At 40.9% G+C, this 144,179-nt stretch overlaps 2 protein-coding genes across 5 annotated transcripts; one reads left to right on the top strand and one right to left on the bottom strand.

Annotated features, from left to right (window-relative positions):
- Positions 1-38,556: 38,556 nt before the first annotated feature.
- Positions 38,557-52,712, top strand: MSH6 (mutS homolog 6). Its single transcript, XM_031504224.3, has 10 exons — positions 38,557-38,792; positions 40,284-40,486; positions 42,893-43,065; positions 44,199-46,731; positions 48,023-48,288; positions 48,837-48,954; positions 51,090-51,179; positions 51,701-51,855; positions 52,018-52,217; positions 52,558-52,712. The coding sequence occupies exons 1-10, from the start codon at positions 38,572-38,574 to the stop codon at positions 52,637-52,639; spliced, it is 4,041 nt and encodes a 1,346-aa protein (XP_031360084.3). The 5' UTR covers positions 38,557-38,571; the 3' UTR covers positions 52,640-52,712.
- On the bottom strand, positions 52,679-122,103 carry FBXO11 (F-box protein 11). Of its 4 annotated transcripts, none has more exons than XM_021540179.2 (23): positions 121,647-122,103; positions 87,149-87,276; positions 86,950-87,031; positions 82,318-82,462; positions 80,959-81,088; positions 79,851-79,934; positions 79,631-79,763; positions 74,449-74,555; positions 74,249-74,360; positions 69,210-69,316; positions 68,987-69,124; positions 60,899-61,116; positions 60,504-60,589; positions 60,328-60,422; positions 59,171-59,293; positions 58,983-59,068; positions 58,516-58,592; positions 58,264-58,407; positions 57,254-57,364; positions 56,000-56,107; positions 54,597-54,705; positions 54,088-54,186; positions 52,679-54,012 (listed from the first exon to the last, which is right to left on the bottom strand). In XM_021540179.2, exons 1-23 carry the CDS (start codon positions 121,759-121,761, stop codon positions 53,883-53,885), a joined length of 2,667 nt encoding a protein of 888 aa, XP_021395854.1. In that variant the 5' UTR covers positions 121,762-122,103; the 3' UTR covers positions 52,679-53,882. The 4 variants fall into 4 exon arrangements, with proteins under 4 accessions (XP_021395854.1, XP_021395855.1, XP_021395857.1 ...); XM_021540180.2 differs by having other exon boundaries at positions 82,318-82,459; positions 121,647-122,095; XM_021540182.4 differs by lacking the exon at positions 121,647-122,103 and adding an exon at positions 120,979-121,163.
- Positions 122,104-144,179: the final 22,076 nt, after the last annotated feature.

Here is a 144,179-nt window from a genome sequence, read left to right as displayed (position 1 = left end):
GGCAGCATTTGTGCCTGCTCTTGCCACCCTGCACTTATGTGTGAGAATTATGTCAAAAGTGAAAATCGAGGAGCCTGCCAGATAAAGGCATGGTTTATGCCTGGTATATAATGAGAAGAAATGCAGATATGGAAATCTTGTCCACCAGCACTCTGTTTGCTGGGGATCTAGCCAGCAAAAATTCTTCCAGCCTAAGGGAAATCTAATGGGCAAGCTGGACATAAGATCAGTTGACATGACATGAGTAAAACTATCATCAGTGCCTGGGATTGCTGGACTGCTCATCATGAAGAAGACAAAATGTGGTGTTACAGCGAGGATGTCAGAAGAAACAAAAATCCTGTGTGTTTTTGGACCAAAAATAAGAGCAATGGATTTTGTTCTCCTGAAGCTCACCAACACTGCAAATTTAATTTTTCTCACCAACAGATCCTATTTTTTACCATGCTCATTAAAGTCTTTCTTCCCCTGTCTCTGTGAAGAATGCAGGAAAAGATTGGTGACTCTTCCATGCTGGTGGAGCAGAAGATTTTCATGATACAGGAAAACATGGAAAACATCTGCTAGGGAAACAAGATGTTTCCACTTGAGGCTTTATTTTAAAATCTGGGTTTTTTTTGAGCAAAACTGGGGTTCACAGCCTGTATCTATGAAGGGAATAAATAGCTTTTGCAAGGCTTTCAAAAATCTCTGTCTAGTTGACAGTGCAGCAGCTATTGCTTTAAAAGATGGTGTCCAAGACAATACCACCCAAAGCCACAGAAATTCTCTTGGAGCAGGGTTGAGATCAGCATTTGCATTCATGTGCTGGACCTAGTCTTGCAACTTTCTAGAATGCAACATACGTTTGTGGCCATGGCTCTCTGGGAAAATCTACTTCTGCTAAAATAATGAAGTGTCTATGCAAGGGAGGGAGCAAAAGTGTAGGGGACAGAACTGCCCTGGGAAACAAATTTGGATTATGCCATTTATTTTAAAATAGATCAAAGTGATCCCAGTTCTTACCATTTCCAAACCTCATTTGAATTAGCATTTCCTTAAAAATGCATCCTCATATACAGCTTTATACAATGGTATAACTTTTTTTAAAATGCTCAGGCAGTTTCTTCCCTAGAGGTGGGGGGATTGGATTGGATTGGATTGGATTGGATTGGATTGGATTGGATTGGATTGGATTGGACTGGATTGGATTGGATTGGAGATGTGGGATTGGAGATGTGGGATTGGAGATGTGGGATTGGAGAGTCTCAGTGTCCCTGCTACTTTCAGCTACTTAAGGCAGCATAATTCTACAACTCTGAGGTGACAAAGAAGCTCTTAATACCTGCATAATTTCATGTGGTCTTATTATGCAAAGATGAATTGCCTTTTATGTGGAGCCTTGCATTTAGATTAATAACAAATGTAAAATAATCAGTAGAATTGTATTTCTGCAAGAGAAATTGATCTGTTAACATTTAAATTCTTTGCCACTGGCTTTAGTAAATCTTTCATTTGAAGGTAAGATTAACTTCTTCCCTATGGTTCCAAAATCTTGGCTTGCAGTACTTTTAAAAGATGCATGAAGGATAGATATCTTTGCCTTTCAGCATTTTGATCAGATCACTTTCATTTGGCCAGATGCTATCATGGCTGTAAATTTCAAAGCTAAAAATAGACTTGACTTTTTCCCCCCTTATCTCTTAATTCTTTCAAATAGATAATGATTCAGTGCTACCTTGTGACCTTTCAAGTCTAGCTCACTGCATGTTAAGCAAGCACTCTGATTTGGAGACCAGAAATCTTGTAGCTTAAGGTTTTAAGAAAGGAGTTAAGTTTTCTGATATTTTATTTAAAGCAGTAGGTAAGAGTAAGATTATTTTATTCCCTCACTGCAGGACATATACATGCCAACTCCTGAGCCTAAAAGCCTGATTCTGGCGTTTCACTTCAAATAACCCTATCACAAAACCTTTAGTTCTTACAAGACTACTTCATTCCATGTCATACTAATATTTAAAACATTAGGTCCTGCTTTCACTTGTACTACCTTGCATCCTGAGTAATTGATCAAGGCAAACTGACACCAGTTTTTTTTCATCACAGAAAAGAGCAAAGTTCAGTTGCTGGCTCTTGTCTGCTGTGGCTGCAATATTTATTGCTACAAAGGGACTTTGTTATCATCTTCCTTTTTATGTGACAGGAACTTGTTATGACAGGCTTTCCAGAAAGAATAGGCTGTAGCAGGAGATTTGCTTAAGTTTTTAAAATGAAATCCAGTAGCACGGAGTTGAAACTTGAAAGATCCAGCAGGACACCAGAAATAATCTGGAATTTAATCTTTGTGGAAGATGCCCCTCAGCCCCAGATTTTCTGTCAGTTTCTTCAGCATGCCCTTGTGAGTTATTTACCAAAATTTTCTGGCAGTCCCATACAACTGGTATTCCACAGACATTGATAACATGATCTCTATAGAAGGGGCTTTTAGGAAGCTGGGGAATTCAAGACTGTAAATCCATTTTGCTGTTTTATTTTCTGTTTATGTGCAAGAAGGAAAAAATTGGTTCTGGTCAAATCTGAATCTGAAAATCAGACATTGAGTAAGAAAAAAATACTGACATCAAACTAAGCACTAGGTAAAACAGGGTCTGGGAGTGGATATAGAAGGATTGAGTTTGTGAGAGAAGGAGACCATGGCAACAAAGATTCTGGAAAGGAACTGCACTGAAAACAGTGCATTGAACTCTGATCTTACCTTAGTCCTCTGACAGGGTTTTTCTGTTTAAAATTTCTCCTTCTCCATGCCCACAAAACAAGTAAGAATAAAAAAAGCCAAAACCAAAAATCAAATTTCCATCCTACAGGATGTTTGATGTTTATGGGATACCTCATTAAGAGGTGTTGGATTGGAACAAAGAGATTGAGCAGATAATTTATATGCCATTTGTTTCTTCTGTTTTCTGTATCATCTACCTCCTTTGTCTTTAAGTAATCTGTGGGAAGGAACATCTCAGTATTTGTAGCTACAGCACAGGCATGCTTCTTGCTTTGGTTTTGATGGTTAATGAATTGACTTTGCTTTTTAAATGGTGAAAGTTATAACTAAGACAAGATACCAAAACAAGTAAGAGTGCTTAGAAATTCTGTGTCAGTTCACTAACACACACAGTTCACAGAAATCAGTGACGTCTTCCCTGCTTTGGTTTTGTTGAGCTGAGTATCAGTTGGTGGGGTAAATGTAGTTCTGCTAAAACTGTTGTGTTGTCCATCTCTCAGCAGAACTTGACCAGTGTCCCTTTCTGGTGCAGACTACTCTCAGTAAAGTCACAGTGCTTTGTGTCTAGTAGAAACAACCTCAAAATAACACCTAGGCAACCCAGAGATGAACAATCTGGGCAATACCTGTCCCTTTAAGTGGGACAGTCTTTTTTACCACATCACTCAGAAATTCTTACAAAACAAGATCATGAACCTGCATCACAAAACTATTCTCAGGAGTTCAGAAAACACCTAATTCATAAGCAGACCTAAAAAAAATAAACCAAGGACTGTATTTCTGTTACCACCTGACTGGGACTTCATGTACCTATTTGATTTTGTCCACAAAATAACACTACCAGCTTTTTTGGTGTGTTGAAAACACAGTAGCTCTGGATGAAAATTATTTATTAGCACTTGTCCTTGTTGTCTTCCTTGTGTGTTCCCACCTTTCAGCTGTAGGAGAGAATGATGGAACTGCTACAGTAAGGAAAAATAATTACAAGAGCCTCTCCTACTAGCTTGGATGTAGGTCTCTCCCATTTACTGAGAAACACAGACAAGAAAACAAACCCAGAAACTAAACTAAAAATGACCAAAACCTGTGTTTTTCAGAACTCCTTGTTCCATATGTCAGTGACATTTTCCCTGAAGGGACATACTTAATTCTCAGCTTGGCCCAAATGAATTGAGAAGATCCACAGCCAGAGTGAAAAAATAGGAACTTCTTCAGAGGTAGGAATAAATAGTTCATTCTGCCAGCTGTCTCCTTCCCAGTTCACCACTATCCCAGGGTGCAGTCAAATATCACTCTTTTATTGAGAAATAGTCCCTAGGTAAAAACTGCATCATGGAAGAATTTGTTTGGAGCAATTCTACAACAAACTAAATTAAAAAATGCCAAGTCCTTCACCCTGGATCTTCAGGTTTTTTTCCTTACTCCTCTAAGCAGTCACCTATCCTAACTATCATTTTGTCTGTTTTTTCAGGGGACAGACATCTGTGCTGGGGAGTAATCATCAAACTTTGAATTGTGGCTAGAAGTATTATCAATAGTATCTCACATATCTCATTATAAGGACACGAATTCCAGGAACATAAGTTTAAATTACCTATTTAAAAGAATATTCATATTCTAAAATCTATAAATCAGGAACTGATGGAATCAGTGCTGCTGAAGTAAGCAGACTCCTTAAATGCAGACATAAACTATTGGAAACTTCCTCCAGCCCAAACAATTTCTCTTAATTACAGATCTCTATAGTTCTCTAAATAGTACTGCTGTGTTGCTGGTACTCTTCAAGCCAGTGGAATTACTGGCTAGATGACCCATCCTTACCACAAAAAGAAAAATGGGAGAAAATGTACATGTGAGAGAGTTCGAAGTCCAGATTTTGGAAGGAGACAAACACCTCTTAATTCTATTGACTGTCAGGAACACAGAAATTTTTCAGCATTCCTTGTGACCTGGCCCTCTATCCAAGTGTTTGAATATAATTAAGTTATGTTTACAAAACTGCTATTACTGTCAGCTGAAATAAGCACTGCTGGCAGTCAAGAGAGCTTTTAGAATGATAGCAGCTCACTTTTTATTTGACATGGAGAGACACTTCTTAAGTAACTCAGTTTGCTGTACTTGATGCTTTTGTTACTCACTGCTGAAAATACACCCTTTACTGTTCTGGGAAATGATTCTAGAAAATGACCTTTTTTTCTACAAACTTCCCAATTGAAGTATTTATAAATTACCATGCATTACAACATTACACAGGAATAGTGAAATGAAACAAATCCCTTCCCTGCCCCCGCACCCCCCAAAAAAAAATTTAAAAATTCTAATCACCCCCTAAACGTCATTATCTTTGTAGCACCACCAATGCAGCAGGTCAGTTTAAAATCATGGAAAAGAGGCCTGGTTACAGAAGCTGTGGTTGTTCTGTGGATGAACTGCACTCAGCTGTGGGATAATTGCTAATAACCTTGTGCCCTGCCAGTCTGTCCTTGAAAGAGGATCATGACCTGATTAAAAAAGCACACCAAGTAGGCAGGCAAGGAGAAGGCTCTGTGCAAACTCCACGTGGTGTTGCCAAAACAAACGTGCCTGGATTGCTGCAGGGTTTTCTGCCAAAAAAAAAACAAAGCTAGGACTCACCTGTGGGCAAAGGGAAGGGAACAGAGGAAAAAAAATGACATCCTGGCCCCTGAGCTGAGAAGGGACAGAGTGTGGTGTCACCAGGGTACGACTCTTCAAACCAGTGGTCATTACAGGAGGATCTTTCCCCTCAACTCAAGCAGGAGGCACCTTGGCATTCTCAAGGATGAGATACAGAGGCTTTGCTGCTCTGGCAGATTCCTCTGCTTCCAGCAAGTGACTCAGAAAAATCTGCATCCACCCATAAACATTTCTACATTTAATCTTCAGCTTTGGCATTTCAAACAGTACTCAAGGTCAAGTATCTGTCACTCAGCAGTCTGTTCATGGATGTGAGTCTGGACCTTGATTTTTGTATATGGAAATCTGTTGCAGATGCCAGATTATATTAATTTCTCTTCTTTCCCCTCCCTTTTTGGGAATTTGATTTGATGATCCTTGTGTGTCCCTTCCAGCTTGAGGTGTTCTAGGATTCCATGATTTCATGACCTATTTTGCTTAATGATTTAGGTGACTTGAACTTTCACCATTACCATCTGAGCTTTTCTGGAGCTCTGCTGATTCACTTTGATTTGCCTGCTCCTCCATATGTGACAACAGACTGTGAAACAGGTGAGATTACAGCAGTCAAAGTGAGAGCTGGGAAAGGAAGCAAACTCCACAAAAGCTTTGGGCATAGAGAAAGAAGAATTATCTGAGGGAACCTTCAGCCACCACCTGTTCTGCTGGTAGCTCCCATTCACAAAGGAGAGGCTGGAAGCAGTGAGTGAAAAGGTTTGTGAATAACACTTTCGCTCTTCCTGAGCCCATTGATCAGCTCCAGTGGAAGCAGAGAGCTCAATTTCTCAACAATTTCTGCTCTGCAGCAGTGCAGCAGGTAAGTGCTGGGAGGGGTTATGTTGCCTCTCAATAGGGCTGAGCTCACTGAAGGAGGAGATGCAGCACCTGAACAGAGAGTTGGGATATTTGATCCTAGATTGAGACATTTTCAGCCAAGGGATATGCTTCTGTAAGCCAGGGACGAGAATTCTGGAGGGGTTCTAGGCAGAGCACAAGTGCTGCACACCACTGCATTTTGAATATGGCAGCTTCATCATGAGGCAAGGGACGTCTGGAAAACCCTGTTCTGATCTGACCTCATGTAGCCTGTCCGTGGGTGTGCAGGACTTGTCATCCAGCAAAACATGACACCGTCAAATAGAAGCATATCCAAACCTTGTGGATTATCAGCACAATCTTCCCAGCACAAGTGATAACAGACTGAAGGAAGAATGTAATAGGGGAGGGGGGTTGATGCAAGCAAGCAGAGAAAAAGCAGTAAGTACTTTCCTGATAAGCTCTCAGGGAACATCCATACTTGCAGGCAAAAACAACAGAGCTGGCAGCAGTGCATGGTGGTTGCTACAGAAAATGTAGTTAACACATATCTGTACGCAGGCCAGGAGCCAGTGTCGTAGCACTAAAACTATGGGAATTTTGACAAGGAAAACACAAGCCACAGATGTAAAAATCACACATTATTAGAGAGGATTCAGTGTGTTTTTCTTCAGGTCACCTTTGCTGTAGCAGCACAAATGCACTGAAATCCTAGCAGAACAAAAATAGTAATGAGCAGCTCTTTTGTTCCCCTGCTGTTTTCTGATCCCATAACTTCCAGATGGCCAGAGTGTGATGAAGAAGATGGGGCACTTCCACATCTCTCACTTTCTTATCTTCTTCCCCTCAATCTTTTCTACCTTTTCCTTCCTACCTTTTGGAAAAGGTAACCTTCCTACCTTTTCCAATGCCATCCCTGCCAGCTCAGCCTGCTGCACGTCAGCAGTGGCAGCAGGAATTAGAGAAGTTCTGGCATTCTTGCAGTCCCTCGATACCCCTCGCATGGGTGCAGGTGCATATCTTTCTTCCTCTGCCCTGGGGAAAGCAGTAGGACTTCACTGCCCAGGAGATGAATGCCCAGGAGAGATCTGACCCAGGGTGCAGGAAACACATCAGATTCTCCTTGCTGGCAGGAGCAGTGTAAGCTGTCCCACTGGTGAGCTCTGTCTGGATAAGGTTCAAGAAGTGCTTGAAATTCTGTCAACCTGCCATTGAGGCAGCGGGATGCATTTCCCTGTAGTCAGGCTTCAGCAGACAAGCAGAATCAGCCTGGAAGCACAAGCCATGACCCCAGAGCAGTAGCCAGCACTTATTAGGATCTCAGGAAGAATGAAGCTGGCAGGCTCAGGGAAGCACATTGCCAAAAATACACTTGGCAGTTGGCAGGAGAAAAGAGAAGCAGAAACCAGCGTCACTCAGCGCTCTTTGGCCACACACCCTTGAAACAGCAGGAGGCCCCAAGCAGGTGTTCCCTGAACATCATCCTCAGTGGGACCAAGTAGCAGATCTGCATCAGTGGGGCCACACCTCAAATCCTGTGTCCAGTTCTGGCCCTCTCACTACAAGAAAGGCATTGAGGTGCTGGAGCATGTCCAGAGCAGGGCAGTGGAGCTGGGGAAGGGTCTGGGGCACAAATCTGATGAGGGGGAGCTTGGGGTGTTTGGCCTGGAGAAAAGAAGTCTTGGGGTGACCTTATCACTCCCTACAACTTCCTGAAAGAGTTTTAAGCCAGACAGGTGTTGATCTCTTCTTTCAAGTAAAAAGTCACAGGAGGAGAGGAAACAGCCTCAAGTTGTGCTAGGGAAGGTTTAGATTGGATATTGAGACAGATTTAGTCACCAAAAGGGTTGCAAAACATTATCAAATAACACACTATGCATGGAAGGGGTTGAGTCACCATCCCTGGAAGTCTATGCAGCACTTAGGATATGGTTTAGTGCTGGGCTTGGCACTGCTCAGTTAGTGTTGGACTGGATGGTCTTATAGATCTTTCCCAATCTACACAATTCTGTGCTCCTGTTGTGTTGTAAATGCAGGCAAACCCAATGGGAAGAGATGAGGATGTCTGACTCAATTCAGAAGGCTGAATTATTTCTTTATTATCATTTGCTAGAATATAGTATATATATATATAGTATATATATAGATACTATATTAATATATATATATATACATTAATATACTATATAAAGAAAGATACTAAAAACTACAAGCCTACTTGTTCTAACTACATCTCTAATGAACACAACTTGTGACCCTCTCCCTGGAGTCCAGCCACAGGTGGATTGGATTTGCCATCAGGCTCAAACAATCCTCACCAGAATCCAATCAAGCAATTGCCCCAGGTAAACAATTCTCCAAACACATCCCACATGGGAAAAACAAGAAGCAGAAATAGTTTTCTCTTTCTGTCTCTCTGTGCACCTCTATGAAAAATCCTGAGAGAGAGAGTAATGTACTGCCACACTGTTGTATCTCACCAGCCAGCTATATCCTGGTCAAGGAGTGTGGGGAAGACATTAGGTAATTAAGTAACAAGCTGCAATTGCATTTTAACTGTCAAAGTTATTTCTCCAAACTTCCTAAAAGGTATAATTTTGTCATCATAGCCTTCTGTTTCATTGTGAAGGCACCAAAGCAGGTCAGTCTTTGGGTTTTATAAGGAAAGTTTAAAAAAATCCTCATCAATAGGAAAGCTAGAAAGGAAGAGAGCTCAGGGTAGGAGAGCAGATATGGAGGAGGAGATGAGGGGGAGGTGATTTTTATTTACTGTCAGGGGTGATTGTCTCCTAGAAGAGGAAAAGTGCACAATTCTTGCAGGGCTTCTGCTGCTCCAAGTATTTTTACTCTATAAAATAAGAGACATATGAAAATAAATAGCTGAATGGGCTAAATTGTGCTGCTTCTCCAGATGCCCTACACCAATCCTAACCTTGTATAAACTCTCTGACACACAAAGGTACAGATTGTATTTGTACTCTTACTGCTTGATGTGTCACCCACACAGTGTGGTAAAACACTTGACCTCCTTTTGACATTCCCCTTTAGGGAACACCACCCAAGGGCAAATGGAGAGTGGCTGTGAGACAGATCAGGGCTCCTTGCAAAGACTTAATAAGTAATTTCACCTTCTGGTCAGATATTTGCATCCTGGATGCTTCTGTGAGGGCAGAGCTCCTATAGAGCTTTGGGGAAGATAAATCACTCCATCCCAGTGGCAATAGTGCTTACAGAAGAACTCTTCCTTTGTAAAGCATCACTCTCAGTGCCTAAATAGCTGACTTCTGACTCTTCAGGGGGTAGGCCTGGTAAAGCAGACCCAGACTAGGAGTATCTTGTTTCTCCTGGTTATTTTAAGTCTTCAACCTTTCAGGCCTCTCCCTGGGTAACCAGAGTGGGAAGGTAAGGGAAAACTGCTTCTGGCAGCAGAATGGGAGCAGAGCACATGCTGTCTCCTGCCTTGCAAAGTACAACAGCCTTTCTGGTAAGAGTGTGAGTGTCCACAAGTGCTGCTGACGGTCTCTGTTGGAGTTAAAAACATTCTTCAACTTATGAAAAATAGCAAAGTGCCTGCAATCCTGAATGAGTCCCACACAATCTTTTGGGGTAAGGCTGTGTAGTTTGTGCTATTCACAAATGCAAGTGGCCAAAAAAAAAAAAAAAGTGCAGGGATGTAACCCTCTTCATGTGACTCAGAGCTTTAAATCTGTCCTCTTTTTAAATCCAAGAGCTGTGATTGCATCACAACACTCTGCTGGCAAAGCACAGTTCTGCTAAAAGCAAGCTGCTTCCTATGGGCCATTCTGTGCAGAGAAAATCTCCTTGGAGAGCTTCTGAAAAGGTTAGTAAGAGAGATCCCCTACTAACTTCTGCTTCACTACATAAACCCATGTTACCTGCTATCCAAATAATTCTTGCCAGGCAATGTTCACTTCAGCAAAATTTAAGAGCAAACTGAAATTATTACATTCAGTTGCATCTGAAAAAAAATTCTTCTATTTGACCAGTTCTTGGTAAAAAAAAAAAAAATTATGACCAAGATTATCTTGGTCAAAATTATTTGACCAATTCTTGGTCAAAATCTAGATTTTCTGGCATTGATTCAAAACCAATCTGTACCTTTGTGTGTCAAGAAGTTTATAGAAGGTTGGGATTGGAGTAGGGCATCTGGAGAAGCAGCACAATTTAGCCCATTCAGCTATTTCTTTTTGTAAGCATGCTCATATTTTATAAAATGTTTTCATTGTAGCCATTGTGACACCACAGATGTAAAAACTCAACAAAGTGGCTGGAATACTGGAATCAGACTGAGAAAATCTCAGGACTTCAACTGATTTTTTTTCTCTCTTCTGTGAGGTACTGCAGCCATGTCCCATGTGCTCCTTGCTGCTTTTCATCACCTAGATAAAAATGTATAAAATCCCAGTTGTATATTAATTCCATTTTTCTCAGTGTTCAAAAACTCTGAAGCATCTACTTCAAAATGTGTTGTATTTTGCCTGTGATAGTTTTCAGTCCTTGCAATAGGATGCTGATGTCCCCAGTTTGAAATGAGGAGACAGTAACCCTGCAAGCAGGAGTGCTGTAGTTCCCTGCCTGTCATTAGTAAATGCCAACACTTCATTAACCTGTCCAGAGCCTGCAAGCATTAGACAAATGGACTTGATTCTGCAAAACAAGCAGGAGCAAAATTAATAATTTTTCATCTTTTGTTCTTTGTGGATTAATTGGAGAGACATTCAACTGATCGGGGTAAGAATCTGAAAGGACAAGAAAGGCAGCAGTTTAAAATATCATATTCCTACAGCTGGAGATCAGGTGTTTGTGAGCCATTAGGCTTTGTAAAGACTGAGACATTGATGTTTCCTGGCATGGGCCATGAGATAGCCACTTCCAGACACCCTGGGAAAATCAAAAGCCATCATGAGGTCTATTAGCTGCAAACTCCAGTCTGTAAGGTCAGGGCTGAGGCACAGGGGATACAAGAACGCATGAGACATTTAAATTGGTGTTGCTTCTCTCGTGTAGACAAAAAATCTTCAGTTTCTGGTGGTGTTTCACTTGCTGAAAGCCATTCTGTATCCCTGAGCATCCATGATTTTTAAATGTAAGTGTTTGGAGCTGGTGAATTGCAGTGGAACATTATCTGTGGGCAGAGAGATCAAGGCACTCTACAGAAGCACGCTGACCTCAGAGCTGAGGAGAGAATAAAGGCAAGAGAAATGAAGCAGCAAAAGAAGCACACTTACGACCATAATTTTGAAAGTGTAAAACTAAGATAATATTTTGTAAAAATTAATTTATTGCTGACATTGAATATACTTTTATCAGGTTAGGAATCAAAGGAAAATAATGTATAGGGACTGAGCTTATTTTTAGTCTAGAGGAGGAAGAGAATCCAGTAAAGAGGAGAGAATAATGGTAAAGGGATGCCAGATAATAGTGTGAGTGAATGCAGAGGAGAAAAAGGATAATCATCATCCTGCAGCCATGTCCCACCTCCAGCCTAGGGCACACCGTGAGTATCCACCCTCCCACCAAGAGCAGAAAGCTGGGTAAAGGTGTAGGATTTGCAGATCTAAGTAGTTTTGCTGTCTCTTGAAAAAATAAAATACTTTTATTTTATGTGCTGTGTCCACAGGGATTTTGCACCATCCCATACTGTATTTCAAAACTGGTCTTCTTCTGCTCTGCTTACAGAAGTTTCAGCTTTAACACTGAAAATGTTATAAACAAAGGCTGAGGGAGAGACTCAGGTTCTAGCTCCCTGCTCAGTTTTTGTAACATACACCTTACTGCTTGAGAAAATGGTGCCTCTGGAATTTTTTTTTTTTCTCTGAAATAAAAATAATCTTATGATTCTGAAAGGAGCAGGGAAAAAAATCCTTTCTATTTACAGACTGGAAGAAGACCCAGGTGGGCATGACAAGCAAATGTAGCACCAACAGTCACAAAATTACAGCAGGTATTCATGACCATCACACAGGTTTCCAAGAGGGAAACACTTTCTACTGCTTGAAATTATCTACCAGAATATTTTTAATGTTCTTTTAATGAAAAGTCTTGATGCTTTTGACAAGCATGAGACTAATAAATTACTTACAAACTCACACCTATCAGAACTTATGCAGCAGCTGTCTGAGAACCTGAGAAGGGATAGCAAGCTGCTGAACAACTGATTTAATTGAATGCAATTGAGGACTAAGAGGTATCAGATGCATGCAATTATATTCTCTCAATCTAGGGATTCATATTAGCATCTCTCAAAGAGCATTTTCAAATTTGCTATTTGTTGGTGCTCAGGTTTTTTTGTGTGTGTGAGATTTAGTCCCAGAATACATCTCATTGTATTTAACCAGCAAATTCTGTTTTATTGTGTTGTTATTTATTAAAATTGTCTTTATGGAACACAAGCCAGGCCTAGCAAATCCAAAGAGCAAGGGATTCTCCCTGCCCAGTGGGAGCTACCTAAAACCAAAAACACTTGCTCCAAAAAATTTCCTGTGAGTATAAAATGCAACCCTTAAAAAACATGTTTGGACTCATTGTGTAAGTAATTTTCATGTGTCAACTACATTTATTCCCTTTGTCTGACACATAGATTGGTCTATCAGCTCTATCTCCAAATTATTTTGGCACACGTTGTGCAGTACCCTTACAGAAAACATAGTTTGAACCATATTATGAACTAAAACGTTGGAAGACCTAACAAGTAATTCCTCCTTTGTAAATAACAAAACAGGAATAAGCATCAGATATTTACTGTAGAGGAATATTATTGTTTCAAAGCTTATTCTATAGAAGTAAAGAGAATTAGACCTGTTTGGCAAAATATTAAATCAAATTACTTTTCCCAGCCATAAGATTGATATTTCTTTTTTTAGGTGATGAAGAATCTACCTTGTGTTTGTTTGACATATTTCCCCTTAAAATTTCTTTAATCCACATCCTGGAAATAATTAAACTGAAATTACTCTGTGCAATGCAGAGTAAAGAAAAAGATAATAGTTCAAGAATCTGAACATCAGTTTTGGCGAAATCAAGCTGTCAGTACTCATTAAGAGCAGGCTGGGATCTGAAAGAACTAGAGAGTCTTTCCAAATAGGAAAAATTAAAAACTGCACTTTGGTGAGTGCTTCCTTGATGGGGGACTGCATTTGTCAGCATCACACAAAGACAAAGGAGAGGGATTATTGTGTTCCTGGAAATTTTTCATCTCTTGCTTGACTGAACATGCCAGGCAGCTTGAACCTCTGGGTGTGCCTGGACCAGCATCCAGGCATTCCAAGTTCCCATAGGAATATTGCAAAGGGAGGCTTGGGCTCTCTGGAATGGTGTGGCTCTTCTTTTATTCTCAGTGCTGTCGCAGAGCGTGACAGGACAAGGCCCTCCAGGATCCCCAGGAAATGTCCCCTGTGAAGATGGGACCATCCCATGCCTGCCAGTCTGTGGCTCCTTGAAATACCTCAGGAGCATCTGAGCTGACACAGTGGGATGCACCCAGGAGACACTACCCAGTTTCTTGCAGCCCCTGCACTGTTTAAATGACTTACATTCCTGTCAGCTCTTGCACTGGTAGAGCTGTTCTTCTGTAGGAACTTTTAGGGAATACTTTAAATCCTTCAGTAATTTTATGGTCAAGGCGGTACAATGCAGTTATTTTAGGTTCCAGCTCACAGTGCCATACAATTACATCAGATTCTGCATTCTCATGAAAAAGAAATTGCAAGTTTCTTGCCCTTAAAGAAAGCTTTAAGCTTTAAAATATGAAATTGATGCAATGTTATGTGCCTGAAGCCTGAAACAAGAGCTCTAGGGAGACTGATGCAATGTGATATGCTTGAGAACCTGAAATGTGCTCCAAGGAGTGTGAACTCTTGTATGCAACTTCATTTCATTTCATATTTATTCCTGAATCTGCGGTCCCAGAAAAAACACTGACAACCATCCCTGCAAAGAGCAGTGAAAAGGCAGGAACAGATAATTGTGGAAAGCCCTGCCTACTCACTAAGTCACTGTGCCCTGAAAATTAATGTAAGCATCACAGGTTACCCTGCTGCTCTTCCTTCTTCTCTTGCAAAAAAAGAAGAGGCTTTTATTTTCCACTGCTACTTCCACCAGGAGCAGAAGGCTCCTGAGTAGAGAGTCATGGAAGGCTTCTTGGCAACACTTATGGACTCTGAATTATTTTATTCCAGCCACCACATATTGGGAATGTCATTTAATAAAAGGGTCTAATGAAAAGTAATGTTGAAAGTTCATGAATGTTGCAAAGCTTGGTTAACTGTTATTTTTTCTGTGTAAAGAGCCCTGGAAGTACACATGGGGATAAGGGAAAGCTGAATCTGTCAAGAAACCGTATTGCACAATTAGGCACTTAAGGCTAGCAGCAGAAAAAAGCCAGGACTCTGCAGAAAAATAGAATTAATGAAAGCCATTCTTTCCTTTGAGCCATAATGTTATAAGCCTGCTTTACTCCTATTTTACAGAATTGGCTCATCTCCATTTTTTAAACTCAATTATGTGATATAACAGAAAGCATCATCTGGTCTTTTGGTACCTGTTACTATTTTCATCTGTTAAATCATTGAAGTATTTTTGTAATTAATAAAGGCCTTTAAGTGGGTTTTAAGGTGTGGGAGGGCCCTCTTTGGGTAAAGCTGTTGTAATTGCTCAGCTTCTAATCAGCTAACAGTAGCTGGTTTGAATATTTGTGATCCGACAGTGTAATCTCAAGGGACTGAAAATAAGCCACTTACTAGAAGAAACCATGACATTTAACTGACTGAGGTCTCTATCCCACTGTGAACTCAATATAACCTTTGGTATACTACTGGCTTGCAGAATAAAGAAAACCTTAGCAGGGAGTTAAAAGGAAATAGAATGGAAGGAGGGAGTCATAGTAAAGCATCTGGAATATGAATAGAAACAGAAATATAACTAGATAATATACCTAGATTTGAATGCATTTCTACTTCTCCCTACTTCTCTCTCAGTAGCCCCATTTATCTGGCTACAATTCTGGGGAAAAGAAGCTGAAATAGAGATGCTCAGACTTTTTTTTTTTTTTTTTTTTTTTTTTAGGAAATAAGTGAAATAAATTGTCAAACAATAGAAGCAGAGAGAATGGAGACAGCAGTGTAGGCTACAGCCAGATTTCCTGCTGTGACTTCAGTTAGGTAAGAGGTTACTGCTGGAGCTCTGCACACCACCTCCCCCTCAGTGCTACTGCCTCTCCAAGATCTGCAGGCGTCTCTGAACATGCAGATTTGAGTTTTGTTCTCTGACTTTAGGGAGTCGCTGAGTGTGCAACCCTGCCAGCAGCTCCAAAGGCAGCACTGCTGCAGGGGCAGGAGCACCCACTCAAGGATCCCCCCTTGGGGTGCTAGTGACCCCAAAAACCCAACTCAGCTGCCAGGACAGCACTTCTGACCAGCTCCACTGGTGTCATGCCAAGCCCAGCAGATTTTTGCTACTCCAACAAGAGCAGAATGTGACGCATAAAAGCTGCAAACAGAACGGGAGCGAAAGTGCATCAGTTTGGGGGAATAGGAAATGAAGGAGAAAAAGTTAAGAGGAAAAAAAAAAATGAAATGAGACAGAATCTGGCTCAGATGTATAAACCATCTGTAGTGTGTATCAGTGTAGCAACAAAGATCACAGAATCACAGAATATGCTGAGTTGGAAGGGACCCAGCAGGATCATTGAGTCCAGCTGCTGGCCCTGCACAGTGTTCTCCAAATGCTTCTGGAGCTCTGTCAGGATTGGTGCTGTGACCACTGCCTTGGGGAACCTGTTCCAGTGCCCAGGGTGAAAAACCTTTTCCTGATATCCAACCTCCACCTCCCCTGGCACAACTTCAGGCCTCAGGTTCTGTCAGTGGTCACCACGGAGGAGAGACTGACAGCAGTACGAGCTTCCAGGGCACGTGGAAGATGAAGAGATGACAACATGCAGTGGTTTATTTATAAGCAAGACCTGCTCCAGGGGTTCAAAAGGTTTCAGGCTACCAGAGGAGTCTTTGGCAGTACTCTGTGCTGCACAGGTTGTCAGTGAGTCTCCACATGCAACTCAGGTTTAGAGAGGCTTTTTTTGATCTTTAAAGCTAGAAGAAACATTGCATTTGCCAGATAAATATCTCCTCTCTAAGATGCAGCACAATTCTGCAAAGAAATCCCGGCTTATTTTTTCTGCCTGAGTGTGGATCTCACGATTTTGTCAATAAACCATGAAATATCTCAGTTCACCCTGCACAGAGGAGTGTGAATGGAGGTGCTGGGGTGAGACACTGAGAGACCACTTGAGCATTAAATCTTCCAGTTGTGATGCTCTCAGGATACCTGCTCCAGTGGGAAAAACAACTGCTGAGTGTTCTCTCAAGAGCCAGTCGAAATGTGGGAGGGTGCTTAGCATCGAGCTAGTCCTCAGCACAGTAATCCTATAAATCCAAATAAGTTGAGGGAATAAAGAGCTGTTTTTCATTACTTGAGAGCCCCCTGTGGCTGCAGATTTGGCAGCAGCATCTGACTTCATGTTCCAGAAATCTCACAAAAAGTCTTTATGGTGGAAAAGCAAGGCACATTAGATCCCTAAGCCTTTAACACATATTTCTCATCATAAACCCTAGGGGGTTTCTGTCCTTTTTGCAGGCTTGTGGATTAGTTTTGAATGTCTTACATAAAGACTGTAGCCTAGTCCTCCATATTATTGCGCCCTCAATGCAGACTTGCTTTTTATCTCTTACAGACAGTATTGGCACCTTATTGGCAATCAAAGCACTTGACATTGTGGGTTGGCTTTTACACCAAGAGGGAAGGAGTCTTGTGCCAGCCCAGTTCTTTTCTGCTAGTCACTCCTTGTTATCTATTAAGAATCAGTACTTTTCAAATTGGCTTCCACAGTTATGAGCCTTTCCAGCACAACACAGCTTTGAGATGTCATTTGGACTGGGCTGGTGACTCAGAAAGAAGTGTGTCTTTGCTAATTCACAGTTTATTCTGTATTTTAAAAAGCTCCACAGAAGGGGCTGTCACTGTCTGTGAGAAGAGACTTCTGAGAAGTGACTACTCCCTGTCATTTCATGACTTTCACACACAAGTAAAAAGCGTGTTCTCGCCTCTATAAAATAAAGGTAACATGAGAAAACTTTAGACTGTGCCCAGGAAACCTGTGAAGATGAGCAACTACAATTCTCCCCAGTTTAAAAACCCCTTAGTCTGGTACTGAGCTCACCTGCACTGGGGTGACAGCTTTACTGAGCTGCTCTTAGTACTGTAGGGATTGACCAGCCCAGAGTTTACTGAAGATGTGGAATACAAGAATAGAAGAACCTCCTGGCTGGGTCCAGCTGCTGGGACCATCCAGACCAAATGCTGTGTCTCCAGCAACAGGAGAGACCCCCAGAGGAAAGTACCTGAGCTTGGGCACATTGTGCAGCACATTCCCTCAGCTGGACTGGGGGCTGTCCTGGTTTCAGTTAGGATGGAATTAACTTCCCAATGACTGGTACAGGGCTGTGTTTTGGATTCAGAAGGAGAATAATTGTAGTAGCACACTGATGTTTTGGTTTCTGCTAAGTCATGTTTATCCTAAATCAAGGACTTTTTTTTTTTTTGTCCCATGCTCTGCCAAGGAGGAGGTATGGAAAAAAAAAAGCCTGTGAGGGGGCATAGTTGGGACAGGAGATCCAGGCTGGCCAAAGGAGTATTCCACACCAAACATAATGCCCAGAATATAAACTAGGAGAGTTTCTCGGAAAAGGGAATGATCTGAGTTCAGGAATGGGATGTGGCATCAGTCAGTGAGTGGTGAGCAATTTTATTATGCATCACTTGTTTATTTTTTTCTACAATTTAAAAATCATTATTATTTACTATTTTTATTATATTTTACTTTGTTTTCAATTATTAAACTGTTCTTATCTCAACCTAGAAGTTTTATTTTTGAGTTCAGACCTTGCTATGGAGAGCAGTACATCTTTCATCTCTTTTAAACCCATCTCCTGTTGTTTTCAGTTAGTGTCCCTCAGCCCCCACATTGCACAACTTGCTGAGTACCAGCTCCGTGTCCAGCCTAGAGTGACTTTGTAAACCTCAGCTACATCCCACTCCTCCTTCTCCTTTCTACACCAAACAGCCCCTTTTTGATCTTTCCATGCAAGGCAGTGGCTCCATCCTTTGAAAACCTTGTTGCTGCATCCAGTGTCTCTCTGCCCATGCTGAGGTGCTGGGAGCAGATCTGCCAGCAGGCAGAGCACAAGCTGTGGGTTTGTCCTGCTCCTTTGTGAAGGCACCCAGGTGCCACCAGTTCTGTTTCCAGGACCATTTCTGATGGTGTTTTGTTGCTTTTCTGGCTGTTGCTGTGTCCTGAGCCAAGGATTTCAGTGACCTGCCACTGGTGGCTGCAGGAGCCCTTTGCCAAGGGCTCTAACTGCCTCTTTGGAGCTCAGTTTTATGTGAGAGTGACTTGGACACACAAAATATACTTTTATCTGCTCTAAAGCATATCTGCCACCTTTTTGACCTTCATCATCTGCCACCTTTTTGACCTTCAGGGCCTTGTTTGACTGCTAATCTCCACAAACTTGGGGATATTCATTCCACCAGCCTGCACAGTTTGAGATGTTGAATAAAGTCTGCCTTACATCCAGTTTCTGAGAGAGCTACTGTTGACCTTTCTCTGCCCTGAAAATGATGGTTTTGCCTTTCCTTTTTCTTTCTTACCCCATAATCAGACTTCAAACCATAAAAGCCCATGGAAACCTAGTTTTTTTAATACCTTTTAATGAGGAGCCTTGTCAAAGGCTTTTTGAAAAGCCAAACATATCATGTCTACTAACAATCTTTCCTGTAATTCACAAAATCTTCCTTGTCCTTTTAAGTCATCAACACACAGGATTTCCACATGAGAAATAAGTCCACTTGGTTTCAGAATTACAGAATTACAGAATTACAATACAACTTAATTACAATTAAGTGGAATACTTTTATTTCTCAATTCCACTGTGCAAGGAATAGTCCAGGTTCCCCTCCCACGTGATGCACCTGCAAGAAGAAGGTGAATGACAGAGCCTCATTTGTTTACTGGCAGATCAGAGATTTTCTAAAATGAGACCTAAAGAAGCAAATACATTATTTATTTAAATTAAGAAGTGGAACAAATATATGGGGTTTAAGGGGTGATTATTTAAAGTCTGGTCAAAAGCATAATCTGGGCTTTCACACTGATCAAAACAGAAAGTAACAATGATTTTAGGTCAAACAAAATTGTTTTGAAATCAAATACCATTATTTTGGTATATTGGTATATTTTAATATACTTTCATGCCATCTTAAATAGTTAACTTCAAGGTTAAGCATTATTTTAAAATGAAAAATGGCACACATCATTAAAATGTATTGTACTTTAAAAATTTTAGGATGTTTTCTGTATTTGTTGATGAAACTTACTAGCCAAATTCTGGTCTGGATTTACAAATAATTCCAGTTGATCCAAAAGTGCATTATCAGCAAATGAATTTTTTGTATGAAAAATTTCAGCAAACTTTATATACAGATCTCCCAGTTTGTAACCACAAACAAAATTCTGTGTACTACAGTATCATGTGTTCTGACTGCATATCAAACTACAACGTTGCAATTCATGCACAGAGAAGTCTTGTTTGAAAGAAATTCACACTTCTTCCTCTCCAAACTCAAACTGCTCCTCTCACACCTTCCCTGACACCTTGCTCATGCTGACCCATGGTACAGAACTGAGCTGGGTTGGTGATTTGATGCTCAGAGGGCTGGAGCCCCTCTCCTGTGCAGCCAGGCTGGGAGAGCTGGGGCTGTTCAGCCTGGAGAAGAGAAGCTCTGGGGAGACCTCAGAGCACCTTCCAGTACCTGAAGAGAGCTGGAGAGGGACTTTTCACAAGGGCATGGAGTGACAGGACGGGGCAGTGGCTTCAAACTGAAAGAGAGCAGGTTTAGCTTAGATATGAGGCGAAATTCTTTACTTTCAGGGTGGTGAGACACTGGCACAGGTTGCCCAGGGAAGCTGTGGATGCCCCTTCCCTGGAAGGGTTCAGGGCCAGGTTGGATGGTCCCATCTTCCATCTGGTGGAAGATGGCCCTGTCATGGGATGTTGGAACTGGGAGATCTTTAAGGTTCCTTCAAACCAAAACCACTCTATCATTCTATGGAATTGCAGTAATTCATTTTTAGATGTCAATCCTCTTAAAAGCCAGCCCTGTTTTGTGCCATAACTATTTTCCTGTCCTTAAATCTGAAAATCCCTGGAGTGTCACCTCTGAATATACCTCATACTACATCTAAATTTTGAAAAAATTTACTTATAACATCTTGGAAATCCAAGTTACAAGATGTTACCATTGATGCTCAAATCAAAAAGTCAATCAGAAAGGGGAATTTGCACAGGGTGTAATTGTGGTATGAAGTCACAATCAACTATGTATGAATCTCTCTTTCAGAAGACAAATGCAGGTACTTAGTGATCTAACCACATGCCTAAAGGAAATTTGCATGCCAGCGATATACTCTCCAGAATTTAATAATCCATATGCATCATTAATGTGCTACTTAGCAAACCTAGGAAATATAATTTCTCAGTCAGGCAGAATTTTTCTTAGCTTCATTTTTTTTCCTGCTACCTCACACTACAATTCAAAATGAACAATCATCTAACATTTTTACTTAATAAAAATTAATTTTAAAATATTTTTAGTGTTGGTAGGGGAGCTCTTGTTTATCACACAGCAATTTGGGGATATATTGAACAGTAGAGATATTAACTGGCTTACCTTTTACCAACAGCAAAAAGACTAGGGAAAGTGGGGACAAAAAGTTAAGACTGTCAAAACATGTAAGCAAAGAAAAAAAGATAATTTCAGCACAGAAAAAAAATAGAAACATTTCAAAGAATCCACTACTGACTGTGCTTACTGTCAGGATTTGAAAACACCATAAGAGGGATGCTCCCCCTGCAAACTTCTTTACAGTACTATGTAAACTTGTAATTTTCCTAAAAAAAGATTACAGAATTCTGCAATATTACTGTTTTGGTTTGACTCATAAAATCTTTCTTTTTTAAACAAAACTCTGGAAGAGGGGGAATATTGAGCAATCAGGCTAACTGGTAGCCTCAATGTGTTATACAGGGATATGAGAAAACACAGTTTATAATATTGTGTAAAGGACAAAGAAAAAGCCTATAATTTTTTCCAAATTTTTTTTTCTTTTTTTTTCCCTCTTTTTTGATTCTTAAATGTCTTTAGAAATCCAGATCTTGGACAATAATAATAATAAAAATATATATTACTGCAAGACACTGCACCTACAGGATCAGTTAGGGATGGTGATGGTGGGGCTCCCTCTACTGCAGTATCCTGGATGGTGTTGCTGGTCCCTGCCTCGGATCCTGGCCTGAGAGAACAGAAGCAGTCCTTTAAATAAAAACACACCCACCAAACAGTACACCAGCAGATTTTTGCTCACTCAGAAATAGCTTTATGATTCTCTGGAGCAAGTCACAAAGACTCATTTCAGGCAGCAGGGCTGGCAGGAAGACACAGACACTGCTTAAAAGAGATTCAGGTGCAGTTGTTGCCTTGTGGCTCCTTTGAGGCAGGGAGGTACCTTGGAGAGATGGGGTATTCCTCCAGAATCATGTCTTAAGATTCCTTTCCCTCCTGCTTCCACTGATTTCTCTTCTCTTTATTCAACTCCTTTCCTTTTTCTCTCATATGTCCTGATTCTTCTTGTCTCATTTTGTGTGTGTTGGGTTTTTTTTTTTCCCTTGCTTTATTATTTTGGGTTTATTCATTTTGATCTTTTTGTCTCACTACTTCTTTTATGGCAAAATGCTTGGATAGGAGTTGTTTTTTCTGACAATAGCATAGACCATTGCCACAAAATCTTTAAAGTGGAGAAATATGCACTGGCAGCTCAAAAAGAAACTGGTTCAGCATCCTGATGCTGCATTGTAACAGTGCACCAACATCATGAGAATTAAGCATTAACCACATCCTTCCACCCACACAACCATGGGAGGAAGGCTGCTGGGGCAGATCTGTGCCCCATCTCAGTGTGGTGTGACATCAGTGTGGCCTGATGTCACATCCCTGTCCTACACAAAGCTGCACTCAGTCAATCAGGTGGAAGCAAGAGATGAGGGCTGGGGGCTGCACTGAGAACTGATGTGGGAAATGGCTGAATGGCAATTGGACTTTAGGCAGACCTGCTTGAAATGAAGCAGTGAATCCAGACCTGCTTTGCAGGCCCCTGGAGTGACTGTAGTGCTTGCACAGGAGGTCACTGCTTGCACAGTGAGGCTGTGGAAGTGCTGCTGCTCTGATCTTGGCACTACCAGGGAACATCTGTGATTTGAGCTTGCATCTGCCTGTGTGGTGCAAATAACTGGCAGAGGAATGGACCACCTCCATCTGAAGCAGGTGCAGAAGGTAACAACCATCCAGCTGGTGGATGGCTGTGAGCACTGAGCCCTTGTGCCCTTCCCAGCCCCTCCAGGCAGACCCACTGGATGAGGTCCAGCTGTCCCCTCAGGCTGTCCCTGCCTACAGGTACTTCCAACAGCTCGGTGGAGAGTTAATGGAGACAGACTCTCCTTTGTGCACTTCTGGGAAGTTGATCCCTTTTTGGGAAAGAGAAATTTCTGAATGCAACACCTGGTGTCTGTGTGTACAGACACTAATCCATACCCATGGGCACACACAGTAGATGTACCCCAGGAGGGTGCAGGACTCTTCAGCTGCACAGTTAAAATCTCAGGGTTTTTGTTTTTTTTGGTTTCTTTTTTTTTTTTTTTTCCATGAGATTCACAACAGATAACACCTTTTGTGAAACCTTGGCTTTAAAATTCCCAGGATTACATGAGAATTTATTTGAAAGGAAGGCAAATCCTTGACTTTCATTTTTCCAGGGAAATATTTGAAAATTAGACCACTCAGTGCCTTGGACTGAAAAATCACCAGGCAAATTTAAAAGCTCATTATATTTTAAAGACTTGTTATTTTTTAATGCCCAGAGTTGGCAATGTAGCATAAGTCTGTTGTCAGCTCACAGATTTTACCTAAATTAGATACTAAAGGACTTCAGCAGTCCTTACAAAAAAATATGGGGCCATCTGTTACCAAAGAGTTTCTTCTAAAATTACAAATCTCCATTGCAAGTGCTGCCCAGCTGTAATTGGCTGTGAGGTAAGTAAGCCACCACCTGAGGGCAGAGAAAAACACAGTGAACAGAAACTTCACCCAGAAAATTATCAGATTTTACTGCATCTATTTAGTCATTTTTCCAACACAAGATGCTTCAAACTAATGAAATGCATTTTCCAGGCATGGAAAAAAAGACATGCAAAAATATTTGCATTAAAAAGTACCAATTCAATGAGCTCGTTTAAGTGTGAAGCAGGATTTTCTCCAAGAGACCCTGTGTTAAGATTTAAGGAAGAATGTAGGAGGAGACAGCAGATGCTCAGAGACAAGTGAAAATTATTTAGGTGTACTTCTATTAATACAAAACCTGCACTGCATTATTACTACGAACACAGGATGTTCAGGACACGTGGTAACAGACAAGTCAAGCAGTGACGTGGGAGTCTTCTGGCTGAAGTTGCCTTCCTGAAATCAGGAATAAAAGAGAATGTGTCAAACAGAAGACCATTAAATGTGAAGCTGAAAAAAAAATATTAATGAAAAGGAAGTGTGTAAAAATGAGGCCTTGTTTCCTGTTAACCTTGTGGAAAAGTCAAATTTAGTGATAGAGATTATACCTTAAATGATGCACGAATGAATGTCACAACTATAAGCTTTAACTTCTGAAGTTCAGGCAGCACTGACAGCATCAGACTTGCCATGTAACCTCCCAGCCACTCTGTCAAATTTGTGAAAAGGAGAAATATAGATATTTGCTGTCTGGCCCAGACACATGAACTCCCATTTCTGATGAAAAACACAGTTCACAGGTTATGGAGTCCCATAGACAAGATACTTATTCATAAGTATCTTGATCATAAGATCAAGATACTTATTCTTGAATAAGTATCTTATTCAAGATACTCAGTTCTGCTCACAGAGAGATAATTATCCCACTACAATTCAGCAAAAATACCTAAAACCCTGCAATTTTTTTTCAGAACTATATACTTTATATGTTTTTGGCACTTGTGTCATACATACAACGAACAGAGGTGATGCCCATCATTTTTTAACACCCAGCTATGCTGTGCCATCAGGGTGAGCTGCAGTGGGTTCTGCAGAGCAATGGAGGAGCCCATAGGAACTATGGGGACTGCTCCTCGGATGAGGAAGAGCTCCAGCAGGGCCATCCAGTATCTGAGGAGCAGAGCAGCCTGTGTGGGGTCTGCATCACACCAAGGGGCTGCCTGAATGTCAGCCTCAAGGTGAGCACGTGAGGACTGGCTGCACATCCTTCTCAAGATTTCACACGGCAGGCTACCTTCTCTGTCCTGGCAAAAAGCCTGACGTGTGTCCCTTCCAAATTCTCCACAGGAAAACAGACAAGAAAATGCTGCAGTGATCCTAAAAATGAAATTTGAAATAATGGTTTTGCTCAGTGCAGACCATCAGGGCTGCAACTGTCAGTGCAGGACTGCAGAGTTCGATGGTAATACAAATGTCACTGGATTGTGACTGGATTGTTGGCTTTAGCAGGCAGTTAAAGGAAGGGGTGGAGGAGGACACCTATTTTTATTAGCTTATTTTAAATATCAATCAATCTTAGGGTTTTTTTAATTAAAATAGAAACTTGCTTGAGAAAGAAAATAATTTTTCGAGCTGACCTATAGAAAGGATTAGTGTATTTGGCACTGTCCCTAATTTTTCTTTATGTGAAATGAATTCAGTTTTAAATTCTCTTCCTCTCCAAAGTGTGTATGCCAGCTGCACAAAACGATCAAACAATTCTGTACTGGAGGTAAATTGTTCCCGTGTCACTCCTTGCCTCACTGCTTCCCCAGCCTGCTTAACTGCCACATCATGAAACAGCTGCCATCCAGGTACACCTCATGTATTTTTACTTTCTTTTTACCACTACAATAGGAGATTATGAAACTGATTTCAGGTTGTAATAGAACTTACTATGTACCAAAACAGTTATACCAGCAACTGTTTTCAATAATAATTATTAGGGACCCACTAGAAGTGCCAGCTTTAGCATTTGATGCTTGGATATTTTTCCAAATATTAAAGCAGCATTGAAAAATAATGAGCTGGACTTTATATTCAGATGTGATGGTATTTGTCTGCAGGATTTGCTGCTGTTTCTGTTCAGTTATGGTGGTCAAAACTTTGTGAAAAGTAGGAGGGGGATGAGGACAGATTGATAACCACCTACAGCTCAACACCTTACAGCATAACATTGTCCTCACGTCTGTGAACAGCAGCTTGGTGGAGAACATAATATTAGCAGCCTGCATGTCTTCCTTCTCAATGAGAAAGAAAAGAAAAGCAGCCCCAAGAGGAGCTCTTGGCAGGGACTGGAGAAGCCTGTAAAGAAAAGTAAGAGCTGCAGGAAAAATTAAATAATGGGAAAACTTGTGTCTGAAGCATGTAAAGAGGGATACGTTGTATGCAGCAAAAAAAGGGAGCCAACCACAGAGAGCATCCTGCACTTGCGAGGGGTGGCAAACATGGTGTGGACAGGAGCAAGTGAAGTGACACACAGAGCACTGCCATGTACAGGAAGGAGAACGGATCTACCACCATGGAGATGAGCAGCATGAAAGCCCTGGTAAATCCATGGTGAGCTCTCAGCCTTCACGTTTTCCCTGGTTTATATTCTACCTCACACAGCAGGGAAGGATCCCTGCTCTACCTTGGGCCAAGCATGACTTGTTCCAAGGACAGGTCATTAGTGCCACCTCAGAGATCTCAAGCCCTGTCTCCCTGGAAGATTCGTGTTATGTGGCTCCCAAGCCCATCTGCTGAAAAATAATGTGATGGTGAAAACCAAGCTGCATTAAAATAGCCGTGTTATAAAACTGAGGCATCTTACAGAGTGAGCTGCCAGGTTAGAAAAACGAGTTTTGAACCAGCTCCTTAGTGCACCTACAAGCACACAGGCAGTGAATTTCATGAAAACAAGCTCCTATTAAGCATTTGAAATCATGTTGTGAGTACCCCTGCCCTTCTGCCCTGCTTCACAAGCATTAACCTGACCATGATGGGGAAAATTCATTTCTAGATTCACTTCAATCAGTGAATTCTCGACTGTCACAAGCTCAGTGTATGCATGCTTAAAAATGCAGTTACATAAATACAAAACTGCTAACAAACCAGAAACTTCAGGAAAGAGACCTCTCAGAGTATGTGCACAAAGAAGTCTGCAATAAAGGGCTCAGAGTAGTACTTCTAATGAGCTATTAATTTCCACTAGGATGACTGGTTACCATTTCCTTCTAAAAGCATACTCATTCAGAAAAGGCTCATAGTTAAACTCTCTCTCTTGCTAGGAAAACCAGTAATCACCTGAGGTCTGAGTCAGAGGGTGGATTTTGTAAGGACAGGACTCACTGGGCACAACGCTCCTCCAGTGTGAAACTCAGAGCACCATGTGACAGCAGAACAAGCCACCTCTCCCCATGTCACCTCACCCTTGTCCCAGCCTGCGCCTGCATCAGAAAAACAACTTTTGGACGACATTTCCCCAGATTTAGTGCCAAAGTCATTTGGCAAAAGATCAGCCTCATATAAGGAACAAAGTTATAGATTTAAAAAGGAAATAAAGAAGCCTCTTCTTGTTTTTTTGCCACGTTTTAATTAGTGGGAACCACTATTCCTTCAGCTCTCTGAGAAGTATCTGGCGGGGATGCAGGAGTGAAGCCTTCAATGTGAGCATTCTGGTTCTTCATCCCCAGGCTGCTTCCCAGTTGCTTCTCTCATGCATCCCCAATGTTGACAGGTGACAAGTCTGAAGCAAAAGGACATAGGAATGCAAAATACACATAATTTATTTTGCAGCACCGATTTACAGATTCAGTGCTGGGGAAAAGCTTGGAACTCGTTTAACCCTATCCATCCAGCTCTAATTTTTGTCCCTTGCCCTGACAGCTGCAAATATCTCATGGTACTTTATTAACAGACCATTGGCATCATCAGTCTCTGCAGACCTTTAAATCAAAACTCTTCATTTTCCACAAGAGATCATCTGATTTAAACAGGGATTGACTCAGGGAAATTCAATGCCAGGTGCTATACAGGTCAGACTCTTTGATTACAGCTGGTTTTTCCTCTGGATTTGCAAGATATTTTTTCCTTGCATATTGAAATTATCAGTGAAAAATTCACAAGTGTTCATACTGTTAATAGAAGCACAATAAAACAGAAGGCAGGAAACAGGATAACTGTGGGTGGCTACTACACTTTGAAATAGCAGGAGCATCTTGAACCCAACAAAATCAGCAGATGAATGTTCCTGTTCTGTGGGAGCAGGATGGAATCATGGAGAAGAGTTTGATCATCTTCAGCCCTGGCCCATTTTTATTTTGATTCCTGCCTTTTTTTTTTTTTTTTTTTCCTTTCTGATTTTTTTAGGACATTCTATTATTATGCACAGATCTATACCATATCACATGAAAAACTTCCGAATTGGAGATGCAGTCTGTGTGCAGTTCTGGTTGAGAATTAATTTCACAGGTTATGTTTAGACTCTTCTGGATTTTTGAACTCCTGTTTCTGGTAATTCTGCTGCATGCTGTTCCAACAGCTCTCATCTCACTTCAGATCTGCTTCTATAAGAAGGCACAATATAAGCAAAGCATCCTAAAATGCCATTTATTCAGAAATCTTACAGTTCCATGTCTTCTTTTTGGTGCTTTGTCATGTTAAAAAAAAAAACATATTTGAAAGGTTTTAGTCATACAGTGACATTAAAGGGACCCTAAATAAACATGCAGTTCTTGCTTCATTTCTCACTGCTGTACAAACTCTTCTAAAACTAGTGCAAGGAATCTGCCTGTCTGCAGATATGCAAAAAAGCAAGCAAAGAGGAAATTAATCATCCTCTGCTACTAAAATAAAGGTGGTTTCTCAGCCCAATTACAGGACAATGAGTTGCTGCATGGAGTCTCTGATTTACGTATGCTGGATGGTGACAAGTGGTAAACCTAATCTGGGAGAAAAAATGCCCTTTAAAAACACTTTTAAAACATGCTACATTTTTCCAGGACTATACTGCGGATGTGACAGCTTGGTCCGAGAGCAAGAAAACGAGATTCGTTTTCTCACAGTGGACTTGTGAGACTTATTAGGGAGTCGTGGAGAAACAATAATCTGTTAGTATAAACAACCTGCAGGTGGTGTTTTCCTACGCTGTTCTCCTGCTCTTCTCAAGGACTGTTTGTGAAAAAGATGTTTTTGTTAATTAGCCAATCAAGTGGAATGTGTCAACACTGTCTATAAAAGAGGAGAATTTTTGCATTAAAGCTGCTGTTGTGCAAACCAGCTTTCTGTTGAAATCTGTGTCACTTCTTGTTCAACGGCGACATCTGGTAGCCAGCGACATGTATGTCACTGATTGGCCTCAGGGATCATGGGGCAGATGGAGATGCCCAGGAACCCTGCCAGGATCCCGTGGTGCCTGTGTGGTCCGCTCACTTTCAGACACCCCCTGCTCCCCTGGAGAGGTAATGACCTTTCCCTGCGTCCTTCTGAAAGAGGCTGAGCCCACGGGTTTTGCCCTGATAGCTTGGGCCAGTGGGTGGGGATGAATCCCCAGCTGGTGGACAGTTTGTGCTTTGCTGGGGTTGGGTGCTGGTGTTTCCGCGATGGGGAACCACACTTCTAAAGACGAGTCCGTGGTTTTCTCCATGTGGAGTAACTTGGTTTCTTCTAGGGGACTCTGTGTTGAATGATTCGCTCTGTGATTTGCTAGTATGGGCCTAGGCTCACGATTTCCTGGCAGGTCTGAACGCTGCTTTTAGTCCGACCCTGTGGGAGGCATTGGGCAACCGGCTTGCAGAGGAGTTTTCTGGAGGGGATTTCACCGTGTTTCGACTCCTGGCTGTGTGGGAACCCTTGTTCAATGCCATCCCAGCCTGGGACAGTGCATCAGAGAGGGAGAGTTCAAAGGGTGGGGGTGGTACCGGCACTTTGGGGAGAAGGTCATCAGACCAGCTGGCTACCAGTTTCTCTCCAGCTGCCAGCTTCTGTCTGACTCCACGTGGGTCAGTGGGAGGCATGGAGACTCTTCGCAGAACCCATCCCTCGTCTAGAGATTGTGTTCCACCGACAAGCCCTGATCCCTACACTTTTGGGAGGTGGCTGTCTGCTCTTTCTCTGACATCAATGCCACCAAGAGCAATAGCCACATCTCGGCCGTGCCTGGAAGACGGGAGTTCTCCATCTCCGCCGCTTTCAACCCCTCTGTCCCTGGCAGGTTGGTTCCCTCTTTCCTGTGAAAAGCAGCCAGGGGATCACTGCGGCGACCGCCCCCCCTTTGCCCCCACTGCGCACAGGAGACACGGGGTTGGCTCTGGCATCAGCGGTCGCCACGAAATCACTGGTCACCCCTTGCTGTCATCCACGGGGCCTGCGTGGCTGCACCAGCCATGCCCATCGTCAATGCCTGTCGGCGAGTGCCCGCTGCATCCGACGTCATGCCCCCGGCCGGTTTCCCGCTCCTTTTCCATGGCGCCTGCGCAGGTGGCAGCGACTGTGACCGTGAATCACACAGCGGGGGCTGTGTCTTTTTTTGTTCCCCTGCCTTTGGTTGCAGGGCGGCTGCCTCCTCCTCATCCTGGCACGGTGGCCAACTTGGTTGACTTAATGTCTTTTGCACCTCCGCTGGTGCAGCCCCCCTGCATCTAGGCTTGTAACTAGGTCTTCGGTTTCTCAGCCTGCAGTTGGCCTCTCGAATCCAGACCCTTTGGCTGATCCCACACCCACCGTTAGCCACTGGCTGTCCTCCCCATCCCTAGATGGGAACCCGGACAATGATGACGGACAGTGGCCAGTCCCCTGGCCGGGGCGTGTCCCGGTGGTAGACTGCTGGCACCGACAGGTGGAATAATCATCCATAACCTCTGGACTTTGCCTCCCTGTCGGGTGACTGTGCGCCCCAAGAATCCCCACAGCTTTTGGGATGCAGTTAAGGCACAAGCTTCATAAGCTGGGGGTGGGGATCTGTTGGGCAGGGCAAGAAGACCACAGTGTACAGCTGATAACACCACACTTGTCTCAGGGGGTGGGGCCACAGGTGTCAGGTGGCTTGTCTGACGTCTGAAGGAGGGGCACGGATGGTTCAGGAGGACCATGTTCTGCCACAAGGCGAGGTGCAAGGTCTTCCTGTGTTTAAAGCTGTCCCAAATGCAGGACACACTGACAAGCATAGTGTGATTGCCTGGCAGGTGATCCAGGATCTGTGAGACCAGGCTGCAAAACATGGCCTTAGCTCTGAGCAACTAATGGAGGCTCTCAGAGTGATAGCCTCAGACCTGCTTGCTCCATTTTATATTAAATATATTGCTCAGGCACTGTTCCAGTCTGTGCGATATGCAATTTTTATGAAGTACTGGACACGGGCTGCTGCAAAGGTTGCAGCAAGAAACAGGCTTCTGCCCCAGGGTAACCCTAGTTATGGTCTGGGGGTGGATGCTCTCCTCAGGGAGCAGGCCTTTTCCAGCCCTGATTTTCAGGCTACCTGGGACTCTGTTGTTCTTGAGCACTGTCAAAGTGTAGGATTTGGTGCATTACCATTGAGGTGGCCTCCCCCAGGCCCCAAAGCATAATGATAATTCAGGGACCAGGAGAGCCTTTTTTTCCATTTGCCAAGAAGCTTGCTGCTCCCTTAAGGGAGACCTTATTCATTTGGTCCGGTTCAACTTGAACAGTGAGTGCCAGAGGATGGTAGATGCTCTTCCCGGTGAGCCATCGGTAGCAGACATGGTTGATGCATGTATCAAGACAGGTGCTGGTTCCCTCTGGTGGTTGCTACACAGCCAGGCCAGGTACCCTTAGGGGGTGGACAATGGAAGACGAACAAAAATAAGGGCAAGAAAAAGCAAGGTACTCCCAAGCCAATAGGTACAGGTGCCACTTTCTTGTGCTCTAGATGCCTAAAGGCAGGTCATTATTCAAACCAATGCAAATTTCACACTAATGGTCAGCCTTTGGTAGGCCCCAAAACAGGAAGAAGAGCGTACAGGGGAATTGCACTCTGACACAAGTGATTCCTCACAGCACAGTGCTGGCTCAGGTTTGCTCAGCCAACTTGGAGGCATCACCCATGGCTCTGCTGGTGTGGGTGTACATACCGCTGGTGCAGTCACCTTAAGTCCTGTCATGAGCATAAGGTTCCTTTGGACATGTTTGGACCTTTGGGACAGGGAATGGGTGTGCTGCTTGTGGGGAGTCTAATGTCTAATCTAATGTCACCCACCGAGGAATCTTTGTTCACCTAGGAGTCATTGACTCTGACTTTTCAGGTCTGGTTTTTGCCACGGTTTTCACACCCTCTCCCCCTGTCACTATTCCGGCAGGAACTCAAATTGCTCAACTTGTGCTTTTTCAGTCATGTGTCCCCAGGACTGACCTGCAGACTCGTGGGAGTGGTGGCTTCAGATCCATGGGACTGCCACGAGCCTTCTGGTCTGTGACAATTTCCACTCAGAGACCCCAGATGGTGTGTACCCTGGCCCTACTGGGTGCCTACCCATTGAAGATCGAGCTGCAAGGTTTGATTGATGCGGGGGTGGACATGACTATCATCTCCCTCTCAGTGTGGCTTCCTGCATGGCTTTGACCCCTGTGGGAACATCCATTGTAGGGGTGGGGGGTCCAGCACATACCTTGATGAGCCAACACCTCGTGCTCATTGGCAATGCGAGTGGACAGGTGGCTGCAGTTTCACCCTATGTTGCTTCAATCCCGATCAATCTGTGGGGGACTTCTACAAGTCCCTGGAATACTCCCATCTTTGTGATAAAGAAAAAGTCTGGGAAATGGAGATTGATACAAGACCTCTGGAAGATTAATGTGGTGATGGAAAGCATGGGATGGTCTGCGTCATTTCTTGCTCAACAGTGACACTATACAAATTAGTGTATTAGAATATGTGATTTTTAGCAGCCTACCAGATTGATTATATTTAGGTCAGAATGACCTCAGTACTCATAAACATTTTGTCATGGTCGTATTTTTCTAAAACATAACATTTTCACTGGTTGCCTTATTTGCAGCGTTCACCTCATCCTTAAATCCTCCTTTGGGGTGACTTCTGAGAAAGGTCAACATTGCCTTCAGGCCTGTCTATATCAGCATGATGAAACTGCTCCTGTGAATTGTTCCACCTCACAGTCTAAGACTGGCCTGGCAGCCTCTGTCACTGAGGTAAGGCCTGCAAAGCACTTAGGTTACCTCTGATCACCTCACCTCTGTGGAGACCAAGTCAGCCTCAGAGAAAAGACACACATTAATCAAATGAAGTAGTGGACTCCTCTTCCCACTCCCCAGAAGCTATTTGCAGGCCAGAGTGAATTCACGTTTTTTTAAATAATTACTAGGTGTTTGCAGCAGCCCCATAAAGCCAGTTAAATCCCATGATCTTTGTCCACAGTAGTTTCTTGTGCCAAAAAATGAAAACAAAAGATATAAAAAATTCTTGAGAAATGTGTATATAATAAAGGAGAAAAGTGAAAAGTGTTAGAGTTGTCACAGTGGGACAGCTGCAAAAAATTGGGATAATGAAATTGTAACAGTTTAGTTCAAAATGAGAAAATTCTACCTATAATAGCTAGCCCTTGGGTTTTTTTTCCCCCACTTTAAGAGCTTTCTCTTAGCTCTGGAAGCAAATTTGTCACTCACCTCAGCAGACACATAGAGAGGGATAGTGCACACAGCTGGTGCTTCCAACACACACCAAAGTGAAATTTCCTAGACTGCTCTTGACACTGATTCTCACACATAAAACTCTCTTAGCAAATTTCATCTGGAATTTGCTTTTGAAAGCTTTTTTCAAAAGTTTTCAAAAGTTTTATACCAACGTTTCAAAACTTTGATATCAACATTTTTTGTTTGCCTTGAGGACCCAGCCCGTGCCTGAGTGATGCTCCCTGCAGCTGTGCCTGCCTGCAGCCCTTCCCCCTGGACTGACCCTGGATTTGATCCATGAGCTCACCCTGCCTGGGGCTGTTGAGGAGACCAGGACCCTGTGCTGCCCACACAGCTCAATGCCCATGTGGGGAACTCTCGCGCTACAACACCAAATAACCTACGCACTCACTCTAAGATTTAAAAGAACAAAAGGAGGAAATTTTATTTCTGACCTTGCAATATATAGAATTCTAAAAGTGATAGTGGACTGGAGGATGAAATTGTCACCTCTCCAGCCACACTGGTGAAACCAACTCTATTAATTCTCTCTTCCCACATAGAAGGATGTAAAACAATCATTATTTACACAAACAGTGCATGAGAAACTCTAGTAGAAATATGTAAACATCAGAAAACATAGAAAACTTTTAAAAGAACCTTAAAACTTTTAAAAGAACACAGTGACAGGGAACCAGGAGTGAGTGGTGTCCCCCAGACTGGCACCAGCGGTATTTAATACCTTCAGCAGGGACATGGACAGTGAGATCAAGTGCAGCAGCAGCAAATTTGCAGGTGGCACTAAGATAAGTGGTGCAGCTGATGTGCCTGAGGGACAGGGTGACATCCAGCGGGACCTGGACAGGCTTGAGGCCCGTGAGAGTCATGTAAAGCTCAGCAAGACCAAGTGCAAGGTCCTGCACAGAGGTCAGGGCAAACCCCAGTGCCAGCACAGGCTGGGGGATGAAAGGGTTGAGAGCAGCCCTGCCATGAAGGACTGGGGCTTCTGGTGGATGAAAAACTGAATGCTGTCCCTTCCAGCCCAGGTAATTTTGTGATTCAGATGCTGGGGGTCTGCATCAGCTGGGTCAGCAAAGGCTCTGCCTCTGCCAGGAGCAGCCTTGCTCCTGCTGCTCCCTAAGCCTCATCAATTTGCTCTTGACTGCACCTGGCAACTTCAAGAGCAAGACCCCTGACACAAGGAATGACTTTTTGTTCTTGTTAAATGCATCTTCCAAAGAATATTGAGAGGTAGCAAACAGTACAGAAGATAAACAACCAGGCACCTGGCTTCAAGAGCACTTTGCTTTTCTGTTTTAGGTATTAAGTATCCTTCTTGATATACATGACTTCATTTTTTTCCAGAAAGACCCCACAATTACCTTGTAGCTTTTTCCTTATTCCAGCAACTAACAATATAGAAATGAATTCTTCTAAACTCTGGATGAAGGCCTATGTATAGCAGATGGTCACTGAATAACCTAGAAAAGCTAGGTATAGCCAAAGTTGTTTCATTTCAAAAATGTTGAGCTCTAATCTTGAAAAAAAACCAAATCCGTTCCATTTCCACTGTTTCTAGAATGGAAAATGCTCAGAACCACTTCAGGAAGCTAAAAAGCTTGGTTGAGAGCTGTGTGGGAGTATATATGTATGTATTTTCAGGGGGAAAGAGAGGAAAAGAATTATGATAAATACAGCATTTTTTTGTGTTCAGCTGAGTTTCGTGTGAAGTCTGTACTACAGAAACTTTATAATTCCCAATGGCTTTCTCTTCAAAATTAGGAAATTTTAAAATAGGGAGGAGGATAGAGAAGTTCGTAGAGTTTTCAGTAAAAACACCTTTTGTAACTTCCTATCAAACAACTTCAGACTTTCATGTTTTAATTATTCTAGAACCTACCCTGCTGAGATTGGTGGAAAACCAAGTAGAATTATGTCTTTTACTAGGGAGAAGATGAAGACCCTGTCCTAAAAAGCCCCTCAGCTTCAGTTAGTGTGAATGGCTCTACCAGGCATGAGTGTGGATGGAGAAATTGGCACCAGGAACAAGCAGGCTGAAGAGAGGGATGTGTGTGCCAAGCAGTAGCATCTGAGTGTCTGCCAAGAGCTGATAAGCTCCAGAGACTTCACAGTCCTGCTGAATCCACAAAAACTGATAAACTGAGCACAGTTTAAATCTGCCCAATCTGTCCAAACCCACTGGCATCAGCCATGGGTGTTGCACAACGCAGGCAACATCCATGAAGGATCCTATATTCAAAACTTCAAAAGTGTCTATCTATGGATATGGATATATAAAACACACACACACACACACACACACACACACACACACACACACACACACACACACACACATATATAAATGGTGAAACAAAATGATCTGGAGGGACTTCCTGATGACATCCTGACACATCAATACACACCTCTGCTTTTAAGTAACCAGCTGGGGTTAGTCTCCCAACTCCTGCTCCACCTGTCAGTGCAGATGTTTGTGAACCATATGAAGGAATAAATGAATGCAGTGTGTAAATGTATTTGTAAATTAAATATTTCTATTAATAACAGCATAACAAAAGATAGCTAACAAATGCTGTTGTGTTCTGTGTTTCCCCCAGCCTGATGATCCCAGAGAAAAAGGGGTATACAACAACCCATTACTGCAAATTTAAATTTCTACATTTTTGCAGCTATCACCTTAGCAAGGGTGTCCAATGTTGGATCCAGACTTTCTAAATGACAGACTTAGGTGTGTTTCCAGTGTGACATTTTTCAAGTGGCTGTCACCATAAACGGAGGCATGCCCAGACACAGACACGGGGACACCCCAAACCTGGAGAATGGGTATGGTGGAATGGGACATTAAAAAGTTGCCAGGCTCCTCAAACTTTTGAACCACGTGGTCTGTGAAGTTTAAGGTTCACAGTCTCTTCTTGAGACATTTACAGTGTTGTCAAATCAGTAACCTGCCCCTCTTCTAGCAGAGTCACCAGGACTGACTCATGCTCCTCCCAGCCTGAAGAAACCCCAGGGCCACCAAACTCAACCCCAACAATAAAATGACTTCTGGGCCACTCATACTATCTTGGCTCAGGAGGCCACCAAATTCAGATGGCCCTTCATGTTTTCCTGTCAGCTCCATTCCTCATATGAGCATACAAGAGTAATCTCCAGGGAGAATCTATCAGGAGTCTGTTCAAAACAGTCTATCTTTAAATCTGAGCCTGTTTTCAGCATTCACCCAAGTTTTTCCCCTTCCTGTCTCATCCCATCTCCCTGCTTCTATCTGCAAGATGGATGATCACTGTCATTTTCCAGAAAAAATTAAATTGTGCTGACTATTTACAGCAAAAAAATTGACAAAAATGAGTCACCCAAACACTTGTGCAGGTACTGGTCCTGGTGAGTGTTTTTGATAGGAACAGCAACACCTGCTGAGGGGGGAACACCTGCAGCATGTTCCACTTCCATGCACTCCACAGGCCACATGCAGGGGAATCTGCTGCACTTTTCTCTGGAAAATAAATGCCTTTGCTTTTTTACTTCAGTTTGAGACACAGACCACATCAGACTGTTTCTGAATTCAGTAGATGACAAGTTAAATGGAAGTTATGCTTTGATGTTAAAAGCAAATAGTTCTTTTAGAAGGAACAGACTTTCAAAATTCTTCCATATCGGCTGGATTTGCAGGACCTCTTGTGGTTAAAGCCCTAACTTGCAGTTCCACGTTTTTGCTGGCGGTGGGAGCGCACCTGTGGCTTTGTCTCCTACAGCCGATCAGCAGGGAAGGAGATGCTTTGACCTGAAATGTCAAGCAGCAATGTTAGTGACAGGAAAAGCTGTGCTAACTGGCATCTGGAGGCAAATAATAATTTGCAAAGTAATACTAAGGAAATAATAATTATTTTTATTATAATATTTGCAAATATTATTTGAGGGTAACACAATTTTATTATAATATTTGCAAAATTATAATAAGCAAATAAATTTTCTGTGGATTTAAGCTCATAAAAATAAATTGTTCTTTTTTGTTGGTCCTCCTGTATATCTCAAACATACCAGCCAAGAACCATGGAATGGAATTGTCTTACAGAGTCACAGAACCACAGAATACTCCCAGCTGGAAGGGACCCACAAGTATCATCGAGTTCCAGCTCCTGGCCACGCACAGGACAGCTCCAAGAGTCACACCACCTGTGCCATGTGTAATAATGCATTAAAAAATTGCTTTTAAAGGACACAGCCTCACCAATTCATATGAAAAAAAAAAAAAAATCATGGGAAGTGATCTTGTTATTTAAGCTGCCACTTCTTAGCTCTGCTGTGCATCTGCAGTGAAACCGGCTGAGAAGTGGGGACAGCAACTGCCCAAGCTTCTCCTGCAGCCACGTAGCAGCTTCTCCTGTTCCCACCACAGCGCTGCAGGGCAGGAAGGAAACTGCCCAATGCCACTGCCACAACTTCTTCTTCCCTGAGGATGTTTTTCTGGGAAGACTGCAGCTCATGCAGTCACACCACTGACCATAACAAGCCCTGTGGCCCCATGGCAGGCAGGGAAAGGGATTTGGGGGCAATAGCTGTTGTCTCAAAATATATTTTTGACTTGGCATGCGAGAGGCCAATCCACACACAGAGTTGAGGTGTTTGATTTATTCTCAGTTCTGCACAGAAAAGGGTGCTGGGTGGCAAAGCCACAATGCCAGCACAAAAACTACCAAAACCTTTAAATATTTATACATTTTATTAAACAATTGCACAAATGTTCACTGGCTAAAAGTTACATAGTTTTCTTATTAATTAGTATTCTGTCTTCTGGTTATTAATGATTGTCTCGCTTCTCCTGCTGACTAGTCCCATACTCAGTCTTCCCCTTCTTTTGGGTCAGTGGTTTCTTGGGTCTGTGCCTTGGTGAGATGATGGTCACCATGTCCCCCTGCCAGAATTACATTTTACCCAGTTGGAGCTGGTTCAGCACAGTTGCCGAGTTGTCTTTATTAGTTTCTTCCTTATCTTTGGGGTCCCGCCAAATGTCCTCGTGGCCCATAAATTCTGCATTCTTCGTGGCCACTATCAGCTGCACATCGTTCTCCCCAGGCTTTGTTAACCTCCCCTGAGGTGGGGAGATCACTTCGAGCCCTGAACCTTCACAAGGTAACCCTACCCACAAGTCATTGTCTTTTTAACACCCGGACATCACTAAGGGGCTGTTCCTCAGCGGCTGTTTCACGGGTTAAATCCCCTTCCCCGTTGATTAGGGCAGGAAGCAGGCGAAGATCAGCCATCCCGAACGTCCTTCGCACGGAAGTTTCCAGATGTCCCGGCTCCGCAGCCCCCGGGGGCAGCGGGACTCAGGGGCCGGGCCGCCCCTCAGCGCTTCCCGCCAAACCCGGGGGCGGGGCGGGGCGGGGCGCGGCGCGCGGGTTTGGCGCGCGGGGCGGCGCGCGCTTCCCGCCGCGGCCATGTCTCGGCAGAGCACCCTGCTCCGCTTCTTCCCCAGGGCCGCCCCGCCGCCGGCAGCCGGCGGCGAGCCCCGCGGCGAGCCCCGCCGCCGCTCCTTGGGGGAGCGGAACGGGCTGCAGGCCGCCGGCAGCCCCCCGGGCGGGGCGGGCCGAGCGGCGGCGCGGCGCGGCGAGCACGGCGAGAAGGGCGCGGGGGGCGGCGCGGCCGCCAAGGCCCCCAGGTACGGCGGGGACGGGGAGCGGGGCGGGACGGAGCCGCAGCCGCCGGCGGTGCGGGCGGGACCCCGGGGTGCCCGTGTCGCGCCCCGCCGCCGCCGCAGCCCCCGGCATTCCCTGGCTGTGCTCCCGGCCGGGCCCGCGGCCGGCCCGCAGCGGCCTGTGCTCCCGGCGGGGCCGGGCGGCGGGACACTGGGACGCCCGCGGGACGGCGTTCTGCTCTTTGGAAGTGGTGTCGTACTTGTGTGTCAAATTTGCCTTCCGTGCTGTATCGATGACACAGTGGTCAGGCTGGAAGGGGCCCCAGTGGGGCATCTGGCCGAGCAGTCATCCCGGAGCACATGGCACAGCATTGTGTTCAGACGGTTCGAACATCCCCGGTGAGGGAGACTCCACCTCTCTGGCCGGGCAGTTCCAGTGCTCAGTCACACACGCAGCCAAGAAGCTCTTCCTTGTGGTCTGGTGGAACTTTGTGCTCTTTGTCTCTTGTCCTAATGCTTGGTATTACCAAGCAAAGCCTGGCTCCGTCTTCTTGGCAACCCCTCAGTTATGTATTTGTACATATTGATCAAGTCCCCTCTCATCATCTCTCCTCGGGGCTGAACAGGCCCAGCTCCCTCAGCCTTTCCTCTTAAGAGAGATGCTCCATTCCCATAATCATCTTTGTTGTCCTCTGCTGGACCTGCTCCAAGAGCTCCATGTCTCTCTTGTGCTGAAGAGACGGCAAGTGTGCCACATATCAGCAAACTGAGTGTCACTGGTTGTTGGGCCGCAGCCTGCAGGAGCATCCCCAGCCATCATCTGTGGCACTGCAGCAGTGGCTGAGGTGAAATTGCTCTCTCCTCCTTCTGTGGGAAGGAGGAGAGAGCAAATAAAAGCTGCATTAGGTGCTTTGCAGTGCAGGTAGAGTTTTTTATTTATTCATTTTTTTGTAGCCTGAGGGGTTTTTAAGTCTTACTCTTTTCTTTAGGTGCCTGGTTGAAAATTAATTTCTACAGGAAAAGGGCATGTAGTGATGGGGCAAGGGGGAATGGCTTCAAACTGAAAGAGAGTAGGTCTAATTAGATATTAAGAAGAAATTCTTCACTGTGAGGTTGGTGAGGCACTGGCACAGGGTGCCCAGAGAAGCTGTGGATGCCCCATCCCTGGAAGTGTTCAAGGCCAGGATGGATGGGGCTCTGAGCAACCTGGGATAGTGAAAGGTGTCCCTGTGTGTGGCAAGGGGTTGGGACTAGGTGATCTTTAGGGTGCCTTTGAGCCCAAACATCTGTGATAAAGCTCTGTCCCTGTGGGAATCCAGCAGAATTTGGAGGAGCAAATAAAAAAAGGCATTGGTGGTGGTATGGGAGAACTGTGTAATCCAGGTTGCACCCCCTGGGAGGCTTCTAAAGGCCATAAGAGGGCAAAATGCTCAGCAGCAGTGTGCAGTGACATTTATGAAGAGAGCTGTTCCAAGTGTTTGTGTTCCTTAAATGACACATTTGTTATCTCTGCAGTGTCTCCTGTGAGTATTCTCCTGGGGACTTGGTGTGGGCCAAGATGGAAGGTTATCCCTGGTGGCCATGTCTCATATACAACCACCCCACTGAAAGAACAATTCTCAGAGGAAAAGGAAAAGCCACTCGTGTCCACGTGCAGTTCTTTGATGACAGCCCTACAAGGGGTTGGATCAGTGTTAAATACCTGAAGCCATATAAAGGTAAGAGGCAGAAACAAAACTGTTTGAAATGTAAATATATCACTTGTTTTGGAATATAGGATATATTATTCTCCATAGAGAAAGAGCAGCAAGACCAAGAGTAGAATTGAACATGCTTTGTGCTTTGTAAGAGACAAGTTTTTGAGGGTTACAGGTACATTTGTGTTGATACAGTTCTTGAAACATAGAACACTAAGCCCTTTCGTGTATTGGATTAGAACAACTAATTAAGAAACCTTAAAGCTTGCTGAGTTTGGAGATACTTTCTTTATTTCAGTATAAAAATTATGTAAAAGATAAATCTAGTATTTCCACTTTTAGCCCTAATATCCTTAATATATTTGAGTGTAAAACGCAGTTTTTAAGCAGCTATTTAAGAACTGCAGTATTTCCACAATTAAAAGGCTGGGTCTAGGATATTGGGTTAATAAAATTAATTCTGCTGCAGAAGTGTTGCTTCTCAGCAGTGCAGCAGTTTTGTAAATAAAAGATATAACTTGAGAATTGGGTGTTGGTGAGGGCAGTGCTTGTAGTTACAGATGAGAGTTGGTGTTTGTGATAGTGAAGAAATGACATGGCTAACTAGTGCAAATCAAATGTAATGAAGAGTTAATGTTTTGCATAAGTCTCACTTTTTAAATAAACATAATCAGTTTTCCCCTTTTTTTCATAATTTTCCTGTTGCTGAAAACTAAATAATTGTCTGTAAACTGTTCTGTTCGTCAGTTACTTCATATGTAATACAGTATTTCTGATGCCCTGTAGGATTTGCTTGTGTCACTGAAAAAGACTGAATTTAAATAGTTTCTCCCTTTTAAGAGTCAGAGTTCCATCTCGTGACCACGTGGCCACGTTTTTGTCTCTGTACTTCAGCATACTGCACAGCAGCCATAGTTTCTAATTAAAATGGTAATATTATTGACATGAGTGTTATTAAAATTTATTGCAAGTAAATTGGTCCATGGTTATATGTATCTTTCCTGAAAGTATTTGAAAACAATCAAAATATTGTGAGAGCTTGTAGTTGCATGTAGAAGCAAATACAGGTAAGGGAAATTTGTTTACCAAAAGAAAATCACCAAAATGAAGCTTAAGCACAGATATACAGGTCTGTCACAGGAGAAGTGTTGAATGCAGAATGGAGTAAAAATATTTAAAATACCTGGTTTGCTTTAAATTCAAACAAAAAGCATCTTTGTATACAAAGGAAAGGTGTTAGAGTCTTTGAGTAAGAAATTTGATAGGTGTCTTGGGTTGTGTTATTTTTTGTACCTGAGTAAATGTGGACAGCACAGGGCCAGACCTGTAACAGGTGGGCATGAGGAAATGGAGGTGCATAGCAGCTGGTTAAGTGAATATGCAGGTGTTGCACCCTTGAGTGTGCAGATCAACTACATGAGAAGATTGTTCTTCTGACGTTGTTCAGTCGCATTTAATATTAATGCAAAATATTTTTAGACTGCCTCATTGCATTTGGAAAACCAAAGGGGAGATCTGGATTGTTAATGTGTTGCCTTTGTGCTGTAGAAGCAGCTACTTGTAACTCCCTGCTTTGCTACTGCAAACTCGGAGTTGATAGTGAGTAAGGATTTTGTTTGAGTTGTTTCTGGGGTGTTTGGCCTCCTCCAAGTCTGGTGCCTTTGCCTGCCACTGGTTTAGAGCTGAAGCAGTGATGGGATTCACAGGAGTGGGGAAAAGGATCTGAAATCAGTCTGTGGACTGGTTGGCTTTGGGTTTGTGTTGTGTGCAGGTGGTGGCAGGAGGGGCTGTGCAGGAGGAGGAGGGCATGGAGCAGTTATTAATAGCAGGCTTTGTTCACTGCCCTGTAGTGTCAGGCTGAGTGGCCAGTGTGATTGGCCATCAGCTAATCTGGCTAATGGGCTGGGGCTGCACTTAGAGCAGCAGTTGGAGGCCAGAAGAGCTTTGAGGTCTGTGCCATAGCTGGCTTGTGCCTAGAAAGTGGAGATAACTCTGGCTGAACTTACCTGCCATTGCTAAAACAGCCCTGTGGTCTTAGTCAGGTCTGTCTGCTGCACTGCCAGTGTTGAATTCAGTACTGACTACAGTCAGTGTGAGTCAGAGCTCAGCCTAGGAGTGCTCACGTGTGCTAATGAGCTACAGAAATAGAAGCAATTCTTCGAGTGTTCATGTAGGTAGGCATTTCATTTGTGAATGTGTATTCTTTCCCCAGGGGTAGTTCATCAGGATGAAGGAGTGATAGGTTGCTGTATTTAAGATGTGGTGGGAATGAGTGGTAGCAGCACAGAAGTTTAGTTATCTGAATATGAATGCTAGTTGTCTGAATACATTTAAAAGTGGTCTATGAACACTGGCTAAATTCTAGACTTAACAAATATTAAGTCTAGCATTTGGCATTTGTTCTTAACAAATCTGTGTTTTTTACAGGTTCATCAGACAGGGAGACAATGAAGGGAGGTATGTTTTACAGCACAAAGCCTGAAATTAAAAGAGCCATGGTACTGGCAGATGATGCCATGAAGAAAGATAAAATCAAGAGGCTTGAACTGGCAGTATGCAATGAGCCTTCAGACACAGAGGAGGAAGAGGAAGAAATAGAGGTAAAATGTTTCTTAATTGCTGTCATTTGCAGAAATATTGTTAGAACTTAGAAGCTGTAACTTGGAGCTAAGCATGGAATATCCTGCAATTCTCTGGTACAGTAATCACAGCTTATCTCCTCATATGTATCCATTTGTCTTTTTTTTTTTATTGCTTCTGTGTTGTCAGGTCATATGCTGGTCTCTCATCTTTTCTAGTTGGAAACACAAGTCTGTTTGGTGTCCTGTATGGTAAGGACTGACCTCAGAGTCTACTTAACTTCTCTGACTCTCTTCACTCATCACTTCCTGGTGACCTACTTTTTCACTCAGAAATGCTTTTTTCTCACGCATCATTTTATCTTCGCTATCTGCTATTCATAGTCCAAGTTGCCCTAAGTTTGATCTGAAGTTTTACTGTGTCTTAATGTATAAATTTATAGCCTTCATCTAAGGCATTAAACTGAATTTTTGGGGCCCACCCTCATCTTGTGGAGTAGCATTAAAATACCAGTTCTTGCACTGTTAACAGCAGTCTTGGTGGGGTAACTAAAAAGTGATGTTTTATTCTACTGTATTTGTGTTGTCTTGATTCAGCTATTATTTCAGTAGCACCATATGCCTTGGGATGGATTTCTTTGGAGAGAAATGGTATGAGTAAACTGTCAGTGGGGTGGTGTTTTCCCTTAGCTCATATACTCAGTCTCCAGTGTGACAGTGCCCTGAGGGACAGGTCCTCAATGCCACTTCAGGCATTGTGTGCAGTGGCACTTTGTACTCACTACAGTCCCTCCACTGCTGGTTTTCAATTAAAGTTTGAGGCTGAAAAGGTAAATAAAGAAGTGGCTTTTCTTTCTCCTACATATGCCATATTCTTTTTTGTGTAGTTTAAATGCTTTGTTCATCAGCATCACATAATTACAGTAATGAATGAGTCTCTAAAGAATACAAATAAGAGTAATTATTTCACTGGCCAGTAGCAGTTAGTTATCCAGAAAAAAACTGACATCTGTTAAGATGGAATTGACTGTGGCTCTGCTGTCTCTTGCTTGAAGCATCATAAGTACTGTGTTATTGCACATTTTTGCACTTCTTTATGCAGCAGTATCTTTGTAGCCAGAATTATCTACAAACAAAATAATTTATTTTTCCAGGAGATGAGTGAAAATGCATCAGGCAGTAGTGAAGACTGCAATAGTGAGGAGGACGTGAAAAGCAATAAGCGAGTAATGAGCAGGGAGAGAGCTGTAAAAACCAAGAGAAGGAGAGTGTTGGATTCTGACAGTGACCACGATGGCTCTGATGTGGAGTTCAAGCCTGATGGGAAAGAAGCAGCAAGCAGTGAGGAAGCCAGTAGTGGGGTGGATGAAAACGAGTCTTCTGACGCAGAGACAGAGGCAGAGAGCCCCATAAAAGTCCCTGCTAAACGAAAGAGAAGAGAGGTGAAAAAGCCTGCTAAAAGGAGTAGCCTGGGAAATGAATGTTCGGAAACACCCAAAAGAGCAGCAACAGTCTCTTCAGAAGCCAAATCTAAGCTGACATCGTTTGCAGCACCTGAAAGTTTTGAATCTCAAGCAAATGCTTCCAGTGGAGGCACTGGTGGCTTCTCAGTGTGGGAACACGAGAAGCTTGACTGGCTGCAAGAAGGGAAGAGGAGAGATGCGCACAGGAGGCGTCAGGGTGACCCCGATTACGACCCCTGCACTCTGTACGTGCCCGAGGATTACCTCAACAAGTGCACGCCGGGCGTGCGCAGGTGGTGGCAGCTCAAGAGCCAAAACTTTGATGCTGTGATTTGCTACAAGGTCGGAAAGTTCTATGAATTGTATCACATGGACGCAGTCACTGGCGTCAATGAGCTGGGCCTGATCTTTATGAAGGGCACCTGGGCCCACTCAGGTTTTCCAGAAACTGCGTTTGGCCGATTCTCTGACGTCCTGGTGCAGAAGGGCTACAAGGTGGCGCGCGTGGAGCAGACGGAAACGCCTGAAATGATGGAAGCACGCTGCAAGTCCAAGGGCCAGTCCACCAAGTTTGACAAGGTGGTGCGCCGGGAGATTTGCAGGATCATCACCAAGGGAACCAAGACCTACAGCGTCATGGACTGCGACCCCTCCGAGAACCACAGCAAGTTCCTGCTGTGTGTGAAGGAGAAGGAGGACTCAGCCGGGACGCGCGTCTACGGGGTCTGCTTCGTCGACACCTCCATGGGGAAGTTCCATGTTGGCCAGTTCCCAGACGACCGCCACTGCTCCAGGTTTAGGACTTTGGTAGCTCACTACACCCCTGTGCAGGTGCTGTTTGAGAAGGGCAACCTGTCTGTGGACACACAGAAGATACTGAAAGGCTCACTTGTTTCTTGCATTCAGGAAGGGCTGACCTCGGGTTCCCAGTTCTGGAATGCATCTAAAACACTAAAAGTCCTTCTCGAGGAAGGATATTTCAAGGAGAAGCAGAATTCTGAAAATGGATGTTCTCTGCCCTCTGTAATCAAATCTCTGACTTCAGAGAGTGACTCCCTGGGATTAACTCCTGGTGAAAACAGTGAATTAGCTTTGTCAGCTCTTGGGGGATGTGTCTTCTATCTCAAAAGATGTCTGATTGATCAGGAGCTGTTATCACAGGCAAACTTCGAGGAATATGTCCCTGTGGATATTGCTACTGCAAAAACCATGAGTTCAGGTAGTTTGTTTGCCAGAACTGGCCAGCGGATGGTGCTGGATGGAGTCACCCTGATGAACTTGGAAGTCCTGCAGAATGGAACCAATGGAAGCACAGAAGGTACTTTGTTGGAGAGGATTGATTCTTGCTGTACACCATTTGGGAAGCGACTCCTGAAACAGTGGCTCTGCGCTCCACTTTGTAACCCTAAATCCATCAATGATCGTTTGGATGCTGTTGAAGACCTCCTGGAAGTGCCAGATAAAATGTCTGAAGTCAGTGAGTACCTCAAGAAACTACCTGACCTTGAAAGACTGCTCAGCAAAATTCACAGCATTGGATCACCACTCAAAAGTCAGAACCATCCTGACAGCAGGGCCATCTTCTATGAAGAAATCAAATACAGCAAAAAAAAAATTGCTGACTTTCTGTCTACCCTGGAGGGATTCAAAATAATGAATGAAATTGTCGAATTCATGGAGGAGTTTGCCAGTGACTTCAAATCCAGAGTGCTGAAGCAGCTGGTCACTCGCAAAGCCCAAAATCCCGATGGCCGCTTCCCAGACTTGACTGCAGAGCTCACAAGGTGGGACACTGCCTTTGATCACAACCAGGCTCGGAAGACAGGGGTGATCACCCCCAAGCTAGGTTTTGACCCCGATTATGATGGAGCACTAGAGGATATCAGAGCTCTCGAGGAGGATCTTCGGAGGTACCTGGATAAGCAACGCAAGCTGCTCGGGTCCAAATCCGTGCAGTACTGGGGGACAGGCAAGAACAGGTACCAGATGGAAATCCCAGAAAGTGTCATATCCCGCAACCTGCCCGAGGAATACGAGCTGAGGTCCAGCAGGAAGGGCTACAAGCGCTACTGGACCAAGGAGATAGAGAAGATGCTGGCTGCGATGGTGAACGCCGAGGAGCGCCGTGACGCCGCCCTCAAGGACTGCATGAGGCGCCTCTTCTACAACTTTGCCAAGAACAGCAAGGACTGGCAGACAGCTGTGGAGTGCATTGCTGTGCTGGGTAAGAGCTCTGCCTCCTGACACACAGTAAAACTGTCCCTTGTGCTGATGAAATCTGGTCTGGGGAAGCTCAGTCCAGCTCTTGTCGTTTGAAAGCTCTTGGTTGTGGTAGCAATATGATAATCAACAGTGATTCCCTTCTTTCCTTCCTGTTGCTAAATAGCAGGACATTTGCTGGGACTTGTGATGTTTGCAAGGTATTTCTCCATTCCTGTTGTGTGGCTGTAGATGTGCAGCCAAGTGTTTCTCCCAGTTTGGTGTAGCCTGGTAGGCCTCACGGCTTCCAGAGCCTTGTGTGTGGATTGGTAGCTTCTTATTAAATGGAGGTGTAAAAATCTAACCTGCTGGTAAATTCCTTTCCATCTGAGCAAGATGCTTTCTGGCCATCCTTTAAAAATAAAAGTGCTCAGTGTCAAGCCTTGAAGAAGGCTTCCCCAGATCCTCCTTACATTTCTGGGGTAGAACAATCTCCTGTATTCCCTTCTCAGGACTGGCATACTTTTGTGGATTTTCTGCTAAGATGAGGCACTCTGGGATGTCTTTGTTCCAGGGAAAAATGAAAGCACTCTCTGAATGCCACTAGAGCAGAAAAGGGAGGGCAGGCAGGCAGGGAGTGTTGGCTGGGAATGGATTTGCTGGGAGAGCTGAGAAGCAGTCACATCAGCTACACCACAGCTCAGGGCAAGTGCTGAATTTGTTCCCAGCAGAGAGGAATTCAGTGTCCAGGCTCAGCTGTAATGTGTGTACATAAAGCCTCTAAAATCATGAATGGTCTCATTGTGTAGGTGATCAGTTTTCTGAAACTCGGGGCTCAGCTAACTGAGGGGTCTTGTGCTGCTGTTTCCTGCTGGACACACAGAGTTTTAATATTTTATACAGTTTTCCTCTGGCAACTTTGAAGCAGAATTAGGGTTCTTCACAAAGTAATTCACTGTCACAGAAGCTGATTTCCTCCTTACTTGTTCTAAATGAAAAACCAATGCAATAAAGTAGTATTTTATCATGTACTTTTGAAATTAAATTATGTGGATTTTAAAGACTTTTGAACTAAAAAAGCTATACAGGAGCATTTTTATAATGACGTGTAGAAATCTGGAAGGAATGAGGAAAGACACTGTAAATATTCCCACCTTTTACTTGTTCTGGAGCCCTTTGTGGGTATTTCTCTCATGAGGAAAATGGAGTAAAATAGAAAATTGTTTCTACAAAATTGCTGTTCAATGAGTAAATGAATTCCAGTGTATGAAGAAATTTGAAAGTGTGACTGACTGGGATTTCTCTTAATTTTCTAGATGTCTTGATGTCCCTTGCTCACTACAGTCAAGGTGGTGATGGACCTCTGTGCCGACCTGAAATCCTGCTGCCTAGGGATAATGCTCGTCCCTTCCTGGAACTTAGAAATTCCCGCCATCCATGCATCACAAAAACTTTCTTTGGGGATGATTTTATTCCCAATGATATCGTGATAGGCATCAAGGATGAAGGCAGCAGCAGTGAGGGCTCCTGTGTGCTGGTAACTGGCCCAAACATGGGTGGCAAATCTACTCTCATGAGACAGGTGATTGTCATGTGTCCTAGGGTACCTCTGGGGTTTGGGTAAGGGAATTACAGGGCCTGGCTGTCATGGGTGTCACAGGAGGTCCCAGAAGTGGCCTTCATGGTGTGCAGCAATTGCACAGGCTGGTAGAAAGTGCTCACATTCAGAGATTTTCTGCTTTAGGGAGGGATAAGTTTTATTTGTTCTAGGAGAGCTGGTTGGGAAGAAGTGATAGAGTATCATTTCTCTTTTTCAAGGGACTTACCCAGGACTTGACATCAGTTAGCAAAAGATGCTGCTGCAGGTTGAACAAGATGAAACTAGATATCAGCAGGGAGGTTGCTTTATAAACACTGCTTGCTGTGATAATTTGTGTTTTGAAGGCTTTCAGAGTAGTTCAGTCCTGCCAGAGATGCTACTGCTGCAGCCTGGAGCTATTAAAGCAGCAGGAAGCTTTATGTACTCCAGTCCCTGTTTTAGGGGAAACACAGCTTCGTGCCCTCGCTGTGTGTGTGGAACTGAAGCTGCAAGCACCGGTGCCAATGTGAATGTCCCTGTTTGCTGTGCAGGCTGGTCTCCTGGTGGTCATGGCCCAGCTGGGCTGCTACGTGCCCGCGGAAGCCTGCAGGCTCACACCCATCGACCGCGTGTTCACGCGGCTCGGCGCCTCCGACAGGATCATGGCTGGTGAGTGCCTGACACAGCTGCACACCAACTTCCTGCTCTTGCTTCGAGTGGCAAGTTAGGCAGGGGACAGTATTTTTCAAGGAGAGCTGGACACTCTTTTGTTGTTCAGAGTGGAGACAGGATTTTACTTAGGCTTTATTTTTTTCATGTGTGCGTCCGTTTGATTTTTGACAGACGCACGGGATCAACTTCCTTATGAATTTTAATATGAAAAGCCTAACTCCCAGCTGGATGTAAGTCTGAGGAACATCTTTTTTTAGAATTGATTATATTCTGCTCTGATACCTTTTTGTAAGTGTTCTGAAATAGGACAGTGATGTTGGGGCAGCTGTTGTACAGGAGTTGTTTTTGTACCTTCTTGTAAGGTCTATAGTAGTCCCTTGTTTCAATCAGAATGCCTTATGTTTGAAATCTGATTTCTTCTGATGAGCAAGAGAGGCAAACGTCCTTCTTGAAAGTAGTAGTTGACAGTTCTTAGGAGTATTTAGTTCCTTTAATGGAGAAGGAGACAAGTGGAGGATGACAAGTGGAATGGTAAAATCTGCCAGAGGAGATGGGCAACGTGCCACTGGGCTAGAAAAATAAAATGATGGTTGGGGTAAGAGTAGTATCACTGCTCATTAAGGAGAGCACAGGTTTTCTGTGATCTCTCTGCTGAAAAATATGGGTCAGTGAATATGAAAGGAGTTAAGCCCACTGAACTTACTGCACAGAAAGAATTTGGAAATTAATCATTACAAGTTCTTAATTAAAGAAAATATTTACACTTCTCCAAATCAAGGCTTTTATTTGCTGCTAGAGAATGTTATTAAGGCTTTCTTAGGCCAGCTCATCTCCATTTGGTTTACTTTCAATACAGGAAGAAATCAAAAGTGTGGAAGAATACTTAAATGCTTATGGTAGAGATGAGATGGGCCCTTCCTTCGTGTGTGATGGTCTAGCAAAATGTAACATTTTCAATCTTTTTTTAAATTAACTGAGGAGTGTACTTCTGATTTGGCATTTCAAATTGTGAGGAGGGTGAACACTGCAAAGGAGCTTTGAAATCTGTTCCTGATGCATTTGTTTGCACAGTGTAGATAGGAAAGCACAGGAGAAGTTGTTCCACAGCAGTCACTTTGTAATGGATGTCAGCAGGACTTTTATGAAGCTAATATTTTCAGTAATAAAATTTTAGGGCTTTATTTTCTGAATAAATGGTTATTCTTAAATATTGTTAAAAACCTTAAATCTTGGTAATTTCTTTAAATAAATGCAGAAAATCAGGATTGGTGGATGCTGCATAATAATTCATGTTAAAAAACTTACGTTAGAGCAAAGCATTGCTCATGCAGCATGTGTACAGGAAATAAATGCTTGCCTTTAATGGAATAAATTGCATTAATTGCTGCTACTTGTGATTATTTGTAATGATCTCCACAAAGAACAAGTAAATCCCAACTTTTTAAAAGTGTGGGTTTATCATGTGGAAGGGTGTGAATAATTGTGTACTTCTGCTCACCATCTGCTATAACAAATTTCAGATGTAAATTTCAGGCCTTGTGTTATCTGGGTTGCTGAAACTCCGATGAGATCCTTGAGCCTTAGCAGCAGAATATTGCTTTTGTCATACTTCATTTGAGGAGAGACTGTACAAATAAAGCCTTTATTATCCAAATAGTTCCCTCCTGACATCACAACCAAACCATTAATTCCAGTCTCTCAGTCTTTGATTTTTTGCCTGTTTTTTTTTTACTAGAAAGCTACACACACCTTCGGCCTGTCCTGTGCATTCAGAGCAAGAAATGGACAAAAATTCTCCCCACTGTAGCCTTTGTGCCCCTCTTTTTGTCCAGCTGCTACTTTTAACTGGTGCTGTTAAAAGTAATCAGGTGTGTTCCCTGAAAACTTAATTAATTGTGCTTGTGCCTATACCCGTACTCTACAGGAACCAAAACTTGTTTTTTCTTGTGAATGGGAACCTGCTGTTTTCACACTGAAAAAAAAAAGGTCATGTTTTTGTTTATCTTCAGTTTGCTATTGAGTTTCACTTTAGCTTAACCAAGATTCTAGTGCAGATTAAATGAGGTTTTAGTTGTGGTTCTCAAATCTGTGACTTCTTCATGGCTTTTTTTTTCTTTTCATTTCCTTTAAAGGTGAAAGTACCTTCTTTGTTGAATTGAGTGAGACTTCCAGCATTCTGCAGCATGCAACAGAGCATTCCCTTGTTCTCATGGATGAACTGGGTAATTGGATTATTTTGTAATAGATGGAAGCTAAATCTTGCTGCAAGAAAGAAATACTGGCTGCAAGGTTTTTGGGCTGTCTGAATGGCAGCCAAGTACACAGAGCCAGTTTCATCCTAATGATGCTGGTGTTTAAGTGGTGTCTCAGCCTCTCCAACATGAACACATCCTGGGTGCCCTGGGAACTCATCACCACCTCCCACTCCCAGTCATTGGTACTCTATTTCCAGCTGTGGTTTCCTGCTTTTGCTTTGCATAATTATTTGCAGCAAACCTCCGGAGAGCAGAAGCATCTTTTTTTCTGCAGTGCAGAAGAGGGTGATTGTTATGGGGCTGACAGCCAGGTCACCTTCCCCTGGTGCTGGTGGCTCTCACCCCTCACTGCTGTTTGTTTGTCTTGCACACACAGGGAGGGGAACAAACACACTACACATGCGTTGCTGCATTTGTCTGCAGGGTGTCTGTGTCCCCAGCAGCAGGTGAACTATGGACTGACTTTACTGTGTCCCTTGTGTCCCCAGGCAGAGGCACGGCCACGTTTGACGGCACAGCCATAGCGAGCGCCGTGGTGCAGGAGCTGGCCGAGAGGATCCAGTGCCGGACGCTGTTCTCCACTCACTACCACTCCCTGGTGGAGGACTATTCCCACAGTGGGGCCGTGCGCCTGGGCCACATGGTACGTGTGTGAGGATGGGCTTTTCCCTGCTGCGGTTTCTCCTGCTTTTCTGTGCTCTTCTGCCCTGAGAAACGGCTGTTTTGGGAACAGGACATGATGTCCCTCCCATGCGTTTCTTAGGCTGCAGGTCAATATTGTGAATTCTAACTATGCTCTTCCCAGGCATGTATGGTTGAAAATGAGAGTGAGGATCCAAGCCAGGAAACAATTACGTTCCTGTACAAGTTCATTGAAGGAGCCTGCCCAAAGAGCTATGGCTTCAATGCGGCAAGACTTGCAGATATTCCAGAGGAAGTCATTCAGAAGGGGCACAGAAAAGCCAAAGAGTTTGAAAAAACAACCATCTCACTGAGAATATTTAGGTAAGGCTCTGGGTTTCTGCATCTAAGTTGCAAATGGCTTATAGCAGCCCATCTTAATATTTGGGCAGTGGTTTTTGCTCATTTACAGCATGAGGGGCAGTTACAACTACTTCTGTGAACCTTCTGGGAGGGAGTACTATGGGAGGGCAGAGATATAAGCAGTATTTTAAGCCTTGGGTCACTGTGCCAGTCTGAATTTGCACACAGAGGTGTTGGGGATTGCCACTGGCAGCCTTCACACCAGGCCCAGCATCCGTGTCTCCTAAAGCCTTTGCAGAAATGGCAATCTTAAGCTCTGCCCCTCAGTGTCCCTGTCAGTAAAGGTGGTTATTTCCCTCAGGTACCTGTGCCAGGTGGTGGATGGAACAACATGTGATGCAAATGCAGTTCGGAAACTCATGGCGATGATTGACCGGCTTTAGAACTCGCACGGTTTCTCAAGAAGGTGGGAGCAGACAACATTATGATCTAATAAACTTTATTTTTTAAAAATGACCATTTTTCCATTGTCTTTCCTAGGAAATTAAACCCTTTAATTCATACCTACCCTCTACATAATGGTTATTGAGTACTCCACAATATATTAAGTCTAGATGTTATGGTACATGCATACACTTTCAGGCTGTTGATTACCCACTGTCACCAATACACATAAATGGAAAAAAGCTATGAAACTGTATAGGGCTGTATATATACTTGTCTCAGCTTCATTAGAGCAGGAAATTGCTGTGATTTCCAGCAGGTTATGTAAGTAATGTCCAGACTGTTCAAAAAAAACTATGAACAGAGTAAAATACAAGACTGTTTTGAGGAGACTTTCTACTGTGTACTTTAAAACATAGTAAAATTTCTTTCACAAAACTTAGTTACATGGGTACTTTGTTTTATAGTGCATTATAGTCTAGGAAGTCTCATTAAAACACTCGCTTTTCTTTCTTTTGTTAGGGTGGTTTGAGTACAGACTATTGCTGGGGGAGGGGAGGAGATTATTCTAACTTCAGAGAACACCAGAAAAATTGCTGGATATAATTTAAGATTAGTGTTTTCTCTTTCATAGAAAGAACGTACATACTGGGACATGAGTACAGTTACAGCAAGTCTAGGTGTGCTAACAAAACAGGACACATTCAAGTACAATAAGATTTTTTGCTTGAAATTAGAAACAAACTACATGAGATTAAAGCATCAAAATCATATTTCTCAATCTGAATAAATGTTAAAAAATCAAAAGAAATGCAGAAGTGCTAGCTCACATTTTTACCATGTTACAAAAGCGATTGGTACCCATGTCCATAAAGGCAGCAACAAAGAATGCTGCTTGTCTACAGAATAGTACTACTGCAAATTGGACTGCGTTTCAATGCTACTTGTAAAAACACCAGCTCTCAGAAGTTGGTATCTGTACAAAATTGCAGCTTATTTTTCTTCACTTCTGTCCCTTCAAAGTCTTTTGTTTACACAGTAATGCTAAAACGCCCAGTTCTGTTATCCTGAGTCAACATATTGCCACTTTCTTTTTTGGTAGGTTGAGCTCCATAGTGTCAACACCTCACACATCCGCTTTAATACAGTCTCTTCCTGCAGAAATGGGCAAGTGTAACTTCCTCCAAAAAAAAAGTTTTAATAGTTATGACATTAGAATGGCAGGACTTTCTGAAAAGGAATTCAGTTGTGCTGCAATGTATTAGATTCTATAGGTGGAGCAGAGTCATACAGTGTATCTGTATCGTGTGTAGGCTCTCCGGCAAGTGTACAGGGATTGGACAGTGTTCCAGCACCACAGTCACAGAAAAACCTACAACACAGAGAGACAGCTTAGTGGCCATGCCCTCCTGCTCTGGGAGCAGCCCCATGCCCTCTGGAAACGTACCTATCATGTCTAATGAATTCTACGTCATGTCCTTGATGGCACTTCTTGATGCAGTTCACACAGATGGCGTTACGGTCTGTGGTGTTGCAGGTGTGACATCTGGAGGGAAAAGCAGCACGTTAGGCAGGAACCAAAACCTGACCAGCTCTCGGGCAGTGCTCCGGAGGCTGGAGGGCCAGAAATGCACTGAAGGAAAGAGGGTGCACAGGACTGTAAAGTTTGAGAACTTTACACAAACTTGGATTTCACAGCACACTTTTTGTTACTTGTGTCACCAACACAGTTGTGCTGTGCAACACCCTGGGCTCAGGTTCACAGAAATATCTGTTTTCCTCACACCCAAAGTCAATTACAGAAAATGGGAACTTATTAAATCCTCTTCTATTGCAGCTGAGGAGGAGCACACGTGTGTTCACTCACACCCAGCAACTGTTCCAGGGGCCTTGTAGGAAGAGAAAGGGGTTTTTCTTGGAAAGCCTTGCTGTAGGTGGTGGGAAGGAACCTGTTACCTGTAGAAGTCATGCATCGGGTAGCTGGTGTAGCTTGAGATCTTATATAAACACTGGCCTCTACTGACAGCTTTCTCTATGGCATCTTGATTGTTCATTATTTTGTTATCTGTTGGGGGGGAAAAAAAATCCTGAACTAATCACATCTGAATCAATGACTTTTTTTTTTTTTCCTTGAGGCATTGAAGCAAAGGGCCCATTAGGAACAATTAGTTCTATACCTGCATTTCAACTCTGGCATTTAAGAATATAAAATCCTCAATGTCCACATGCCCAGAGTGCCATGCACTCCTGAAGCAAGTAACACTGTTCCTCTTTGCACACATGGCATGAAATACCTGATAGCCTCCATTTAAATACTCTTTTTGAACTTGGCTGTTAATAAATGCTAAGAGAGACACAAGCATTCCTAGCAGGTGTAAGTTTTCTGCTGAGGTGCTTGAAACCCAGTGTTTGAAAGCTTCTAATTTACCATAATGCCTTTCACACACCCTTTAGAAAGAGGAAAAGAATGGCTCTTTCCCCAGGAAAGTTTAGGAATAAAATACTTCCCAACACAACGGAAGTGGAAATTAGGTCTGACCAGCTCCAGTACTTCAAAGATGTGTCCAAGGCACAGTGAATTTGATAATCCCCTCTGTTACTCAACTATCTGATCTTCTGTCTAGTGCCGAAGTGCATCTCAAAAAGTTCTGCCCACTCCCAGCAGCATCAGAGCACTGAGTGATGTCATCGCGAAACCCAGGTGCTGAGAAGCAGGGAACCAGAGCTTGTGTTTTAAGAGGCACAAATCATCCACAGGAAAGGGTTTAACAGATACAGGCAAGTATATAGAACTCCTGCAAACTGAACCTTTTTAATCTTAAATAACCTCTTGGAGCTGTCTGGCATTCAAACCATCATTCCCATCTTGTCCAAGAGGATCCTGTCTCATGCACATTTTCCCCACTATACAAGGGAATTTTATATATGCGAACTGTTTATATTTTCTGAAAAAACATATTTGGGATTGAGAATGTTCATGCTTTTAGATCCTAAAAGCCAACTGAGGCATTTTTCTTCACTGGAAATACATTTTTGGATATGTAGGAAAAAAATACTTTCCATTGTACTAGATCAGAATTGGAGTCTGAGATGGGCCAAAGATCAGGAATTGGTTCAGAAGTGATTTTCAGATAGAAGAGTTGATCACAGTTTTAATGTAACAGCAAAACTATAAGTTACCTTTGAACCCATCTATTTGTCTAAAAATCTTAACACAGCTCAATGTGGCTCATTACCTTCAGCTGAAACTTAAGTCACAACTCTGCTTAAGGTGGTACCAGCTGTGTGCCACACTGGGTGCAAAGACCCAGCAGCAACAAACAAGTGACCAAACACAGGCCAGGGCGACTCGGGCTCACCTTTCATCGTGACATTGACACCAGATGCTAGAAATAAACCTCCAAAGCGGTTGTTGAAAATCTGATTGCCTTCTAATGTTGCAGTCGCATGATTTGTTATTTCAATACCTTCAGTGGGTCAGGGAAACAAAGGAGAGAAAAGAGAGTGGCAAAGTTAAACCCCTGCTGGTTGTACATTTGTACCTCATCATCTACAGCTTGGTTGGTTGGTGTTTTTTTTAAGCCATCATCAACTCAAGGGGAAGAAAGAAAAATACATAGCTACAAAACTGCACTGTAATTTGTTTTAAAACTGAGGTTTCAAATGCAGCTGTTGAATCCTTTCAAAGAGCTACAGCTGGCATGCATGGTTTCTGGGAGGAACAACACACTACTAGTTTATCTGATAATAAAATGGTACTATGACCATGCTTATTTTCAAAGGGAATATGATTTTTGGGCACTTAGAGCTGTCATCTTCATGTACATTTTAAAGTTCTTGTGCACATACCTTACCCTTTTAAAAATATCTTTCAAAAAAAGTTCTCAAGATGGGCACCTAAAATTAATTTCTTTAATTCTTAGCTTTTATCAGTAACCCGTGTCTTCCAAGTCATTTGTCCAGGACTGCTCTTGACAGCAACCTATCCTTCCCCCCCACCACACTGAAACAACACCTTTAGAGGCTCTTCTCAGAAAACTTGCTTCTTCTGAAAAAAAGATGGGAGAAAACTCAAGAATGCAATTTTAATTGGAATGGAATGGAATGCAAGTTGTATGAAACTGTGATGATTAAACAGTAAAATTGAAAAAAATCACTGTTACATTCTTCATCTCTTTTGGAGAAAGAAACGCTCATTTTTACAATTTTTCAACTTTGTGGAGTGTGAAAGTTGAACTTGAGATGCAATTCAAATCTCTTCAAAATGTGTATTTGCTCAGTTTCCTAGGTTTTAAAGCAGTGATAAGATATTCATATGAGCATCCAGCACATCAACTACAAATGTATCCTAGACAACTACCAATTGCTGCTAAAATAAAATAATGAGAAGTATTTCACAAAAAAAAATTACAAGACAGAATATGTGTCATTTCCCAACATGCTGTAAAATACACCCTGACTACAGTTCTGAATTCTCAAATGACTTTTAGAATACACTGAAGGATATCCCAGTCACTTTTAAAACATCTAAATACCATGGGGTAAAAAAACCTAGAGTAAGCCTTGTGAAGAGTTCACGCCAGGCTTCCAAATTTGATTTAAACAGCACAAACCTGCAGCAAAACCATCGAATATTCGGTTTTTCCTTAGCACAGGGTGGCTATTGGTGCTAATAAGAACACCAGCTTGAGCATTCCTGAAGATATCATTCTCTTCCAGAAGACCTATGGCAGACCAACAAATGTTACATTTGAGCTTGGGAGCATTTCCTGACCTGTAACCTTTCTATGAAGTATTTTCAAAGGCTCTTATGTGTCACAATCCTGTTAGTAACTCCTTTCACATGGAGAATATGCACCAGTAGCACTGACATCAATGACACCAGTTAAAAGTAGCTCTCAGTGTATAATTTTGGAAGTGTATTTTTTCAGTACACAGCATGGAATTTGCCATCATAGGCACCACTGCAGAAAATGAAGTCTTTCTGCTTTCCAAATTTTTCTTTAATTTTTCTAACACCTCTCTTGTCTTCTAAAATGAACAAACTCCCAAAGCCAAGCATTTTTTTATTATAGGACAGGATTACTTTAAAATGCTGAGTTAAAACTAAAGCTCACTTAGAGCAAGTGATTATCTACAGAATATCAGAAGCTGATATCAGGACACAAAACAGTCAGGGGATTTCTGACAGGGACCACTTCTGCATTTACAAGTGTATAGAAGATTCCTTAAAGATCTGTGGGTCTTTTCCCCCTGAATCTTGGACAGTCTGGCAGAACTTAAACAGCTCAGGTGCATGACTTTGACTACCTGACTTGAATCCAACAAAATGTTTCAGTGAAATGGCAAAGCTTACAAAAGCAAATGAGATAAAAGGACTGTCCTAAGCAGCAATCTAACAGTTATCTTGGATGAGATTAATTACCTCTCTGCCTCCCACAGATTTCAGTATTACTAATGTAATTAAGGCTAAAAAGCATTAGGGTATGTTCGCTGTAACTATTTTATCACTTCAGAAGACAAGAGCTGTGTTCCTAAAGAGCACTTTAATAGAACACTGCTTAAACTGAAATTTCATTCTTATCCAGAACATTCAGTGAAAAACAGTAAGGGAAAAAGTTACCTCTTCCTCCATTAAATATACAGATGCCTCCATCTCTTCCATCATGGATTTTATTTCTTCGTAGTGTAGGATTACTGTCAGTTTTAATCCATACACCAGCCATTGCATTATCAAAAATTTCATTGTCTTCTATAAATCCAAGCCCTAAAATTGAAGGAAGAGTGGAAAGAACAAAATCAAAAAGTATAATAAATGAGAATATAACACCACAGAATACAAGCAATTCTGGATAAACATGGAAAACAAACCTACCAGAATTATAGACAAGAATACCACCATTCTGACCACCCCAGATCTTGTTGCGTCTGATTTTGGGGTTGCTTCCAGTTCTAGAGTGAAATGTAAGTAAAGAAGTAATTTAAAAGTCATTAAAAATAAGTAATTTTTAGTCATTTACTATATCCCAAGGCCAAACATCTCAAATACTTCTAAAGAAGTGCCCCATGGATCTCTCTGCTTAAAAGTCTTAATAAAATACAGTTCTTTCCAAACATGCAAACATAATTTAGCTTTACAGACTTCAAGGGCCACATATTCCAGTCAATACCCTGGCTGTATTTTTGGTAACTTTCTTGTAGGTTAAAGCAGAGGGTATTCAGACATACTGGATTTCAAAAAAAGTTATTTTTATAAACAAAATGACAAGAACAGCTAAAAAAACACAATAGAGCACATAACAAGCTACGTCTGTTTTGGCAGAAAATCAGAATAAACGTTACCTTATCTGAACCCCTGAGTACATGTGATTATAGATGTCATTGTCTTCTAACACGCCATGTCCATTGTCGTAAAAATAAACTCCAACCTAACACATTGAGAATTATATTGTTAATTCCAAGATAATGAGGCATAAAACCACAGGACTTTCTTTTCTGTGGCCCTCTTGTAACCACAGAGCAAAACTCACTTGTTTCCCACTGTGTATTCTGTTTCTCCTCAAGACTGGAGTGCTCCCTGTTGTCACCCAGACTCCAGCCAATGTATTGCTGTAAACTTCGTTTTCCTCTATCACACCTTGTCCTTTTTCATGCTAAATACAAGATGGTTTAAGAGTTAAGAAAACCTGCTAAACACCAATACTCTTTTTTTCTGCTGTATCCATCCCTCCCACGTCTGGCTTCTTTACTGTAGCAAAGTAATTCCTTTCCATTTGAGTAAGCTTTTTTGCTCTTTTTTTTTTTTTAAATAACAGCATATCATGATTTTGAATATTTGCCATGAAACAAAGAACATCCTGCATGTAAATCATTCTGTTTCAAGGCTCTGCAGTATTTGTAAATGTCTGCTGGCTGTTGGTAGGAGAGGTGCCTCCCCAGTGCTGTGCACTCACATGAAAGCCTCGGCTCATGGTTCTTAAACCTACACCCAGCTCTGTCCCCAAGATGGACAAAAAGCTGGCATGGCTCAGAAGGTCACCACATGTCTGGGCCCAGAGGTCAAACAACAGTTTTCTCAGTCAGGGGAAGAAGCTGTTCTGGTCAAATTTACTCAATGAAGAGATGAAGCTGCACACTTGCAGCATTAGCTGGACCTTAGGTAACCTTTGGCAGAAAGACACATGGTTCTGAAAATCTGGTATTGCTTAAGGGAACCTGACAGCTCTTTCAGTTAGCAGAGCCCTTGCACACGTTGGGAATTGGGCTTTATTTCCCACTTTTTCAATGCAACAATTGCAATTTCTATCATCCTGAAGGTGGTAAAAAAAAAAATCTTCTCTGAGGATAGTGATAAACACATTACATTCCAAAAGAGCTGAACAGACTTTTTTTAAAATGATGACACACTATGAAAACTAAGCCTTTTCAAAAAGCTATCAACCATGCAACAATAAAATTCTGTAATCTATTTTTAAATATTTTGCTCTGTAATAAGAATAATTTAGTGGCATTTATAAAAACCCTCATCTTTTAAATACCAGCACCAGCTTCAGTCTCTTACCATGAACGTGGTTTCTAACATAAGAAGCTAAAGCATTGTAAGCACAAACATTTCACATAGGGCACTTTTCCCCTTTACATTTCTAAAACAGAACACAAGTCTGTGCCTGTCCCAGGCTGCACTTACTACATAAATTCCTCCATGTTGACCATCATGAATCTTGTTGTGTCGAACGATGGGACAGCTGTTTGTTCGAATCTGTATTCCTGCTAATGCATTACCTGTCAATAAAAGTGTTATTTAATACAACTTACACATTCATTTTTCTCAGAAATCAATATGCAGCAAAGAAATCTGCTTACCATAAATGTCATTTCCTTCAATAAGGCCTCTTCCATCACCAAAGATATAAACACCACCTTGATTCCCATTAAAAATTGCATTTCCCCTAAAAAAAAAATCAGCATTATGAAATTATTCTAATACATTGTACAATACCACATATGTAGATAGTGGCCAGGACTGTACCCCATCCAGATTTAAAATAAAAACTTATGTTCTGTTGCTTTGAGAAAGACCTACCTCTAAGTGCACACACGAATTAAAAATGGAGTTCAACTGAATACAGACAGAAATTTCATTTCTACATATACAAGAATATTTACAGCTCTCCATAATTAAATTAAATTAAAGTACAATTATCCCATCTCCATCAAATCTCTTCTAGGTAGTAAAATAATAATGAGAAAAAGAATACCTTATTGTTGGGTCACTGTTTGAGGTAATCCAAACACCTGCAAAGTTGTTTGCATAGATTTTGTTCTCTATGAATTGTCCTCTTCCTTTTTCATGCACATAGATTCCTCCAGTCTGGCCGTGATGGATTTCACACCGCACCACTGTTGGGTTGGCATATGCTTTCACTTCAAAGCCTGCTATCCTGTTTCTGTGGATGTTGCAGCTTTCAAAATAACCCTTAAGACATAAAACATGCAGTTTCCTGTAAAAGTCCTTTTTTAAATGAAGGTTATTCCCTCCCCTTCCCTCCCTCCCCTTTAAATTTAATCCTCATTTAAAAGGAAACAGTATCAAAATTGACAACATGTAAGTACTTATATAGCTAATTAAAACAACTACTGACACTATATAATTTCATTTTTCCAAAAATAAAATACTATTTCAAAGACACTGTGTTTGCATTGCTATTTATGACTACTCATGAAATACCAAGAAAAAATGGCAACTCTAGATATAGCACATTGAACAGGACTCAGTATCAGGTTTCCTCAGCAGCTCCTAAGGATCAGACTCCTTTCAAAAGCCATAAAGCCCACAAGCCCAACACAGGAAGGAAAGTACTATGGAGAAAACTACCTGCTTGTTTGCAGACCAGGAACTATATACATTAAGCAAAAATATTGTTTCTTTAGGAAGAAGTGTGCTAAATTTCTTTGAAACCACTGATCAAAATAAATAATACGAATGTGTGAATTCAGTAATTTTTCCAGGGTTGGACTGGTCTGAGTGGCCAAATGGTACAATTTTTTATTTTTTGCCTTTTTTAAACAGTCTACACTGAGACACGGTAACAGCTGCAACAGACCTAACAACACAACTGTTTTTAAACAGGAGCATTATAAACAGTATTGCTGTGGGCAGGGAAAGGCCACTGCACAAAGCCATCCCAGGCCTGCTCCTTCCATACCAACCATGCAGCAGCACCATGGACTGGCCCACCTGAAAATTCATCTGGCAATATAATGGATTCCTGCTCAATGATTTCTCTGATTCTGCTTCCAGGGCCTTGCTAAATTACTGTGTCAGCCTTTTCATGGCATTTTCCTCAACATGGTCCTAGAACATTTTAATATTCAAATTCCACCTATTCTTAAGGTGAACATCAATGTATTTCATGCCCAACCAGAAAAATAGAAACTAAACTGTAAGACAGGAAGCATCTCTTATTGGAAATGGCAAACAACCACCAAGTGACGTGCTGTTATTTGTGGATGGCTTAGATGCAAGCTCCTGAATGCTTCAAACCAAAACTGCCTCCAGCAGGCACCATTCTTCCTGTAGCCACCTAAGTTAGTTATTTAGACTTGCTCATCATCAGACTTGTTATATTTGTGCACAAAAAAACCCTAAACAACAAACAAACCAACCCCAAAACCAAACCAAACAATTAAAATTAAAAAAAAACAAAAATAAAACAAAACACACACCCACCCAATTCCTGCTACTGCCCAGAGTCACTGTATTCCATGCTCACATGATCTACTACAAGGAATGCCTGTTTCACTGTGCTGTGAATTGCTATGGGACTCCATCAAACACTGACTACAAAAAATCAGAAATACATCCAGTTTAACAAGGAAATCAAGGCAGCATGCTCTTCTCCCTACTCTGAGGATTGCAGATCTCCATACTCTGAGGATTTGCAGTAAGGCAGTACATGGATTAAAGATTCTCCAAAAAAGTGCTATCCATGTGCATAGCCTGGCTCCTCAGACTTCTCTGGGTAACAAAAATCAAATGGAAGACACATTCTGTAGATATTCAGAGTATGTTTTTTTCAATAATTTTTAATAAATTCAATCCTAAGTGAGTCAAGATGGTTTCAGAGTTCTCAAGGAAGCTACATACTAACAGACAGAGGAATCCAAAGATCTCCTCAGAAATATGCCTTCATGCCAACAGGCAGTCTTTTGACTTCTTATCCTGAAAGGAATTATTTTTTTTATCCCCTAATTTGCACTTAAAATGAAGCTCTCAGAGAAACTTACCTAAAGTGACAATTTGGTATATAGAGGCAAGCCTGATTCTCCTGATGGAATATACAATTTCAGTTAAAATATTACTAAACATGTTTGACATATTTTTTAATTACTTCACACATTATTCTCTCTTTGAGTGCCAAATATGTTTTTGACTACAGCACCATGATAAAACAAAAGGGGTATTTCAGGTGTGCTTCATCAGTCATTTTGGATTCCAGGAAGAAGTTGCAAGCAAACAAAACAAACAGAGCCTTTCTCATGTGGCCTGCAGGATCTCTACAAGCTTCAGCAAGCACCAGTATTTAACTTGAAAAATGTTGGACTGCTGATTCAGAAGAAAAGGGGAATTTGCTGTAAGCCTCTGAGAAGTAAACGCTCCTTTTCAAAGTGGGGGGAATAAAACAAAATAAATCCGTATCTCAAATTCTTTTATAAGCCTGACTAGTGGGTTGAAAAGTCAAGGCTTTTGGATGACTAAGATCCTGTAACAGTCAATATCCATGAAGAGAAACTGCATTAAGGAGCCCAGTCTGCCTTAATCAGAGTCAGCTTAAGCTGAAGGGCTGGCTTTGAGCTGATGCAGTTAAACCCAGTGGATTTCTGCTTCTGTTGAGACCAAGTCTGACCATCACCTGTGTGTACCACTGTTAAACTCAAGTCAGCTACACCAACAGAGCTGCTGCTTGTCAGAAACACATGCAATTCCATCATTCTGAGCAACCACCTCATCCCAGACTTCCTATTTCCTCTCCCTCTGTTTCCCAAGACATTCTCTGTTGATACCAACAACTTTTTTGGCCCCAAATTCACCCCCAAGAAAGGGATAATACTGACTTCAGCCTTTAAGATACCCCCAGGCAATCCCTGGTATCTTTTCAGCCACCAGAGCCACACACCTTCAAAAGGCATTATGGTGCCTTTGAACTCCAGCCCATCAAAGAGTCTGGTGATGAACTTGTAGATCCCAAAAAATCACATATAGCTTCAGGAAACATTTTTTCTTTAGAACATTAGGGAGTATTTTTTTAAAACCCAAAATGTGTTTCCAAGTATGGAGTTCCATGACCTGTTTGCTATCCACAGTGTCCACCAACACTGCTAACACAAAACTTACTGCCAGCTCCAGCAAGGTATCACCATCAGACACAGCTGCTCCTCTCAGCACACTCGAGCTGCCCAACCCTTATACTCAGTCCGGCTGTTGGGCACCTCAAGCTATTGAGGCCAGGAAGTCTGGACAGAGGAACTGCAAGCCTAATATTGCCCCCAACTCCTTCTAAGAATGGTTTTCAAGTGTGCTGGGTGTTTGACTTGTGCTTTGTGGTGGTTTCTGGTTATAATTCAACAGCTAACAGAAGAAGAACCTGGAGTGCCAGGATTGCTAAGGAAAAAAGGCCCCTATGATTACTAAAAAGGAATAGAGGATACATGTGGAAAAAGTATTACAATCTTACACAAAACTACCAAGTAGCTTACTGCTTGAAAATCCTAATATTAAAAAGCAGTTCTGTACATCAAATTTATTTACAATCCCAGGCAGAGCATTAGCTGTGGACACAAAATGACAGCCACACTGATAGCATGTGTGGGCAAGAACACTGCTGCAGCCTTAGTAAGATCTAAGCAGGTGAAGGAATCAGAAATAAACACAACAGCAACGATAATGCTGATATTCCCACCTGGCACACTCTGTACAGAAAAAAATGTGATCACAAAGACTGGATCCTACACAGCTGCAAAAGCTCAAGACTTTTTATATCAAGATTAACTCAGTGATTGAATTTGGATGCTTTTTTCTTTCTACATATTGTCCAGTCTAACAAACATGGCTCTGAAATGCTTTAGAGTTAAAACTTTCAACTGATGGGATTTTCTTGCTGCTTTTCTTCTCAGAGGATTTCTACCCCCTTTATTTCTAAAAAGGCTTTTTTCCTTTCTCTGTCTTGAAGATTACAACATTACAGAAACACAGAGGTATTTAATATTACTGTTTGAACAACACATGCATTAAAAGGAAAACATGTAATTGTGTAAGATTTAACATTTCCCAAATATTTATTGTCTCTGGTATTTTAAATCAGGTAGGAAAATAAAGAGAGAAACAAAATTTAAAACAAAAGACAACTGGAAACCAATATAGAAAAAGAGTAACTGCCTGTGATTATAAAAATGTGCCTCCAAATCCTGGAAGGGACCTGATTTGAGAGCACATTTTACAAAAATTCAAATGCAACATAAAGAAAATCACATCCAAGATTCAAAACAAACCCTTTATTTTTATGCACAGCAAAAGGCAATTGAGTTTTTAATGAAGTCTGTATAGAATCTGGCATATGCTTAATTTTTTTTTTTTTTACTTTATATATGCATTTTTAAAAAATGGTCTGATTTGTAGTATTTAGAATACAGAGAAATAAACTAGGAATGATCACCCAACTTAGACACATGCTGCTACATTTTTATTTCATCAGAAAGAAACCTCCCCAGGCTTCTCATTTGGGATCAATGAAAATGAAAGCTGTTTCGCCTAGAGCTCAGTTTTAAACTGTAAAATTAGGCTTATTCTTACATTAAATTGGAAGTTCTCCGTTGTGTGCATACAACTATAAAATACAATTTATGACAGATGCCTGGTAACTCATCTCAGGCACCAGAGAGGTCAGGATAAGACACCCAGGGCTATCAATGCCACACTGCATTTTTAATGCCAGCTTGTTACGTATTTGTCACAGCACTAAGGCAAATGTCAGGATATTGCCAGTTTAGAAATAAGAGCTTTAAGTTTCTACAAGTTTCAAAACACAAAGAAGAGTCTGAGAGTATGAAACTGAAAAACAAAGCACTCTTGAACGTTTTGGAGACAGCACTCCAGCAGAGAAACCCATGGGAAAAGAACATATAGGGTAGGAATTCAGCACTGGAATCCACTTGTCCCACTTCACAGCCACAAGCAATACAAAAAAAATTACAGAAAGTAACAGAAGTGAGAGAAACAAAACTACAAAATCCATTGCTTTGTTTAGGAATATAGGATTTGTATCTGAAGGATACCACGTCACTTTGTCACTTAACGAGCATATAAACACTGCCAATGATGTAATCTCATTGACTCTATCACTAGACATGATAAAAAAGCAGAAGATGCTGCCAAAGCAGACTTTGACACATGGGGGGACTGAATCTTTCAAAGGAGTTTATGACTATGAAATACTTCAGTAATATTTGCAGCTGAGAGAAATACTAGTCACGCATTCTCTTTAATGTGCTACTGTTTCCCTTAAACAAAAGGGAAACATTTATTTCTATTCCATTTTGCTTGTGATACCACAGTGATCGCAGCTCTGAAACAGACATTTCATTGGTAAGAAAAAAGATCAAATACACTTTTATTTAAAATTAATCAAGTGAATTCAACCTGGACTTTTATTTTTTTTAATATTTCAGTACTCATATATTTAATATTTATACTTCAGTACTTAAACAAGAAACAGCTCCTACCTAGATTTTTCAATTAACCCTCAAACCTACACACAGACACCTTGCAGGAATTGCTGAAGTACTTTCCTTTACCAGTTTTTCTATAGTTGAAATCACGTCACTCTAAGTTTCCAAGCCTAAGTCTTGAAGGGATGTATGCATCCACTGAAGTGGATCAGAAGTGCTTATACAGTATGTTATCACAGCTTCATGCACTCCAAACAATGAGATAATATAAACCAAAGACATCTGCCACCACTCTTTGCAAACAGCCAAACAACACCATCTCTACAGGACAGAAAATGATGTAAAGCCATCCATGAGAAGAGGGCTGCCAGCAGGGCTTTCTCAGCTGGTGCAAACTTGCCCAACACAGAACGAGTATAGTCCTTAGGATGTAACCATCAGAGTGGAGAAAAGGCACCTACCAGCAGAATCCCACCATGTGGGTGTTTCACCTCCACTGGCAAGATTTTATGCTGGCAGCAAAATCAACATTCCTGTGACCTATTTGCCTTCTACTGAAACCAGAAAACCACAAATCCAACAGCTACAACTAGCACTGCCTCTATCCTTTATCTCTACCCCTCAGCAACGTGAGCAAAGAGGAGAAAGGCCTCACTAGATTGCACCCACAGTGGATTTCCTGCTAATGCTATTTACAGTCTGCCAACTCTCATCAAAAACCTGAGTAGGACTTGCTGATTAGTTCTGGATTAGAAGTTGCTGAGGGTGCACTTGATCCTAATGTCCGTATCACTGATGAATGGTACTGGTCTCAATAGAGACCACTGAGGGACATGATTTACCCACTGGCATCTACCCTCTGGATGCAACTATCCAAACAATTCCTCATCCACTAAACAGTTTATCCATCAAATCCACATCTTTACCACTTAGGGAGAAGGATGTTGTAGGAGAATGTGTCAAGGCCTTACAGGAATCCACATAAATGACATCCATAGCCCTTCCTTTCTCCACTGAGGCAGTCACTCCACCACAGAAGGTCACTGGGTCAGTCAGGCAGGACTTGTCCTTGGTGAAGCCGTGCTGGCTGTCCCCAGTCACCTCCCTGTCCTCTATGAGCCTTAGCACAGCCTCCAGGAGGAGCAGCACCATGATCTTCCCTGGCACAGAGGTGAAGCTGGCAGGTCAGTACCTGTCAGGGTCCTCCTTTGTGCCCTTCATTGAAAATGGGTGCAATGTTTCCCTTTTCCCAGTCACCAGGGACTTCACCTGACTTCCATGACTTTTCCAATCTCGTGGAGAGTGGCTTAGATCCTACATCAGCCGATTCCCTCAGGCCTCTGGGATGCATCTAACTGGGCTCCATAGGCTTTTGAACATGCAGGTTCCTCAGGCAGTCACAAATGTTATCCTCTCTTACAGTGGGAGTGACTTTGCTCCCACTGTCCCTGCCTTGAGGTCCATCCAATAAAGAGGTATGGGAAGACAGACTGCCAGTAAAAACTGAGGCAAAATGCTGTTGAGCACCTCAGCCCTCTCTGCATCTCTTATCACTGCTGTTACTCATGGGGGGTGGGGTGATGTGCTTTTGTTCTGCCATTCCTTTTCTGAAATACATACCTGTAGAAGCCTTCCCTGTTATTCCTTGCATGCCTTGCCAGGTTCAGCTCTATCCATGGCCTGGCCTTCCTGATCCCATCCCTACACAGTTGGACAGTGTCTCTGGACTCTTCCCAAGTCACCTGTCCTTGCTTCCACTTCCTTCTTGCCCTTTAGTCTCAACCCAACAGGTCTCTTGCCTTACACCTGGGCATCAAGAGCTTTTGCATCCTATAGAAAGCATCCTTAGAGATCTGCCATTTTAAGAGTGGCTAAAAGAAAACTGCTTGTTTTGCTAGCTGGGCGTGGGGAATTGGGACTTTGCCATTCAAACAGGAAAAACAATGATTTGGCACTCCTTGGAAGACATGCAGAATATCTTCCTAAAACAAGTAGCAAATCATCTTCTATTTCAGAGACAAAAAGCCATTCTATTTCAAGTGCTTTGAATGTCATTTCTCACTACTGTACATGTACTTGGAAATGATGAGCTTCACTGCACACAAATAAATATATTTATGAGAGAAAGCCTGAACTCTGATACAAAATTCTGTGTTAAAATTCCACAACTAATTGCTTGCTACAGAAGTCCTCTTCCCAGAGAGTATGTACATACGCTATTTCAGAGTTTTAACACTAAAATAAAACTAAGTCTCCACAAAGCATTTTTTCTAATTTCTAAATCATCCAGCACCTTATTTTTGTTCAATTTCAAAGGGAAAAAGAATGAAGTATAAATGTAAGCCTACAGTTTACATCCTGTTTCAAGAGGTATTTTGTCACTGCAACATAATACAATGTAACAGGCTGCCAATCAACCGTAAAAGCTTGCTTAAACCTCTTGCAGCTAAAATTGTCTCTCACTTAAGGGCAAGAGAACAACGGCAGGCAAATTTTAAAATATCTGTTCATGACTAAATACATTTTTTTAAGAAACTTTTCTCCAATGACAGGTAAAATTTGAAGATTTCAGTTCTACACCATCTGTATTTTTTTTCTTCAAAAGAAAATGCATAGGTTACCATTCCGTGGTCAAAAGTGAAAACGCCAACGTCACGTCCGTGGTGAATGTGATTCCGTCTAATAATGGGATTTCCATGGTTTTTAACCCAAATCCCTGCTAACGCGTTATTGGATATCTCATTGTCCTCATATATTCCCTGAGAAATAAAAGTGTAAATTAAGACAGGAATCAAGAACAGTAAACAACTTCATTGAAGTAAAGAAATTAATATGGAAAATTACCTGTGCATGGTCTGTAATATAAAGTCCAACATTTTCACAGTCGCTGATGTTACAGTGTTTAATAGTAGGACAAGCTCCCTGGCCACTAACACATACTGCAGAGCCAACTGGAAGAAAACAGTACAGTTACCATAGCTTCAAAGCATAGTGTATTTATAAATAGTCTGGCAGTGCTTTTGCAAGAAAAGTTAGTGTGAACTGATATTTAAAAAAGATTTAGTGTGCACAGGGCCAAAGGATTGCAAGCCACTGGCAGAAAAACACTAATGTCATCATTTTGCAGATGCAAAAACCACGGTAGGAGTCACTTTAAAAGCATCCTGCCAAGGTTAAACAGCTGCCAGGACAATGGTTTATATAATAATTCATGCTTATGAAAGTCCTCACTCATTTATTTGCCTGTGTTAGACCCACTGTATACTGAATGTTCACAGCAGAGTCCAACAGAAATCTAACAAAATTCTCTGCTAATTACTGCCTTGTGCTTCCCTTTAAATTTTCACAACTCAATACTTCAAAGAGGCCAAACAAGAATTTTGTAGCACACAAAGACACACTGTCTACCCAATACTCAGCAGGACAGAGACACACAATCTCAAGTACAGAATAAACATCAGAAACCAACAGGTCTCTACCCAGCTGAATTACAAAACTCCCTGAATTATTTCAGCTACCATACCATAACCAGAAAATAAATCATTTCCAGGAATCTAGGACTCAAACTGATCAGGACTTCAGCATATCAGCTCAATTCCCTGAACTCCATGAAGTATGACAACACGAAATTCTGCAGCCACTAAAATCAACAGTGATTTCTGAAAGGTAAGAGCCCATCTCAGGGAACCCGGCCTATGTAACACATGTTCCCTACAATTAAACACCAGTAAATAAGCAAGCCAGTACCTGCTCTGTTAATCAGTTTTCACATATCCTTCTAGCAAAGCACCACAAAGACTATGCTTAAATAATTCACAGACTCATTTACAAAGAACTTATTCCTTTTTTATTCCTAAAGAAATTATTTTGATTGTCTAGTCTGACCTTATGAATAATACAGGCTATACTAATTCCCTGAATTAAGTCCTGCTTCAATTCTACCAGCAGGAACTTCAGCACATATCTTGTAGAAACATATTTAAATTTTGATAACTTTAGGATTCCCAGCAACTGAGAAACCAGCATAAAGCTTGTTAGCTGGCTAGAGGGTTGCTTCCTTTTAATTTACGCTTTAATTGCTCATCTGAATTCCTCCAGCTTTGGCACCCAGTTCTCTTTGTACCAGTGTATGCCATACCCAATGCACACACACATTCAGTGCAAGCAATTTGCTCCTTCAGCGTTCTCCTTATTAAAGTAACAAATTGCAGTTGCTGTATTTTTCACTACAACCAAAGTTTTCTGCTTTACCTTATATGACTTTTCATTGAACAGTTTCTAAATTTTCCAACATGTTGCTATGGACACCAGAAAAGAGCACTTTATTCTGAAGCAGGACCAAGCAGAGGCGTTAACATTAACACAGTCTCTCTACTTCTACTCAGTATTCCCACAAGTGTAACTAAGGATCACATCAGTTCTTTTGGCCACTCGACTGCATGAGGGCTCACATTTAGCACTTTATCCACAGTGACTCCTTAAGCTTTTCCCAGCTTTCCAGGAGAGATGTTTAGCACTTAGGAACAAAATCAAGTTGTGTGTAACTCTGCACTTTGTCAGACTAATGTGAGTGGTGTTTGACAGTCCACCTACCAGGAAGGTCATAGCAACCCATCCTCCTGGTTATTTTTAAGACTGTAGTTATATTAGATTCATATTGTATCTATAATACTCTATAGTAAAGTCTAAAGATCTCATTAATATGGATCTTATTTCTCCTCTTCAAGTCAAGTCATCTTTGAAATAGCCACCAAAAAAAAGCCATGACAGTTACACTGAAAGTTATTTTTCATCTATTTGGTGTAGGCTCTAAGCATTTTGTAGAACTCTAATATTTTAAGGCACTATGTGATGATGTCAAACATTTTTCAAGGATCGGTGTAATTATACTGGGACTGTTGCCTTCTTTCAGTCAAAGAAAGCAATCAAAAATGCCAACAGTGTAGTGCAACCACTATAACTTTCTGTGAATACATACTAATTTGATTCATCGTATATTTTAAATTCTTGATTGACCAAACCCCTGCATTTACACCTCATAATTTTACCCAGGATCAACAGGCAGTACTCCTGCCATACTTCATCCTGGGTATCTCTCCTCTCCCACCTCCCCCAGGGACAAAGACCATCTCATCGAGGTTTCAAGCTACCACTGATACACAATAGGAAGCCAGAGAATTTCTTAGCCCGTTCTTTCTAAACTCCTGCATGATTTTAGAATGTCTATTTTTACAGCTGTTTAACCTCATCCACAGTTACTGTCTAGAGTGGAATGTGTTTCATTATCCCTCTAGGGTATGAGGGCATTTATCATTCCTGCCTATTCTCATTAAATATGGGACAAAAATTACACAACACTTTGCCATTCAAATGTTTCCATTCTATGATGGATCAGCATCACTGCTTTGTTCTCCAAATTAAAACACAAGCACTGTCTCCTCTAGACAGATGCTGCATCTTGTCTTGTTTATCAAGTTATTTGTGGCAGTAAAGTGGTGTGTTTTTATTTTGGAGGGAGGCCCCACAGTTTCCTTCAATTGCTAATTTCCTAGTTGTATTAACAGTCAATAACTTCTTTCTTGCATTTCATAACTGCTTTCACTCCCCTCCCCTATTTCTTTCTGAGATTGAGGAGCTATGGATTTTTTGAACCCAGTGTGATGTTCTAAATGCATACCTCTATCACATGTTGCTTATTTAAATGAAAGCAATCTTTATTCTGACTCACTTCACTGGACTTGAGTACTGATTGTGTGAAATTAGTCCTTTTGGAGTACAAAGTACATGTAGCACTGGTTTAAGCTTTATTTTGTTCACTCAGAATATAATGATTGCACACACTTCAGCAATATTAGTATTTTTTAAAAAAGGAACATTGCCATCCACTACTACTTTTATCCACTGAGGTGAGGGCTCACACAGATTTCTTCCACAATGGATGCAACAGAACCTCTAGACTCAGGATCTTGCCATTTAAACTTTATTTGAAAATATTTCAAAAGATGCTTTGTACTGGCAGCAGGAACCTCCAGCTTAATGCATTTGCACTTACATAGCTCCCATCTTTACATATGACATACATTAAGAACTTTACATATGACATAATGTAGAAATATGCTTTAATGCAACTTGGAGATCTACAGAAAGGATATCAAGCATGTGCTAGGAAAGAGGTTTTGAATGCCTATGGATCAATACTTCAGAGATGTCAGTTATCTGGAAACAGTAAATGCCTTTTCTGGAAGACTGCCATTCTTCCTCCCTTTTTACACAGTCAGTACTTCCTGAGTAGGGAATAGCAAGGCTTGGTAGGATTAAAAAGCCAGTAAAACTGATAATCAATAAGTGATGATAGTATAGCCTACAAACAGCCTCCAAAATTGAACAAAAATTTTAATTTTGGAGAAGAGAATCAACAATTCAATACAGTAAACATTCTGAAATCCAGAGTTTGGAGGGAGCAAAACTTCAAAATTCTCAGAAATGGAAAGTGGTGATGAAAAAAATTAACAAAATATAATTTTCATTAACAACATTCACAAAAATATCAGGATCTGATAGCCTATATAAGCACATTCCCATATGAAATCATGCAGCTCTTCAAACTACTTTAATATTCAAGTTGAATGTGGTCTTATCAAATTCCTCTCACTGGTTATCAGGGTCGCCAGTATTGATATATGGCAAGTTCCAGAACACTTTTTCTTTTAATATTTTGATTTCCCAGTATTAGCATTAACACTGGGATAACTGGGATACTGGGAGCAGCTCGCTGTCCTTTGCTCCTCTTTTATAATTTTTAACATTTCCAAGTATTCACTGATGTGTCTCCAATAAAAGAAATGGTGATGCAAAGCACAGAGCTGCAAAGCAGAGAACTGCTTTGATCAAAAGCAGTGGTTTATAGCCCAAAATCTCCAAGAAAGCTCATCTTCCTCTAGAAGGTACACACCAGGAATCCTTCCACCATTCTCATCATGGTTCCCTACAGTATTCTTCACAGGCAGTACCAGAAAAATGTAGTTTTTGTATCTAGTTGCAAGAACTCTTTTTCTTTTTCCTTGCCTTTTATGTTGAGCTGAGCAACCTCCATGCACAGCCTGCTGCATACATCCATTCCCTCTCCCTACCTGACCTTGGAGAAGTTCACATGGCCATTTCCACACGACGACTCACTATCTTAATTCTCCTGAACCTCTTCTGACACTCCAATTCCACTTCATCTGGTTGTGTTCAAAGATGTTCAACTTGCCAAGTCTTGTGTCCAGTGATTACAAACTGCCATGTCTTCCTGCTGGTGACTGAACTGCCATCCAGCTCCTCACTTCCAGACACTGATTCCTTCTTTCCTCAACCCAGACTATTAATTTTTCCCAAATCAGGCAGTATAAATTCCTCACTCTGATGGTGAAATGAGTCTTTCAACACTTCTGCCTGTAGAGCTACTACTCATCCTCTGAACACGTCAAATCATTCCACTCAGAAGTGAGCTGAGCTTAGCAGTTGCATCTCATGACTGTTCAATGCCATCAATTCCAATACTGAATATCAGAGCAAACCCCATGAACAACTCCCATGTGTAACACTTTCAAATGTCCCATCGTGCCAGCTCCAACTATACACCAAACCCAGGTATGTTTATTTAACTGTCACTTCTCTACTTCAAACCAACTGCCCCAAGAGTCCAAACAGATTCAAACAGAAAACCAAGTACACATTATCACAGAGGTTTTGGACACAAAGAAGTCACTCTAACAGTGAAGCTCCAAGGCAATTAAGGCTTGCAGACCTGTATTGAATACCTGCATCAAAAAATAAAGATATGCCAATAGTAATCATACTCAATTTGTTGTGTTTCTTCAAACAATAAAAAGCCCACTAACCTGTACAAGTACTTCGGATAATACAGTGATCTATAATTGGACTGCAGTTCACGGTAATCTCTAAGCAGTGGTGTGCATTGTGGTGCTGAGCAGATTTGTCATCAGGGTTGAACTGAAAAGGAAAAAACAAATGTTGTATTTAACTGCTCAAGCATTAAAATAAAAATTTTACTAGATCTGCTTGTGGGTGAGATTCTTACCCTGATTGTCATATATCCAACATAGGCATCTTCAGAACCCTCCATAAAAACGAAGGTGGAATCTCTAGTGTTTTCTATTATAACTTTATCTGCTACTTTTCCAGGTGCTGCAAAGAAAACAATTAAAAAGTTTTAGCTTATGCTGCAGAAAAAAAATCCTCAACATACTCACAGAATTCTGTTTGAAGCAACAAAGGAAAATTAACACTATTGTTGGCACATAAATAGTCTTCCTGTCAAAAGGATCTTAGAAGGAAGTTTCAAAGATAATTAAGAAACTAGTCTTTAACTAAGACAATCTGACACCAATTTAGTAATATCTAGTACTGTGAGGAAAAGCCTCCTCTTTTACAGAGCTAGTTTTTGACTACTACATACAATGAACTGAATGAACAGCTTAAACATGGGCACCAGGCTAGAGGCAGTGTAACTCTGCCCCAAGTACAATTTCTTCTGGTATTCCAAACCATTTCATTAATGCTAAAAGCATACATTCCATCACTGACATGAGTCACTATTTACTAATCTAGTTATGACCTACAAGTGACATCCCCACACTTCTTAAATGTAGGATTCAGAGTCTTGAATTGATATCCTCATTATTCTTTAGGAAAAAAACCTAAAACTTATTGAATTAGATTGAACTATACTACTGGCAGTATGTACAAAAGTCATGAAGTGGTTCACTTGCAAAATGCTATAACGTGTCACTTGATTTCCCGTGTTAGCAGTGAGACTCTGCCTGATTCTTTACCCTTAATCCAAAGGCAGGTGATGTTTACGTTGGGATGGCACAAGCCAGCAGAGGGAGCACCAGTTAACCTCAGCCACTCACTGCAATGAATTCAATGACGCTCATTCACAAGCAAGATCGTTTGTCTAATTCAAACCTGCACATTAAACATGCAAGCCAGAAGCAGCCCTCCCTCAACACAGCAAATATAAAGGTGGAAGTTTCACAAACTATAGCAGATAACTTACCTGATAGCATTTTAAACTGTTCCCAACTCAACACAAACGTGAGTAGGTATTTGCCCTAAATTCTGTATTTTATTGAAAAGCCTACGCACAGGACTCCTCAGAGCAGATCCTTTTCTGTTGTCTGTTGACATTAGTACAGACAAGCGGTATGTCCTTTATCACTCTGGCAGAAAGATGTCAGTCAGAATGAGGCAACATTTACATTATTATCCAGCTTGTTCTCACTATCTAAAGGCCCAATCTCTGCTTTCATTACTGCAGAGCTGCAAATATTTTAAGGTAGTCTGGCTCTCCCCTACAGCACTTAGTACTAGAGAACAACTAAAGGAGGCTTTGATGAGGAGTTGCGTCACCATACAAAACATATTTCCGTGGTTTCGTAACACTTCTATATATTCGCCACGGTGCAAATGCAGTGGCATAAACAAATCTGTGTGTTTCAGCACATGGAAAGGAACAGCACCACAGTACGGCAGGTGAACCAAACCCAGGAAATAAACAGAGTCCCTAGGAGGATATGAGAGCCATAACTCAGTATCAGAACTTTCAGGGTAGCACAGAAAAACTGCGCTTCACATTGGATGATCTGAAACACTATCAAATAGATTTGTGGAATTGTTTGCAAAGCACTTGGATCATGTTCTCTATGGACACCTTCCTCTCATCGCACGAGTTCCTACACAAGGAGGAACTTCCAAGCTGGGAAGGTCCCAGAATGCCCATCTTGGAACATGCCAGTTAGTAAGATCACTGCACTTAGATTTCCCTAGGAAAACAGTGAAGACTTCCTTAAGCATTAATTTCATTCCAAATGCACCAATGAAATTCTCTGCAACATTCTACTTAATCTTTGTAAAATCATCATTCAGAGAAATCTCTATTTCAGCTTTTGGCTTAGGCCACTTTAGAATAAAGAAAACAGTGTTAGAATTGGAAACGGAAGAAAAGTGCCATTAATTTTGTAATCAAGCAAAATACAGTTCCCAGGAATTCAGTTTATTGGGAGTTTCAGTTTAAGGGATTCATGTTCCCCAGGATCACAATTCATGCTCAGCTTAAGGACCATGGATAGACCATTCAGAAATAATGGAACAGAAAGCCTACACTAAGGGACTGTCTAAAGAAATATACATTTACTGGATATTGCCTCAGAATTACTTAATTCCTCATAAGGAATAAAACTATTTCACTTTTCCCTGCATTAGAAGAAAAAAAATCACTACCTTCTGCAGGACCTAACTGTGACCCTGTCCAACTGTAGCAAGCAAAAACCAGATACTCTTTTAGATCTTACAGTCTACAAGATGTAAACCACAAAGGTCTAAATCAGTCCAAAATAAAGCCTTCAACTCAAAGCTGCAGAACGGGTATTTGAAGAACTTGGGCATGTGAAAGTACTCTTGCGCTGTGAAATAAAACATCCAATTATAATAGTTTTCTTACAATTTTAGATTTTCCCACCCTTAAAATGACAATAACCATTCCTATTGGTTTCACTATTTTTTTTTCCTTGACTGAAGAATCTTTTGATAATCTGGTTTCACTTACTTGCATATTAAGTCAAATGGAAAATGAAGGGAAAAAATGAAAACTGTAGCTCTGAAAATACACATTAAATAAAGATTCTCAGATCAGGACATGTCTGTACAGCTGCTGAAACTCAGCAATTGGGAGATTTTGCGTCTTGAGTGAGTCTTGAGTGAGATGAGCACTCCATGGAAGGCTCCCATTCCTGCAGCAAACACACCCCCCTCTCTAACCCTGGAAAATATAATTATTTTTAAAAATTCAAAGGTATTTCTGTCTGCTGAACCAGATGCAACAGTTTTCTTGCAGAACCTCTCCTCTTGCTTCATTCTTGGCAATTCAATATGCCAGAGTACTAGTAATACTTCCAAAGCCTTCCTTTTGAACCAACTCCCTCCTCAGATTTCGGGGAAGAAATAACCCCAAAATTAAACAGAACAAAACATTCAGAAACCAGGCATTATTCTATAAGCACGTTTTGCTTATGTGACCAAGCAGAAGCTTCTTCCAAGTTCAAGGTATGTTAAGCTGCCTTTCTAATAATGTTGTGCTTCTTCTGAAGCCAGAAGAATAAACTATTAAAGAAATTTGAGTAGAAATGCAGAGAGATTTGGTGCTGCCTTAAGCCTACCATTCTGAAAAGCATGCCAGACTGAACAGAGAAGAGGTAGTTCTCCAAGGCTTAGTGGTTCACTTTAATTTGTTTTCTTTTCCAGTCAAATGAAAATTGACTCTCTCTACAATGTCACTCACCATTCAGTAGAGAAAGTCCGAGGAAGTGAAGTCAGCAGTGCCAAAAATTGAAATATAAATACATCTAGCATTGCTGGATTCCTCTTGGAGGTTTTGTTCCCCAAGACAGCTATTCTGTTACAAAAATACACAATAAAGATCCCTGGCTTTTAAAGGACTATACTTAAGATAACTGTTTTTCTGAATAACTTAGGTTAATTCCAGAGGAAGGGAAAGGAGATGGCTTTTCAAAACTTGAAAGGAGACGGAGAACATGCAGAAGTTTACCCAGATATTCAAGATGGCATTTCAAGCGTCATGAAGTGACTGGGAAATCTTTTATCTTAGGACAGTGCTGATCCAGTTTCTCTGGTTTTTAAACACTTCATGAATATGACCTGCCCTATTTTTACTGTAATCCTTTCTTCCGTAAAACAGAAGCCAGGGGTTATTCGTCTGTGGCCACATCTCCATTAGCAAGCACTGCAGCCTAACACAGGAGTGGTACCACAGAGGGAACCACTGCTGAGGATCAGCCACCCCCAGAACATGCTGCAGGACAGGGAGGGGAAAAGGGACTGACTTTGCACTAGTCCTCACCAGGTCCCTTTGACTGAACACACACTGGCTACTGAAGGGCAGTAAGAGTATTCCAGGAACATGTCTCTTAAATTAGTCTCATCCAAAAGGAATCCAGTTTGTGCTCCAAAAGCTCTCCACAACACAGACCAAAGCACTGTAAGTGGGCATGTTCAGAATGTTAGCTCTAGAAATGTAGTCACAAACCGACAAACTCACATACTAACACAGCCACATCTTGCAGATCTGTGGGGACAATTTTTCAGAATAACACTGGTTTTGAGCAATGCAGTCAGATTGTTCCATTCTCCCTGCCAAGGCTGCAAAACCCAGGCAAGAAGTGCCAGAACAGTCTCACCCAAGAACAAAACAGTTGGTATGAAGAACAGTTAAATACCCAAAAAGAGAGACTTTGTAAAACAAAGAACATATCCATAGGAAACACACCCACCAAAATGAACAAAAATCCCCACCCTAACAAACAAACAAAAAACCCCAAACCCACCACCCTCAATAAAACCCACAACAGAGTAAACCCAACCAACCCAGAGACACAGCTTCTCAAAAACACAAAACAGCAGGTAATTCACTTCTAGATCACCACAGGTGCAAGAGGTCTGAGACTCCTTAACCAAAATCTCTACCAGACAGTAATACAATCTGAATTCCTACCAGTTATATGCTACACTGGGAATTAGCATGCTCCTAGTAGTGACACGAAAAGCAAGCAGCTCCACAAATATCACAATTTGCAGCCTGGTATATTGTATTACCTTCCTAAACCTTTCCTATTTACCAAATCTTATTTCCTTCTCCATAAAGGTTCCTGTTCAGGGGAACAGTTGGGAGAGAACAAAGGAAGAACCTCTAGTCTCAGAATCTTTCTGCTGGATGCTTTCATTTCCTTCCTCAAGGTGGAATCATGATACTGAAGAAAATAGGACAGATACTAATTTGGGCTTGTTGCCACTGCTGGTTTCTACTCTGGAGATGGGTTTTATATATATATATATACATATATATATATGTGTGTGTGTATATATAAATAATGTGTGTATGTGTGAATGTAGAAGTTTCAACTGCAGTCCTATTACTGAATAAGTTTTCTGACAAATTCCATTTTTTTCTCATAATGAAATAAAAAGATAAATTAAGTTACTGAAAACTAGCAAGCAGACAACAGCACTTCAGCCTGAAGCATCAGCTACTTTTGTGTTAGTGATGCTTGTACAAAAAACACTTATTTGCTAGGCAGATAAAGCAAGATGGGATTTATACTGGATATTTAATACACCTGAATATCATGGTAATTAACATGGTAATTAACACAAGTTTGAGACAGTGATGCTCCCATGTTACATACCTGCACCAATCATGGTGATTGGAGACTCTATATATATCCATTCATCAGTATATATACCAGAGTGAACAAAGATAAGTCCATCAAAATGAGCTTCTTGAACTCCACCAAGAGCATCCTCAATGGTATCATAATACTGGAAGAAAAGTAAGAAATTTAGAGTGATGTCCATTTCATTTACATAGGTATATAAATATTTTTAAGAACCACTTTATAAACATACCAACATATTTTCTCTTCCTTTGTATCTTGCAGGATTGCTGTAGAAGTGCTCAGCAAAACCTGGCTTTACATGTGCTCCTTTGTACTGAAACAAGGAAGAGAGTTTGTGAGCAGCTTGCAGACAGGTGGGCCTGAATACACTTACAGGAGATCTACTAATTCCCTGATTAACAAGCCATTTGCTGATACCAGTTTGTCTCCGGAAGTAAGGATCATATACTGACCTCCCACTCTAGGCACACAATTTGAAATGACATCACCAAAAAAATGTCTGAGCCTAAGGGAATGATTAACTAAGCCAAGAATCCAACTACTTACACAGCCATAAGCCTCAAAACTGACTGAAAAGCTTCATACACATGAAACATTCCAAAAGATTTGTCCTTACTTCCATCTCTTCATTCTCTAGCAGTTTGCCACAAAAACTGCATTTATATGGTGAGGAAAAGAGAATCCCATTCCTTCACTAGTGATTGAATACTAAACAAAGAAGCCAAGTCAAGCATTTGTCCTCAATGCACTTCAAAAATTCATTAACCAACAACACATGGCATTGTGTGATACACTCACATGGATGTTTATTTCCCTTATGTTTTCCTAGTATCATGCACAGCCATTGATTCAATACCTTTGAAATGTTGGATTAGAGGTACAAACACATTCCTTCCTTAAAGGAGATTTTTTTACCTCCAGTCAGGCCAGCTACAATCACTATTTAGCCCAAGTGATATTACCAATGTGTTTGGTTCACCAGAGGAAGATGCACAGAAATCTGATAACCAGCACACACACTGGTTTAGTGAGATATGGCAACAGCATCTTTCACATTGTGAGTCTCAGACCATGACAATCTCATACAGAAATTTCAGTGACGCAAAACCCAATACAGCAGACCTGGATACTTGAGGACTCCACTTTAGCATGTGGTGTCTCCCTAAAGTGTGCCTCAAAACAGGAAAAAAGCTATGAATTCCCCCTACTGCATAACACCACAAGAATCTTAAAGTCTAAACTCAAGATAATTACTGTTGTCAGCCACATTTCAGAAGTTGGTGTTTTTACTTTTATAAATACCCATGAATTTGAATATAAATTAATAAAACTGTTACCAGCTGCTGGAAGCTTTCTTTCCAGGGATTTGGATGTTCATATTCTTCTGGATTAATCTGATAAAATTTACCAGGTTCAGGATGCATCATTGGACGAGTGTACTCAAATACTTCCATATACAATCTTTTCCTGAACAGAAGAGAAAATTAATGTGTTTCTGATTACTCTTCCATTTTAATACAAAACCAAAGGCTAAAACCCAGGATTTTTTTGGAACAGAATTTTCCAGTGACAGTGAATACAACCAAGATCAGCACCTACCATGTAAAAATAATTTTTTTGTACTGACTTTTGTGTTTTTTCTGACAAAAATTTTTATGTGTTTTATAAGCCAAGAGAAAAAGATCTCAACATGCAATTTTCATGAAGATACTTAAGTAGTTACATATACTATTTGTGAATCTAACTGTACATTAACTACAGCAATAACACTTACAAAAGCTAGCAGCACAAGTATAACAAAACTAAGACCAAGCATGCCACCTTCCTCACCTTGCCAAAAAAAGACTGAAAAATGCATTCACTGAGAACAAGTGATGCACTGTATTCCAAAAAGAATTCATCAGTGAACAAATTACAGTGGTTTAAAAAGAAGAAAACAGCACACAGCAGTTGGACTCTTTTCATTAGTGCCAGAATGCAAATAATTGCAGCATCTGAGCCTGCTGATATTAAGCCCAGACTTACAGGATGACACTGAATCACAAAAGTTGTAATTCATCTGACAAGGCATCCCCTAAGCTGTCTTTAGGACAGGAAAACAGGGTAGTTATGTTATTTTATTATTTTTCTTTTAGTCTTAATCTTTACTTTTAAAACAAAGCAGCTCAAGAAATAGGCTGGTTTCTTCCCTTATAAAAAAATAGAAATTTAGTTCTCATGTATTAAAACTCTCAATAACCCAGAGGTAGAGCATACTCATATGGGGGAAAACAGCCCAAGTATCCAAACATTAAACAAAGCAAACAAAACTCAAACCAAACAAAAACTCCATTTAAGTAACACTAGACAAAGCTCACATCTAAGTTGAAGAAATGTTTTCTTCCTTCTGTATGAAGTAACACAATACCCATAGTAGCCTCAAAAAGGTTAAAGGGGGGAGAAGGAATGGTAAGTGAAGGAACTGATGTTTTTTTAAAAAGACATTGTTTAACTAGTATCTACACTACTAGAGAATCAAGTTTTACTGTTTAATACATATAATACAAAAATAATGCTTAACTAAACCAGGCATAATAAAATACAAGTGGTTTTCCATCAACAAATTGTAACCAGTATTTCAATTTTTCTATTGTACTGGCATCTTGAGCAGCACATCTAGTATTTCTCAAGATAATGAGGAATAGCTTTTCACTTACCACAAAATTGGATCATTAGCCAGCTCACTGAAGCGTTTACACACACAAGCTGCTCTACAGAGATCCTGCTCCAGCAGGTAGGAAAAGATCTTTAGAACCACTTCATCTGGCAACTTCTCCTGAAGATACTGTTCTGCAGGTGCTGCTATTAAACAGTAATCAATAAAAGGTTATTGACATATCTAGTGAGTTCAAATTCTGACTGCAAAAGATTACCAACTTGTCGCTTGAAAGATTCCCATTTAAAATGTCAATTATTTCAAAGCAGCCTTTTTTAAAGCTTGCTTCTTCTAAAACCAAAAGCAAAAAATCCGACAGAAGTTACAGACTTCAAGTCTTCTTTCCAAACTTCTTATTTCACCTTTTCAATTGGAGGAATCATTCTGCAAGCCAGTGCAGATGCTAAGCAGGCGACTATGTGTGTTCCAGAAATGCTGGTTTCTCACTGCTATTAGCTTCATTGTGGTTCAATTAACCCACATTATCTATACAATAATAATAATACAGTCCCAAAGCCAAAAATGTCTGCAAATGTTTTCAAATACAAAAGAATTTAATCAAAGGAGTCACTCTTTGGAAGAGCTGCTAGGAAGACTTCCTTGTTCTCCCACAATGAACACATTAGGGAAAGAGGACATCTGGGATGTAGGAAATCAACAGCCATCAATAACGCCCAAGTGTACTCCTTCCACTTACTCCCATTTATGTTCTTCATTTTAAAATTAAAAATCTAAACCAGAAGTAGTATTAGTCTTGCCAGATGCATTTCTTCAGAGAGGCTGGAGAAAGTTGTATTCTCATACCATTGTGTGGAGACAGGAGGGCACTTTGTTAAACCCTGCTCATGGGCACATGGACATTCCACATACAACACTTCCTTTGGGAAAGCCCTGACTGCAGTCTGTGCTCTCACCAGACCCTCCTGGGGCAGGAACCCTCAAAGCAGGCAAGTTCTGTTTACAAAGGTCATTTCTTTGGCTAATGCCTTCAGTATGCTCTCTATGATCCTAAAGGCACAACCACACAGAGCAGCTTCCAAAGTTTAGAGGATGTGTATGCAAAATTACTCTTGAAATGCATCACAGGATAATTGGACATTGCTTCTGAATTAATCTTTTTGTGGTAGCCTTCCAGTTAGATGTGACTACAGTAGAAGACTTTCTACTGTCTTACTGAAAGCTGAAATGTTATATTGCGGATACAAAACAGTAAATCTTCCCAAGTTTTGCACAACCTCTCTTCTCCTTTTAACATACAAATCCCTGAGACATAAAATTTAAGCAGTTACTTCCATAAACAAACTGCAGGTTCTTTTCTTCCTTTATCTGTGTTAAGACCTTGAATAATTTTTTATTGACTGGAGAAGCTCACTAACACAGTGCCCTCCCACTGCTCCAAAGTTCATACTCCTGTTTTCCTCCCTATGCTCAATTTCAAAATTAAAATTTTAATCCAGATGTGTTTCCTTATTGCAGGGGACAAGGAATGACTTTGAGAAAGTGTCAAAACACTTGAAATAAAAATAATAATAAAAGTTTTAAAGCCTCAATTAACCTTCTTGCCCCTGCAATTTTTCAAGTTGCATTTACTCGGAAACTTAGGCACTGCTTTCAAAATGAAGACTGATTTTACAGGTGTTTGCTATCCTCACTCAGTTTTATTCAAAATCCTGCAGAAGTCAGCAATTTAATTTAAATTGCCCTTCTGCTCAATTAAGCAGGGCTTGATTTGAGATTTCTCCACTCAAATCACTGATACAGTGATTACCTGGTAAAATTCTCCAGTATAATTTGAAAAAGCTAATTTGCTTCTTAATGTGAAGACTTCTCTGTATCCAAGAGAGACCTACATGCTTTTGTTCTATAAATCCACACTTCACATCTTGGATATCTTTTAGCTATGTGTCAAAGCAAGGATGTAATCAATGTGTTCTTCCTCTCAGTTTACAAAAATGAGCTAAAACAGTTTTCAAAGGTTTGTCTGGCCACCAGATCAGAGGAATTTATATGCTCCCACTGCTGACAGTTTCATGCTTAATTGATGAAGTCAAGGTAATGTACAAAATGTATACTCATATTAAAAGAGTCCAAACCAGTTTTCCAAATAAGTGTCAAAAACAGACAAGAATAAAAATAAAAATGAAGTGCAAGAGGTCACCACCAATCTTCATCTTTGCCCTAATGTAAGTTGACAGTTGAACTTTTTATTATTTAGTGAGTTTTAATATACTGCACACCTGAAAGTTAGAAACATAGCTAGTTATGTCATTCAGTTTCCACATATTCACAAAGCTAATTCAGTTTCAGTTTTGATCATTTAGCTGATAGGGAGTAGCAAAGTAATACCAAGACAAAGAGCAGGGAAAGAGGCCTGAAAGTGAATTCCCTTCTTTGTACAAAGACAAAGAACACCATCTCAATAATCCAAAATTGCAAATTATGTCTTGTATGTTGCCTTTTTTGTCCATTTTAGGGGAGAAAATGGAGACAAATAGCTTTTGCTCCATAGGGATGTATTTAGTAAGCATCTTTTCTTGTTAAGAAGCAGAAACATGTCAGAAACATAGCATATATTGTTCTTGGGAAAGTATCTCAGGAAATCAATAGTAGAAGAAAAAAATCAATTTTAAAAAAGTCAGTAAGTTCTGTAAGCTTATGCATGCTCCTAGTGTACAGAACAATCAGTGAGTGAGCCAGTAACCTCAAGTCTCAGAATGTACTGCAAATCCACAGTTCAGTGAAAAGAGAAATTTAGAACAGCAACACTCTCAGCAGAACTAACTCTGAAATCAGTATTAAAATACATGTTTTTTCAACTCCTGGCTTCACTCCAGTTGGAAACTCTAGTTGACTGGCACTTCTCCTTTCAACTTCACTGAATCTTCCTCCACTCAGTCTATACAACAAGGAATGGTTTTCCATCAAGAAATTTCCTGATTTCTAGTCCCATGCCACATTTCATTGACAGTTCTAAAACAAATACCTATACAGCCCAGAGGACAATACGGTCACCACTCATGACAATCCAAAAAGTCTCACATCTACAACTCAGTTACAACAGCTGTCATTGCCTATGCCAACAAAAAACACGAGGTGAAAGGGACTGAGTGCTAAAATAAATCTCACCAGAATCAATATTTGGACAAATTTAGAGGAATCTCTTAGAAACTCAACAGGGAGAATAAAAAATAACCATCACTCATATTGGGAAAGAGATTAATAAAAATGGTTTGAGGAGGACAGTCCTTTCTTACATTACAAGTGTTTTGAACATGGTCTTAAAAGTAAAATTGTAAAATCACTGTTTACAGTGAGTCCTCTGTTAATTCCATGATGGAGAAGCTTCCACAATACCCGTACTTTCCCCACATGAGCTCAAGAATTTAACAAATGGAATGCACAGTGAAAGCGTGGAGAATTCCTCAGGAAATCAGTGTCATTCATGCTGGAAAGTTACACACTCTCACTAAAGAAAGAGGGAGAAGAAAAGCACAATGACAAACACAGCAAAGAGTGAAAGAAATGGAAGAAAAACTAAGAATTGTCAAGAGAAACACAGTCTGTAAAAAGACAACTCTACACAAGGCTCCAGAGAGCTAATCAGGAAATTAATCAATGCAAAATGACACAGGATTATGTCCAATTGGTTCTGGCTATTTCAAAAACATAAATCTGAAGTTAAATGGTTCTTAAACAGCTGCTGAAATTAGAGTTATCAAAGCAGGGAAAGGACAAAAAATTATGCTATGGAGAAAATAAGAAGCCAGAAAGAGCAGACCTCAACAGAAGACATGAAAACAGACCCAAAGTCTTGTGCCAGCTGCTCAGCTTTAAATCACAATATTAAGGGAGACGTGGACTAAAAAAAACAGAAGCAAGAAAAGCTTCCCACATCGATGGGAGCTGGCAAGCGCTGGTGTTGATTTTCCAGGCAAAAGTGACAGCAGATCTCTTGGAACTGAAGAGTGTGTCAGGACACAAAAAAGAATAAAAGCAGAGAGATTGAAAAACTACACAGAAGACAGAACAAGCAGGGAGTGTGTGCCTGTATAAAGTGTATGCACATAAATAAAATACACACGATACAGTTATATATACAGGTATTGGATATGTGTTTATTATAAAATGCACATTTACCGCAGATGTGTGCAAAAATCTACATACATTGTGTATGCAGGTATATTGGTTTTTATTTGCAAACACACCAAGTCTCTCCCTCTCTGCACAATGAAGTGTTATGATGACATAACCAAACTACCCCTAAAAATGCAATGGAACAATGCCATCGGTATGAGAAATGGTAATTAAACATTGCAGTATTATTGCTCCTAACAGCAGCTTAGATTCAACTACATAGCACTGTGAGAACAATAAACAACCAAAACATGCCTGCAGTGAAGCAGACAGAACAAAGGATCAGATTCTAAAAATTCTGATTAAAATCATGCTATCAAATTTGAAGATCAGAACAAGCCTGTAGTTTTGTTTTGGTGTTTTTCCCCCACTACTGTTTCTTAGTTGGAGAATACACAGAAAACTAGTTTGAGGATAATTTGTTTGGGAGAATGTGTGACATTAAAATGTCTCTAAATCCTTCTTCTCCCTTGCCCCTTTTTTGTACAAAAGTTATTACCTGATAAATCCTGGGATTTCCCAGATACTCTAGCACGTTTTGCTCGGTGACCAAAGTTTTCAGTAGCTGAAGTAGAGGCACCCTTTAATGAAATAAGTAAGAATTAGTTCAGTCATTAGCTAATTTATGAAAAATACTATCTAGTTTCATATTCTTGAAACAGTAACAGCTCCTTTACCATTAAACCCAAATAAGTTACCTCCATACTGCTCTTTGTAGGACAAGCTGTCCTTTTAGGTAGAAGAGTTTTTCTGCGAAGTTGGTACGGGCTGTTTTGTGCACCAGGACCCGATTCTTCTGCAACCATATCTGCAGGTACATCATCATCTGCAAACAAAAAAAGAAATTCAATAACTGGAATTGTAGTTTTGCTTTATACCAGGGAAATGCTACAGAAATTTCCAGGTAAGTACATAGTCAGAAGGGTGGGGAGGAAGTGCTAGAGAGCAGAGTACTTCTAGTGAAAAAAAAAAAGGTCAGAATATCACAGCATACAAATCTAAGTTCCTTCATGTATACTTTATCCAAACACACACAGAAGCTACACCAAAAGCAGCTTAAGAAAAAGCAAAACCCCGGGCTTCTGATTTATCTGCAAGCATTTAATTCACTATACTAATTCATTCACCTCATTACTTCAAATTTTTTACCTAACACTATCAGCAGAATGAGGAAAACTGAAGTGTCAATTATTAACTAAATGTTATCAAGAAATCCTTTAGTAAACATAACACTTAGTACAAAACTCAAGACTGAGTTTTCCTCAAACATTTTGGGAATAGATCAGGCCAGCACACAAAACCTTCTGTAAAATGGAGGTAGCTTTAAATATATACATTCACTTTACCTAAATTACACTTGAAAAAGTAAGAGCATATTTTCTTCCTGCCCTTTAAAAAAAGAAGTGCAGAAAGTGTCATGAGTGTAATTCTAAAGGTTTTGATTCATTATTTTCAATTTTCCCTGTTCATATATTTATGGAACATCCTTGAAACAAGCAAGAAATAATTACTCATCACTGCATGCCCTATAACTAACATTACATTATAAAGCTGCAAGAATTTTAAAAAGGCCAGAACAAAAAGCATCTAGAAAATAAATTAAAACCAACTCCACTTAAGAAAAATATATACTTTCTGCAGATGCTTAACTGTAAGAAAACAATTTTGCATTTCCTTTTCATCTTAATTGCCTTTTTCTTCTTAAACTGGGCAAAATATAATGTGAAAATAAAAGCAGTGCCACAGAGCCAGCTGTTTTCCTGAATATATTAGGTTGAGGAGACTAATGTAAAAAAAAAAAGGCAACAACAAAAAATAACCCAATATGCCACCAATAAAATTTCCCTACTCTTCCAATACTACAGTAATCTGTTTTAAAAACAAAGCAATGCAATTCTGAAGTGACTCACTCACATTTCAAAATCTTAATCTCATAATTTTCCTAAAGGTTTCTGGTTTGGGATTTTTTGACATAAATTACAAAACATTGTCCTTATATTGGATTACACATACCATGCAGCCTCAGCTACTACATCAGTGAAAAAAACCACCAAAACCCCAAACTATTTTTCCCCTTTCTTAACAGATATTTATAAATGGCAACCTCACCATGTGCCACTAGAGATCACAACACTGCCACAACATCCAAATAGAGGACAGAAGCTGTGCAAAGATGAAGTTCACTGGTGATGTGTATACCTCCACACAGACTCCTCAGAGCAATAGAGGAGAGCTTCATCAGTTCATTAATCCACCTGAAAATTAACCTGCAAGTACCCCCATGGTCAGCCTTCAGCCAGCCCAGCAGCTGGTCCAGCTCAGCACAGCTACAAGACCACATGACTGGGAAGAACCACCAACAGCACAGGTTTCTAAGGACAGAAGTGAACTGTGACATTTCTATCAGAACACACCACTTTTTAAAAGAGAGCCATCTCCAAAACGTCAGCTAGAAGCTGGCTCACACTCCCTGACTGTTGCTTCCCAGGCACACCTCGCATCTGACCACTTCACTACCTAGGAAAGATAAGTATTTATGAATTATGCAAAAAGCCTAAAGGTCATTGATAGACGAACTGTAGTGAATTTTCCTGTGAAGGCATGTATGGCCCAGTGGGGAATCACTGCCTGTGGGAGGTCAGTGACCTCAGAGCAGACTCAATGCACACTCATGATTCAGTCACTTGGTTTTACCCGTTTCTTCACATCACAGATGAAAAACACCCTCTCAATTTAACAAGGTAGGCAGAGACAGAAGCTGCTACAGGAGAGCTCCCAGCCTTTCCCTGGCACGCCAGAGCAGCAAAGCAGCCGTGGGTGTGAAGCAGGCCCTGCCAGGAGGAATTCAAGCCCCACCACCAGCCCCAAGGCTCCCCACAGCAAAACACCCAAATGTACTCCAACACTGCAGCAGGGATCGATTGCGCAGCCCTTGTTTCTATTTTAGATTTGATACAGTAACTATTATTACTGTCACTAATATCCCCCATGGTGTCTCAAGCCCCCCTCTGCTCCCCTATTTTGCATTGAAGACACAAGATGACTGTCAGAACAGTTGGGTTTTTCCCCCTGTTCTGGATAGTCAGTACAATAGTTCAAAATTGCCACATAAAACACAGCAACAGCACAATAAGCAAAGATAACAGGGGAAAAAATAGAAAGCAAAGCAGAGAATTTCACTCTCAGTAGGGTGATGGAAAGGGCATGGATAAACCCCACTCAGGTCTTCAGAATACCACCCCTGGAGGCCACAAAGGACAGAACATATCACTGCTGGAAAGAGACAGCAGAAGCCTGTGGACTAAAATGGAAGGAAAGGTCAGTTTGGTTGAAACACTGAAGGACTGGCTAAGCAGAACAGAAATATATTAATTTTCTTGCAGTTTGTTGAGGAAAATGGCAGGAGTCCTACTATAACATTGCTCTTCTAGCACAGATGATATTAAGGGATATGCACACATCACAGCAGGTATCAGAATAATTAAAATCTTCCTTTTTCCATGTGAATACCATGGAAGACAAGGAAGGGTACCACCAGCAGATTTTACCACACTTCTGAGGGGCTTCTGCACAGATTTCTGCCACTTCAGGAGTAACAACTGATTCTATTTTCCTAGATGCAATCTGTAGTTACTGCCAAGTGAAACAGTACCAGGAGAGCTGAAGGTCTTGAGTGACCTGTAAGAGCAGCAGCCTTGGTGCTTGGTTTTAGCATTCCAGATGCTCCCTGAAAACCCCGGGCAGACTAAAGCAGCTACACTGGGAGCCTTCAGAGGGATGCTGCTCACAAAGTTATACTATACTGCACACTGCCCTTCCTTGAGAGCAAGAAAACTCTTAACCAGACTGCAAGAGCTGTATTTTGAAAATCCTTCCCTATAAACACTTCAACATACACCTGCTTTAAAGCAGAAATACCTGTTTTAAAATACAGTGCCTCCAAAATATTTTGCAAAACACTATTTTAAAGTGCAACAATATCAGGCAGTAACATACATAAAAAGCATTATAATCAGATTTGTTGATGATAGAAGCATAAAAGTCAATAAACAAATTTGGAAGAGTGTGAGTGTAATATTAATATCATCATACAAACACCTGCTGAAATGACTGCCAGATGCCGTCACAGTTTCAACCAAGTCAGTATGTTTGCAGTTTTTAACAGATTAAATTAAGCTGAGACTGCTCTCAAATAAAAATATTTACCTGAATATTTTACACCAATTATATTGTATAGTAAGATAAAATAATTTCAAATAATTATATAAAAAAAATCATATTTACTGAACTTCATTACTCTGACAGGTCAAAATCTAAATTTAAATTAAGAATTATTTCATCTGATAGTTTAAAACAACTCATGAACCTAAACTGTAACACCATTAGCTTTAAGACCCACAGAAGACCAAAAAGGACAAATAGAAGAAAAAACTGCCATTCTAGCAGCTACTGTCAAGAGTGCTTTGTATTTCCACAGATGCTGTGGAAGTTAATACATTAAAATAAAGAAAAAAATACACAATTGATTTCTTTTGTTTCATGAAGACATAAGTTACAGAGAAGTAACAAAGTGCTTTCAAGAGCTATTTGTTAAAAAATATACACACCTAGGTCACTTCTAGAGAAAATTTATCATGTTCCAAAACACATGCACATGGTTTCGTTTCTACCTTATATGTGTTCAGATAGCATTTCCAAAAAACATTGTAACGATAAATGACAACAGTAAGGTTGATAAATTCTTTAAAATAAAAAGGAAAAAAGCTTTCAATTCCCCCAATAGACTCATTATAAAAAAGGTGGGAGAGGGTCCCAAGGAAGCAGTTCATAAATTAATCAGCAGGGCTTGATCACTTAAGTTTTTACTCTTCAACATCACATTTTTGTGCTGGTTTTCTCCACCTTCCCCAAATGGGACAGGAGGAGCAAAACCAACCAACCAAACGATTTGTAGTCAAGAGAAGCAGAGTCCTGGGCGTGGCAGGTATTTCCAAACAGACACAGCACTGAAATTGCTATTGCAGACTGGGAGAAAATCTGGTGAGAAATCTAACTAGCCAGTTTTCAGACACGAAAATCTGTATCATATTGAGAGTCGATCTAGAAGAGCAGCTCTGAAAAATAAAGCAAATCCAGACTGAACCTATTTGAATGAAGCCATGATTCATTTTGCCTATCAAACAAATTTTAACAGGAAGAGTTCATTATGAAAAATACTAACTAGGTTTCATATTCTTGAAAAAGCAACATCTCCTTTACAATTAAACCCAAAGAAGTTACCTCCATACTGCTCTTTGTAGGACAAGCTGTCCTTTTAGGTAGAAGACTGTATTAAGTAGAACCAGTACTTCAGAACAAAATAATAAATTATTAAAACAAAAATATTCCAACACTGTCCATCTTCATAACTAGAAGAAAACACAAATTAAGTAACTAAGATGCTAACTGATACAGCTCATTTGCTCTGGATTGAGCTCATCTTGCCATAAATCTGGCAATACCTGTATCAAGCATCCTGCCAGCCTGTGAGATGACAGCCCCAACTACTTGATTGGATCCACTTCTGGATTAGCTCAAAATTCCAACAGAGAAGAGAGGATGACACAGATTTAAGGGAGTAGAGAGGAAGGAAACCCCCAAGAGAGCTAACAATGAAGGCAAATAACCTACAGAACAGAAATTCAAGGCAGTTCTGTATTTGCACTTACAGCAACATCTCTGCAGCAAACTGCTGCCCCAAAAAACAAGTAAACACACTCACCCACCATTTTTCTTTAAGGAGCAAATCTCTGGGAGTGAGCTGTTAAATACATGCATTATCAGTAGCATGACTGACACTCAGCCAGTGTCCTTGAAAGCATTCCTAACAAGTGGCTGACACCTGAAAGCAGATACAGCACCAAAACATGAAAGATACTGAATATAGAATCTGCACATACTACTCTATCTCAAAGCAAAGGTTCCTCACACCAGTAGAGAAATGTTGATTCCAGGCATCATTTAAGGATTAGTTTAAATTATAGATGGCTTAAGGTTGCCTTTGAAATGGAGACCATTCACTTTTGAGAGCTATCTGAGGACCACTCTGAAGAGGAAAAAAAAAAACACTAGGTAGGAATACCACAACCAGAAAAAGCAAGTGCACCCCCAGAAACTCCCACCTAAAGCAAACAAAACCCCTACAAAATGGAGAAAGATGACATGCAAAGTTCACAGAGGTCAGATCCAACACGTCCTAAAGGCAGAAGCATTGTGATGGTTCTGGTCCTTTACAGTCAAATTCCACTTCACCACAGTGGACTTGAAAAAAAAAGGTCCATAAGAAACAGGAGGCATGTATACAGCTATTCCATTTTATGTTGAATGTCAAAAACAAGGTATTAAAATAAATAGCTGCAAACTCCTTTGCTCCTATTACCAGACCCTTTAATAAATACTGTGATATATTTTTAAATTATTATAGAAAGAAACCCTGCAGTATTTTTCAAGCATTATCCAGAGCAGCTCAGCTCACAGAATGGTAAAATCTAAAAAGTAGTATTTTGTGTCAGGTTCTGATGGCACTGGTCAATGAGAAGTATTAAACTCTGACTGGAGACAAAGCTATTTGGAACTGGAAAAGACCCTGCAAGAAAAAGATTCTGAGTCAGAATTGCTACTCAGAATAGCAGGCTCTCAGATTGGAAAGGAGACACACCTAACATTAAAAATGTATGCTTTCTTAAAGAATACAGAAAGATCAGACTTCCTGAATGCCATATGGAATAAAGAGATTCTGCCTTCTGGGAAGAACAACCAGACACAGTAACCATTACTGACTACTAGAATATTTTAAATATACATACAATTTCTTACTGGCAATAAACCAAAGATCTACAATGATATGCAAAGCACACTGTAGCTCGTAACAGTTTATCAAATAAACAAAAATTGTGTGGAATACTTCAAAATTTTCCTGTATTAAATTTATTTCTTAAATTGAAAGAGGGGGGGAAAATTATGCTTAAACTGTGTCACAGTAGTTGTATAGAGTAAAATTTAAGAAACACACACCACCTTCCACCCAAAAAAAAGAGAAAAAAAATCAAACAGCACTTTTTCTGCATTTACATTTTAAGCTTTTAAACATCAATACCTAAATAAGATATCTTATTACTCTCTCTGGAAATAGGTTGTGCAGTCACGATGGCCTAAAAAGAGTACGAATAGATCAGATGCTCAAACTCTATCTGTATTTATCCAGAAGCTCATGTTAATTTTACAACATATTTAGAAGTATTTTCTAAGAGAAGAAAAGAAACTACTTCTAGCTACACAGAGAGTTTCTTAAAGCTGACATTATTTCTTAGTGTTATTCTTAGATAAAAGTCAATTTCCACGAGATCCCAAGAATCTGATCTTTTCTCCTCTTCAGCACATTGTGAAGCCCACTACAACAATCTTCACACAGGTCACTCAAACCAGCCAGGGAGACAACACTCCCTGAAAGGTCTGCTAGGTCAGCTGGCACCTCCAAAATGCTGCATAGGAAAACATGGTTTACACAGCAAAGCAAAAACTTAAGTTCTTAGAGCTGACACAAAACAGACTAATAGAAAAGGAGACAACTGGGAAAGATACACTGGCTGCAAACCCAAAACTTGTCCTCATCGATATTTCTTAAAAAAATAATCATCAGTCACAAACAGCTATTCACATCTTTACACATCATTCCCGAGGGAGCTCACAGTCCCAAACCACCTAGCACAAAAAATGTGCTAACACCAGTTAAAAAACCCTCCAACTACTATGAAGAATATATTCCTTTTTAAAAGCCAGAATCAAAAAGTGATAACGAGGATTTGATGGAAAATTCTGGTTTCTTTCCACAACCATGTCTCCAAAAGAGATATTTAACATCAAGTAAAAGACTGAATTTCTTAAAAAAAAAAAAAAAAAAAAATCATTAACATGCATAATTTTACTAAGGCACACAGAATAATAGTGCAAGTACCTGCATACGTGAGCTACTTGTTAAAAAAATCATTTTAGAGAGAGAAGAAAAATACCTTTTTCTTAGAACAAGCAGCTGTAACGATCAGCACTAACATTTCTACTGACAAACTAGAATTACAAGACAAATTTTATTTTGTTTTTTTTTTTTTAATCACATTGTTTCCCACACTGATGATAACTGTATTATACCACAATCTATAACATTTAGCAAAGTAATAAACAACTCTCCAGGTGGCTGCTGTGCAAGTATTAAGGGAACTTCCCTCCCTGCTTAATAGGCAGCTTGACTTCTGCTCTGACAAGCTTTCATTGAGAAGGGACAAGGAACCCTTTTTGGGTGCATTCCTCATTAAGAAAGCAACACTTTCAACACTGCAGCCTTGCTGCATGGTTCCTTGATACTACAGTGAAAAAGCTGACCAAGTAGATTTTAAGGTTCAGAAATACAGTGCTAAGAGCCTTTCACTGTTATATTTCTGTATGACACTAAATAAAATAGACTATTACTACAAGCTGGTTTTTTTGTGTATATTGTGACAATTATACTCAAGATTCCAAGTAGGACAAATTAAAATTTCTACCTGGCCATATCACTTCATTTGTTAGGGCAGTCAGATTACCAGTCTCAAAGGTCATCTCCCTCTCTGGCTGAAATACAGCAACTTTCATCTTATTAGAAAAGCACAGCCAGTGAGAACAATAAAAAACAGTGAAATAGGTTCAAGTACTGCCACTTTATTCTGACCAAAAAGATGTTTCTGATCAATCCTCATACTTCAGGCAATACTTAACAGTGCCTGAACAAAGAGGTGAGAATGGAACCATGTAATCACACCCTTGGAGCCTACAAAAAAATTCCAAATTCCCATTTTACCAGGAAATAGTGTCTCCCATTTTACCAGGAAGTAAAGTGTCTCTCAGACAGGAAGGAATTACAGTTTCTCCAACAGCAATGCCAAAGTCACCAGAACATGTAAACAGAGGAATTGTGGAATCAGCCACTGGTACTTAAAAAGGCAAACACAACCCCCATCAAACATACAAACCAAATAAACAAACTATCAAAAAAAAATGTATTACCAAACTCAGAGAACTCACTTCCCTGAACAATGGTGTCAGTCAAATTGCTGGACATTACCAGGATGAAAACCAGCCTCCAAAACTCAGGAGGAAGACGTTATAACAAGCATATGTAAAATTAATATGAGATACTTATTTGTGAGGACAGATTATTTCTAATAAGCAGAATACTATGAAGCAGAAGCCTTCTTTAATTAGACTAAGTCTGGATATTCTTGATACCAATAACTACAGGAAAATAATTAGGAGTTTGAGGTTTCCTCTTTGTATTAACTTCTGGCAGCAATTATTTTCAGCCTCACCTCCTTTAGCACTGCTGAACTGAAAAGCAGGACACTATTCATTTCTTCTCTAGCTGATCTCCTGCTATCTTTGAAAAAGTCTGGGGCAAACCAACAGTCTAGGAATGAGTAAATTCAATTAGAATGCAGATTTCACTTAACACATCCTCAGTTTACCCTTCCAAGTTTTCTACACTCCATGATGGATCCATTTACAGAAATCTTCACTGATCCATGGGAAACCAAGAAAAACATGGCGCCTCTTGAAAGAGCAATAAAACAACTCACAAGTCTCAGTATGAATTAGCAGTATAGCAGCTATTCAAGCATAACCCCTGTAAAACACAATCTCCGGGCACAATCATTTCACCCACTTTTCAGGAAATGAAAGCCTCCCACAGATTTTTGCTGTCATGAGCCACATCTGCAGAACACTGTTGTAACACAGGCAGAAAAAAATACATATTGCCTGCTACTAAGTGTAGTAGCAGATTTGGAGATACTTGCCATACAAAGCCATCTGCCTTCTGTGGACTCTCCATGAGAAGTAACTGACATCTATCAATACATTGGCCCAGCTGAAACCTCATTACATCAAAGAGCAGTTTTGATGAACCCTAGGAAACTCCTGGTTTAGGGCTTCAGAATTAAAAGAGCTTCTGAAATGCCTAGCACCACAAGGAAAGGCAGTCATGCATCTATCTTGCAGTGGCAAAAAGGCTAAGAAAAAACCAACCAAAATAAAAGTCCAGACAGTTCTTTTTGTGTGCTGGGTTCCAAGGGGCATAGTCAGAAAGAAAGAAGCAAGAGGAGGAAAACTATATTAATAATATTTTACAGCTTACTGGGTTTGGCCGTCTCTCTTCCCTCCTGTACCAAGCAAAGTTTCTAAGCTGACCACTAGGCTGTAAAGAAGCAGAGAAACAGCAAACAGTCCAGAGGAAAAAATATGGACCTTGTAACCTTGACAGATAGCTGGGAGGAAAAAACACCTTGTGCTAACACTCCTCACAATTTTGGATGTTCAAGAGCATGTCTCTAGAAAAAGACAACTGTGCAAACTGCAAAAGGAAAAAAACATCTTAATTCTGCTACTTTTTTTTTTGGCTATTTCCCCTTACTATTATTCTGATATCAAACAAGCACGCTACATTTTCCTGCTGCCCTAGTACTACAATCAACACTTACACAGAATTTCAAATATTACAGCTGAAAACAAAACCTAAAAGAAACTCCAGCACACACACCCCCCAAAGAAACTGAAATACTACCATAAGAACACCATAACTAACAGTATCCTGAAAACATAAATATATTACACTGGAGAGGAAAAAAAATTAGACACCATTAGTTCCTGCCAAATTATTGCTCTTTAATTCACCAAAGAGACCCCTTGCCATAAGACATAGTTATTTTGAACCTTTCAAGAAAAGCTATTTAATGAAAATAATATACAGATGTGTGTTATTATGTCAGAAACATGCACACATAAAAAAAGGAAAGCAAGCATTTCTTATCCTTGAATTAGTCAAAAATGTTGTATCTAACACACGTCATAGTAAGGCTGAATTTTACAAGCCTAACTGTGCCAAGGTTTGCATGCAGTCACTTACCTGATCCTTACTCTGAAAACTTCTCAATGACTGCTCCTATTATTCTATTCCTTAAATTACCAACTCTGAGGTGCCTGTCAAGAGCAGGAAGGCATGGTTCTGTTTAGCTTCAGGGAAATAACTGAGAAAACAACGTGTGGAACCATAATAAGTGCCAAGTATCATCAGGGTGCAGGAGGAAAATACTTATTTGCCAGCATATATGTTATTAAGATGGGTTAAGAAATCTGTCATCAAACTATAAAACACCAGTGCAGTAGTCAACATCTGATTCAAACCTAAATTTGTTAAGAGCTACAGCAGAAATAAGGAACTGCTGACAACACCAAAGACTGTAGGACTAAACTCAAGCTGCTTTGAGAAAAAGTAAATCCTACACAGAGAACAACTAGCATTATTCAAACCTGTTCTGGGAGATAAAGGCTAAATACCTTTTCTACCAAGTTTTACTGTATCAATACATTATTTAAATACAAATTGGAAGAACAGGACCATCTGTTTTCCACTGCCAACATGTGCTGCAAAACAAACATGAGGAAAGTTGGAAAGAAGGTTTTGTATTGTACGTTCAAGGAAATTGCAGCACAGGGAGGACAGTCTGTTCTTCCTTGCCCTGTACACTAAGGATGTCTTAAACACCTCAATCCAGAAGTTACTGCTCTTGGATATCTGGAGAGGAAAATACAATAAAATTACGTCCTCATTTTATTAGAAAACCAAATAGTACAGTTTTGATACATTAATCAAGTTTTCAGTTTTTTGTTTTCTCTGCCTTTAAATAGAATGTTTTTTAAACCAGGTTTATTTTTACAGATACACACTTCTTTTTTCACTGTGTGAATTCTGCACACATTAAGTTATCCAGCCCACTCCAGAGCACTGCACAAGCAACCACCCCTCAACACTCAGCCGGTTTTAACGTTCCTGTTTTCAACTGCAAGGAGAACAGGCTGTCAATGCTGACTGATGATGTATCTTTGCCATTAAAATCAGTATCATGCCTTAAATGCTGCATCAATGAACTTCTATAAGCTTTTTTTAAGTAGCTATTAAATTTCCATTAGTATTTTCTATTACCACTGTCATCTCACATTGTGAGGAGCTGTTAGACATATATATATCTATACATAACCCCATATACATGGGTTTATGTATACATATATCTAACAGCTGTGTATATATATATATATGTTCATTCAAACTTCAGAAATGTTTTAAATGAATAACAACTGATTTTGATTTCTGCTTTTGGTAAAACTTCAGCAAGTAAAACACTGACAACTGTCAAGGTGCGTGGGTGGTGGTGGAGGGCAAAAATCTGTGTATTTGGCTGTTAATTATGCCTTTTGGTAATTAATTACACTAACTGCAGATACATTTTTCCTGATAAATTCTGAAGTTAAATGAAATGGCTGCATAATTTAAGAGTTTCCAGAATGAGACTTTCTGCATTGAACACTCTCAAGTTTAAAAACACAGATGATGCCCTGTATCTGATGAACTATTTTCAATTACTGACAATTTCATTTTAAAATAAATCTAGCTTCTTTTCTTAGTATCTCTCAACTGTTTTTCTTATGGTCCCAATTTGACTAAAGCTCTGTTACACTACTGAAGTGCCCATCTTAAAAAAAAAAAAGGCCTTATAGACTCCTCCTTGCCAGAAGTAGAAGCTTATTATTTCCATTTCAAATTTATTCTTAACAACATTAAGAGGAAATAAAGTTCAAGCAGGCAGAGTAAGCTTAGTTACCTGAGAGCAAGCATAAGTCACAAAATGGAAAGAAACTACTAATTTTTTTGGTTTTGTCAAAATAGACCAGAAATACTGACAGTTTTCAATAGGGTTGTTTTTGTTCTTCCACAGTCTTTTTATGTCTAGTCTTTCTGTATATCTACAGCAGAATCCTGAACTTTTTGTTTCTTAAACAGGTCCTCCTCATGCACCTGAACTCCCATTTTAGTTTCCCAAATTCGCTCATTTTAAGACCAGACTGAAGGTGGGTTTTGCCATTTATTCTGTCTCCCTTTTGAAGGTCTGAGCCACCATACTTCCTACAAATCTGTTATGCCTCAGTATGGTAAATTTATATTCAAAAAAGTGTTTTTAGATCATGTGCATTAACTGTAAAAGGTGTTTGAACACATGCAGTAAAAAGCAATAGGGAAACAGTATGGTTGAGGAAGAGCCCAGTAACAGCCCCTTCCATCCAGACTCTCAAAGCCCTTCACTACATACAGTAATCCTGTGTTGGGAGCCACTGAAAGACATTGAAACAGCCATCAAAAAATAACCCTACACTAAAACGCCACAAGAACCTAAAGAGGTTTTAAGAGCAATGTTGTTTCTCATTATGCCAAAAATCAGATAATCTAAAAGTCACACATAAAGATGGTCAATTTTCTCTTTTCATGTCTCATAGTTTTGTCATTATCATTAACCTCAAATGTTTCCTCTTGGCTATCTACACCAAGAAGTGTATTTACAGACCAGGGCACTTTGGAGAGTCAGTGGACAAAACACATGCTGAAAAAGAGAGACTCAATAAACTTATTTTTTGGTTATTTCACCTACATTTCCCAATTTTTTTTTCCAAAGAAAGACTCAAAGAAATTGAAAGACTGATTAGAAAGTATTCAAAGATGTCAAGATGTGGTGTGACAACTACCCCGTGGTGAGGTTCCCCTTCATGCCTTGACTTGTGCCAAGTATCCCTTCACCCTCACACCCCCAACAAGCCTATGTAGTTTGATCTTGTCCCTTTCAATAATTTTTAGTGTTGATGAAAAGTTAAACATGTACAAAATAGAAATGTAGCTCTGTGTGTGTATGCAGAGCTGTCAAGGCATTCTTCTGGAGACACATTTGACATATACACAAAAACACACTATGGGAGAAGAGTCACAGGTGTGCAGACCTGAAACAGTTCTGAACACACTGATCCACCAGAACAGATAAACACCCCTTGTTTAGCCAAACTAATTTTACTTAATGTATCAACAGACCACGTGAGTCACAATACCTTGGTTGAAGAGGGCTGCCATTTCACAGTACTAATTTATTGTGGTTTTTAGGTCATCTGACTATATCTTCAAAAAGTTGCAGAATAAAGAGTATTAAGAAGGAACACCATATTACAAACAAGACAGATGGCCAACAAACCTTCAGACAAGTTCTGTATGACAAATAATCTTATAGATAATTATCTCTTCTGCAGGACAAACTGCTCAACTATTGAAACTAGAAACAAAGACTTCCTTGGCCCAAAGCACTGTAGAAGTTCACCGAGTTTACAGCTGTACACAAATAAGGTGAAAAACCATTTAAACACTGGAAGGAAATCAGAAATAGATTTCCATAAGGAGACTTTTTTTGACTGTGAGGGTGACTAAGCAGCAGCACAGGTTGCCCGAAGTTTGTGGAGTCTCCAAACTATGTGAGCCCTTTCCAAGATGGCCATGGCTTTGTTAATGTGGCAAAGGAAGAAGGCACCATCGGAGAACAATTCAATCACTGCTTGACTCCAGCATTCTCATCAGGTAAATGTTCTCCCATTCCTGCTTAACATTCCAAGACCTGAAGTATTTACCCTCCAGATTTCTATTACAAGGTCTTACCATTGGCCTTCACTGAAACTCCAATCAAACTGTTCACTATAAAACATAAGTTTGTAGTACTTCAGCATCTCAAAAAACTCAGCCCATTGGAATTCTGCTGAGTACTCCACACTTCTAAAAATCCCAGACATGGTGACATCAGGACAGGAAAACAGGCTGTAGTATTTTCAATCACACATGTAAAACTACACTGCTACATGAATGTGGGTATTTTCAACACCAGTGTCACTATGTTAAGTTGTCAAATAATCTGTATTAAAACATACGTTGTCAGCAAAAATCCGTTACAAAGAAATACTATTTTAAGTTAAAGCATCCTCAGAGCTGCAATTTCAAGATTTGATAAGAACTACTAAAATATAACTTGTTAAAGTAATAGAAACTACCTCCTTCTCTTAGATTTCCATAATACATTACATCATTCCTTCCCAAGTGTCAGACTCAGTTTCATTTCATCATTATCCTGGTCCAAAGGTTTGAGAGCAGAAAAACACCAGTGCTGTGCATTTTGGCCCAGACTTAGGCTGTAAAACATCCCAGGGCCCTTCTATACACTTGACCAGGCAAGTAAGGCATCACCAAGTCTTTATCCATTTGTTTTTAAATAGACAGTCTTTTTGTAAAGGGAGAGCAACTGATAAGGTATTAGTAACAAAAAGCTGTTCTAGTGAAGCAGCAACATTTCTACGAAGTTGAATGTTGATGAGTAGAAACATCCTTCCTTTTTAATTTCTTATAATTCAATCTACAGAAAAAAAATCCAAATAGGTCAGTCTCAAAGCCAACATGCAGAAATCTTAGAGGAGGACTCAAGCTGCTTCTCACCTTTCCACATTAAAGAGCAAAAGGTAATGAGGTATTAGTGTTTACCTGGAAGACCAGCAATGAAGGAAACAAGCCGCTGCCTGACTGTGTGATCTTGTTTACACTGCTCAAACGTGGTTATAACTAAAATAAAAGCTTTGATTACAGAGCTACAGGAGCAGATTAATCCCTTACTGCTAGAGCTGAGAAAGAAGGGAAGACAAACTCCAAGACATCCATCAGACCTTTGTTTAACAGCATTAAGATTTCAAAGTCTGCCCTGCTAGGGTGGTAGCAGAGCAGGGGTAACCCCCCCACCTCTGTTCAGAAGTGAAGCCTCCCAGACACAGTGAGCTGAGCAGAGGCCATAGTCCTGCCAGGCAGGAGCCCCAGGGTTGTGCCTGGTGGTGAGCTCTCCCGAGGCTCAGAGAAGACTCTGGGGTATCTGCAACAAGCTACGCTCTCTTCCCACTCCTCCTCTCCCCATCTCATCCTCTTCAGTCATTTCTGCTCACACCAGGAGGAATAACATCCAAGCACCATCTACTTAAGGGTGATCTTCAAAATAGTATCTATCCCCCCCCACCCCCATGTCTTTCACCTGGAATGAGGTAATACTTACACTATTACTGTACACCATCTTTGATAATCCTATGAATGCTGCTGGTACAGAAAGAGATAAACCATTCTTTCTCCATATTATTAAGTGCTCAGCAGTTACAAAAATAAAATTAAAAAAAAAAAAAAAACATCAAGCAGTGCTACTGTGCCAATCCATGGTTTCAAGGACCTTTGCAGCTGTAAATTGAAGTATGCTGGAACACATGCTGGTTGAACATGATGAAAAACTCACCTGCTAGACAAGATCACAGCAGCTAGAAAGTCAGAATATTAATACATTCTACCTCCTACACCTTCACTCTAAATTGCAGTCAATTTGCTAAAAGCAAAGCCACACACAATCACTCTCCCTTACAAAGTATGTTCCCAAACTAATGAATCTACAGGCTGCACTAAGATGGTTATATAACATCAGCAAATTGAATTTATTTTCCAGGCCCTATTTTCTGTCAGTCTTTGTAATCATCACCTCAGTTTCAGCTTCCTTCATCAAGTCATCCTGTCACAGTTTCACCTGTTGTGAATTTACTAATCTGACACACCTGCAAACTACTCAATTGTTCCACTGTTATTAATGTACAGGAGCATCTGGAGACACAGCCAAGGCAGTCACTTCAAACACTTCCAGCAGAGGGGAAAAAACCCAAACCTACCCTGAAGAGCTCATGGGCACAGCTGCAAGCAAAGCTAGAACAGGAGACAGTAAGACAACATTGAGGCACAGTGAGCTTGTTTTCACATAGGCTTAGACTGGTGTGTTGACCATGCAGCGCTTTCGGGTTACATGAACAATGTTCACATCTCTTTCCCTGCTGGCTTGCTTACAGCCATTCCTTCTAATTGATAATCTGGGATGAGATGATGGCACATTGTTTAAGAACTTTACACTTGAAACTTGCTTGAAACTGCTGGGGCCAAACCAGATCTGGCTGCTGCTATCTTGCAAGATCCACCCAATTCATAAACTAAAGGATTAACATCTTTCAAAAGTAGGTGGGGAGGATTTAAAAGACATTGCTGCTTATATTCTTTCACCTGCTGACGCTTTCAGACATCACTACTGTAAAGCAAGGGTAGAAAAAGTATTTTCTATGAACTCATTTAAATACTACTAAAAATTACTGGTGAAAATAAAGGAGAACCTAGTGAACCACTTTCCAATGTTTGATCGGAATTACTTTACCTTGTGTTAGCACTTAGGAGGATATCAAATCTGTACCAAAGGCCCTTAATTTCATTAACCACCCTTATCCCATATTTTTCTTTACTGAACTGGACAAGTATACAGTCACACTTGTTACTGGGCAACTGCAATTTTCCTAGAGGAGCTACCTCCTCCTTCCAACCCAAAGGTACCAAAACCATCTCCATGTCACTCCTGTGTTTCTGAAACACTACTCCCAAAAGGGCTTTGGGCAGCAGTTAAACTGGGAAGAAAACACATGGCCCATGGTTTCTGTACTCCCAGGTAAGGGCTGGAGAAGTGGACATTATCCAAACCCCATGAATCCAAATGCTTGCAGCCAGCATAGCTAGAAGGCAGGCAACAGACAAATACACCTTGAAGAACCCTGTCACTGTCACAAGGAGCTGCTTGACAATATTCTTTTCTTTAGATGTCAGAGCATATGCCACCACTGATGACTAACAAGTACGGAACACAAAGAAATTTTGGTGCATCAGTCAAACCATGGCTGAAAAACTATGAAGCTTGACATCAAATCAGGCTGCTACTTTTGAAGTGTAGTACTTAACAGTCAGTGAATTATTTCATGCCAGTTCTTGTGCATTTCTGATACTGGCACAAGATGAGAAACAGGCCAGTGACTGAACTATGATGGAATGAATTTCTACTTCCATATGATGGACAATAGACACTTGTAGCAGATGGATCCACTGCACTATCTAAAGTGATATTCTGGGAAAATATTATGGCAGTTGGAATGTCCAGTTATAACCAAAAATCAACAAGTAAACAAAGCTGAGACATCACCGTAGAGATTAGCTTCCCTTAACAGATGCCTCTAATTTGCCACATGTAGGAAAATATTTCCAGAAAAATATACTCTACTTTATATCTCAGACTCTCAAAGGACTCACAGGAGGCCCTGTCTTTGGTTGAGGAAAGTTCAAAACTCTTGTCACACAGCAAGAGCTACACATGTGTGCACACATATACTAGCTAATTAAAAACAAAGTAAAAACCAACCTTAAATACTTAGAAGAATAAGAGTCATAACCACTTCATTCTGCTCTGCCTTTTCACATTTCTTGTATAATTTAATACTGGAGAACTGCAGTGCTTCAGGGAACACAGGTCAATGCCAACAATTCAGCACCAATCTAGTACTAAACATCACTTCTAAACACAAGAGGTTTTTTATTGACTATCTGGCATCTTTACCTTGAAAGGAGCCTCTGAAGTGTCCAAGTGTTCCTAGAAGAAAACCCTACAAGCAAAGCAGCTACAGACTGATGATCCTGTCTTTACACAGTCACTCCACATCCACCTTCTCCACACACCAATGCTTACCATAGGATAGCAAGACCATAGATGCAAACTCAGAACAACAAATCACAGTTGAATTTCAAATCCTACACAAGTAGAATGGGAAAGACACTGTCCATTTGCAAGCACAAAAAAGCCCCCCATTACACAACTACATTTATGTAGTCTGTGAGGTTTGAAGTGCCAGCACAGACACAAGCAGATTCAGTATCACTAGAGACTCAAAAGAATCCTGCATGAGTTGTTAAATTGCAAGCATTCAAAACATTTCTAGCAAGTGAAATGTATTTTGTGCACTCAACTTCAAGTATGCCACAAGGGTCATGAACACAGTTAAATCCAGCCTACTAAATAAATGGGTATTTTCCCTCACTGAACTAAAACATACAATACTTGTCAACTATTAATTATACTGCATCAATTACAGCATTCTTACATCTCTGTTCTAGAGGCAAAACTTGGATATTCTCCACGTTATAACATGTATCAAAGATAGATTATAAGTGCATTGCACTTTACCATGTTCCCCTTGTATTTTGGTTGAGCCCATGGAGTATTAGTCATCTTCGCTATATTCAGGCTCAGCATAGCTAAAAAATTGTCTTAAGATGTATTCTAAGCAACTGTCAGATTGAATTTTTGACATGTTTATTCTCAAACTATGGCTAATTTAAAAAACAAACTGTTCATATTCTCTAGGTTGAATGGATACACTAGCATTTTTTTCTGTAAGTTTATTTATTGAAGTAATTTGTTCACGTGCAATTTTATGATTGTTTTACACAGAATACATATTTTAAGCATAATTATTTAAAATACTGCATTATGTCCCACCATTCTGAATTTAATCAAGAAGTTACCTACAGCAACCTTTACTTATTTTCCTCCACATACACCAAAATCCATCCTACATCTAGATGCTGTAAATATGGTGGTTTGGGTTCACTTTCTGAGGTTTAGTTGATTACTGAGGTTTTGTTCACAACTTCACAAAGTAGTATTTTGGTAGGAACGAGTGCTGCTTCCGAGAACTTTTACCTTAACTGAAATGGGCAATCTAGCAATCCATATTCCTCAAAAAGCACAGGCACTCTCCAGAAGGAAAAGTCCACAAGCAACTCCATGCCTCCAGCAAGAGGCTGGTGGCTCCTATAAGCAACATACACCTGTTCCTTTTAATTAAACATACAGAGAACTAGATCATGCAGGACCAGATTGAACCCTGGTAGAAATACAGAGTATAGAAATTACAACTTAGATACTTTCTGATCAAGTGCACTAGTCAAATACAGTTGTGAGAATGAAAAAAATATTAAGTATTTATAGTAACCTAGACTGAGAGAGTAAAAGTCACTTTAGAGCTCAGACTAGATTTGTTGCCAGGCAGTAAACTGCTAAATGCATATAATTAAGGACACAAAATCAGTATTATGCTAACAAGACTTTAAGAGCAGCACTTAGGTGAAAGTCTTCTGTATTCCAAGGGCAAGAACCATCCATGCTATACATAGTACCATCTATTCGTCAGAAAATGTCATCATTCCTAGGAACACAGTGAAGAGCTATGAAATAACAAGTTCTGAAAAATTTGTTAATAACATTTCACACTTGAAAATCAGAGTCTTTAATCTTAAGAAGAAAAATAAAAGAAGTCATGTGCATCTCAAAATCAAAATCCAGTTTGGCTATTTAAGCTTAGATTTTAAGACAAAAGAAAACCCTTATTAAAATATTTTATGTTCCTTAGGAAACAAATGGAAAAGGAGAGAAGTTTTCCCTTAATGAAAAGTAACCAATTGTGGCTGAAGTACTGAAAACCTTCAGCTATGACAGTGTTGGGAACAAAATCTTACAAAGTGAAAACTTCTAGAACAAACACAGCAATAAAACTGTCAATGACAAGTGGCAAAAAGATCTGGTTGGTGCCTTTAGTGGACAGAGGTGCAGTTATTTTCAGTACAGATCAGTTCAAAATTAATTTTCATTTTTTATAAAGCCAAACCTTACTGTCAAGTTGCTCCCTGCAAACACAGAAGACTTCTGGTTGCCCAACAAATAATGGACTTGAGATATAGAGAAGGGACAAAGTCCCACCCACCACCACATTCTTCCCCATTTGATCACAAATGACACTGGAGACTGGAGGCACATATGTATTAAAACACAAAAACACTAAAAAAACCCACTAATAAATACTAATACTCCCCTGCAATGGGACAGGCTCAGACAGGAAGTCCCTATATAAAATTGTCTCTGATGTGTACCTACTGGGGAGCATGGTGCCCAAGTAAAGATCATAAGCAAGGCAACTAATCATGGACTTGAACATCTCAAAATACAGACAGTATCAGTCAAGTTCTTGATCAGAAATAATTACACTGGAAGTAATTTTGAAAGTGCCACTGAACTTCATTTTGCCAGTACAAATGAGTACAATACTTTGTCAGTGCCCTTTCTGGACAGTTGTAACATTTTATTCCAAGTCATTACAACTTTATTTTTTAAATCAACTTTGAAAAGTACAGAGAACTAAATTTCCTGCAAATCTGAAGTAATTATTAACATCACATGTTTCCACCACATCTACAAGCAAAAAAAAAAAAACCCCGAAAACTGCTTTCCTCTAGCAAACAACATAATTTAGTAGAACAGATATAAGGAGAATTTAAATTCCAGACTGTTCTCTGAGTTACATGTAGCAACGAGGGGATGTCTCAGCCACATTGTATTGCACATTCATAAGACTTCAACCTTAACAGGCTGGAAGCCCTACTACTTACTCCTAGACATGATTATGAAAGGCACAATCAACACTGTGACAGATTGTGAGACCAAAATATGGATTCATACCAGAGCGAAGTCAATAAATGCACGTTGCACATGTTCCCCTTGAAAATCTCTGGTCCAATGGACGGAGAAGTGGACAGAAGTACATAAAGCACCCTTATGCCAAGGGCAGAACATCAGCTGTAGCAGTCCAGATTACCACTGAGTATTAGGAATCCATTTTTTCAATTATGCTGCTTCCTAGCCTCTCCCCCTAGCACATCAGAGGGCTGTATGGCATGACCAAGTTATAGCAGGCAGAGCCAGTGTAAATGCTGGACTTGCTAAGAGTTTGCAGAACCACTAAGCTATTAACTCATGCCTAGTCTTGAAAAAACAAGAGCCAGCCACCAAACAAAAAGAGAGGGAGCAGTACTTCCCCTTCTGATAAAAATATTCAAAGCTTTTCAAATTAAAAGCCATACACTGTTTGAATGACAACTGCAGCGTTTTCTCCAACTACTTATTTTCCCCAACAATTACCTCTTATAAACTCACAGTCTTCCTCAGATAAAATGCTACTAATGTTTTTTTCTCTTTCTGTTCACAGCAACATGCCAATATGATCAATACCGTTAGGAGTTCCCATATCCCTACTCAGAAGCCTGTGATAAAGTTTCTGAAGAACCAGAGCAAAATCTCAGAGTTTAAGTCTTCCACATGAGCTGTAGGTCATCTCTCAATGCACTTCCTTTGGTATTTGTGCTTTCACAATGTCACACTGCATTTCAGTAGGAATGTGTAATTTTCTTGTGCCGTACGTATGGTTCAGTGCACCCGCAGGCACACCTAGGGCTTCACAACTGTCACAATGTTGTATCGCAAAAGCACAAAAAAAAGAGTGTATAAGGGCACAGAATGCAAGTTATAAGAACATTATTTATTCTCACAGACATGCCCACTGTTTCTCTTGGGATTTTTTTGAAGTTAATTGCACAAACAGTTAAAACAAGCCTTCATCTCTGCCTTACCCACAAATAAGGGCTTTGACTGACACACACTAGCAAATAAAGAAAAAAAGAAGTCTGCCAGGCAAAGCAAGCCTCAACCCTGCCAGCTGCCCCTTAGAATGGAAGTTGCTGCCCCAATGCCAGATGGCCATACAGCTCATGTGGCACTGCAAGAGCAGCTCCAGTTTTCAATCCAGCATAATTAAGCCAACCAACTGCAATTCTCCTTTACCTTCATATGCTGCCCTGAAAGATTAAAGCACCACCAGAGCCATATTCTAAGCCATTCAGTGATCCCTGCCTTGAACAAGGATCAGCTGGGTGCACAGGACAAAGGGCAACTGAGAGCAACAACTCCCAGTACACCCATCCAGATTTTAGCCTGGCACAAGCTGAGCACTAACTTAAGTCCAGAAAGAAAACAGGTACTGGGAAAACATATACTGAGAGACACCATGTGGTTCACAACTGGAGTACCAACCACAGGAACCCAAGGACATCATGTTAAATTCTGTGCTTTGCCACAGATGTGGTTCCATCATAAAAGATGCAACAATTTAAGTGTGCAATACTGACAGAAAGGAGGGCGTGGAACTTTTTCCACCAGCTCCCACACACAGTGGGAGTGACTGTACAGGTACACAGTCATTAAAATAAAGGAAGAAGCAAAGCATTGAGAAAATCCCTTTTAGTAGCCATTTGCAAGCACACTGCTGAAAATATCAGTGAAACTGTGCCTACAGACTTCCCTAGTGACTTTGGGCAAGTTATGCCATTTCCTCATGCTTTCGTTTTCCACTGCTGATGTCAGAACAATGGTACATCAGAACATCCCAGGTGTGCAATGAGACTTACAGACATGACTGAAGGCCTGCAAGACACCTGAGTTCTGCAATGCAAATATCCAAATTAGTGAAACAAAGGAGATCCTTTACCAGTAGCTGAAATTACTCCAGGCAATCGCTAGTGACAGAATAACAGATATTTCCCCACGTTTACTCCAACTCCAACACAAGACCTTCAGGCAGAAGGGAAGGAGTAGAGTGCACTGATTAGTATTCTTCTTACATCACTGAATGCTTGAACAGCTCTTTCCCAAGTAAACTCTGGGCTTATACAAGAATAAGGATTTCTGTGAAAAGATCAGAAAGTCAGGAACCTTCTGGACTAGAAACTGCTCATTAGTCTTACTCCACCCACTGCAGTGCTGTTACTAGAAATACTAAAAGAGGAAACAAAGAACCACTGAATTAGTCCTCTCACTTTAAAAATTAAATCTGCACACATGTATACAAAGCTACTCTTAAAAGAAACTTCTTATTTCTTATTTAATTTAAACTCTTAAGGTAATTAAGTCTACTACTTAAGTCTTAGGGATTGTCTCTAAGAGAAATTTTATCTAGATGGGGAGATTTTTGCCAGCTAGGTTTTCAGAATTGGATGCTTAAGAATTGTCTCTATATACACAGTGAAAAATACCTGACAGGGAGGAGGAAGAGGTAAGACTTGGGAGGAAATATATAATTTATCTGTTTTAATAAAAAAAAAGAGCAGGCTAATTTTTTTTAACTGAGAAAAATACTCAACACAAGCAGGACACCACATTCTTAAACGCTGTTCTTCTGATGCCTTTGCCCTTTCTCAAACCACACACGGATTTCAAAAGCTAGACAAAATTAATTTTCAGCAATGTATTTGGCCATTTCTGTAGCACTTCTGAATTTGGAGAAAAGACAAAATACATCCCAGAAATCTTAAGGAAATCTTAACCAGGCTCAAGCGGTTACCCCAGCCACCATAATGCACACAGAATTTATATTATTGCAAAACAATCTTTCTGCCAACAGGACCCTACGCATGTTACATGAAATGAATTTTAGTTAATGCTTAATACTCAGTATATATATAATTTTACTGACTACATCTGCAGCAAAACATCATAAAGATAAGAAATTGTTTTACTATTTAAAGCCTGCTCATTATGAAAGTGGTAATTATTTCTACCATGCAAGTAACAAAGAGTTGAAAATTTCTGCCTTTCACAGCCATTACAGAACCACTTCACCAGACCACCTGTTTGCTAACAGTGGTAGCCCAGAGGAATGCTTAGGGCCAATGTTACTGATAAGGGAAAAACACTGGGCTAACAGCTAAAGCATATTTAGTCTGAAAAATCACTGTGCCCAACTCGCCATGATTAAGGTAACATTCTTAATTCCACACAATTGTGCAACATTTCTAGATCTTACACACACACACAAAAATACACTGGCAGCTTGTTGCACTCTTTGTGATACTGGTCATTGAGTCAACTGAAATTAATGAAAAACTGTGCACTCAGTCTGCTGGGATTTACCCAAGAACATGGCAATGAATCCACTCTCAGCACCAATGGATAACAGGTTTGTTTGGCAGGTATAAGGAAAGAGAGGAGTTAAAAATCATGCTTTTTCCACACACTACCTACTTTTATCTTCCATTGTATTAAACAGCATATGAGCAACCCACAGCAGAGAGAAAACTCAAGGCTTCAGTTTCTAAAAAAAGTTATCCAGAAAAATATAGGCTGAAAAATTAATGAATTTTTGAAATTAATTAATGAAAACTGGTCTTGAACTGGAACACCACATACCATTGGGACTGAAATTTTAAAATAAAAATTTGTTTGAAACCAATTTTCTTTTCTCTTTTCCCACATTTTTACAAATGTACAGATTTCAACGTTAGTATGACCAATGCATTTTCCTTTAAACTTATGTATTAAAGTTAGGTTGTCTGTAACTGAAAAATCAGAATAATTTCACCTCCTCTTCTTTTCTGGCATTTAAAAAAACAGTTTTAGAGGAGATGAGGCTGTTAGTAAACATTATTTCCTGTTTAGATTTTTAATGTTAACAAGCTCAGATGTTCAAGCATAATTTAGACAAAATGGGAGATCCAACATCATATTGACAAGTACTGTGATGAACTGATCTTCAGAACAGAGCTTCACTAGACAGACACCCACTGAACCCACTGGGATATGCCTTTTTCAGTTACTTTAACCTTTCAAATTAAGGCAAAATTTGACAATGACTAAGAACCTTACTGATAACTGTCAAGTGTATCAGCTTGTGTTGATCACAAGCTGCTGATCAATGAGAAGCTATTTGGCAAGATATTAAAGGTTCTAAACTTGTTATCAAAGGCCACTTGAAATTGCTCAGGTATGACCCTTTATCACATTCACACCCATTCTTCTAGTCATCCTGACAGCAACAGTAGCCCAAAGCACTAATCCTCTCTCCTCCCACTGATGCTTAGCTGGCCAAACAACTTGTGTTGAAGGAGGTTCTCTCAACAGCAGTCCAAGGCATGTACCTTAGAGGCTCAATTATTGTAGAGCTTTGCTGAGACTTAAAAATGGAACTAGAGGAAGCTCCAAATGGATCTCAGTACAAGAGGGTTGAAATTAGATTATTTTTAAGGTCTCTTCCAACCCAAACCTGTGCGTGATTCCATGAAAAGTGATTCTTCTGTGATGGAAAAACGACCACACACTTTCATACATGGCAATTGCCCTGGACCTTCATTCTTCCAAGGTTGTAACAGATGGAGCTCAGCTATCTCTTGTCCCTACCCACAGTCTCATCTTAGACAGTTGAAGCCAACACAGGTCCAGAGAACACAAACCTTCAGAATAAACTCTGGCTTATTTTGAATAACTACTCTTCAAAGACTGTGGATGAATGTCCAAGAACACCGTCACAAATTTTACCACCTTCAGAGAAAGGTGAGGCATCACACCTTGACAATGATTAATGTAACAACCATCTAAGAGTTGTAGTTCTTCTGTCAAGACAGCAACAACTGAAGCAAATAGTAAACATTAATTTGAGCAGCCACTACACACAATTTACATTGATGACCCAACAGCATTTGGGTCACCTTTCTGGCCTCCTACTTTCCCAATTGTCAGAAAAGGCTTATTTAGACAAAAGAACATTCCATTTTGTCCTCAGCTCTTAGAAACCATGATTAAAATCTGAAGTTTTTCCATGCTTCTGTAGCATAATGTTCTTTCTAAATGTACGTTGACAAATGTAACTTTTTAAAGGTATGTTGATAAACTTCCCAACTACTTATTTCTCACAGGACTACAAGTCTGCACCAAGACCTATGTCTCAAATTCCAATTAAAGAAGAAATTTACACATTTCCTCTGACTTCTCCAAGTACAAGAAGCTTGGGAACTGTAAATTTTACCCAATTATCTCCTAGAAAAAACACTTATTGACCAAATAAGAACGAAAAAATAGGAAGGATACTTTATAAACACACAGGATCAGTAATGCAGTAATTAAGTAAGGAGATTAATCTGTATTAAAGAGGAAATGGAATAGAATCAAGAGACAATTCTTAGTTTCTCTTTGTGAGCCTTAAGAATTCAGTAAGGCAGCAATACAGGACCGCTATATCACACTACTGAAAAATGTTTTCCCATAAGCATTTAAGTAGTGTTTTAGGATTTTAACAATTATTGATTAACCAGACTGAACTGGATTTGCTGTTGCAAAATAAAATTTCAAATAAGAACTAGGCACTAAAAAGAAAATCAATTGTTTTACCTTTCATGTCATTTCAGATCAAATTCAAGTGCCATTTGTAGCAAATGGGAATGTTTTAGTTAGCCAGGATTTCAATAGCCTTTGAATGAGAACATCAAAAATTGTTACTGCAGTGTTAGAATTATTTCAATTACCAAGCATCATCTGAGAGAAATCACACGCTTCTTCAAAAACAAGAAATAAGTATACCAAGATACTGTGAAATAAACTTGCTTTATACGTTTGTAAGTGTACTAATAAAGCTTTGTACGTTCTGCTGAAGAAAAACACACCTGGCAATTTTTAGGATAGCATCTTTGTAGGATTTATTTCTTCAGAAAGGTATGGTCTCAAAACCGCAACAATACAGGAAGCTGGTGAAGTCCTCATCCTGCTGTTGTACAGATACAGCCAAACTAGCTGAGAGACAGAAACTGCATTATTGTTTTAGCCAAGGCTCTTCAGTACGTTTAACAATCCACATAGAGAAGGGAGTGCCTTGCAAGAGCATAATGAAAGAGGGTCAAGCTAACTCAAATTACCTTCCATTTGCCACGGGCTAAGAGCATACACATGAACAATTACTGTGAATCAGACACCACAGATCAGCTGACATACGGTAACCTGTCATCCTACAATAACCTGTCCAAAGACAAAGATAGCTTGAAATTTAGACCTGCTACAACTCACCCATATTCAGAAAGCAAGACACTAAACCCTGGAACCTTTACTTCTGGATGTGTAAGCTGAAAACAAGTAACAGAAGAGAACCCACAAGTGAGAGCCCTTAAAGTAAACAGGCTGTTTCCAAATACTACAAATTGGGATTACCAAAAGGAAATAGTTACTGTAACATGACCTATTAATGCTAACCAGCTCTTCAGTATAAAAGCATACACACAGTATGATGACCATGAGACTGCAAATTCAGCTCTTCTGCTGGCGCGGACAGTGGTTATTTAAAATAAGTACAGGAATTCCAAGTATAGTTGTTGATTAGGCCTTGTTGCCATGTACTCGCAATTCAAAGTATGACAAAACCCAAGCTTTTGTTTCCCAATCTCTATCAACTCTCAGGAGTGCTCGTCCCTCAATGCTGTGTGTACTGACCAAGCTCAATGCAGCCATCAGCACATAAAAAGTGAGGAAAAGCTCTACAGGCTCTACCAGCACTAGACTAGCACTCACATGGTACAGCTGAATCAGTTTTTTGGAACACAGAACTGGTTGTGCAAGAAGATAAACACTACTATTATTTTGATACTGGAATACCAGTGATATCCGGTATGTATGGGAAGCATATCTATACAGGATTCTGTGGAATAACCTACATAGAATCAAGGTAGAGCTGCTCAACAGAAACAAACCTAAGAGCCTGAGTGACAAGGTTTCCAGGCAGAGCTCAGCTATGCAGCAGTTTGAGCTCCCAGAACAAAGCAGTGCCTGAACTCTCACATATAAGACATCAGAGGGACCTGACAAACCTGGCAACGGAATGGAAACTGCAGGTTTCTGTTACAACGAACAGTAGGTTTCATTGTATGTCCCACAGCAAGGAGCAGAGCACAGTGCCCCAGCAGCATTGCAACAGCTCCTCTCAAATACACAGGACTGGCACCAGGCACTGGGGAAGGCTCCAATCCCACAAGACAGCCAAGCTGATCTAAGGGTGACCTGCGAGGGCAAGGGCCAGTCCCCCTGATGGCCACTTCTCTTACGCATCCACCCTACCCTGCAGTTAGATAGCTCCAACAGCTAAATTAGCAGGTAACAACTCCGTGTTTTGGAGGCTTGGTTTCTGTGCTGATATGGTTCAGGGAGCTAAGGGTGTCAAAGCAAGGCAAAGGCTGAGCATGAAGTTAGAAGCAGGAGAACCAGGACAACCTCCTTCTCTAGCAAACAGGCCTTACAATTACGTAGCTCTCTTGGAAAAATGCAAGTAAAGGAAGTCTCTCGGAGGACAGCACAAAAAATAATCCCCAAAAGCCTACTGAAAGAACTCCAGGTTTTATAAGTGTTCATTGCCTGTTTATCCTAGCTTCCACCCACAAATTAATAATTTTAAGAACAGGCAGCAGTAGAATCAGGAAAACTGTTATTGAGAGGAACCACAATAACTACTATTCAAGCTATCTTTTGTGAAGGATTCCATATTCATAGATTTTAATCACCTCAAGAAAAATTCATTAAACTTTCTAACAGAAAGTACAAAGAACAAAATAGAAGATGCCTCTAGAGCATCTTCTTTACTCAGGAACCTACATCTAGAACTTACTTTTCTACAAAAATTTAAAAGCAATAATATACTATAAAAGTAGAATTTTGATGCTCCGTAATTTCACTGCATGTTTTAATTTGGTTTCTTTCCCTCCTCGCTCCTTGGCCCCCACCTCATAATAACTGAAATAGACAGACCAAAAGACTAGATTATGTTCAGATACTACAGCTTAGTATCATGAGCAAGAATCACCAAGTTTTGCTCCCCTTCCAATCCAAGTGCTTAATGCAGAAACATTGCACAAGTAAGAAACAAAAAGAAATACCTAATAATCTGAAATCATGAAAAGATTAGGTAATGACAAATTCAACTGAACAAACCTTCCATTTTCTCAATTCCTGTTAGTTCAGTCAGTTCACCTCTGCTTTTTTTTTTATCCATATGTCGTGCAGCTCTGGGTTAATTTTCCTCTTGCATCTGTTGTAATATGCAAGACTAAGTATGTTTAATCACTAACCAATGCAACCTAGAAACCTTACAGAAGCACACTACCTCCTCTTCCTAGCAGATCAAACAGCACAACCTGCAAGAGGAAGTTTAAGTGTTGCCACAGGTGATGCACGTTAACAATGCACCTGGTGCATCCTCCTTCCAATCAGCCCAGTGACCCACAGGAGTGTGTGGGCCCAAGGAGATGTCCTGGCTGCAGTGACAGCCCCTGGGATGCCACTTCTCTGTGTTTGTGAGCTCAGTGTGCTGAGCAAACACACGGCACAGCAGTGGCTCTGCACAGGTGCTGCACATTCAGCACTCGCGAGGCACACTGGCTCACCATGCTGCAGAGGGAGCTGCCCATGAAAGCAGGCTGCCAGCCTGACCTTCCCAGGCAGCTGCTGGCCTGACAGAGCCTTCCTACTGCTCCAATTCTATGCATATACATCAAAGCCTCATATCCTCATATTCAGTGCACAGAATGTTTATTTATGCTCAACAAATGAGATGCTTCATGCCTGCACACCTGCAGTAAAAGCTTGACATACACTGCACAGCTTTGGTCTACTCTGTAGCTGTGATTGTCCCAGGAAGCACCAGAGCAAGGAGGGGGGCACAGAGCATAACCTTCCCCCAAAGCCCAAAGATATAAAATAGACCTATGGAGGAGGCTTCATTATGTCTTAAACCACTGAGCTCCAAGTTTTTTTAACACAGAAAGTAAAAAAAGATTTGATATTTCTGGGAAACTATAACTAATGTTAATAGCCTTTATGATTGATTAAAATATATCAAGACTATAGGCAATGAACGCTACTGTGTATGCCAAGAACAAACACACTTGATTTTGATCTCTCGAAATGAAATACAAAGGTTTAGCATAGGTTTAGGCACTTGTCCTATATGAAGGACAACAAAGGTACACTCCTTTGTATTCCTAATGCAGAATGAGGCTTTGGGAAACAGAAATTGTACTTGAAGAACCAAGTTTATAGACTCTAAACTTTTATCTGTAAGGTAGACTTTGGAAACTTTTCATTGCAGAAACAATTATATTTCCATATGTGAATATATCTTTTCCTAGCCCATGACTCATTTTCAAGAAAAAAGAGAAAAACCTTAACTAGATTTCTTTCCATGTGGAGCAACTGATGCCCAATTTGACTTCTTGCCCCAAGGGATGACCCTACAAAAACTGAAACCCATTTAGTTGCTTTGATGCAAGTCTGTGCATTTGCTTCAGAATAAGAATAATTTAATTCAGTTACTGTTATTGCCCTTCACTCACCAAATAAGCCTTTTGGTGCACATACTAAAAAAAATCATATATAATCATGCACGTGCTTACACACATACACTTGAAACAGCCAAATAAAGACTCATTACCTTTCCTAAGATATTTATCTCAACATTACAAAATTCAGATGTCGTGAGCAAGAACTCTTAGTGGAGTTTAGTTTCTACGTGTTTGCTTTACACAGCCTAACCCACTCTTTTTCCCAGCCCGTCAAGTCCTTGTGTCCCCTATACAGACAAATGACTAATTCAATTACCTTGTGTGCTGACAGGCCAGCTGGTTGCTGCTTCTTGGCATAGGTAGAGAGGGTGAGTTATAAATGTCTTTCCCTCATTGTCTTCATCCTCTTCCCAGCCAAAAAACTTAACTTCACACCCCTTTGTCAACTTTGGCTTAAACGAGCCAACAAGTTCAGAAGCTGCAGAGTGACACACAGACTATATGGGTGTATGTATCTTGTTTTCACTAGAAAATAGATTGGGGTGAGGAGAGGAAGCAAACTTGCAAGGTAGGTTTACAGCGCGCATATATTAAATTTGCCTCAGCTCCAAAAGTATTAACCCAGCTTAACCCAATCTAAAATGGAGCGGCCACAGTCCCACCACACCCACAAGCGTTCAGTGTTATCCCTTCCCTTGTAGCAGCACTCGTGTCAAAAATCAACCTGACGGGAAAAAAAAAGGCAGTTAGTGTTTGGTGCAGGCAGCACGGAGCCAGCTCCCTGCCTTGTCACATGGACACCGCCACCACGGCCCAGCAGCGCGCAGCACCGTGGCAGATGCAGCTGGCTGCTTATCAGCACACGGGAGCCGACCCTAAGAGCACTTAGTTATGGACAGGCAGCTCAGAACCTCATTAGTACTACAGCCAGTGATGTGCTGGTTTTACAGAGGCACATATGCACTAGTGGAGTTATTATTTTGAGAAGAACAGAAATAAGAAAAAAAATATTCATATGATAGCTCTGAGGTCAACAATTTCAGCTGCATTCTGGACAATATCTTTTGGTCTTTTAAAATAAATGTATAACCTTGACTTCTTCCTAGCAAAACTAGCCAAACCTATACACTGAAGGAAGAAAAAACCAGCACTATAAGCAAACATGGGAATATGTAATCATAAACATTGCCAAGTCCAGATTTTCTTTTGGGCAGACCCTTGTCATAAAGAAAATAAAAGGACACATCTTTTCTATATCATTCATGCAGAATTGCAAAACCACTGAATAAACCAATGGTAACCCCACTGGTGACTGGGGAGAGATCAGGAGGGAGAAGGTAGGACAGAAGTGGCATAGTGTAGCCAGAGTGGCTAACTTAGATGGAGGGAGGTGTGAACAGCAGAGCATAAGGCAAAACATCTTGGGAAGTGTATCCCGATGACATCTTATCTTGACTGTACAACACAGTGAGTCTGGGGGAGAAAATGTTTTTATCTGCAATCATTTATGATCTCCTTCTCCACTAATCAGAACACAGGTACATAGGTATTGCTCATCAATTGTATTATAGACAGCATGGTTATATATTCATTTGATTTGCTCCTACTACATACTTAAAATGAAAATCACTTCAGTATAAAACACAGCTTTGCATGATTTTTAAATTCTTATAAGGAACCTTTGAGGAAGGATTTTTATAAAAGCATTTTTTCCCAGTGATCTATTTATTAACAATAGGCATCATAACTTGATTTTTACCCAGTAGTGAACATGTAACAGCTGTTACTCAGTTGTAAAACACTGTCTACTTACAGAGCATTAAATAATAAATAAAGCTCAAGACCTAGTACATGTTTTACTAAGAAATCTAATGATATGAAACAAGAAGTTCCAAAGATTAACCGTGAACTGTATTATCAACTCTGTCCCATGATATCTGTGCCTTAAGTACAGAGCTGTAATATGAAGGAGGAAAGAAATTAACAGTAACAAAAAATAATTCCTGTTCAGTCATAGCTGCATTCACAGTATTAGGAGGTTTTTTTTTTTTTTAACAAATTTAAATCTGAGTTCAATAGAAACCATTTCCTAATAACTTATACTGATTCTTTTGTGCAGCTTTTTTTAGGATGACCTACATTGCTTGGGAATAAAGGTGAAAAAAGTCAACACTGATTTGCATGGTACAGTCTAACCCCAGCACACTGGCTTTTAATTTAGTAGCATTATTCATCAGCCTTTACTGCAATAGCCCTGCACAAAACGACCAAAGTCACAGGTAAAACTGAAATTACCTTCCAGATACAGTGGATCAGACCTTGCAAATCCTGAGATAGAACGGAAACAGCACTAGAGACACCCCAAATGCAGATGGAACACTAATGACAAAAAAACCTTAATGCTGTCGATACATTTTTGGGCAAGTGGGACCTAGCACAATTGACCTTCAAAACTGCAAGGAAAAAGCTAGCAGTGATCCACATGGAACGGTAATTTTCACAAACCATGGAATTTGATTTTGTTATAATTTCATCACCACTGAATGGTCAACAGCACAGAACAATGTGGAAGAAAAAATAAAATTAGGTGAGTCTAGAGTTCCAGAAATGTCAGGGTAATACAAACACACTGCAGCCTCACATTTTAATAGAGAAAGTTTCTGCCTGTATCTTTAGCAAATTAGTAACATATGAACAGCGGCAATCCAACGTAAAACTGAATAATAATCACTGCATTTAATCCATAAGCACATCATTCTGGATGCCTTTTATAAGTTGTATTTTCATCTGTTTAAAAGGCAAAGTAAGCCATGGGGTTGGAAAAAATCCCTATATTCTCCAAATGGAACGTCGATGAAGAAGACCCTTTAGTGCACGTCTTTGAGAGGAAGAAGTTCTTTTTTTGTTGTTGTTTTGCTTTATTTTCCGTGTTGTTGTTTTTCTTTTAAATGTCAGTATACCAGAGAAGTCATTTTAATCATATAATTACTGAAAATTTTGGAAGGTTTACACAAGACCCATAATTGGGCATAAGACATCACATCCTCTGGTTATATACACAGCAATCTGGTCTGGGTAACATTCTTTGCTCTGACCAATGTGTGCGAGGGGGAGGCGGGGGAAGGAAGGGGAGGGAGGGGGAGGAATGGAGAATTAAAAATACTTCCTCAGATTCAATTTTCTTTACTTCATTTACTTAAAATGTTCTGATTGCATAAAATGCACTAAAATATTTATCGCGACGCATCTCCGTGGTTAAAATATCTTGTTCTCAATGTGATATCATAGATATTCAAACAAAAGACATTTAGCTGACAATGAAGCCCTTTTTTTTTTTTTTTTTTTTTTTTAAATTTAAAAAAGGCATTCGTACACCTAAGACCGCACCACGGATCAGTCTCCTTTATCACGCCGGAGTTGTGACAGGTAACGCATAAAAAATTAAAATCCAATCCACCAGATAAGACATGCAAAATGTCTCCTCCAATCCCACCCCCATCTCGCCTTAGAAAGAGAAAAAAAAAAAAAAAAAAAAAAAAAAAAAAAAAAAGCCCAGCCACCACCAGTCCTGCACATTCGGAGCACACACACAGTGGCACCCCCAGAGCCACCACTGGGGCGACAGCGACAGGCCCGAGGGGCCGCCAACCCGGAGCTCCCCCGCACCCCTCTCCTGGCTCCATGAGGGGCGAATCCCACCTCGCCGCTTCCTCATGCCCTCACACAATGGTGCTTTCCCCCGCTAGCTCCGAATTGTCAACATTTTCACGCTAGGCCCCGGCCGGGCAGGGCTGGGGCGCGGGCGGCCCGAGTCCCCGCCGCGGCGCGGGGGCCGTGCGGCCGGGGGGATCAATGGCCGACGGGCCGCGGCCCCCCCGCCGGCGCCGGGGCCGGAGCCCGAACTGCGCAGCAGGCGCGGCGCAGCGGGCCCGGCCCCGCGGAGCCTCGGCCAGACCCGGGGCCGCCGCCCCCGGACACCATTTCGGGGAAGGTGCCGCCGCAAGCGGCCCGACACCGTCGCCTCCCCCCGCCCCGCAGCCCCCCGGGCGCTCTCCCCCCGCGGCCCTCGGGGCCCGGCCCGCCGCTCCCCGCGGGAGGCACCGGTGTTCCCGGGGGGCCAGGGCGGCTCGCCCGCTCGCGGTCCCCGGGGACGGGGCGGGGGCTCGGGGGGGGCGTCCTGTCCCGAGGGGCCGCGGGCGATCGTCTCCCCCCATCCCCGGCCGGGGAAGGGGCCGAGCCCCCGCCTCCCCCCGAGCCGGGGCAGAGCCCGAGCCAAACAAAGCGCGGCCTGAGCGGGAGCCAAGGGTGAAGCAGCCTGGGCTTTTCCTGCCGGTCCCCGCGCAGGGCGGGCCCCGAGCCCGGCTTACCCCGATCCCCGGCGGCGGCGGCGGCGGCGTTGTTCCTCTCCTGCTGCTGCTGCTGCACCGGGCGCGGCCTGGACACTCGCCTGGGTCTCCTGTTGGCGGCTCGGACCGAGTTCATTTGCCGGCTCGTGTGGGCGGCGGGAGGGGAGGGGGGAATCCTCCGGCAACCGGTGCCTCGGCGGGGACGGGGGCACTCGGAGGGAGCCCCGGGGCGGCCGCCTCGCAGGCGCGGGCAGCAGGGAAGGGCGGGGGGGAAATCTCCGGGCGCGGGTCCCGCTGCCGCTGCCGGCTCGCTCGAAGGCAGAGGAGCCGCCGGCTCTCTCAGCGCTGCTGTGGGGGACGATGGCGCCGCGCCCCCCCCGTCCCGGCCCCCGGCGATCCCGCGGTCCTGCCCGGCTCAGGCCCGTCGCTGCTCCGTGGCAGGAGGAGCCATTGACACCGCCAGGGACGCGCTCGCGAGCGGGCGGCCGTTGGGCGGCCGTGCTCCGCCAATCGGCTCGCCCGACACAAACGGCCGGAGCCGGCGCGGCCAATCTGTGTATCCGTACTATCGGTGCGCGGGTTGGGGCGGGGCGGGCGGGCGGCGCGGCGCGGGGTGGGGCGGTCCGAGTCCAATAAAAGGCCGGGGCCGCCCGTGTGGAGCGGCAATGGCGGCGCTCGGGCCCGGGCGCGCTGGCAGCGGCTCCCGTGAGGGGCCGGCGCGGCCCAGGGCAGCCCGGAAGCCGCCGGGCTCGGCGGCAGCAGGCGGGCAGCGGCGGGTCCCGGCGGGCTCCGCTCCGGCCGTGTGTGATGAAGGAGAGAGGGCGGGCGTCTGGCGACGGTGCCTTGTTGTGGTGCCGTGTGCCTTGGTAACCCTGCCCGGATTAGCCGTGCTGTGGCTGCCGGCTCGTTTCGGTTTCCTGACTGGTTGTTAACTATTTTTTTCCCTCTGGATTTGTGTGTATTTTCTCGGCTGGTGTGCCCAGTCGTGTTTGTGCTGCGTTTTGATAATGCCCTTTATTTTGGGCTTTAGACAAGTGCATGAGGCTTTTCCTCCTTTATTCTATTTGTTGTGTTGGTGCTCAGCTGATGGCCTCAGAGCAGGGAAGAGAAGTAAACGGAGCTAGCTGTGATCTTTTTCCTTTTCAGGAGTCACATAATAAAATGGATGGCACAACCTAAGCAGTGAGGAAGAGATCATCTCTTTGTGGGGTTGCTCAGGAATCTGCTTCTAATGTTGTGAAGGTGGGTTTGTGTGGAGTCCTACTTAAACTAAGCTCTGGGAGCTTCTGGAACCAGGGCCCTTGTCTATGCCTGAAAAGTAAAAGAGTGTTATGTGGTAGAAAATGTAAATAAATGATGGTAATTAAAAACACATTAGGTATGAGCTTGTTTCAAGCTGACTAATGAAGGTATAATAATATAGCTAAAGTAAATGACAGCTTTTAGAAAGAAGCTTTAAAAAACACTTGTGATTTGAAAGGAAATGACAGTGACATTCTAATTCTCAGTTCATATTAGACCAAATATAAATGTATGAGAAATCTCAGTAGTTGTTAAGGAGCACTTTTTAGACTTAACATTTTGTTGCCTTAAAGAATGACTGGAGAAACAGTGGAGGATGTCTGAGAGAAATAATTCTTGCCAACTTCCCTGATATTAGAGGAAGAGATAATGAAGTTAAGCTCCTGTGAGAAGACTTTTGTAGGGAAAAAGAATATAAACATCAGTCTGTTTGGAGGCAGTTTCTGTCATAATGATTATTGGCTATGTTACTGAAGATTCTGTAGAGCTACATAATTACATGTAAATATAATTGAAATATTTTTATTTTTGGTAGTAGCATTGTGAAACTCTGCTTCAACTCTTGAACAGGAAGAATAACCCTACCCAAGTATTGTGCTGAACTTACTGTGTCATGGTTAAGGGCTTTTTCCCTCCTCACTAGGAACTTCTAATCTTTAAACTGGAGTATTTCAACTATTTGAATCCCTAGCTGTTCTAGTTATGCTCTCTTCGCCAAGCAAATGAATTCTTGGTGTCACAAGATTATCTGAAATTTCTCAATGTAGGTATACTCCAAAAGTTTAGTGCTCTTAGTCTTTGAAAGCTTGTTCAAGGATGGATGACAAGCTGATTTTCACATACAACCTTCAAGAATCTAAAAGTTCTGATACTAGAATAACACATTATTTAATTGAAGCAAGCTCTAAACTTTCTTAATAAGTCTTGCACTGGTTTGAAACCGAATGGTCTCTTGGCCTATAAAAACACTTTCTGTAATTAGCTCTTTAAGGTCCAAGGTGTGCCTTCACTGACAACCAAAATAGATAGAGGGCAATCTATAGATGTTTGGGATAAATGGTCCGAGTTGATACAATGAGAACCTCATGCTGAATTATACAGACTTGATTCAATAAATTACTGGCGCAGAAAAAGTGATTCCTCTAAGTATTCAGTGTTTGCTTACAAGGCATGGAGTAAAGAAATACTTGCAGTACTCTTGTCTGACATTCTTGGCTGTACTTCAGAAGGCCAAACAGTAGAAAGCCTGAAAACTCATCAAAACATTATTGACTAAATCTCTGTATCTCTTCTCACAGCTGTTAAATGTATCCTGTCTGGGACTTGGTCATAATTTCAGGTTTGTTTGTCAGTCTTTAAAATGTTCTACTCAGCCATCCTGTGTCTCCCTTGCTGCTGTAAAGCCTCTGAGAAGGAAAACACCATTCTGTGATAGAAATGGCATTGAAAGCCTAAATTAATAATTGGGGCTTCATTGTGTTGACCACTGTGGAGGTGCTTTAAGCTATCCTGTATGATGTGCTAATAAGCCATTCCTGAATGTGGGTGTGATTTATACTGGCAAGATAATTTTGCCTTTGTCAAAACAGCTTTTTCTTTATTTAAATTGGGAAGAGAGGGAATGGGAAGTGGAGCTAAACTGTACAGTGATCTTTTTACATAATTGTTGACAATAGAAATGCTTGCTGGGCTGGTTATGTTGGCCACAAATCACCTTTTGGTGACCCTTGAACAGCCTGACATTATGAACAGAAAAAGGTGTAAGACCTGGGTGAAGAGCTTGCTTGGAGCATTTATAGCATAAGCAATTTGGACAGAGTTGTCAAGTGCTAGCTCATCATATTCAGACCATCTTCTAAGCTGCACTGAACTTCAAATGAGTGTCTATTTAAATGTTAATGATAACTGGTTCTCTGTTTCTTGAAGAGTTGGCTGTTGCTTTGAAGAGATCACCTTCCTTCCTGCATGAAGGAAGAGATGCCACAGAGTGCTTAATGATAACAGTAACTTGTTAATTATGTGTTAACATAGAATGGTTAGAGATGAGGCAGCTTTACAGAGAGATGTAGTGCAAGTTGTCATGGAGGGGATTCCTGTTTGTGAGGGTGATATGCAGAGACAGCAGGAACAACTTTGAGTCAGCTGACTTTCTCTAAAGTGAAGACAGTTAAAACAACTTAAATATCAAGATAGTGTATCAGTGTTTCTTTTCTAGAATCTGAGTATTGCTGTTAGATTAGAGGTGGTGGGGTCACAGAATAAGCAGGACTGGGAAATTACAATGAGACAGTGCAAAGTGGTAAATCAGCAAGGCTGATTGAGGCCAGGGTGATCTGCAGGAATCACCCCTATTTTATTCTATTTAATGTATATATCTACTAGTAGCCTGAAAAGCCTTGCTTCAGAACCTATTAGAAATCCTTTGAGTGTGGGGCAGATTCATTTAAGTTGTCATGATCCATCCTTACCCTGAAGATGTGGGTATTGCTTTAACAGTTGATCAAAACAAGTCTAGGATAACAGATGTCAATGAATCTGTGAATTACTTCTAAGGGGTTCACAAAACATAAGTAAGGACAGCCTTCAACTTGTATATGATGGCCTAAAGCTCTACTTCAAAATTATTCAGAAACAGTGACTTTGAAAATGGAAAAAAAAATAAAACCCAGTGAATTTTTGGCTTTTATTTAAGTCAAATACACAATATTCTCTCTAGCTTTTGCTTCCTAATACTTGTGAGAGAACAAAAAATATTTTGAGAATATAGTTATAGTTAATTATGCAGAGCCTTTACCTACAGTTTGTGGATTTGAACAAGAAATACAAGGAGTAATTTTTTTATTATACTTATTAATTGATTCAAATGGTTTTGCAAAGGAACCACGTCTCTCCCTCCCTGTATGGATGAAAATGAAGCAGAAAGGGCTGAAATGACTTGTCCAAGAGCATTTCCAGGCTATTAACAAGGCTATGAACAGAACCCAGGGTACAGGAGTCCTTACGGAAGGCTTTCTCCATGGTATCATGTTACTGCTTTCAGAAGTATAAGAATTTTGCCTATTATTTCTAACCATCTCATATGCTGTTAACATGTCTCTAGACTAAAAATACTGCATTGAAGATTTGGGACTGACCCAGTGTGAATTTCTGACTTGTAGGTCTTTAAACTTAGAGGGTTGTTTCTCCTGAGATTGCAATATGTGGACCTTTCAGAAATAGCTAATGATACCTAGAACTGGTTGAACATGCTTGATGTGCAGCTCAAAAATTCCAATGTCATTTTGTCACAATGTCTCTGACCCTCTGTTCCTCTTAATTGTGTTTTATAACCCATCTCATGCAGCCAGAATCTTCCCACTCTTGCAGAAAAAGACTCTTAAATCTCTCCTTTTACCTGGAATCCATGTCTCCTGAAATTCAGCTTGATGTTAGCTGACCTTCCTGGGTTGCCTTATGGGTGAATGTCTGTGGCTGGGATATTTTCTGTTGCTATACCAACCTGGTTTCTGCACTAAAAATAAAGACCTCAGGGTGGGGAATGTGTCTTGTTTCCTATAAGCTCACATGACTGTTGCAACATGTTTATCTAACATGTTAATTCTAATTCTGCCCTAACAAAAGCTCTCTGGAAACATGAGTAGTACTTCAGTTCCCATTAATTTTTTTTTAAATAAAAGTAACTTCTGAAAAAAGTCCTGGAGGGATTGTGTTTGAGTTTTAAAATATTATTAGCTGTCTTGGTAGAAATTTCATAGCTAGATAAATATCTGCACAGCTGCCTTCTGGATGTTTTGGGAGTATATTCAGGGGAGGGAGAGGGAGTGGGAGTATGGAGCTGTTTCAAGTATCCATACTATATTTTCAGCCCTTTTTTCCTGACAGTACCTAATGAAATTCCCCACCTTGGTCCTCTGGATTGTACTGAACTTAGGTGTTTCAGATAGTCTGAATTGATACAAAGCTTAGTTTTTAAAATTAATTAAAAGTGGGGATAAATCACATCATTTTATGGGTGATGAAATATTATTTTGACTTGGTGGTTCTCATTCACTCAAGGTTTGCTTCTCACTGTTCATTTTCAGACATGCATGTACAGATATCAAGTATGGGCTTCACTCAGTTTTTATTCCTTGGAGCCTACTTTTGTTTTGCACATTGCATCAGTAGTATGTCCGTATGATGAGTTCTGTCTTTAGAGCTGGGGTTTTCTGCCCCCCCCCAAGTAAGGCTGGTGGGTTGTTATTTATATTGCCTTGGAGAGGATGCAGCCTGAAGAGATCTTTCAACATTATGAGTTGAGTCAGGTCCCAAATGAGACATGTTTACAAGAGGTACATCCAATACTCCCAACTAGAAAAATCAATCATTTAATACCAGGAGGCTGGAGTTATGAGGACCTGGCTCCACATGTAGACCTAACAAAGGAGAAGAATGGCTTCTTTATTATTTTTTTTTTTGCTGGTTTAGGGTGTGGTTCTTCCCTAAAAGTATCTTGGTGGGATTCTCAGCTTGTCATTTTTACAAAGTACTTAAGTTCCCTGAATCTAGTCTATCAGGCCTAGAGGGGCAGGAGCAGCTGGGGACACTTTGCTTCACTTTTGTTATGAACAGTTAAACATGAGGAATCCCAGTCTTCAATGTGTCAAACAGTTGGCAGCATTGTAGAGCATCCAAAGCTGGGGTGCTTAAATGGGATTTGGTATCTCCATACAGAAAGGGGTCAGTAGTGAGAAGTGATGCTGCTTTCAGTCCTGAAGGCAGGAAGGCAAAAGTGGTTTCACCATCAGCACATGAATACAACTGCCTTCACTTCCAATCTGGAGAGCAGGTGGGTGTGGATTTTATTAGTACTGACAGTTTTAACCCTAACAGCAGCTGTTTTTGTTAACTGGTGGGAACAAGTTCTTCATGGTAAAAAGCGACAGATTACAGTTTTTCACTTTGCTGCCTGGTAGATGGATATAATTTTAAATGTCCTACTCCAAAGCTGTATCCTTTTCTACTCTGAGTTCTCCTAGTATAAAAAGATTGGATCCACCCAGGAAAAAAGTGTGTAGCATATTGTGTACATATGTCTTGCCAGCTTGCTTTTCTAGTTTGAGCAGGTAGAAAAGAGGAAAGTATGTCCTTTTTCTCCATCTTGCGGTCTCAGGTGGATCTCTTGGTTGTGCCCTATCTGGTAAGTGGAGGTAAGGTCTAATTACTCTTATGACCAATAGCTACTTAATCAAGAAGTGTTATTGGAAGCGTTTTGGAAGAGTATTTTGCAGTTGGGGTCCAAATTGCTGTTGCCCTTAAGAAGCAATCCTGCTCTTTACAGTCACATTTTTGCTGCCCCTACCCTGTACCCTGTTCTGTCAATGAGCATTTCTGCAGTAGCACAGTCAGGCAGGTCAAGGAGGTAAAATGACTGCAAACGAATCCAGCTGAAGGCAGGGCTTATTTTCAGACATGGACAATGGTAGTACAGAAAAGAGGGAAAGGATGGCCCTCCTTCCATGCAGGAGGCTCACTGTGATCCTGGAAGCATGCCTTTAGTGTTTCCCTGGGCCTGTGGTTGAAAGTCATTCCTAATTAGATCTGTTGTACTGGAATGCTCTCAGCCCTGGCTGTGCTGCTGTAGGAGCTGTCTGGGCTGCTGCTGAAGCCCCACGTTCTGCTCTGTGGTTGAGCTGTGCATCCAGGCAGGTGGCAGCACGTATTTCAAAGTAGGGAGTACGCAGCGAGTAAGGATTTAAAGCTACGTAATGACTTCAAGCAGTTAATTTCTCTCTGTTGCCACGTGGTGGTGATGTTTGTTATTGCCTTCAAGGAGCTTTGGACTTTTACTGCTGAAGGCATGTGACAGATAAATTGGCAAGGAATGTCTTACAGGCCAGTACCTATAGGTGACTTTCTCCAGTGCTGCATGGTTTGTGCATTTATCCACATGGTGATGAGATGTTTGCTTCTTATTTCTCCTCCATTTCCCATGTACACATTCCTACACCTCAGCAGGGTCAGCTAGTGAACCACAGGAGGCGTTTTCCTAGCAATAACTGACAAAATATAATAAATTTCAAGGGTAGCATGCTGCAGGTGTCACTTTTTGAGTCTACTCAGTTGTCATCTTAGGTTTTTCCAGATGAAGGTTTTCCTATCCCATCTTTATCACATCAAAGCTTGGTAGTGATCTTTTTTGATTCCCCGATGACCCTGTTTCTGTGGTGAATCCCTAATGTCTCAGGTTCTTACCATTATCTTATGTTATGCTGATAAGCAGACACAGAGGATAGATCATCCATTCAGAAGAATGTGTTTATAAATTAGATCAATGGCCCTGTAAAATCCTCTCCACCAACTCTTGGTGATGAGCATGAGTGTGATCTAGGCCTTAACAAAATGTATGGAGTATATGTAAATGCACATTCACTCTAAGGGTAGCTTACAGAACAACTGGTTTAAATACGTTAAATAAAATCTGGTTTTCCTCCACTTGGCTGTGTCCAGTACTACAAACTCAGATTTACTGAGTCTTAAATCTTCTCGTTGCTTAAGTTTTTATAGTTTTTACACAGCAAATCAGAAAAGAAATATGGGAAATCAGTGTTATCATATATTTTCAAGTCTCAGCTAAGATGAAAAGTAAAATTTAATAAATCTACTGTAATAATCTAGAGAATTTTCCTTGTAGGAATTGGATAAAGGGAAGTGATGTCTCTACGCTGTTTTATGGAAACAGATTACTGACTCATTCTAAGTTCATGTTCAACATCAGTTGAGAAGCTGTTACTCTAGAAGTTTATAAATGTTTAACCTTTGTTTTGTCATCTTCTTTTATTAATAGCTGATCATTGTCTTTGTTTTTTATCAAGTTGGTCATCCGATTACTGTGTGTGATTAAATGGATGACTTTGTCTTGTGAGCTGCTTGGCAAAACCAGGCATATTTTGATGCAAGTTGGGTTTTTTCACATTTACGTCTGTGTAGATGGCATTTCTTCTGTGAACCACTTTGCATATGGAATAATTAATAGTTGTTCACAACAAAAAAATGCAGTCAGGCTTTTTTTTTTTTTTAGTGAGGCAGAAACCAACTGAAAAGAAGAAGTATCAAATCTAATTTTCTCTCTCTATGCTTTGTTCCAACATGACATTAGGTGCAGTAGTCAGTGTTGGGCAGTACTGGGCCGTGACAGCTCAGTGCTGGAATTTTGCACAGCTCTGAACATGTTTGGGTGGAAAGGGAAGGTCCAGCTCTCACAATCCCGGAGTTTCCACAGCCTGTGTGAGCATCTTGACAGGTCACTGGTTCTGTTGCACCACACTCTGTTGGGCTGTGTGTGTGTAGGGTTTCCATACTCAGCCTGTGAGGTGTGGAAAAAGAAGGTGGCAGTCCAATCTATGAGTCAGTTTTTGGAGGTGTGGAAGAGCAGTCACTGAAGGAACATAAAAAGTGAAGGTAGGGCAATGGAATGTTTGGCATTGGTTTTAATTAGAAACATCCTGTTCATCACTCATATGTGAGATAAAAAAGGACAAATATCCATTACTACAATACACTGACAGAGGAAATATCTGTATTATAGTGAGCAATTCTAATTGAGCTGCCAAATATAATTGAATTGAAATACAGACTCTTTACCAACAATATTTCCCTTATTGTAGTGCATGAGTGAGAGGCAATGACGTATTTATTCCTAATCATTTTGCAACTGATAACTGTTGTCTAAAATCCAAAGTACTTCAGTACTAACTCAATATTAAACTTAGCAATTACCTCTGTCAGCTGAAAGATTAATAAAGCTCGAAAAACAAACCTTTCTTTCATAAACCCAAGGCTTCTTGTGCCTGTTCCCTCACAAAGGTACAAGGATGGCACTCGTACCATGACCTAGAAGAGTGACTGTGTAAATTAGAGGAGGAAGCTGATACTTGCAAAACTCAGAGCTGAAAGTTCTTTTAGGTTTAGGGGGAGGAGCTTTGTTCTTGCCGAGGGGGAACCAGCCACTGAACTCTGCTCACGTTCTCTTAGGTGTGGTGCTGTGACTCAAGAGAGGGCTATGTGCTGCCCTCTCTAGCTATGACTGCAGCTAATCACCCAAAGTGACCTCTCCTCTCCATTCCAGCACTGCAAACCAGCTGCACTGAGACTGTTACTCGAAGGGTTACTGGAAATTAAAATCTGCTGCTCCTGGATTTGGTTAATTAGCTGGCAGTACCTTTAAAATACATTTTTAGAACATTTGGACAGTAGTGTGAAGCATGCAGCATTTTCAAGGCTTAAAGCTTACTAAATTAAGTGAAACAATCAGATCCTTCCATATATCAAAGGGAAAAAATTGAGATTTAAATTCAGGGTGTTCTATATTATAAAACTTAACAAATATCAATATAAATGGGTACAAGTAATCCTTCCACACTCCAGTTGATACAAAAGACTTTCCTCACTTTCTATTAATGTCTCTATGTAGACTCAAGCTTCCTCTGAACCAAATTTTTTTCACTTCTGATTAAAAAACATGTGATGCTGCAAAGTCAATACTTTGAATTACGGTAAAGCTGTGACATGTCATACCTAAAAATAATGGTAGAGAAAACTCCTAATTTCTAAAATCTTTCTAAAATACGCAGACATTTTTGACATTATTCCGTTCAGGTCATCAAATTGTTACAAGCTATTGAACTACAATGTAAGACATAAGTTTTAAAAGAATGAAAAGTGCAGGAAGTTTGAATGATGCATTACCATAAATTTATTCATCTTTTTTATAATGCCTTCTTGGGGTACTGACATTTTCAGTACGTTAATTGTTCATAATGAATACTCTTGCATAAAACATTCAAAGGTAATTTTCTGAGGCCAAAGAATGACTAAAAAGTTATTCACTGAAGAGCAATCAATAATCTGTATCCAAAAGAACAGTGGTGGAATGCAAAATAAACTGATGTAACAGGTAGAGGAGTTTGCATATATAAAAGAATCTGCCCTTTTTACAGGTTTGATGCCCTAAAACAGAAGCCATAGTATTGGTGTGGACTGGTGCAGAGGCAAAATGATTATGTTCTAATCATGCTTCATGGAAGTCAAGGAAAAAGCCAGTTTGAGCAAAATATCCATATCTCTTGTGGCAGAGATCCAGGAGGTAGCTACCTCTGCTGCAGGTAATATATGATTGCTTTTGTGCTGTATACTTCAGGATGGATAATAAAAATCAGTGAAAATATGTTTAAAGGATATACTGAAATATTGGGAAAATAAATTAATTGATCTATCAGGCTTTTCCAGGCAATAGAGTTTAAACAACTTGTCAAATATTTCTTGGCTGTTACAGCCCCGCATAAGAGCTTTCCCTGGTTCATAAGGAAAATTAATGTGAAATCAATAATGGTATTTAAAAATTCACCAAACACTTCCCATCCAGTGAAAGTCTCACTTTCAGAGTGCTACTAATGCAACAGGCAGAGTGGGAAAACCTCAGAGACTTGACCTTAGTGATTAAAACAGAAGCCAGTGCAGATGGAAAGTGCAGTGAAGAGATGCTTTCAGAAGCAACCAGGAGGACCTGCCTACTTCCCCACAAAAACAAACCTCTAAACAGAGCCACTTGTGAGCATCAGCATGCAAGATGCAGTCGAGATGCTATGCTGACTTCCTGCTAGAAGATACAAACTGGCCTGAACAGCAAGCAAAAAAAAAAAAAAAAAAAAAAGTCACATAAGGGTGAAAACCACAACAGAAGAACTGTAAAATTAGTTTCCTGTAGCATCATAAAACTAATTTCAGACAACAAAGAGGGAACATTTGCTACTTTAGGTTGCTTCATTCTACTCTTGCAGAAAACCTGGGATCATTCTGGAAATGGGAAGAAACAAACCATAAATTAGATTTGTGTTTTGGTTTATAATTTTTAATAAAAGAACAAAGAGGAGTAATACAGTACATGGTGATTTTGTGGCTGTACCTGCATTTAGGCAATTTTTCTGTTAAAGGAAGTACATTGTAGTTACCATTTATGTAAATTAATACAATTGTAGTTACCCACCGTTGCCACATTTGATCTGTGAAAATAAATAGGGTTTGTCAGTATCCCCTCTTCTTCCCCTTCCTCCCCTAAGTGATTCAGAACTGTTTTCCAGCCTCTTGCACAGGGTTCTTCAGCAAGGGCAGAAGGTGAAGTGCAAGCCTGGGGCCTTTGGAGGTGGTGGTCTTTCCTGGAAGGCTGATGTAGTGGGCTGCTGCATCCAAGAGCAAATTCCAGATTTTGTTCAGTTTTGTCATCTCCAGGCACCCAAGCCCACGATCTCTCGGTGGTATTCACAAAAAAATATTAAAACATACTTCTTTAGTACTCATGATGATATCTAGTTTTGGGAGTCCACATGTCTCACACCTCCCCAAGCTTTTTTTATCTGCAAGAGTTAAAATTTTGTTTTTCTTTTTCGGTTAGAATTTAGATTAAGATGGAAGCACTTGACTCCCAATGCTGTGTCCTCAACCAGCAGATAGGAGATGCAAGATAGAATTGGCAGAATTGCATTGCTCTGAGCACTTTTGGAGACATATGCTGCTTTTCCCACTCCTGGAAGTAATCCCACTGATGTCTCATGATTATTCACTTGAGTCATGGCTGCAAGAGTTGACTTTTTGGTGGTTTGGCTTCCCAGATTTTAACAGAAGACCTGCCGGGTTGAAAACAGCGAGGATGCGTTTAACCAAAACCCAATGCTTCGAACGCCAAGTGAACCGCCTGCTGGCTTAGAACGCTGCTTGTAAAAGGAGACGTCTGCAAGGAGGAAGAGCCGCGGAGCCCGGCGCGGCGCCGGTGCCGGTGTCGCTCCGTGGGCACGCTCCCGGACAGCAGGCGGCGCTGGCCCGCGCGCTCCCGCCCGCCCGCTTGGCCGCGGCTCCGCCGCCCGGCCGGCGTTTGTTTTGGAAAGGAAGCGCGGCAGTCACCGAGCCAGACAGCAACATCTCTGCCCCGCTTGCGCCGGAGCGAAGTTTTTGGGTTTTTTGAGCGAAATCGCTCCGGGGAGTCTGGGTGTTGTTTTCTAGGCTGAGGCTGCTGGAGCGGGGCATCGCCTGTGTGCCACTGCTGAGCGGCGCTGCTGCCGGGTTCGTGCGCTCCGTGAGAAACGTGGAGCGCGGAGCCTGTGCCCAGCTCCGCGCTGCTTTCCTATCGAGGGTGTCAACAGAGAAATGGCTTTTCACCTGCCCCCCAGGTGTGCTCTCGCTGTTAAATGAGTTATTACATGCTGCGCCGTGAACAAATGTCAGACAACCTGAGAAAACTTTAATTTGCTTTGTCTTTTAAAAATACCATCAGTTTGTGTTTTTGGAGTGTTTTGGGTTTTTGTTGGGTTTTTTTTTTTTTTTGGGGGGGGGTGTTTGTTTGTTTGGTTTTTTGCTTGGTTTTGGTTGGGTTTTTCATGGGGGTTTTTTTTTGTTTGTTTTTTTTTGTTTGTTTGTTTTTTTTTGCTTTGGTTTGATTTTTAACATAAAAAAAAAAATCAAACCACAAAAACCCCCCAAAAAACAACTAAATTCTGCCCATAGCAGTCCTTTACTGAGTTCAGAATATTACAAATGCCCTGCAAAAAGTGATTTAAAGATTCATTGGATACTAGAGATGGTATGAAAATGATAAACATTTCTCAGTGCTTTCTCTAAATTTTCTGCAAAGCTTCTTGAACATTGGAATCAACTGACTCTAAGTAGGTTCAGTTTTCAGGCATGGAAAGTTGTTTTCTTTTTCCTGGCTGGTAGCGTTTTTACAAGAAGTGAGGACAAGATCAGGCAGATGGAAGAGGAAAAAAGTGTGAAGAAATTGTAAGATCAAAATCTTTAAAACTGCATTATTGGTTTGAAAAAATGAAGACATTAGTTGTGTGGCTTCTGTATCTAAATTACAGAGTGTTTTGAAAATCCTATTTTGGTTTTAAAAGTTGCTGCACTTATTCAGAGACTGCTGAGAATGAGGAGTATTGATAAGCTCAACTAAGCATTTTCATATGGAATCTATTTTCAGCCACATACCAGAAAATGTCTTTGTTATTTTTTTGAATGAGACCCTAATCTCGGAATGACTATTCATTTATCAGAGCCTTTTAAGTCTGCTATTGTGTTTCCAGTCAGATCCTTTCCACTCACTTCTTTTTTTCCTGTGTCAGCCTCTTACAAACTTGCCACAGGGCAAAGTTCGCAGTTATTTTCCAAAGGCACAAGGATTTCCCCTCTCAGGGGTGCACTTGGGCTTTATGCAGTGGAAGCCAAGCACAAATTAATGCCAGCTCTAATAGTTTGTGATAAAGTTTCTTGTGGTATATCATACTTAATAGCAAGCCCTACAATTTGTGATTTAACTTGTTAGCAATTCAAAGGCTTTTGTTTCTTATGCTGTTTAGTCAGATGAAATGGCTTCGTGGTTTTTTGCATCACCAGTGTTGGCATTTGTGTCTGTTGGTGTTCTTATTTAGTGTTGTGTTGGTTCCCACTTCAACTATAATTTAGTAATGTTCAAATACCACTTTCTAGGAAAAAAAAAAAAGTTCTGGCATATGCAGTTGAGAAGTTGGAAAATGTGAGTGGTGTATGCCAAAAAAAATCCCCAAAGAAATATAATTGACTCCTCTTAAAATTTCATTATTTTTCTGTTTTGTTTTTTTCTTTTTTGGCAGGCAGGGGAGAGAGGAGGGGTGGATTACAAATGTTGTAGCACTTCAATTCCCTAAAATATATTTCTTTTCACTTTTTCCAAGGTGTTCAAGTTTATTGCTATGTATTTTATGGGTAACAAACAGCTGAAATTCTCTCAAGGGATTAAAAAGGCACAAAATCTGTTTGTTCTCTCCTAATTCACTGTTACAGATTTTACAACTCCTGGTATCAAGAAGGATTTGTGTTCCTAGCCTTGATAGAAAGTGCCACCTCTCCATCCGTCTGCAGTGAGGATGTGCCAGCTGTCAGCCTGGCTGCCATTTCCCACCCTCTTGCAGCTGAGCAGAGCTTTTAATCAGTCTTGGAAAGTGCTTTGCTGACCCTTCCCTTTTTGACAGAGGCTGATGTTCAGGCTGTAGTTCCTCATGCCTTTGGATCTCTTGCTGGGCATTTGCTGGGAGCAGCAGTTGTTTGCCTGTGTCAATGACCAGCTAATAACAGGAGAGAGCAGAGGATGCATGGATCAGAGAAAGATCCAAAGCTGTCCTGGTTAGTGGCACCATGGGCCCAGATTGCTCAGTAATGGTTTACCAAATATCAGCATGGAAAAATAATCAATCAGCTTGTTTAGGTAACCTATCTGTTAGTGACAGATAAACATCTGCATCACAAAATGCAAGTAATGGGCAGGAAATCTGGGGATTTGTTGTGGAAGAGCCAGCCTGGTCAGAGTCAGCTCTCAAGGACAATGGCACCAAGGAGCCAGTGCAGATCAGCCAGAGCTCCAGAGACCTGCAGCCAGCACAGCCTGGCATTGCTTGTCCTCCTGACAGCAAAAGGTGACCTTTGGCTGATTCCCCTCCTGTCTTGCTCTGCTCTCCTCCTGCCATTTGGTTGCTTTGTGCTGTTGAAGTTGAGCTCCTGGGCAGGGGGAGGCTGCAAGTTCCATTTATTGGGTGTGTGTGAAGCCCTTGGCGCACGGGGCTGAGCCCGGGGAACATCTCCAGGCCTCTGCACCAAGAGCAGCTGTTATCAGTAACAGCAAAAACAACGAGCTGTAATAGAGTGTGGGAAGGGGAATAGCTTGCCATTACTGATGTCAGTTTTAGAGAGTAAGAACTGCATTTGTGTTATTACTGATCATTCTCTGGAGAGCTGTAAGCATCTCCCTGGATAGGGATCCAGTTTCTGCCCTTACCCTGTATAACCTCATCAGTTTCAAAACAAGATTTAATGTCATTAGAGCAAATTGGCATTAAGGCAAGGGATTTTGTCCAAGGAATTCAGGTTGTCTTTCTTTATTTTTCTAAGCATATGGCATCAGTAGGATCAATGAAAAATTTACCCAAACCAACTTTCTTCCCAGCTGTCTCAGGTCCAGCTTGTGTCACCTGTACTTGTGCTGCTCTCTGCTCTACTAAGTGGTAAACACTCTCTGAAACATCTTAGCATCCTTCAGGGTATTTTATACTCCCTTTGCTCAATTTCATCCAGGCACAAGGGACAATTGGGTGGTCTGCTTGTTAACTGGAAACTTAGTCAGCTCTCCTCATATTTTCAAGATTGGTTATAGATTAATAATTCTTTCTGGTATTACTGTGAATAAATTATAACTGAACAATGGACAAGTGTATATGGTTAGCATTTCATTTTATGCATTTCCCTTCCTTTTCTGCAACATTTTTCTTTCCTGCGGTTTAGTATGGGTACCTACTTGCATGATAGATTGTGTCTGGAATTCCTGAAGGATTGATTTAGGCTATTCTTCTCCCGTTGTCTTTGCTTGCACTTTAGCACTTTGAAATTTCTGCATTTCAAGAAAAGGAAGAAAATTCCCTCCAGTATGGAACTGCTTAGATTTCATTGGTAGTCTTTCAGTATTTCAGTCGGTGCTTTGTCTCCTGGTAGGTACAACTCCTCTGTAAATGTCTCTCTAAAGTCCTTCAGGATGCCCCCTAAAAGAATGTGGAGTTAATATGACTTGCAAATTGTTTTAACTGATTTGTTTATTGGGTAACCCGGGCTTAGTTCATTCTCCTTGACAAAATGCAATCAGTTGCTTTGCATCATTCCTCATAAGCTACAGTTAGAATCTTCTTTTGTTTTTCCAGAGAAGGAGCTGAACCCTGACCCCAGCAGTGCTTTGAAGTCTTCCCTGACAGACAAAGATGAAGCTTGAGGTATCAAAATGTCCTGGGAGGGACGTGACCCTTCAGTGAACAGGGACCTGATGGGGTGGGCTTGTTGCACGGAGCTGGAGATGGGGAGGAGGGTGACTCTGCATGGAAGTGTGGCTGCTCTGGAGCCCCTGTAATTGCAAATTGTAGCTGAAGGCAGGGGAGAAGCCAGGAGGATGTGTGGGGCAGTGTATAATTTCCTGGTGTCATTGCAGAAGATTAAGAAATATGCTTTAATGGGGAAAGGGGTTGTCTTTGGAAAAACATGGATGCCCATGTGTTTCTTGAATCTAAAAGAAAAGGAGTGGAAGGTTTCCACTATGGTATTTTGATTCCAAGAGAGACACTGGCCTTCATAAGAAGTAAAGAAACAAGGCTTACTGTTATTCTTTCTTCCTGTGAAACTTTCAGCAGAAGAAATAGAAAGTATGGAAAGGCAAATAAGAGGTTGTGATATAGAAGAAGATTAATTCAGATCACATAGCACATAAGGGTGTTCCCAAAGTTCAGGACATTCTTTTAGGAACATCCCCACATAAAAAGGAAGCATCAAATGCCTTAACCAAATCAAATCAGTCTTTATGACATGACATGTCTGTGGGCATTTAACATCCTTGCTGCAGCATTGTAACTGCACTGTCCTGTTGCATGGATGTGTCCCAAGCATAAAAGTTGAAGAGATAAACATTTCATCTTTATTGAAGTGTAGGCTGTATGAAAGATGTTAAAAAACCCTGGGGCTTTTTTTTCTCAGAGAGACAGTATACATGAGATAATGTCAGGTGCAAAGAAAAATTCTTATATTTGCAGTGAGAATATTTCAAGTGAAATGTTTCCATCTGAACCCAGGAAAAAGACAGAGAAATGATAACAGCAGATTTCTTGTCAGAGATCAGCTGTCAGAATGAGCAGATAATGCTTACTTAATGGCATCCAAAATAGAAATCCTCCAGATCAATCTGCACAGTCCCTATAAAAATAACAAAACCAGAAAAAATCAGTAATTAAATACTTGAGAGGTTTACAGTGACAAAATGCAAGACGAAATAAGGCTCTGAGAGATTAACTAATACAGAATAGTTATTTTGCCTTTTCTCTCTTTATTTCCCTTCCACACTTCTGCTTCTTCTTTTCATTTTTTTCCTAAGGCATATGCTAAGAATGGTTCCAGTGAGTCATTTCAGGCAGGTGAAGCAGATATCTAAGGAAGCAGCCTCTGGTAAATCAAGTGGGATCATACAGGTAGAACTGGAATTCAGTGGCCTAGGCTGAACATCCCTTTCTAACTGAAAGGCTTTGCTTATTCAGTCCCACAGATGCAGCATGGCAACAGGGATGTGACATATTGCTTATTTAGGGGCATGTGCCAGAAATTGTGAAGGGCAGATCAAGCCTTCTGAAAGAAAATCAAACCAATTAGAATCTTGTCTCATGTTTAATTAGCTTAAAACTCATTCTCTTATTTCCAGAAAGAAGTGCTTGTGGGAATGGAGGTACTTGAATACCAAATCACCTTCCAAACCATTTGGAATTCACTCTAGTGAATAAGATAAGAGTGGGGTTTGACTGAGCTTTATTTTCAGCTAAATTCTAATGCAAGGTGCCAAGCAATACAAACCTGTATGAGCTGAAAAAAAAGAGGAAAATCCTACTGGTTTCTGATATTGAGCCAGTCAGTCCAGCTACTACAATATCTGAGCATCTCAATCTTTAATGTGTGTCACTTCAAAACTTCTTTATGACAAAATTTTCTTTTAAAGGTCAAAATCAATTTCTTAAGGAGCCTCTCAGAATGTGAGAACCTATTTCTAAGAAGAGTTTGCATGCATATAACAGGTAAAGACATATAGCAATATGCTAGGATTTTTCTGATTTTTTTATTTATAAAATGTGTTTTTACCAGGCTCACAACCAGCACAAAATCAAATATAAAACTCACCTAATAAGCTGATAAAAAGCAGAACATCATCCATGACACTTCAGTCTGCCAGTTCTTATATTTTTCACCCACTTACACTGTTCTCAAGACATCTTTTTGCCTAGGGAAAAACACAAGATTTATAATATGCCAGGAAAGGAAAAAAATCTAGTTCTTACCACACTAAGGTGAAAGCTCCAAGTAAAAGGATCATCTCCCAACATATCCTTGTCCATGTTTATTTTAGTCTAATCTAAACTAGATTGGATTTTGTATATTTTTAGAGCATCTTCATCATCATAGTATTTGATCATTACCTCCTACAGACCACATATGGAAAGAGATACTCTGGTATATGGCTGGTAGATATTCAGGAACAAATGGGAGTCCAAGAGGAATAAGCCTGGGTGGCTAATGACATCTTTAATACTTGCAAGCAAATATTAAGTTCTGATCTTGCTTTAGGAAGATCCACACCTGAAGCCTGAGTGCTGCTGGATAATGATTGAGGAGCAGAATGCACCCACATTTTTTAGCTGCTCTAAAGCTGTAGTGGAAACTTGTAGCTGATCTTCTGAGCTGTCATGGGATGAGTGGGTGGGGCAGAGCCAGAGATGGAGATGGATAGCTCAGGTATTACAAACCCCTTTGCTTTACATGTTTAATGAAGGGAGCACAAGGAGCATCTGTGCCTTGGCTGTGGAAGTGAAGCAGCTCTGAGGGGGCTCAGAACCCTCACAGAATGAGCTGCATGGAGCACTTGTGCCCAGTTAGGATGGGGGGAGAGAGGTGCAGTGCAAATCCATAGGAACATCATGGAATAATTTTTTGGCCTTGCACATTGTTGGCATGCAACTGCTCAGTGAATGTAGCCTTTTCAGTAGGCTGTGCAGGGCTGGGAAAGAAACAGCCCTTTCTAGTCATTTCCTTAATGGAACCTGGAAAAAATATGAAGTTGAACTCTGCAATGCCATGCTGACAAGCGATATAATATTCTTATTCATCTTTTAATCCTGTTCTTTCAGGTGTCTAATTTGGTGCTTCCCCTATTAACTTTCTCATTTTTTCCTGTGTGGTACATCAGAGGTCACTGTGCCTCTTGTCATAATATTTCCAGTTTATAAGAGGGCAGAGGGAGCAGAAAGTAACTACAAGGTATTTCTAAATCTTTCATCTTCATTTCTAAATCCTGTAATTTCTTTAAAGTACATACTCTCCTTCTTTCTTACCACCAGAAACAAGAACTTATTTGAATGTCAAACAGGGCTTTAATGAATCTCATAAGATAATCATAACAGCAGCTGTCCAAGTTAGTTTCTTTTAAAAATTCTGTATGATTTCACTTATGTTTTTAAGTGCTACCTCGAGAGTTTGCCTTTTCTTCCTCTCACACATCTCTTTGAAAACAGGGATGTTAATTTACTAGTTAATGCCTTTTAAGTGCTTCTTCACCCAAGATACTGAGCACAGCTCCTCAAATGTGCCAGCTGAAATGGAGCACATACCATTGAGGAGAGAGGCACTCAAGTAGCTGATATTGCAGTCATGACATTGTTGATATAAATATTCAGAAATGCCTTGAAATAATGTTAGTTACCATTCAGCAAAGGTTGGCACCCCTAGAATGGTGATTGCTAAATATTTTTATGCTTTTTTGGTTTTATCTACCCTTCTCTGAGGAAGCACTGAGCACATGCAGGTTTTTTCCTGTACTCTAGACTTTAGAAGTCTCTCCTATGAAGAAGGGCAGGTGACAGTAAGTTGAAGTTTTCTTCTAACATCTGGGTGTCTTGTGCATCACTAGCAGATGCTTATGCCTTCCTTTAGGGATAGATGTCTGAGGGTGTTCTAAATTTGAGTCACTTAACTCACACATACATCCCAGTCCTAAACTGAGGATGTACAGCCAACATCCGAGGCAGTTCCTTCATGTAGGAGTCCTAGCCCAACATCTCTGTCTGGTTCCCAAGTGACAGCTCCTAACAGCAGAATTACTTCAGTGAGAAGCAAGGCAGACAGCCAGATTCCAGGCTGTTCACATTGCCTCCTCCTCTCCTGAGCCTGCCAAGGTACAAAGTCCTTGCATAACCCAAACAATGAACAGCAAGAGAGCAGGTCTCTCTAAGAGATGGAAACCTGCTTGCACACTGTAAAGGTAGCTTTAGAATGCTTTGTAGTGATGCTACATGGTGATGCTTCCCATGACAATGTCTCTGCTTATCTGTTAACAGAAGACATCATTGCAAAGATGTAGCACTTCACTTCTGGCCAGCATTTCTGCAGTTGAGCTCTTATTCTATTTATTTGTTCCTGCAAAACAAGTAGGAATTAGTTTTCTAATAGTGCACTGATACTGTTAAAATTTATCTTTAAAATTTTTTCAATGTGTTTAGTGACAGGTTTGTTCTCGACGATTTTCATTCCCAGCATGATTAGTTACACAAATGGGGACATTTTTACTTCATGGGGACATTTTGTACTTCATCTTGCTTCCATCATACTGAGGCTTCATCCTGATGTCTTGTAGGGCATCCCTCAAGAGTGCTGTGTTTCACATATGCTTTTCTCAGAAGAAAAGAGGAATTTAGGGTTTTTCTAGTATCTCAGAGCTGTCTGTCTCTAGTCCTACTTCACCTTTTCCCTTCAATTGTTTCAGATTTGCAAGTAAAATGCCACTAGTGACATAGGAAGGCTGCAGTCACTTCCAGCCTGTTCTCAGCACTGCCTACAGACTGATGCAAATTGGCACATTTAAAGCCCAGGCAGACAGCAGCTGTGTAATCCAGTGGCATTTCCTTCTAAAATTTTCTGCACAGAAGAGGAGCTTGAAAGGAAGTAACAGTTTGGGGAGAAATCCAATTCCAGCCCCAGAGGCAATGCTACACTAAGCAGTAAATCTTCTTGTCTGTGTCTACAGAACAAATAAGGAACTCCTGGCTTGCTGGCTCTGTCTCTGCAGCCAGGGAGGAGCCTGCAGACTTGCTGCCCCACTCTTCTGTATCAGAAACCTATTTGACCATGCTGCAATTCCCTGTCAGTGCACGCTCCAGGTTTTCTTTTCCACAGAAACCAGGATGCTTGCCAATGAAGGAGGATGGGAGAGATGCTGTGTACCTTATTTCAACCTGACATGGCTTTAGGACATGAGCAGAAAACAATACCAGAGCCAGACATAGCTTTTTTTTTTTTTTTTCTTTCCCCAGCTTGCTAAGTATCCAATAGTTTCAGGCAATCAGACACTGTCTGATGTGAAAAACAAGCTCAAAAAAAAAAAAAAAAATGGAAGCATCTAATTAATGCAGAAAAGTAGCTAGTAAACTGGGGGAAAATAGAGACTTAAAGCTAGTCAGTGCTGTAAAGTCACAGACACACAGCTTCAAGGTAGCAATGCCTCCCATCTAATTCCAGCACAATCTGTCACTCGGCTTGGAAAAAGGCAGCATGAGCACATTCAGTAGCAGAAAACACCAGCATCTATTGTGCCTGCACATCAGTATTGGAAGGATGATTTCTGCACGATTTCATTCCTGAGATCCCACTGGGGTTTTTTGCTATTCCTTTTTAGTAAGAATAGATCCACTTCTAAATTTCCCATTAAAACCATGTTTTTGATCAAAAATGCCGTTTCTACCCCATGAGCAAATCTAAGGCACCAATCTTTCATAAGGTGATGTAAAAAAATAAAAAGTCCTGCATTTAGGGTTGCCCAGCCTGAGCTTAGTGTCCTTCAGCCTGTTGAGCTAGAAGGTTGAAGGCTGAATTGCTCCCCTGCCATCCTCCAATTTCCCCATTCCCAAACAACTGCTCCAACAGCAAAACATGCTGTTCTGGCTTGGCTGAGTCAAGGAGATTGCTGTAGGTGGTGCGTGGCAGTGACATTTTGGGAGAAGAAGTCCAACGTAGGAGGCCAGACCAGAGAGGAGACACAGAAACCCAGGCTGCAGCTCTCAGGAGATGTGGTTTCCCTGCGCAGCAAGATGTAATTTAACTTTGAGCTGTCTCAAAATAAAAGGCTGAAGGATTTTTCTCTCCCACCTCACTTTTACATCACATGGGTATTTTTCTCTTTACCAGTATCTTCAGACTTTCAGTTCCTCTGCCCAGATACAGCCTGTTCTGCTTCTGGGAAAATCTGGGAAAAGGAACTGCAAATAGAAAATACATCTCCTTGTTTCTATCCACCTCTTCCCTCACATGCTTTGGTAAAAGAAAAAAGTGTAGCTCTTATATCTCTTTTTTTTTTTTTTTTTTAAAGTCCAGATTACTTCCCTTAATGCTTTCTCTAGTGGTTTCAGCTACACTCTTTCCTTCAAGAAGAAACAAACCACTTCACATTTAAAAGTCACAATTGTCGCTTCTCTTTTGTCAAAAAGGCTGAGCTCCTTCCAGGTTTAGAAATACACTTATATCTGCCAAGTTTTGTCAAACATTACCTTCCTTTAACAAGAAATATTCATAGTTTTTTGGATTAACGAGAAAGAGGAGAAACAGCCATTCAAGTGCCTTTTATAAGAGGGAACG

This window comes from Lonchura striata, chromosome 3 (genome assembly GCF_050655825.1).
Source record: "Lonchura striata isolate lonStrDom1 chromosome 3, ASM5065582v1, whole genome shotgun sequence".
NCBI lineage: Eukaryota > Metazoa > Chordata > Aves > Passeriformes > Estrildidae > Lonchura > Lonchura striata.
Note: the sequence above shows the minus strand (reverse complement) of the source record. Positions and strands in the feature narration are given on the sequence as shown.

Bases quoted from the DNA above. Each gene is read 5' to 3' on its own strand.
- FBXO11 (XM_021540179.2), bottom strand. From the start codon at position 121,761: ATGAACTCGGTCCGAGCCGCCAACAGGAGACCCAGGCGAGTGTCCAGG. The intron at 87,277-121,646 runs GTAAGCCGGGCT...TTTTGTTTGCAG, and splicing joins CGCCGCCGCCGGGGATCGGG to ATGATGATGTACCTGCAGAT. The intron at 54,013-54,087 runs GTACGTTTCCAG...TCTGTGTTGTAG, and splicing joins GAATTCATTAGACATGATAG to GTTTTTCTGTGACTGTGGTG.
- MSH6 (XM_031504224.3), top strand. From the start codon at position 38,572: ATGTCTCGGCAGAGCACCCTGCTCCGCTTCTTCCCCAGGGCCGCCCCG. The intron at 46,732-48,022 runs GTAAGAGCTCTG...TTAATTTTCTAG, and splicing joins GGAGTGCATTGCTGTGCTGG to ATGTCTTGATGTCCCTTGCT. The intron at 51,856-52,017 runs GTACGTGTGTGA...TGCTCTTCCCAG, and splicing joins CCGTGCGCCTGGGCCACATG to GCATGTATGGTTGAAAATGA.